The following is a 144179-nucleotide window of genomic DNA, read 5'->3' on the forward strand; positions in this document are numbered from 1 at the left end:
ATTTGTTCGGGCTCTTGTTTCGGTACTTCCCTAGGTGGGAAGGGACCCAAAATAAATGTGGCTCATATCGTCCACATCTCTCCTAAATGTTGACGCCAAGATATATACCTGATTCCTTGTGGCCTGACTTGAGCCATTCATGCCACGCCTAATACATCCAGATCAAGTTGGTCTTATATTAGGTAGACAGAGAGCCAACACAATGAAAAAAAACTACATTTAATGAATGCATCCCAAAACATGATCAACGACCCTGCCCTTCTGTCGGTTGACGCAGAGAAGGCCTTTGACAGAGTTGAATGGGGCTTTCTGATGGCAGTCCTCCGCAAATTGGGGATAGGTCTGAAATTCAGAGGAGGAATTCAGGCGGTGTATACATCCCCCAAAGCATCAGTCTTTGTGAACGGAGAATACTCCCGCTGGTTTGAACTGGGCAGGGGAACACGACTGTCAGGAATCAGGGTTGGCAGAGGAGTGGAGTGCTAAAATACGCCTATTGAGACATTATGTGCTGGAAGGCCAAGGAAACTACAGTTCCCAGCATCCTTTGTGTTATTTTGTAGTTTGGCCCGTGCGTGCCTTGCCAGATGTACTGCATCAAGAATCAAGGCAGCTTAAAGGCAGGCAACGGCGGTGGCCAGGTGTGGCTTATTGTTGATTGGGAGCTGGAGGCAGGCGGCCGCGTTCGGCAACAGGTGGTAGGCGTCCGCGTGCGACGAAAAGAGATGCAGGGGAGAAACGCTTGATCGCACGCGTTCACGGTGCGGTAGGAGCAGGAGGGGAGCTGAGCAGCCGGCAGAGACAACGCTTGCTGTTCTTCATCTGGGAAGTCCCACTGGACTCCCCAGACTCAAGATAAGTACTTGTGGGGGCAATATATTTCTGAACTGCTTGGAATGATTACCGCTGTTTCAATATTTGTCTGGGAAGTCCCGCGGGCTCCCCAGACCTGAGATAATTAACGCCCTCATCTCTTTGAATTCAATCAGTGGGAAAAACCAAAGTGTGTTTGTTACTCGTATGTTACAAGAACTTTGCCAATCTTGTGTTGGGTTAATGCAGGAAGTACTGCATATGGACAACAACATTTCACTAGTGCCAGGAACTAAAGGAAAGGTATTTATGTTGTATATTGCTAACGCTGCCCGAAGGGCCATGTGTATTGTCTAATCATTTTGGGAAGCTTTCCCTTATGTGTGGTCATATTGCTTGCTTATGTGTTGTAAGAGCATGATATGTCAGAGCAGGATTCAGTACACGTACTAAGGTGTACTATTCAGGAATCAGGTACATGTTAATAGTGCAGGTGGTATTTCTGTTCATTCTATGTTAGATAGAGTAGGGTTTTTCCTGGTGTTTCCCCAGTCCCATCCACATTAGGAGTTTCCTTACCCTCTTTCCGGTGTTCCTAACTTCCCCTCCCTATCCACAACCTCTCCCTAACCCCTCTTCCCCCCATTGGTTGCCACGTGGCGACCTGTTTCCTAAATCAGGCGCCTGTGCCAACCACGGTGGGAGGGTCGAATTCATTCGGCTTCCGTGGTTCGGGGGAGAGTGTCGATCTCTCTTCCTTCCAGTTAGTGTGATTGTGACATAATAAGCCACCCCCAAATTGAGATACTCACAACCACCTAAGGCAAATGGACCCGACACCTCCACCTTTAGCGGATGTGCTAAAGGTTTTACAGGATATTCAGTTGGAATTAGCACATGCTAGGCAGGAAGCTACCACCTTGAAAGCGCAGGTACAAGGTTTGGTAGCGCAAGGAACCCCTTTGGAGGGGCCCAGTATCTCCACTACTGAGGGCACCTCCACTAGGGGCAATCCTACGGTCATTGTCCAACCACCGAGTAGTGTACCATTGGCCGCACCAGAACGTTTTTCAGGGGATCCTAGAAAATACATGACCTTTCTTACTCAATGTAGACTCCATTTTTTGTGCAAACCTGCGGTGTTTGAGACCATCCAAGCCAGAACCGCTTTTGTAATATCCTATTTGACGGGGGATGCAGCAGCCTGGGCGATGCCCTTAGTACAGAAAGATGACCCCTTGTTATATAACTGGGATAATTTTCTAGGAGAATTTGGTAGACTGTTTGATAGACGGGAGGTTTCATTGGCCCAAGACAAGGAGTTGTTAGGGTTAAGACAGGGATCACGAGATTTGGTTACATATGTGACACAGTTCAATAGATTAGTGATTGAAACTGAATGGCCAGAAGCAAAACAGACGGTACTGTTTTATCAAGGGCTACGGGAGGAAATGAAAGATGCCATTGCGCAAGTAGAACCGCAACCTAGTACTTGTACGGCGATGATAAACCTAGCCCTTAGGTTAGATTATAGAATGAATGAGAGAAGGGGAGACAAGAAGAAACCTGAAGCAGTCCCGTTTGTGAGATTGGACAGGAGTAGAGGAGGAAGGAGTAGCGATGTGGAACCAATGCAGATTGGTAGTATCAGAGGTCCTTTATCAGAGGCAGAAAAAGAACAGCGGAAACTTAATAAATTGTGTTTGTACTGTGGACAGGCAGGTCATTTTACTAATACTCCTCAAAAGAATCTTGGAGGGGAACGAGGCAAGAAGGAAGCGGGAAAAGAGTTGGGCCGACCTTAGGGGGAACTCAGGTGACAGGCCCGAAGGAAGCAAGGTTCCCCAAATTAGTGGCAAATACAGTTGGAAGCAAGACATCTCATTTGTATATTCTGGTAACGTTATGTTGGGCGATGTCTAAGCAAGTGGTGTTGGCTATGGTGGATTCAGGGGCCACAGGTAATTTTGTGGACATTACATTGGCCCACCAGTTAGGACTACCTGTACAAGATAAACCAAGAGTGGAAGGGGTCCAATCAGTGGACGGTTCTCCGTTCGTATCTGGTCCTATCAAACAACAAACGCATAAGTTACAGATGACATTTGCATCAGGTCACAGAGAAGACATTGCTTTTGATTTAATAGCTGCCCCACAGTTTGGTTTAATTTTAGGAATGCCCTGGTTAGTGCAACATAATCCCAGGATTGACTGGGAAAAGCAGACTGTAGAATTTACGGAGCAGAAGTGTCAAGGACACATGATATCTGAGATGGAACATTTGGGATGGTTGGTTGATCAAGAAGGAAAGGATCAAGTGGTAGGAGCAGTGGAAGCAGGGATTCCCTTTCAATACCGAGAGTTCGCAAAAGTATTTGACAAAGTTGGGGCAGAGTAACTACCACCCCATAGACCATATGATTGTGTCATTGAATTGGAGGAGGGGGCGAAGTTGCCTTGTAGCAGAATCTACGCCCTGACAGAAACGGAAAATGAACATTTAAGAGTGTATCTGGATGAAATGCTGGAGAAGGGGTTCATTAGACATTCCACGTCCCCTGTCTTCTCTCCCTTGTTTTTTGTCCCTAAGAAAGAGGGGACATTACGAACTTGTATTGATTACCGCGCATTGAATAAGGTAACCATTAAGAATAGGTTTTCCTTACCTCTAATTTCAGTATTATTGGATCAGGTGCGGGAGGCAAAAATATACACGAAATTGGACTTAAGAGGGGCATACCACTTGATCAGAGTGCGGGAGGGAGATGAGTGGAAGACGGCATTCCGGACAAAGTTTGTGTCACGATCCGGACTCCATGGAGACTGTGGGAGCATTGGAGGAGGAGATGAGCTACTCGCGATCATCGCGATGTCGGCGTAACGGTCCAGTGTTGCGGCCGACTTCGCGATGTGTGCGATGACGTGTTTAAATATGCGTCGATTCTTTCACTCGGCACGTTGCAACCCTGCTATTCCGGTTGGGTCTAAGCGCTGCTCGAGTGTTTTCGCCTGTGCCTTCCTCCGCTGTGTTTTTCCTTCGCTGCCCCTCCTAAGCGTCACCTCCAGGGCCTGTAACTCCCCTTCTCCTTCTGTGACGCTTCTCTCTGTTTCTCCAGCCGTTTTGTTGCCGCTTGTCCTGTTTCCTGCATTTCTTCCCACTCCCAGTCCATTGTTCTTGAGTTTCCGTCCCTCCCAGTCCTTGTAACGCTCACCTGATTCCCACGGAGGCGCTGATCCCGGCTGGGCTGCTATCGTTTCTTCAATTGAGAAGCGTAGAGCTCGGCCGACTCTCAGGACTGGGCTTCCTCTTATCGAATGTCTGGCTTGCAGGGTAAGTTTTCTGCAGGTGGAAGAAAAAGGGCTAATCACCGTTTGATGGGATTCCTTCTCCCACCAATCACCAGTTTCTCCCACAGCCTAGCTTTCTACTTGTCTCGGTGAGCTCTCATCTTAGGCGTATAAATGCTGAGCTCTCCATCCTGCGTCTGGTGCAGGGGTGCGTGGATTCCAGTTACGTCACTGGATGAGTTCAGTGTTGAGGCTCAAGTCTTTTGCGGCCTTAGTTGTGGCACTGGTGCTGGGATGCACGAGCGGATGCCTGTAAGTATACTGTAGTCTTTAGGCTTTAAAAGATGGACACCTCAATAATGTCCCTTTTCCTTTGTTTCAGGCCTCGGGATGCTGTGGGCGTAGTTTTCCGTTGCCGCTGCATGTGCCGATGCACGTAAGTATAATGTTCGTTGGCCGCTTTTAATGGCACCTCTAATAATGTCCTTTTTCTAGTTTTCAGGTGCCGGGATGCTGCGGGCTTTATATCCGTTGCCACTGCACGTGCCGATGCACGTAAGTATAATGATCGTTGGCCACTTTTAATGGCACCTCTAATAATGTCCTTTTTCTAGTTTTCAGGTGCCGGGATGCTGCGGTTGATGCGGCCGCTTCTGCGCGTGCAAAAACTGGTAAGTTAAGATGAATGCGACTGCCTTCACCCGAACCCCTTTTTAATTATGTCCTTTGCCTTTCAGGTGCAGAGAAGCTGCCGAAGAGAAGGCCGCGGTTAGCTCCGTTGCAATCACGGATGGATCAGGTAAGCGGGCGCGGCTGCGAGCGTGTTGCACTTTTCTAACCTTATGTTTATTCTTTGCAGGTTTTGCCGGTGACTGGATTCTGGGATCTGGTAAGTATTGTTCTGTGTCTTTCTTCATCCACAGGTTGCTGCGCGGAAGCTGAAGATGACTCTGGACCTGGAATGCAGGAGCCGACTCGGTGAGCGTCCTGCTGCTGCTGCAGAATAACGCGAAGCACGTGTTTTCCATCGGGCGTGGTTTAAATAGCAGAGAAGTGCTTCCAGTGTGTGTTCTTCCACCGGTTCCACCCAGGTAAGAAAAGAGTTCCTGAATGGAGGGAAAAGTTCCTCCCAGCCCTGATGGCTGGGGACTTCAACCAGACTGGATTGTTCTGGGTAAATATGCAGCATGGTCTGCCTCAGGTAAGTCCACCGAAGCATTATTACACTATTTATCAATATGAGCCTGGCGCCAAAGGCGCCAGGACATTGTCCAAAGGGCCCCTGTAGGGGTCTGCTGGGTCCGGAGTAGTGGAAGACGGGTCTGCATCCGAGGGCGCTGGGCCAGTCCTGGCCCCTCGGGAGTAGCGCCCATGACATCCTTCCATATTTTCCTTGCTGTACACTCCTGTGCATCACCCTGCTACTCCCAGTGCATTCTGGGACTTGGAGATTCCTCATTCCGAATTACACCATCTTGGATCAGAAGACCAACATCAGGGTTTTTTCAGCCTGTGCTTTTTCCCTGAAGTGGGGTGGTCTCCCTGGGAGCCCCTACTGCCGACTTCTTGTCATTAGGCAGTGTGGCTTCCAGAGGAGCTCACCCTAAACCGAACAAAGAAAAGCCTAACGACTCTTGGCGTGAAAGAAGACAAATCCCCTCGGAAGATTCATCTTGCGACGAATCCACAGGTGAGGAGAAGAAGGAGGAGGTGAAGTCAGTGGGTGAATCTTTGTTTACTGTCAAACCTGAGAGTTTGCAACGCCCAAGAATGGCCAGTCTTGAACAATATCAGGAGTTAGTAAATGCCATGCAAGGGATTAATGTGGAAGTACAGACCCTAAAGACAGACAATGCGACTCTTAGAGCTGACAATACTGCCTTAAGGCAACAGTTGCTCCAGAGGGGAGATACCCGGGGTTATCTCCCCTCGTTACCGCTATCTTGTGGCAAGTTTGATGGGAACCGAAACGGATTAAAGAATATTTGGATGCTTGTTTGGTATATTTTAGATTCCGACCTAAAGCTTAAGGTCGGCTTTCTAATATCCAACATGGTGGGAAATGCCCTAGCATGGGCCACCCCACTTCTGACAAGCGCAGATCCTGTCCTAAATGACTACGGTCAGTTCGTACAACTGTTCCGTGGCCGGTTTGAGAGGCCTGAAGTACAATACTCTTCATATGAGCATCTATTGGATACCAGACAAGGGACATCGGATGTGCAAACTTATATTTCCACTTTTCAAAGATTAGCGCAAGAAACCGGATGGCCGGATTCTGCCAAACAAACACTATTTAGAAGATGGTTACATGATGAAATAAAGGACGATCTGGCTCGGATAGCCAGACCCTCCACCTTCCAAGACCTGATTACACTAGTCCTACAGATTGAATACCGTATCAACGAAAGGCGAATAGAGAAGAAGAGACCCAAGTCCTACCCTCCACTAGCTCCTCACCTGTCTATCCCTTCGGAGAAAAACCTTTGATGTCAAGTTCTGAAGAACCAATGCAGATTGGATCGACTAGAGGGCCTCTGACTGCCGCAGAAAGAAAGCGAAGAAAAGACTTAGGTCTTTGTTTATATTGTGGTTCAGAGAGACACCTGCTTCGAGATTGCCCGGAAGTCCCTCCAAGAAGGACGGGAAACGACAAACCCCGACCCTGAACAGTGACAAGGAAGGGGTTCAAACCGTTAATCCCTGTCTACCTACCCCATCAGCCACCTTGGACACCTCACACCATTTAATGGTATTCAAGGTACAGCTTAAGTGGACAAACCACAGTGGTGTCGAATGTCTTGCAATGTTAGACTGCGGGGCTGCTGGTAACTTCATGGACGACCAATGGGCCCAGGACCAATCCATACCAAGAAGAGCCAAGACGCAGCCTCTTCCGGTTGAGTGTGTGGACTGCACTCCCCTGACTTCAGGACCAATTCTTGAAGAAACCCAGGAGTTATCAGTCCAGATGCAGTTCCATCAAGAACAACTGAGTTTTGATCTAATTAGGGCGGCACATATTCCAGTGATACTGGGCATGCCTTGGCTTAGAAAGCATAATCCTCGCATAGACTGGAAGGCCAATACCGTAGAATTCTGATCTGACTATTGTTCGGGTGCTTGTCATTCTTCCACGGAAAGATCAGTAACTCAAGAAGGACCAACGCCTATATGCAATGTAAACCTTATTCCTCCACAATACAAGACTACTCTGATGTTTTTTTGGATGTGCATCCCAGGCCTTTGCCTCCACACAGACCAGAAGACTGCAAAATAGAACTACAACCAGGGGTGGTGGTTCCATTTGGCCGTATGTTTCCCTTATCTCTCCCTGAAAAAGAAGTCTTGAGGGACTACTTAAAGACCAACCTTCAAAACGGATTGATTCAAGTCTCCTTCAGCAGGTGCATCCCTGTTCTTCATTCCAAAGAAAGGAACTACCGAACTCCGGCCTTGTATAGATTATAGAGGCCTCAACAGTTCTACAATTAGAGACAGATATCCCATGCCGCTCATTAAAGATATAATGGAGGCAGTACAGAAGGCTACCTGGTTCACCAAGTTGGATCTGAGGGGTGCTTATCGCCTACTCAGAATAAAACAAGGTGACGAACGGAAGACCGCATTCAGGACGCCTTTGGGACATTACGAATACCGAGTTATGCCCTTTGGTTTAGTCAATGCTCCTGCTCAATTCCAACGCTTTATGGACAAGATCTTTGCAGACCTTCTATTCACATCAGTCATAGTGTACCTGGATGACATTCTGGTTTATTCAAGCACTCTGGAAGCCCATCGCCAACACGTCAGAGAGGTGTTACAAAGACTCCGTCATCACCACCTTCTGGCCAAACCCGAAAAATGCATATTCGAAGGCAAGACGGTTCCATATTTAGGCTTTCTCTTAAGTGCAAATCTGATTGAGATGGACCCACAGAAGACTGCAGCAGTTACCCAATGGCCTGTACCTAAATCAGTTAAAGATATACAGCATTTTTTAGGCCCAGCAAACTTCTATAGAAAGTTCATCAATGGATTCTCAGAAATGGTCCTACCCCTGACTGCACTGTTAAAGAAGGCTGTGAAGTTTACGTGGTGCCCAGAAGCAGATAAGGCTTTTAGACAACTTAAAGAAGCCTTTACAACGGCACCGGTACTTAGACAACCAGACCAGATGTTACCCTTCATTCTAGAAACCGACGCCTCCTACGGCGCAATAGGTGCCGCTCTTCTGCAGAAAAAGGAAGATCAAATGGAACACCCCATCGCCTACTATTCAAGGACACTAAACCCTAGTGAACGAAACTATTCAGTACTCGAAAAGGAACTCCTTGCAATTAAAAGAGCCTGTGAGGAATGGAGGCATTTACTACAAGGGGCTCAACACCCCTTTCTTGTACGCACAGATCACAGGACCTTAAGCGTGCTACAACAGCTGGAATGCCGAAATTTACGCCATGCCAGATGGGCCTATTTTTTTTCCCAATTTTACTTCACACTTACCTATGTACCTGGGAGGAACAATCAGCTCGCAGATGCTTTATCCAGAAGTAACGGAGAAGAATCGGGAAAATACACAGGTCAAGAACTTCTGTTGTCAGGAAAAAGATTTATTGGCACAGTGAACTTGTTTCTACAACAGGTATACGACTCACAAAGGAAGACATCTTTACCCCCGGGGGAATAACTAAACAGAATAGGGAAATTCTGGTTTAGGGAGAACCAACTGTATTTACCTACGCAAGAGCTCCAGTCTATGGCCCTATCTTGGTGTCATGACACACCAACGGCAGGACACAAGGGTCAAGCGGCCACCTTGCAACTCATTAGAAGACATTTCTGGTGGCCTACAGTCGTCAAGGATACCAAGAGATACGTCTCTTCCTGTCCTATCTGTGCCCAGAGCAAATACAGCACGGCCAAACCATTGGGTCTTTTACAACAGGAAGAACCCCCAGCTGGACCCTGGCAACATGTTTCAATGGACTTCATTGTTGACTTACCCAATTCTGGAGGACATACAGCCATAATGGTTGTGGTGGATTTGTTCAGTAAGCTGGCGCACTTTATCGCCTTGTCAGGCACACCCTCAGCTTCAATGACGGCTGAAAAGTTTCTACGTGAAGTGGTCCGACTACATGGTATACCATGTGCCATTGTGTCGGATAGAGGAACCCAATTCACCTCGAAATTCTGGACCCTTCTTTGTAAACAATTACAAGTACAACAAGCCTTATCATCCGGATACCAGCGAGAAAGCAATGGTCAAACTGAACGCCTCAATGCAACTCTGGAACAGTATCTTAGATGCTTTTGTAACCAGGTGCAAGACAACTGGTATCAACTCCTACCAGTTGCTGAATTTTCCTACAATAACACCTTTCATTCTGCAATAGGCATGAGCCCATTCCACTGCACCTATGAGTACAATCCCAGACATTTACACTTTCCTGAAATACTATCCACAAAGGTCCCTTCACTTGATCAGTTAATGGGCGTGTTGAAAGAAACGCATAAAAAAAGCTCAAGAAATACTGAGACGTAGTAGACAAGGTTACAAACGATGGGTTGACCCAAGAAGAAGACCTAACCCCACATGGCAGATCGGTACCAAGGTCTGGCTTTCAGCCAAATTCCTACCCAGATGGGTTCATCCAGGAAAGTTTTCTCCAAGACACCTTGGTCCTTTCCCCATTACAGAATGCATCAATCCAGTGGCCTTCAAATTATCACTACCACAATCTTTACGGAGGATCCATCCGGTATTCCATTCATCTTTACTCAAGGAATATGTTCCAGATCCCTATAATAGGGGCTATTAGAAGAAGGTCCCTAGAACTTCGTTACCGCAAGAATACCAGGTATCCCGCATTCTGGACTCCAGGTACAAGCAGGGGACTGTCCAATACCTTATCCTATGGAAAGGATATCCATGGTCCGAAAGATCCTGGGAACCGGCTAGGAATCTGAAGGCTCCTCGACTCCTGCGCCTTTTTCATAGATTGCACCCAGGGAAACCAGGGGGTGTGCCGTTGAAAAGGGGTCATACTATCACGATCCGGACTCCATGGAGACTGTGGGAGCATTGGAGGAGGAGATGAGCTACTCGCGATCATCGCGATGTCGGCGTAACGGTCCAGTGTTGCGGCCGACTTCGCGATGTGCACGATGACGTGTTTAAATATGCGTCGATTCTTTCACTCGGCGCGTTGCAACCCTGCTATTCCGGTTGGGTCTAAGCGCTGCTCGAGTGTTTTCGCCTGTGCCTTCCTCCGCTGTGTTTTTCCTTCGCTGCCCCTCCTAAGCGTCACCTTCAGGGCCTGTAACTCCCCTTCTCCTTCTGTGACGCTTCTCTCTGTTTCTCCAGCCGTTTTGTTGCCGCTTGTCCTGTTTCCTGCATTTCTTCCCACTCCCAGTCCATTGTTCTTGAGTTTCCGTCCCTCCCGGTCGTTCCATATTTTCCTTGCTGTACCTTCCTGTGCATCACCCTGCTACTCCCAGTGCATTCTGGGACTTGGAGATTCCTCATTCCGAATTACACCATCTTGGATCAGAAGACCAACATCAGGGTTTTTTCAGCCTGTGCTTTTTCCCTGAAGTGGGGTGGTCTCCCTGGGAGCCCCTACTGCCGACTTCTTGTCATTAGGCAGTGTGGCTTCCAGAGGAGCTCACGCTAAACCCAAAAAAGAAAAGCCTAACGACTCTTGGCGTGAAAGAAGACAAATCCCCTCGGAAGATTCATCCTGCGACGAATCCACAGGTGAGGAGGTGAAGTCAGTGGATGAATCTTTGTTTACTGTCAAACCTGAGAGTTTGGTTTATTTGAATACTTGGTCATGCCGTTTGGATTATGCAATGCTCCTGCGGCATTTCAATTCTTTATGCAAGACGTTTTGAGAGATTTTATTGATGTGTTTGTCATAGTATACATTGTCGACATTTTGATTTATTCAGTTTCACCAGAACAGCATGTTCAGCTTGTGAGGGCAGTGCTTCAGAGGTTGCAGGAGTATCAGCTCTGTGTAAAATTGGAGAAATATGCTTTTAACACTAGGCAGGTGGAGTTTCTAGGGTTTATTCTCACTCCAGAGGGCGTAGTGATGGATGCAAAGAAAGTACAAGCTGTAACAGATTGGCCATCTCCTCAATGTATCAAGGACGTTCAATCATTTCTAGGATTTGCCAATTTCTATCGGCATTTTATTAGTAATTTCTCAGCCATTGTAACGCCAATTACACGATTGCTTAAGAAGGCAACACCATTCGTTTGGGGTCCTGAAGCAGAAAAGGCTTTTCAGACTTTAAAGGTCGCTTTTACCACTGCACCAGTGTTGAGACATCCAGACACAAGTCAAGCCTTCAATGTGGAGACTGACGCTAGTAACTTGGCGGTGGGGGCTATTTTGTCACAGAAGGATATGGAGGGAGTGTGGCATCCAGTGGCATTTTATTCTAGAAAGTTATCAGGTTGTGAACAGAATTATTCTATCACGGATAAGGAGTTGTTAGCTATTCGATCAGCTTTTCTAGAATGGAGACATTACCTATTGGGGGCTAAGCATCAGGTAGTAGTGGTGAATGATCACAAGAACCTGCAATACTTTAAGACTGCTCACAAACTTAGTCCCAGACAACTCCTTTGGTCTCAGTATTTCAATGAATTCAATTTCGTAGTAACCTTCAGGCCAGGAAAGAATAATGGCAAAGCAGATGCACTGACTTGGCAGCACAATTTGGAGAGTGTGGGGAGTGAAGTAAGAGCAATTATTCCCTCAGAGAAAGTCATTGGAGCAATTACCACCAACTTAATTGGGGAGGTCAAGAGGGCATTACCACCTTGGCAACTCCAGAAGTGGTGGGACAGTCATCCAGAAAGAAAGGTGTGGCAGGGGTTGCCGTACCATCAAGACCGATTATTTCTACCTACTAAAGAAGTACAGAAAAAAGCATTATATTGGTGTCATAATTCTCTATTAGCGGGACATGCTGGTCAAAGGAAAATGCAAACTATGTTAGAAAAGTATTTTTCGTGGCCTACATTGAGACAGGATGTGAGCAAATATCTACTAAAATGTGAAAATTGTATGAGAAACAAAGCAGATCATGTAAAGAAAAGAGGGTTACTCCAACCATTACCCACTCCTGAGAAGGTATGGACCCATATATCAATGGATTTCATTACCGACCTTCCACCTGATAAGCATTTTGACACTATTTGGGTAGTGGTGGATTTCTTGTCCAAACAAGCGCATTTCATTCCTTCAGAAGGAATACCTAGAGCAGGGAGGTTAGCGGAATTGTTTCTTCAACATGTGGTTAGACTACATGGTTTGCCAAAAAGTATTGTCTCGGACAGAGGACCTCAATTCACTTCTCGGTTTTGGCGAGCTTTCTGTCGCATGTTGGGAATCAATTGTGCTCTCTCTACGAGTTATCATCCCCAAACTGATGGTCAGACAGAACGGGTCAACCAAAAACTCAAACAATATTTGAGAGGCTATTTAGGTGATGGCCGAGAGTCTTGGGTACAGGCACCCTGGTTGGCTGAATTTACATATAACATTACACTGCACACGTCATTGGGTATGTCTCCTAATGAATGTCTATTTGGGTATGAGCAGAATATGATACCAGAACATTTACCTGAAGTGGAGAATCTACTTGTGTTGCAAGATCGAAAACAGTTGCTTCTCAAGATCCGACAGAAGGCGCACACCAATTTGGAACAGGCTAAGAAAGCCTATAAAAGACATTCTGATAAACACAGACAGGAGAGTCTGCGTTATAAAGCAGGAGACAGGGTTTGGTTATCAACCAGAAACCTCTCCATAGTTGGATCTCGTAAATTTATGCCTAGATTTATTGGACCTTATGAAATCATTGCAGAGGTGTCACCAACAGCTATGAAACTGCGTTTGCCTAAAACTCTACAGATACACCCGGTATTCCATGTTTCTTTGCTTAAACCTGCAGCTCCAGGGACAACTACGAAGAAACTCCCAGCCATAGTAAAAGATGGGAACATGGAATACGAAGTAAAACGCATCGTGGATTCCAGAAGAAGATATCAACAACTATGGTATTTGATCCACTGGGAAGGTTACGGCCCTGAGGATTGTTCTTGGGAACCAGCTAGAGAGGTTCATGCTCCCAGGTTAGTGAAACAATTTCATTTACGCAACCCAGGTAAACCAGGTCCTGGGAGGAGCCCTGGAACAGGAGGTAATGTCAGGAATCAGGGTTGGCACAGGCGTGGAGTGCTAAAATACGCCTATTGAGACATTATGTGCTGGAAGGACAAGGAAACTACAGTTCCCAGCATCCTTTGTGTTATTTTGTAGTTTGGCCCGTGCGCGCCTTGCCAGATGTACTGCATCAAGAATCAAGGCAGCTTAAAGGCAGGCAACGACGGTGGGCAGGTGTGGCTTATTGTTGATTGGGAGCAGGAGGCAGACAGCCGCGTTCGGCAACAGGAGGAAGGCGTCCGCGTGCGACGAAAAGAGATGCAGGGAGAAACGCTTGATCGCACGCGTTCACGGTACGGTAGGAGCAGGAGGGGCGCTGAGCAGCCGGCAGAGACGACGCTTGCTGTTCTTCGTCTGGGAAGTCCCACAGGGCTCCCCAGACTCAAGATAAGTACTCGTGGGGGCAATATATTTCTGAACTGCTTGGAATGATTACCGCTGTTACAATATTTGTCTGGGAAGTCCCGCGGGCTCCCCAGACCTGAGATAAGTAACGCCCTCATCTCTTTGAATTCAATCAGTGGGAAAAACCAAAGTGTGTTTGTTACTCGTATGTTACAAGAACTTTGCCAATCTTGTGTTGGGTTAATGCAGGAAGTACTGCATATGGACAACGACATTTCACAAGTGCCAGGAACTAAAGGAAATGTATTTATGTTGTATGTTGCTAACGCTGCCCGAAGGGCCATGTGTATTGTCTAATCATTTTGGGAAGCTTTCCCTTATGTGTGGTCATATTGCTTGCTTATGTGTTGTAAGGGCATGATATGTCAGAGCAGGATTCAGTACACGTACTAAGGTGTACTATTCAGGAATCAGGTACATGTTGCATGCAGTGCAGGTGGTATTTCTGTTCATTCTATGTTAGATAGAGTAGGGTTTTTCCTGGTGTTTCCCCAGTCCCATCCACATTAGGAGTTTCCTTACCCTCTTTCCGGTGTTCCTAACTTCCCCTCCCTATCCACAACCTCTCCCTAACCCCTCTTCCCCCATTGGTTGCCATGTGGCGACCTGTTTCCTAAATCAGGCGCCTGTGCCAACCACGGTGGGAGGGTCGAGTTCATTCAGCTTCCGTGGTTCGGGGGAGAGTGTCGATCTCTCTTCCTTCCAGTTAGTGTGATTGTAACAATGACAGGGATGCCCCCTCTCTGCAATACTCTTTGTACTCTCACTAGAACCCCTAACCCAGAAATGTAGATATGACCGTTAGGTGGAGGGACTCCAATTAGGAGCGATTGAATACAAAGTTGCCCTGTATGCAGATGACCTACTCCTGCATATGTCGAATCCCCCATCCTCTATACCTAGAGTGATTCAACTACTCAAAGAATATGGGAAGCTTTCGGGCTTCAAAATTAATGAGGCCAAATCGATCTTACTCCCCCTCCAGGAATCCACACAGGAAGATATACATAGATTCTCCCCACTTGGTCTCACAATTGAGAATGTTAAGTTGAAATATTTGGGCATATGCGTCACGAGGGACATAAATAAGCTTTATGAAGACAATTTTTCCCCCTTCCTTCAGATGTTTCATGCTAATCTTGCCAAATGGGGAAAACTGACGATATTGTGGTTGGGTAGGCTTAATGCGATAAAAATGGTGTGCCACCCTCGTATTCTCTACCCTTTTCAGATGCTTCCTATTCGAATGCTGACACTCTTCTTTGATGAAGTTAAGAGAACTATTGTTCAGTTCCTTCGGCATGGAAAGAGGGCAAGAGTTGCCTATGACGTTACCTAAAGATAAGGGGGGATGAAACTACCAGACCTGAGGAAATATTATCAAGCCGCCCAAATGTGCATTTTGATTCCCCTCTTACGGACCATAAACAACCTCAATGGATTGCATTGGAGAATCATTATTTGGCCTCGGCGACCGTCATTGAGTGGCTATGGGTGCCCAGAGATAAATTGTTGCGGAGACTGAGGGACCACCCGATACTGGGCACCATCTGGGAAATATGGAGGGAGAAAAGTGACATGGGAAACCTTACTTTATGGCCATCTCCTCTGAGCCATCTATGTGCCCCCGGCATAAGAGAACGTATTCCCAATTTGGAGAGATTCCAACCCTGGTTCGAAGCGGGTATAGAGAGAGTGTGTCAGTTATGGAAGAATGGCTCCTTCATTGCGATATCAGAGTTGCCGTAAGCCTTGAACTTAGGCCCTCTGCCTGTCTTCCAGTTTTTGCAGATCAACGGTGTGTTGTCTAAGGATGAATGGAAGTATAACACAAGTAGGGAATTTAACCCTTTTGAGAAGTTGTTGGACTCCAGAACGGAAATTAAGGGTTTAATATCTGCTATGTACGGGGCGTTGACCGAAGCTGGGAGGGGTTCCACATTGTCCTTGAGGAGTAGATGGGAGAAGGATCTTGGTGAAGAAGTAGACCCGGATATGTGGGGAAGGATGCATAGGGAAACCCCCCAGGTTTCCATATCCAGTCAATATAAACTACATGTGATCAAACAGTTACACAGGTGGCGATATGATCCCCTCAGGCTCTCCAAAATGTTCCAATTACTAAGCCTGTTGTGTTGGCGTAAATGTGGTGAAACTGCCGACTATTGGCACATGTAGTTGAGCTGCCCCCGGATCAGAACTTATTGGGATGAGGCCTTGGGGTGGATCAGAGAGCTGGATGGAATTCAAAGGACTGCAGACCCTTTTCTTATTCTCTTTGGGTTTGAACGAGGTAAAGACAAACTAAATAGAATCAAGGGTCTGGCAGCTCACCTTTTGTTGGCCACCCGCGCCACCCTAGTAAGGAAGTGGAAATCGGAGAGTATACCTAGCAAGGGTGAATGGAATAATGTAGCATTGAATATTTGCGTTATGGAAAAAGTAACTTCAGCTCTACATGGGAAATATGCGCAATGTGAAGTACTCTGGGGTGATTTTGTAAAGAAAATTATTTCAAATAAGTTAAGTATATGTATTGCGGGACAATATGTTTGAACTGTTTATATTCCACTTTATTTGATCTCTAATGAAACGTTGTACTGGCTTTTTTCTATGCATTTGAAATTCTTAATAAACTTAAATTAATAAAATCAGACTGTGCAGATAGGCATTCATTTGCGGGAAATGTAGGGGAATAGATGGTGGTGAAGCTCAGACTTTTGTGATGTTTCCTGGCATGTCCTCTGCCTGTCCCCCTTGACTGGTAATGGTCTACTGAATTCCGTGGATCAGTAGACATATTGTATATGCATTCAACGCACCGGATCTCATTGTGCACATTTGCATGAACAAAAACATTACAATAAAAAACTGCTTTCCATGATTGTATATGGGCAGGACCAGTAAATTGAGCTGGCAGAAAAATCAAGGCATTAATAAAAATAAACTAGCTCAACCCACTGATTGTGTGTATTCCACAGTATTAAACTTGCTGCTTGCTATTGGATACACTTTAGAAGCGAAAATACTGACTGATATATTTCACACTTTATCACTTAGCTCACTTTTTAGAACAGGAGCTACATTAACTTAGCCCTCAGCTTGTTCACCTCGGTCACTGCTGCCCTTCCCCATTCAGTGGTTCAGGAGTACTAATATGTACTGTGTACTGTGAGGATTCACAAGGTTTTATCACGTCTACCCAGGGGGGAACACTTTCCTACGATGCTAGGGAGGTCAGGCCCCTGCCAAATAGTCCCCCTAGGGGTGGTAATGTGCAAGATAACTTCATAGGGAGGGATTCCCCTACTGGGAATGAGGACATCCACCTGGGGAAAAGCCTCCAGACCACCACCACAGCACATGAACTCCTACCCTCGTTGTTACCCTTTTCATCCACTATTGATTGTGAGACCATGTGCTATCTTGAGACACTAACTGTTCCAAATATTAAGTATACTGGTATGAGGAAGAACACAAGAAGCACATGGATAGGTTTGTGGAAAAGCAATCAGCTACTGTGATGAGGTGGCCCTCAGAGGGCATAAAGAATGAACACGATGGTGTTTATGCTACATGAGGGCGGAGTCAACACAATAAAACAACAAGCAAGAAAGGGCTCAGGGAGCTCCATCACGGAAGATGCAGGTCCGGGAGTGTAGCCTGAGAAGTTCAAACTGGGCGTCATGGAGCAGAAGCCGAGTGAGTCCTTGAGACGGAAGAGGAGAGTCGAGGGACACAAGTAACATGTCCAACTGGTTGGAAGGACCCAATAATCTGAGGTCAGAGAAGGACTGTGGTGGTGGGTGAACTAGATGGTCCTGGGACGATGCTGTGACTTCCAGCAGTAACCTGCTGCTGAGCCATGCAAGAGAGCAGAGAGGAGGATAAACAGCAAAAAGCAACACGCACAGCCCTATGACAAACCAGTTAAGTATTGCTGTACAGCAGCTAACGGGAAAGACAAAAAGTCAGATTGAGGACTGAGTGAGGGAAAAGTGATTTAGGAGAGCATTGGCAGTTATCTGCCTCAGCACAGTGGCAAGTAATCCACCACTACTAAAAGAGAGATTAAGAAAGAGTACATTAGGAGTTATCCCCCTCGGTACAGTGGTCAATCTCATGCCAATGCTGAGGCAGAGAGTAAAAGGAAAGTGCACTCAAAAATGTTATTGTCTCAAAAGATGGGCCATAATCAAAAATGTATATAAATAATATTTTTAAAGAAAGTACCCATGTAAAATACTGAGCAAATGAGGCTCAAATTCAAACATTTCACGCACTAGAAGGCATCCATTTTGTGAAATGAATGAACCTCCTGTGCTTGTGTTAAGCTCTGCCTGCGTAGCAATAATGAAGCAAAAGCCCCATACTGGTAGTGTTTGCTTATTACAGCCGGAGAGCAGAGAATGCAGTCAGGATCCTTCCTGTCGTGTGCTACTGGTAAATGCTTCTTTGTGTTTTTTTCTATGCTTTCCGGGGCTCCCCTGAGATGGGGGAGCCCAGGAAACTTAAAGCGAGAGTCCAGGCAATTATAAATACAAGCGCATTGTATTTATGATTGCTGAGGCTTTCGTTTCAAGTCTTGCGAGCTCCCCTGAGCCGGGGGTGCCCGGGAGACTTCCAAAGAAAGTACCAGCACTTATAAATACAACATTGTTGTATTTATAATTGCATTGGCTTTCGTTTCAAGTCTTGTGAGTGCCCCCGAGCCGGGGGAGCCCGGGAGACTTCAAAAGAAAGTACCGGCAATTATAAATACAGCGTTGTTCTATTTATGATTGCAGTGGCTTTTGTTTCAAGTCTCGAGAGCGCCCCGAGCCGGTGGAGCCTGGGAGACTCAAAGCAAAAGTACTGGCAATTATAAGTACAACTGTGTTGATTTTATGATTGCTGTGGCTTACATTTCAAGTCTCCCGAGCTCCCAGAATCCAGGGGAGCCTGGAAGACTCAAAGCAAAAGTACCAGCAATTATATTGCTGTGGTTTTCTTTTTAAGTCTCCCAAGCTCCCTCGAGCCGGGGGAGCCCGGGAGACTTGAAAAGAAAGCCACAGCAATCATAAATACAACAATTTTGTATTTATAATTGCCGCAACTTTTGTTTACAGAAAGTCCAGGTAATTATGAATACTTCGCCGGCATCCGGCAGAATATTCATAATTGCTGCGTCTTTTGTTTTCAGTTTCCTATGCTGGGGAAACTAGAAAAGGAAGTCGCAGCAATTATGAAAACTCTGCTGGAGTTCATTTTACATTTTCTGTGCTTCCCTTGGTTTGGGAAGCACAGAAAATGTAAAATTAAAGTGAAGGCAATTACTGTGAGTGCACTTCTCTTCATGTGAAACCCTGCTATCTGGCAGCAGTAAGCAAAAGCTCCCAGTAGGGGGCTTTTGCTAGATTATTGCCGCCCGAGCAGAGCTTAACATGAACAGAGGAGGCTGCTTTATATATCAAAATGAATGCCGGCATGTCAAAACTTTGAGCCTCATTTGCTAAGAATTTTACATAGGAACTTTCTTTAAAAATATGTTTTATATCTATTTTTGATTATGGCCCATCTTTTGAGACAATACAATTTGTAGGTAAACTTCACCTTAAAGGAAGAATGAACCAGGAGTTATCTCCCTCGGCACAGTGATCAATCTCATGCCAGTGCTAAAGCTGAGATTAATCAAGAGTGCATTGTGAGTTATCACCCTCGGTGCAGTGGTTAATCTCATATGACTGCTGAAACAGGGAATAAGGAGTTATCTTCCTCATCGCAGTGGACTCGCCAATATCGCTACTCCAGCAGAGTGCATCGGGAGTCATCTCCCTCGGTGTAATGGACTAGCAAATATTACGGCTCCAGCAGAGAGCATCAGGCGTCATCTCTCTCATCGCAGTGGCAAAGTCAATAGCACTGCTCCAGGGGAGTGCATCAGGAGTCATCTCCCTCGTTGCAGTGGCCAAGCCCATACCATTGCTCCATCAGAGGGCATCGAGAGCCATCGCCCTTGTTGCAGTGGGCCAACCCCTACCACTGCTCAAGTTGACTGGTAAAAGGTTTACCAAGATACAGAGGAGGCTCGAAAAGATATTTATCATCCAGAATTAAAGAGAAGACAAATAAGGCTGTGAGCTTTTCTACATCCTAGAAAGAGTTAAAGGGCCTGATACAAGCTTTCTGTAAAAGTGCTGATCGCCGTAGAGAACTTTGATAAAAGAAGCAGGGGAAGGGAGTTATTCCCATGGCTTTTTTATTAAGGGACTCTGAAAGAATTGTCATGAGAAAACTGAAGCAAGACACCAGGAGAAGAGTCACTCAAAGAAGAGTAACAGCGCTCAGGTAACGCCCCATGTAACGCTTACCTCTGGGGCCCTGCAGGAGTGCCTGGTCCGGTCTGTCGATGGTTGCGGTCCGGTCTGTGCACACCTCCTGATGTTGCCCAAACCACTCCCTCCCCTCTGCTCACTGCAGGTTCCAAACACCCAGTGGTCAGAGAGGCAGGAGTGATCTGGAAGACTTGGTTCTGGTTTGCGTTGCGCCTTCAGGTGTCTCGCCAATGTCTTTCCAGTTAGTAGGGCTGTGGCCCAGTTTCCTTCACTGAGGCTCTTACAGTTCAGTTCTATTTTGCCCCAGTTCCTTCACTGAAGCAAGGTGGATGACTAGTTGCTCCACTAGGCCCGTGGAATGCCCAGTCCAGCTGCGACCTCCACTATCCACCCTTCCCCTATGGGTAAATGTTCCAAAATGTTAATGTCTTTCTGCATCTTTTCCCCCCAGGCACGGTGTTCAAGGGTCACCACAGAGATTGCAGTGCCGTATTCCTGAGCCCAGTGGACTTGGTAAGTAATGCACGGGTGGTGGGTGGGAGAAGAACAGTTGTAACGATCTCCGCTTACCCTTAGGTCTTTCTTCTGCCTTTTTCAGATGTTGCAGTGCGCGAAGAACAGAGGCGCAAGAAGAATCCAGCGGATGATAAAGAAAACAGAGCCAGAAGAAGTCTGCGACTGCACACGTTCCGGTGAGTATTTCAATGGATCTTGCCTCACGCCGTGTAAGTCTGTGCTGCTCTGGTCTTGACACGTAGTGCAGAGCTGGTTCAGGATGTCTTGACACATAGTGCAGAGCTGGTTCAGGATGTCTTGACACATAGTGCAGAGCTGGTTTCGGGATGTCTTGACACGTAGTGCAAAGCACGAGGAGTTCCAGGGCAGGCAAGCGTCACGCTGGCAGCCAGAGAAAATGCTAAGCACTGGGTGTGGCCCAGGGCAGGTTTTATATAGCCTTGAGCCCACCCAGAACCACTAGACCATCAGGGAAGCTTGTATTATGGCCCTCTAGTGGCCATGTTGAATCCTGTTAATGGGTCCAGTCCCGGGGGCCATTTTGGAAGGGGCTACACAGGCAACAGTCTGGATTCGTGCCAGGCAGCTAGCTTCTCAGTCCAGGTCCTTCCCTGAGCCTTGGGATTGGTCCGGGTCGTGACACCCCATGAGTAAAGCCCAGAAGAGCCATGTCAGACAAGTCTGTCTCTGGGAGTGACCCAGGCTTGGAGCCAGAGGAAATGGAAGGAGAAGAAGAGGGTGATGATGAGGAAGAAATGGATGAGGACAATGATGGCGATGATGAAGATGATGTGCCGGAAGATAAAGAAAAATCCCAGGAACCTGCTTGTAGGGAGGATGGAGAACCTAAACGCTCTTATTCAACTACCTCAAACCAAAGTGATGACCAGAAGGAATACACCACACAGAACCAACCTAAGGCATTGGCCACTGAGGAAGTACAAAATAATCTGCTGCAAAAACCTGTTCAGCTGAGGAGAAACATTAGGAAAGTTTTACTGGAGGATCAGCTGGAAGCTGGAAAATTAGCAGCCCAACAGGAAGAGCTTGAGTGGAGGAAACAGGTAGAGCGGCAAAGGAAGGACTATGCAGCACATCTCCCACTTTACCCTTTGACTTCTTCCAAGAGGAAATTTTACTAAGTGCTGGCAAGGTGCCCCATTTACCGCCTCAGGTATCAAACCCGGAAGACATCTGTCTAGACAGCAGTAGAATCAGTGGAAGTGGAAGCGACAGCAGCGAGGTGGATGTTGGAAGGCAGTGCTTGGCATTAAAAATTAGGTGATAGAACTGAGTTCGGGAGAGGACGAGGCCCTTCAGGCCGCGGACAGCAGTGACTCCACCAATGATGTGGATGATGATGACACTGCAGAGAGCAGCGGCTCCCACATCAATGACGCTCTCAACATGCCTGATGCAATTGGAAGGGTGTTGGTCAATATCAACCACCCGCCAAATGAGGAGGATATATTCCTAGCATCACACTTGGCTTGAGCAGTGAAGCCACACCGGGCTGGAGGGATTTGCTTCATGTATTAACCTGGTAGAATCCCTGGAGTGGTTTAAGGGAAGCAATGGCTTTGGATGCATACAGCCGCACAGCATGGATCCGCGCAAGACATTGCAGGTTATATCCTTTCTGGATGTACTCTTCTGGTGCACTGAAGCCAAAACGGTGCTGCCCAAAGTCCCGGTAAATACTTTGTCAAATTGGTTGGCAGAATTCAACATCTGGTTACCAGCACCTGAAAGCCTTCATGAAGAAGATCCAGATGAGATAGTGCCATGCACATTCAAGGTTTATATACTAAATGACGAACACAAGACAACAGCGATCTGGGACAAAGGTGGTTACAGACTGATCAGCCAGTGGTGTGCTGCTGATGGGCTATGAGATGTATCGTCTCCTTTCAATTAAGAAATCTTTCACTAGTGGAAGGAAAAAGAAACCCCAGTGTAATCTTCACATCGACTCTGTTGGTTGTCTCCATGACAGTCCAGCTTCAGAGCTGCCAGAAGCATGGCAACTGCTCTCCTGAACATCTGTAAATACCGGCTCACCAACCACGACTCTAACATCCCTTCTGTCCTCATCCTTCTTGATCTCTCTTCTGCCTTTGACTTGGTCATCCATGCCATCCTGCTCAACTGTCTCTGTGAAAACCTGGGAATCACTGATCAGGCCCTGGCCTGGCTGACCCCTTTCCTCTCTGATAGACCTTCCCATGTCCAAGTTGGGTCCTTCCCTTCCTCTATCTGACTCTCTACTTGTGGTGTTTCCCAGGGTCTAACCTCTCTCCCTGGCTGTTCAACCGATACCTGGCACCTCTTGCCCACCGCATTGCTGCTCTCTGCTCCAACTTTCATTGCTATGAGAATGACACTCAGCTCATTTTCAGGCTTCCCTCTGCCACCTCTTCTCCCTCTCTCATCTCTGACTGTCTGTCTGCCATCCAGGAGTGGTGTGCCGCCAATGTTCTCTGCCTTAATGCCAGTAAGACAGAGATTCTCCTCATCGGCACACCTGCATCCTCCTTCCCTGTCACTCTCTGGCCAGCCCATCTTGGCCCTCTTCCTGCTCCCACCTTTGAGGCAAAGAACCTCAGGGTCATCTTTGACTCCACACTCTCCTTCACTCCTCACATCTCTAACATCTCTAAGAGGTCAAGCTACCAATTACAGCTCCTCAGAGGTATTCTTCCTTTCCTCTCCTTCCCCCATAAGTTTACTGTCTCTAGAGCTCTAGTTCTCTCTATGCTAGACTATTGGAACAGCCTATTTCTAAATCTGCCTGCTTCTACTCTCCGCCCTCTGCAACTCATCCAGAACAGGACTGAAAGACTTGTACTTGGCCTAAAGCCCTGGGATCAGATCTCTCCAGCCCTGAAATCTCTTCATTGGCTCCCAATGGCTGCAAGGATTACGTTCAAGACCCTTTGAATTGTCCACAAGGCTTTCTGGGCCCAAAAGACCTTCAACTCTCCCTATGTAAATACCTTCCCACTCAAGCTCTTCACGCCTCCACCTCCAACTCCCCCAGGGTCAGTTGCTTCTCCAAGCAAAGAGTTGGGGGTAGATCTCTTTCCTCGGCTGGGGCCTCCCTTTGGAACAGCCTCCCTGCCACTCTGAAACATGAGAATCATCTCCGGTTCCGGAAGCACCTCAAGACTACCTCTTTGCTTCTGCCTTCTCTCTTCCTCTCCCCTGTTGGTCTGTCTACTTTGGCTCTGTACACCTGGCTTCCCTCTTAATTTGGACCAAGGTCACTGCCCACCCAGCCACACACCCGCACTGCCTACTGTAACCCTACAGTCCCCTTCCTGCACTTATCAGCCACCCCTTGTCTGCGCTTTAAACCTTGCACTTTCCACCTTGTATGGCTGCACTACCTTTTGTTGTTTTTATCCCTTGTTCAGCACTTCCATCTCTCCCCTCTCCCTTGCATTTCCCCCTTCCCTCTCCCATGCACTTGTGCATCCTTAATGTCAATGGGCCTAGCAAAATCACTGTTTTGTCCTCCCTTGTTCCCCTCCCTTGCCTCAACGCGCTCTGAAACACTTGTGTATGAGCGCGATACAAATAAAATATCATATCATATCATATCATAAGGAACTTTACTTTTGTTATGGACTTTGGTTTAATTCTTAGGGTTAGATTGCTAGGTTTCTGACAGAGGGTGGAGAACATATTATTTTTGGATAGACTTACTGACAGGCAAGGTTTTCCTAGGGTGAGGGGGGGGCAAGCCCTTAGAAGTAGGGAGAGATAGGTTTTTCTTTATAATAAAATTTTGTATCCCAAACATGACCCCTCCTTGTCAGTCTCTTTCTTCTACACCCTCACAGTACTGCAATGGTGCCCCTTGTTTATATCACTATGAAAACAAATGTTGGCAATGCCAACAGTTTGGGCTTTTGTCTAGGCATGGAAAAGGGAACTTGTCAGGCACTGCCATAGTGGTATTAACTGACAATCATGCCTGGCATCTAATAGCAGTGCCTGGCAAATGCCTGGTATGTATACACAAGCCAAAACTGTTGGCTTTGCCAATGTCTGTTTTTAACAGAACGTCCGTGAAGGACATAAACAGTGCCTATAAATCATGTGGTAGAAGGCAGACCTAGTTGAGAAATGTTATTACACTAGTAGTGAGTTTACAGCTCCACATAAGTCAACTCTCAGAAGATTGCTTTGAAAATATACTGGCAGGCAATTTGAGTGCAAGGTTTGATGATAAGGCTTGATTAAAGCAAACTCAAGGAGTTCCCACAATGCGGTGTTTTGGGCAAGAAGGGGCAGTAACTGGGTGGGAATGGCAGACAGGGATTAGCATGCCATTGGGCAGTCAATAGGTGGGCAAACAACCAAAAAACACATTCGGGCTTTATGTCCATCCTCATAAGTGCCACCTAACAGCCCAAACTAAAAACATTTAGAATTAAACAAATGTTTGCCATGACATTTTATAAGACAGACAAAAAACATATAAAGTATCAAAACACCACTCTTCCTGAGAAACTCGCCATCTCCAAAGGCCAGCACAATGCCACAATCCAAAACTTCACTGGGCTGGAAAAACAGAACTGCAAGAAGGAAAAAACAGTAAACAGACCTTTTCCTTGACCCGTCTATGCTACTCACCAGGAAGGACTTGGAGGTCCTACTCTTTAGAAACACCCCTCCAATCACCTACTGCTCCAATCAACTCGAATTCACCCCTGCTGACCCTGCTCCAGCTCCTCTGGTACTCCCTTACTTATAATCCCCATGTGGATCTCCTATATACAGCACTCCCAGCTAGGGTTGCACTATATAAATCCCAAACATACATATATCCGGACATGTTTTTTTACTTCACCACATTCACACAGAAAGGGTTTTTTTCTGCTCTCAAGCCCCTGGAGGTGATTCAGGATCACACGGCACCCTGCAAAATACTCTTTCTCATTCACCAAATAAGAATGATTCATAAAGTTGCTGAAACTGAAAATAAAGCCACAGCACTGAATTATGTATGCTCAGATCCTCTGAAAGTCTTAATCTATTTGTAGGCTCCATTGCGTCAGATTTCAATTTCACACAATTTACTTTTTTAATCTTTAATTAACATTGAAATTATGAACAGTACAAAGTACTGCCAGAGGTGATTATACATTACTTCTGAATATGTATGGCATAACTTGAAAATCTTTATTATTTCCATTGTCTAGTCAAAATCTTAGTTCTGCAGTGATCCTGGTAGCATACTTTGTATAGAAATGTTCACAGATTAGCATAATGCCAGAAATGGGAAAAGTTTATGAGAATCCTGTGAAAAGTCCTAACTGTTACTGCTCCTCTTTTTGTGGAGATACAATGAAACAAAGGTACATCAACTCATTGTGTTTTCTTAATTAATATAAAAGTATTATGATCTTGTCTACAGTGGTTCTAACTTCAAAATATTGCCAGATAACTCCTGTGTCTAATGTAATACTAATTGAGTATCAATGTTGTGAATGTAGTCTGAGAAAATCAGAACTGGACATTGTATCGGAGTTCTTGAGTGAAATTATTTTGTGAAGCTGCTCTCATGCAGGGAGTCACTAAGAATGATATTGTAAAGGTCATCACCCTTAAATGATAACAGGGGTCATTAGGGTAAATGTTATATGTTGCTTATTACTATTTTAATTTGATGACACGTTTTGCGAAGTGTAGTAGTTTGTAAAGTAGTTTGCTTTGGCTGTGTCCTGCATGCTGAACAGTGTTCTCAGGGTGATATCTTCTAGTAAGTGTGTTTTCTGTTGATGAGCTCCTCTTTCTACCAAGGTGTGGAGTGCTTATATTTGTTTGTTTAAAGTTTTTCAGTTGTGCTTGAGTGTTGATTGTTGAGTGCCCTGATCTGGATGTAGATATTAGACATCAGAGAGATTTGTGGTGAAGTAGTGTGGGTATGGCCACGTGGTCTAAAGAAAGCTATACTATGCATGGAGAAGTGGTGAAAACATTGTCAAGTGTGCTACCTTTGCTGTGGGTTGGTTCAGTGATGAGCGTTTTGATGTTCATGATGTCAATCAGATCATGTTGATTCTTTCTGATTTTCTTGGTGGCGTGGCTTCCAGGCAGGTTGAGGATTCTGTGGAAAATAGTTGATGCGTTTTTTGAGAGATGCTGTTCTGATAACTTATTTGAATTTGTTGAAAAATTACCTTTTTGGTTTTGGGTGGTCAGAAGATCAGGCAGAAGCCGGGCATCTGAGCCTGGGTCAGACCGAAATGCCAAGATCCCTGAATGCAGGTTTGGTGTGCTCCTGCAGGTTGCTTGTCGATAATAGCAAGCCCTATTCAAATCTTCTATTTGTGGTCCCTGTGTTCAATGCTGTCTGCTGTGAGGAAGTGGACTTCCAGGATATATGTGGTGGTGGATGTAAGCCACCTCCCTGTGATGTTCAGCTAGGCTGTGAGTAACAGTGTACTGAATTCTGGGTCTGAGTTAGTATTCAGCTGAAATGCCGCTATTTGGCTTTGGCTGAATACTTCCTGGAATATTCACTCGAAGACAAAGTCCACTTTATGTTATTGCTTCTCTATTTGAGAAAGGAAAGCCAATTATAGAAAGTGTGGAACTGGCGCACATGTTGCAAAAGCCAAAAAGGCTCTTTGACTATTTCCTGTTGTAGAATAATGCTGAGGTGAGCTGTGCTTGGCCAACAATGGTAAATGTGAGAGAACCATGTTCCCTTACTTCTCATGCCAGCCTGGAATGTCCCAGGATTCGAGGAACCCTGGAGCAGATTGCTGGGGCATCTGAGTAAAATGGGAAGCCAACGGTTGGTCCAACCGAATTCAGAGCTGCTGGGTTTGGCTCACCATTGGCCCAAATGCAGAGCAGGATCCCAATGCCTCATCACCAGACATATATGGCCCCAAAAGCATAAGAGTAACCCCCTCCCAAACCCCCAAACCCACCTGACTTTTGGCTTCAACTATCTTTGCACTTCCCTTAAAGCAGAGGCACCATGCAATCTATTTTACTATGGCATGTCACCAAGTATGTGGGCATCATGTGTCTCTCGTTGACTTTGTCCTATTACATGTGTCCCTCCTCAACCCAAGTGTAGTACTTTCCTTGTTACTGGTGGAGCTGGGGGGTGCTGCACTCCTTTGGCCTTTGAATTAGTGCTGCTGGGGGCAGCGAGAGGGTGCCGTACTGCTGGGGACACATGGCAGAGAGTACTTATTTTTTAAATGTTTGTTTATGGCAAACAATGGTATGCCCTGCACTCTGTGATGAAGCTAGACTATTTGTCCCTTATCCCCAAAGGGGAGCTACCCCTATGAGGCTAGGAAGGTGAGCCTGCTCAGCAAGACCACCATAAGGGTCTGGGTAAGTGGAACCTCACTACGAGTGACTCTCCTCTTGGGGACAATGTCTCCAGTTCCGGTAATTAATTCCCTGTACAGAACACGTTATCTGCCTACATGGGAATTGGAAAGACTTGTTACTTCCATTTTCGACTCTTCCAATAGTGAAATGTTTCCAATCTCTAGCTTGCCTGAACTCCACAGTCAAAGAGCGGTCACATACCCTTTGTTGTTTATGGTGACGTACTAAAATGTATGAGGTACTTGGAAGAAAAGAGAGAGAATCCTATGCAGATGTGAGCCTCTAATGGGAGGACATCCCAAAGGGGCAGAGCTGCGCTAGGCTGCAGAGGCGGCGGTTGCATGGAAAGTGAGTGAATCTCTAATGAGACACTAAAAGGCTGTTCTCCTGACTGGCAAAGAAGCCAAGCTCGAGATCAAGATGGAGACGTTAAACAACCGTCTCACCTGGTAGTGCAACAACACTGAAGCCGTGGGGGGGCTGGGGCCCGTTAACTGACACAAGAATAGACTGCAGCAGAGAGAGTGTATCCTGATCTCCACATGAGAGGTGTATTAGCTACAGAGCCGGGCAGCAGGAGGGTAGCAAACGCTCAATAAAAGGTAACTCAGCTGAGAGGGGCAAACACTATAACAGTAGCTGGAAAAATCATGCAGATTATGGGAGCCAATAAAAGCCAAACGGGCAGATACCCTACCAAAACCAACCTATGAGAAGGCTCGAAGGCTTTGAAGTGCCCTGAAAAACAGAGTGATTTATATTTGAGGCTGAGAGATACTGGAACCCAGAAAACCCAAATGGGCAAACACCCCACCAAGACCCCGCTAAAGGAAGCCTGTCAGAGGGCCAGAGTCCTGGAAACTTGAAACATTGTGAACAGTACTGGGAGGAGAGTGAACCTGGAGGGTTCCAGTACTTAAAAACAAAACAAGACCATTACCGAGCACCAAGTAAGAAATGGTGGAATTGTTTGGCAAAAAAACATGGCTTCCTGGGAAAAGGAAACCATATGGAATATAAATAAATATTTAAAACTTGGAATACAGAACCTGCAGAAAAGCTGAGGACTGTATTGTGAGAAATCAATGTACTTTTAAAAGCAAGCCTTCTTGGAATCCAAGTATCAGGCCAGGCAGAGCCCAAAGACATAGGCTATTGCTCCAGCCTTCTTTTTGTTATTTATCCCTAAATAGCAGCACCAGTTAATTGACAGGATCTGGACAAAGGACTATTTGTTTTGGACTTGAATGAGCACCTTTACTTTTAGTTTGTTACGCAGGGAACCTCCTTCATTTATTTATTTTATGTATTGGCCATTTGTTAGGCGCTTATACAATTAGCAAAACTGTTTCAAAGCGCCCACAGGGTGACAGGGTGGGGATAGGGGAGATGGACAATGAATTACAACAAAAATACATAATTGAATTAATAGAATTAAAACAAATATTGAGACTAACGGGCAAGGGAGACGAACATACTATGCCTTGTGAGTGTTCAGAACGTGAAAGTGCAGGGGAAAGGGGATGAATGGATAGGTGCTGTGGTGCTAAAGAGAAGTGCTTGGGGTGAACTGCTAGAAAGTGCTAGAAAGGAAAAATGTAAATGCAAACCTCCCGTGGGGAGGGAGAGCCAAGTAAGTGCAGTGAATAGGCAGTGGCCTTGATGAGAGATATGGGAGGGTCAGAGCCTCGAGGGTACATACGGGCCCTGCACATCAGTCACGCTGCTATTTGATTAGCAGGGGAGAGAGGAGGAGAAGGAAGGAAAGAGAAAGGTCTTGGGGCATTTCAGGAATGTAAGGAGGTCCGGCTTGATATCGGTATGGCTAGATAGGCGTTTTTCTTATTATTTAAATAAAGAACCTTAAGCATGTCACTAATTAGTCCGACTCCTACTTCTGGTTTGCCACACCTCACTCATGATTGTTTTTCCTTTTTAGTGTTCCAAAATCATAAAACTGCTTGCAGAAGAGGCCAGCATCAAGAAAGCCCTACTCCTAGGCAAACATGCCAATTTGGTAAGTGCAATGGAATTGCTGGACATGGGAGGGAACATTTCACTGTTGATTGGTGTTCTGTCGGAAAATTGAGAGGAATTCAGCTACATTTTGATAGTCAAAGTTGCGTACACCCCTGCCAAAATATGCTCAGATGTCTGGCTTACTTTACATTTATTCTGCCACCAATATGCTATTTCAAGCGTGTCAAGCGCCCCAAACAACAAGAGAGTAATAACAATTAGTTTTCTTCTTTGCAAGGGTGTAAAAAGTCTGTGACAGATAGACGAGACACACAAAAAGTTAAAACTGCATATAAATCATTATCAGTCCCTGACTGCAATACAAGTTTCCCCTCACAATTAACAAATAAAGCACAGCGTGTCGTAGCACATGCTCCCCTCTCACAAATGGAACATATGAGCACTAACATACTGAGCTTTCATCTCATGCAAAAATAAGCACTGTTATTGTACCATTTACCACATGGGCACCAAGGTATGGTTGAATGGATACTTAATCTAGAAATAGTATACTCATCTGTGCCCCATATATGGTTTTGAGGTGGGAATATTTCACACAATGCTTTTATAATCAGAGTGTATATTAAATTGTATGGGTAAACATTATTTGCCTCCACAAGAGTGAACACATTATGCAACAGACAATCAGAACATGACCGAACTCGACAATGAATAGCACACATAAGAAACAAAACAGTTGGGTATCAGAGATATCTGGCTTCAAGCAATGCATTGCATCTGTGGAAAACATTGCATATATTAATATGTATTGTGATGATTCATCAAATGCAATCACCTCTCCCCGTGGGGTGGGCAGCTTTCCATGAGGCTAGGGAGGTGAGCATGCTGACAGATAGTCCACCTGGGGGTGGTACAATGCATGAGTATTTCATGGGGAAGGAGTCCCCCCTTGAGAAAGGAGTGAACACCTGGATAGAATTTGGCACATCATCCCCAACCTAGCATTCCCAAACACTTTGCCATATTTTAACCAACCACCCCTTGATAGCACTTCCATTTGCCAATTTGGCATTATACCATTTACTGACTTGAGTAATGAGTCGAAGAAGAATACCTGGGAGGTAGGTACTGACACAAAGCGGATTCACAGAGGCAGGGCGTGCGCCTACGTGAACTCAGATGAGTGTTCTAGCCTTCCAGGAAGAAATACCCGTGCAGACCGAAGAAGGACTTGACACAATGTCAAGCCATCCCGCAGTAACAGCGTTTGTGTAAGCTGTTCGGGTTGGGAGATTCAAAGCGCTGGAGACTGGAATACTGTCAGAGGAGGAGATACATCTCTAGCGAGCTAGTGAGGCAGTACCACAGTCTCCAGGAGGAGGTGGACTGTGTGGTCTGCATAGGTGTTGATACTACAAAGAGCCAAAGGCTGCGGAGCAGCTGCAGCAATCCTGAGGCTGTCGGAAGCCACCGAAGACCAATACTAGTCCAGTGCAGAGCCCAGGAGAGACTGAGGCCCGACAGGAAGATGGCAAAAGTTGCTCAGTGAAATTCTCACTGAGCCTGGAGACACCTGATGTGTTGTGAACACTACTTAAAAAGATAGTCAATAGTTTATAATTGTATCCTTTGTTGCTAGAATGAAACTGCAAAAGTCTTCTAGTTGTCTAAGATCATACATTTTTATTCATTCAAAGGGTAATTTGCAGACGCCCTAGCCGATGCATTTCGGACTCGGGGTCCTTCTTCAGGGCGGGCTCTAAAAAAATAATAACAGATACAATCTTGTAGAGACATACTCTAGTAACCACATATTTCACAGTTCATTGATTCATGAATAGAGACTTTCAGATATGATAGTAGAACATACCTGTCAAAATCGGAAATAGCGAGAGAACTGCAATGCCCACCTTTCTTTGATATCTTTTCACACTGGACTGTCTCAAACTCATTGGTACAAATTTCCTATTAACGAAAGACTATACCACAGTTCTGCGTATGAGACAACATTCCATGTTACTATGCGTTACCATAGCATAATGCCTGCAGAAACTTGTCATTTCTACTCTGTGTGAGAAAAATGGGTTACCTTCACTCTAATCCAATTATCCTGCCGTGAATAGAAAGCTTCTAGGGACAAGTTAATGGTTAATTAGGCAGTCCACCCATATTTCTGGTCCCTATAATGGGTAAAACATAAAGAAAAGATACCTAAGGCATTTGGGCATATTTGTGTCATGATTGTACAGCAGGATAGAGTGAATCTCTGTCTTACCTGCATGTTCGTGGACATATACTTCCTATGGACAAAGGGCAGTTAGAGTGGATCTGTAAATGGTGGAACCTGGTGGGAGAAAGTACACGCCGGTTGCCGCATTATAACCATTTGTGCATCATATACGTTCAATATGCAAAACGATATTCTAAACGCTTACTCAGTGCATCCAAGGTCCGGTGTTCTAACCATCTGTCTTGCGAGTAATCCCGGTGCGTCTCTGTGTTGGTGGCCACAGGCGTTGCCATGAGAGCAGCGACACTGGGACCAGTAGCGAGGTTATTGTATCCTACGTCAACACATCCCAATGGGATGACATCTGTATGTGTCTGAGAGGGATGATGGGCTTTGTAGTTACTAAGTTGTGCAGCACATATTATTACATTCCGTCTGCTAGTTGACGTCTGCTGGTAAAGTGAGCCGTCAGTTGATGTGCATGTGTATCAATAAATATCCATTTCCGATGCATGCAGGCTAGAAGGACACCATCAGGGTACTGATATCTCAACATTAGAAAATATATGTAGGGGAAATAAGGAGATGTGAGTGGTATAGCTGCTGCTACTGAGTCAAATTACAAGACTTGTTGATGTGTGTCTAATGGTTAACAATAACATATTGTGTGTGGAACACAGACACATGATGATCAGGCTACCACTGCATCAATTGCTACATGTTGTTGGTTATGGGCCGTTTAGAGCACATACTCGTTTGCTTCTATCCTCACAACCTTGTTGATAATGATGAAGGGATATCCCTTATGTCATATAACTGTACTTAGCCAACACAAGTGAGGAGCCGGTAGTTTCAATATTCTGACTGATGTTCTAATATTGCTAATAGTCATATAGAAGTATGAGAATATTTCGATCTAATCAGGCCAGTGGCCATAGTTGCTCATCTTACACCAATCTAAGTGCTTCTGTAGTATATTTCAGTGATTCACCATTAGGTCATAGGGACTTGGACCTTGCGACAGGGATACTACAAAATTAGTTCCATCTTGCCTTGCAGAGAATATTCAGATAATACCATGGATATAATTACTGGCCACCTGGTCACAAAAAACAATGTAGGTCCAGTTCTTCATTGAGGCCAGCTGGAAAGACTGTATCCAGTCTGTCAATCCAATAGGCATCTCTTTGCTCCAATCTCTCGGTTAAGTTTATTCTTAGATCTTTGGTATCGATCACTTCCAGTATCTGGAATATGATTTTCGGAAGTTGGCATTTGTGTTGATGGAAGTGTCTTGCAACAGGTGAGTGTCAGCTATTTGTCCTAATGTTCTACTTATGTTCGTTCCATCTTGTGCACGCTTTGCGACTAGTTTTTCCAACATACGTCAAGCCACAGCAACATTTGATTGCATAGATCACATTCTGACTTTCACAAGTTTAATGGTCTTTAAGTTTCACTTTCTCTCCCATTCTTGAATGGGTGATAGTGTCTCCTTTGATCACATTGTTACAACTGCTACAGGAAAGACATGGGTAGGTGCCGGGATGCCTGGCTTTCTGTTTCCTCCATCTGTTAGGTTGAGTCTTAACAAGTAGGGCTTCAAATTGTAGCTTCTTTTGAAGGCAATAACAGGTCTTGTGTTGAAGAGATTTTGTAACTTACCATCTCAATTGAGCCATGGCCAATGTTTCAGTATTGATCTTTTGATTTTAGTTGATTGGATACTATATTTGCTCACAAATAAAAATGGATCTGTACTAGTGGTGTTAAGATAGTTTTCTGGTCCGTGAGATTTACTTTAGTTTTGGGGCATGCCAGTTCCGCTTCATGGCTTGGAACTTATTAATATTTTTTTCTGATTCAATTTCCCATTCACTTGTGGTATTAACAATGCGTTTCACTCTAAGGAGTTGACTGTATGGAAGGCTATTGAGTGTTTTGAATGAGAATGGAAATTATTTCTATGTAGAAGGTTGTTCCTATTGGTGGGTTTGTGGTAGATGTTCGTTTCGAATCCTGGTGCTTTGGATGAAATCTGAACATCAAAGAAATGTAACACTGGGTTGCCAATTTCTGATGTAAATTGTACCCTTTCATCAATCAGATTTAAATATGCCTGACAGGAAGATCCCAGAAGGTACAGAAAAAAGAGCAGGCTGACCAGTGGGGGCACAAAAGGGTGCTGGTAACAGATTAACGGGACATGGGGAAACAGGGGCAGGCACCATTCTGTTAATTTGAAAGGAAGTATGAGTGAACTTTACATGAGAGGAAATCTTGCTCATGTCATTGATAGTGTCAGTGATAGTACCAAAACCACTGACCCCCATAGAAGGGTCAAGGACATCAATGTGAGAAAGTGTGACTTTTGCATCAGGGGATGTCTTACTCGTGTGGGTGGTAGCCCCAAGGCCACTTATTGTCAGAAAAGGGTTGCAGACCCCAACGATAGAGAGCAAGATAAAGAAATGAGTCATCTTCTTCATGGCAGTACTTGGCCTGGTAGTGAGCGAAGAGGCGAAAGAGAATTCAGGGTCTGGGAACCAATACCAAAAAGAGCTATGAGTCACCTTCATCATGGAAGGGAAGTGAACGTGAACCAAGTGGGCCAAATCAAAGAAGAGGTGAAACCAGAATGGTGTTGTAGGTGTCGAAGCCTGATGGGAAGAAGACCAGAGGAAGGGCGTCATTCCCCCTGGTTGTGATGAACTGATAGCAATATACCAGGCGAAGGGAGTCATTCTCCTAGTAGCCAGGATGGGCAGAAAATTCCAAGAAGTCATGGGTAAGGGAGTGATTCCCCAGTCTATTTGAAAGAACAGATTACCAAGACCAGCAGCAAGATCAAAAAGGGACTTGGGGAATGGAGTCATTCCCCCAAGCTATCTGAAAGGGAGACATTTTCATGACCCCCCAGTGCAGAGTGTTTGGGACTCCACCTGCCACTCCCCCTGATTACATGTGAGAAGTATTGTTTTGAAAATTACTAGCAGGGGTTAGGAGCTATTCCCCCTGACAATGTGTAAGGCACAAATCTGTTTTGAACTAAATAGCACTGCTACAACAAACCAGGAATTTGAACCCAGGAGAAGGGAATCATTCTCCTGGGATTGGCCAGAACTTTACTACTTTAGTTATAGTTTCTAGTGTATGGGACAGAAGCAAGGTTTTCTTGATACCGCACGGTGGACATTTTGATTTGACAGACATATTGACAGTCACCTTAGCCCTTTGAGTTGTGACAGGGAACACCCTCTTTCCTGTAGAGAAAGGGATAGGTAGATGTGTTTTCTCTTTTTTACTGAACACAAGTCTTTGCCCACAAATATGCGACCTTTGTGTCAGCCCCCACCTTCTGCACCCTTACAGTATGAACACACCACATAGATACATCTTGGTGATAAATGCACACAACACTGGAACTCTTATAAAATGTGTTGTGTGCATCACTGAAAAATCACAATTTGTTTGTTACAAAGGATACTTCCCAAATGTAACTGTTTTGCATTTTATTACTAATAAGATCCTAAAATGATAGAAAAATGCATATGCATGCATAATGGGTCTTTAGCATCTGCAGACACGGCACATAACACAACAGAATTTGAACAGCAACAAATCCTTTATCTCACTGTGTGAGCTATGTGCACTGAGCCTTTCAGAAACAGCAGAGACTAAATATCTGTTTTCAGACACAGCTCCATACATTGCAATTTCATCCATTCAGGTAAGAATCAAAGAATGTGTTCTGGTTTCTGTCAAGCCACCTGCCCTCTGCTCTCTACTAGTGTGTAAATGATATGCACGGAAAGATGAAAAGTGTTGTATTTCACTCTGTAAAACGGCCTTGTACGACACTTATCTGGGGGCCTGACTGCAACTTCAGTAATGGGGAGAAGAGCAGGAAGAAATTGACACAGGTAAAATGCATGCATGGAAGAAAAAAAAGTCTCATCTAAGTACCACCTATCTGCACATGACATACACAATTGCATTGGTGAAATGCTCCCATTAGACCTGCATGCTTTTTTGGATGATTGAAGATGTAGGTTTGGGGCACTGGGGGCAATTGGTAAATAAGCTGAAGCTCCTGGACCTGTCTTCCCTGGTTTGTTTACAAAATGGTGCCATTCTTTACTGTAATATTGCACTCAGAGTAGATCTTTGGACCTCTGAAAACACAGTAAAATAGTGTATGCGTTGAAGAGGCCACTGGCTATCCATCAACATGAAAAAACATGGTGTTTTGCAGTATTAGAAAGAAGCCATATTGGTGCTACATTAGGGTTGCCTTTCCAGCAAAGGCCCTAGAGAAGAAGTACAGTTTCTTGTGCAAGACAATACAGCAAACATGTGCAAGGCATTTAGAGAAACATATTTTGAAAGGGTGGGGTGTTTTGTGCATGCCCTGCAATTCTGCATGCATTGAGGAAAAGTTCTGTCTCTGCTGGCATGCTGCTCCATGAAAGAAAATGTATTGGCCATTTTAAACATTTAAATACTGCCACTTCTCATTTGCAAACCATGCAAAAATATCTTGGGCTTCCTGAAAACCCATTAATCCATAATGTTCAACATAGTTGGACTCTTCCTTTATGATGCTTGAGCTATTATTATTATTATTATTATTATTATTATTATTATTATTATTATTATTGTATTCATTGAGCCCAAACATAGATTTGGGAAGCAAATGACTGCTTTACAATCATAGGTGAGAGAACACAGTGATGGAAGCAGAGAAAAAAGGAGTGGGGAGTTAACAGGGGAAGGTTGGGGTGGGCAATTGGCAGCAAGGGATTGAAAACCAACCAAAAAGGAGAGAGTGGGAGCAGATCACTGAGTCTAAGGTAGGGTTGGAGGAGCAGGGTGTGTGGACCTAGGTGTTAAGCAGGGACCATTCCTTGTCGAGGAAGGTCTTGAGCTCTTTCCTGAACTGTAGAAGTGATGGGGCAAGGCTGATGTTGACGGGGAGGAGGTTCCACAGTATTGGAGTGTAGACAGAAAGTATTGTCTTCTGGTTCTACCCTTCCTGCATGTTGTAAATCAAGTTTGCACATTTCCCTGCTTCTGGTGGATCGCAGTCCTGCAGAGATGCTGAGTTTCTCAGTGAGGTATGATATGATATGATATAATATGGTATTTGTAACGTGCCTATACACAAGTGTTTCAAGGCGCAACGAGGCGGGGGGGAACAAGGGGAGACAGACAACGATCCTACTAGGACAGGTGTCATTCAGATCGCGCAAGTGCAAGGGTAGGGGGACTGGGAAAAGTGCAAGGGGAAGGGGAGAGGGGAAGTGCAAGGAAAGTGCAGTACATGGTTAGTAGAAAACAGATAAATAATAGGGCCAGCTGGTGGCAAGTGCAAAGGTAAGTGCCGGGAGAAGGGGCTGTAGGATACAGAGACAGTCCCGTAGTGCAGGTAGGCAGTGCAGGGAAGAGTGGCTAGGCCAAGACGGAGATCGGTGAGTGGCCCAGTTGCAGATTCAGTGCAGGTTCAGTGATTTTAGCAGGGGAGAGAGGGAGAGAAAGCGGAGGAAAAGAGGAAGGTTTTGAGGTGCTTCCGGAACCGGAGATGGTTCTCCTCAAGTTTCAGGGAGCCAGGAAGGTTGTTCCAGAGGGAGCCCCCTGCTGCGGAGAGAGATCTACCCCCAGCTCGTTGCTTGGAGAAGCGGCTGACCCTGAGGTCATTGGAGGTGGATGAACGAAGAGCTCGAGAAGGAAGATATTTAAGAAGAGAGAGTTGAAGGTATTTTGGCCCACGGCCCCAGAAGGCCTTGTGGACAATGCAGAGGGTTTTGAACTTAATCCTCTCAGCCACTGGGAGCCAGTGTAGTGATTTCAGACCTGGAGAGATACGGTCCCTGGGCTTAAGGCCAAGGACAAGTCTCGCAGTCCTGTTCTGGATGAGTTGCAAAGGGCGGAGAGTAGAGGAAGGAAGATTTAGATAGAGGCTGTTACAGTAGTCCAGCTTCGAGAGAACCAGGGCTCTGGAGACAGTGAGCTTCTGGGGGAAGGAGAGGAAAGAAAGGATACCTCTGAGGAGGTGTAGCTGGTAGTGTGACCTCTTAGAGACGTCAGATATGTGAGGAGAGAAAGAGAGTATGGAGTCGAAGATGACCCCAAGGTTTTTTGCCTTGCAGGTAGGAGCAGGAAGAGGGCCAAGGGAGGCCGGCCAGAGAGCTACAGGGAAGGAGGGAGTGTGCCGATAAGTAGAATCTCAGTCTTACTGGCATCAAGGCAGAGGTCGTTGGCGGCACACCATTCCTGGATAGCAGAAAGACAGTCAGAGATGAGGGAAGGGGAAGAGGAGGCCGAGGGTAGCCTGCAAATGAGATGGGTATCATCCGCGTAGCACTGAAAGTTGGGACAGAGAGCGGCGATGCGGTGAGCAAGAAGTGCCAGATACTGGTTGAACAGCCAGGGGGAGAGGTTAGATCCATGGGGGACACCACAGGTAGAGAAAGAGATGTCAGAGAGGAAGGAACCCAGTTGGACCTGGAAAGTTCAATTGGAGAGGAAGGAGGTCAGCCATGCCAGAGCCTGACCAGTAATACACAGGTTATCACGGAGACGGTTGAGCAGGATGGTGTGGTTGACAGTGTCAAAGGCAGAAGAGAGGTCGAGCAAAATGAGAACACAAGGGGTGTTAGAGTCAATGTTTGAGAGCAGGTCCTCACGGATGTTCAGGAGAGCAGTTTCCGTGCTTCTGGCAGCTCTGAAGCCAGACTGATGGTCATGAAGACTACCAACAGATTCAGCATGGAGATTAAGCTGGGAAATGGCCAGTTTCTCCAGGAGCTTGCCCAGGAAGGGAGTGATAGAGATTGGGCGATAGTTAGCTGGGCAGGAGGGGTCTGAGGAGGGTTTCTTAAGAAGGGGGTGCACAAGGGAGTGCTTGAGGGGGGATGGGAAGAATCCAGAGGCGAAGGAGTGATTGCAGAAGTCAGCCAGGGCAGGTTCCAGGGAGTCGATGTGGTCCTTGATAGTTTTGGAGGAACAGGGGTGGACCTGTTTTGATGAGATTTTCATAGATCGGACTTGTCTTGAAACCTTGTTAGCAGAAAAAAGGGGAAAGGCAGAGAAGGAGGGAGGAGGGGTGGCTGCAGAAGGGCCACAGGGAGAGCAGGGAATAGAGGAGGGGAGGTGATAGGAGGAGAGTGAGGACAGGATGTCCTGAGTTTTTTAAATGAAGTGAGAGGCCAGTGCCGTGCAGAGGGCCTGGGAGGGGACAGAAGAGGTGGAGACTGCAGCTGGGTTGGGCAGCTCCTTGCAGATTTTAAATAGGTTGGCCGAATTGTTAGATGCTGCAGAGAAGCGGGATTGGATAAGGGCTCTCTTCTTAGTGAGACCGGAGAGCCGGTATTGCCTTTGGAGCAGGCGGCAGGCCAGTTTGTCAGAGGATGAACATGAAGCACGCCATTTCCTCTCTGCCACCCTGCACTTGCCTTTAAGGGTGATGAGATCAGAGTCATACCAGGAGTTACATTTGGCTATGGGCTTCAGGCGGATTCTCATGACAGGGGCAAGGATATCAAGGGTATCAGATATAGCAGAGTGGAGAGTGGAGAGGGCTGTGTCAGGGTGGGAGTCAGCCGAATGGGGAGGGGGGGCGAGAAGGTGGTAGCGAAAGCCTCAACTGACACGCGCTTCATGGGTCGGATGACCATGACGGTGGGTGGCAGTGATGAGGGTGGCTTTGTCTGTAGGGTAGGGAAGGTGAGGTGGGAGGATAGGAGAAAGTGATCACTCCAGGAGAGAGGAGTGGAGAGAGGGACAGAGAGGGGAAGGTCAGAAGAGATCAGAGCATCAAGAGTGTGCCCTGCAGAATGGGTCGGCCCAGACGGGAGAATAGAGAGTGCGAGAGAGTCGCAGAGGTCACGAAAGAGTCCAGAGGGAGGACAGGAGGCATCAAGGTGGATATTGAAGTCTCCAAGAAAGAGGAGTTGAGTGGTTGAGGACAGGAGTGAGGAGGAGAGGTCAGCCCACTCAGAGAGGAAGGAGGAAATTTGACCAGGTGGCCGATAGATAGTAGCCACGGTAAGAGAAGGGCTAGGAGAGAGAGAGATTCGGCAGACAAGGCATTCAAACGAGGAGTAGGTCTGCGTAGGAGCGACAGTGGCAGGAATCCACTCAGGGAAGATAAGGGCCACACACCCCCAGCACGGTTGGGCCTGGGCAAGGAGAGGATCTTGTAACCATCAGGTAGGAGTGTGTCAAAGCTGGTGACAGAGCTGGCCGTGAACCATGTCTCAGTGAGACCGAGGATGTCAAGGTCCAATTCCTCAAGAAGGCGACAGATATCACAGGAATGTTTGACGGCAGAGCAAGAGTTGAGAGTGGCAATGTGGAGAAGGTTGCCATCCTTGAAGAACTTCCGGGGAGGGGTGCAGATCAGAGGTACGCCCTGTGGAGGTGAGGAAGAAGGAGCCAGAGAGAGGGCAGGGTGAGAGGGTGGAGGCAAGGTAGCCGAGGACAGGGAAGAGGGGACAGCAGGAGAGGAAAGGAAGTTGATGAGGTGCGGGAAGCGTCTATCAAAGAGGTGGAGGTTGGCCTGGGGGCCCTGGACCAAGACGGTCCCATTAGCGTAGACATTAATGATGGCCTTAGAGGAGCGGAAGGGGGCCAAGAGGACATCCCAACGGGTGCCACCATTAATGGGAGAAGAGGAGAAAGGAGAGAGCACAGAGACCATATGAAGGGTCCATTGGTCAGGAGAAGGCACAAAAAACAGGATGTCAGTAAGAGTTTCCTTGGAGGAGGCACTAGGGTAGGTGTCAGCGATAGGGAGGCCTGGGTTGGAGACCAGGCTATCCTTTTTAAACTTTTTCCTACCAGATTTAGTGAGGAGAGCAGGATAGTCAATGGAGAAGCAGTTAGAGAAGATAGGAGAGATAGAGAGCACCATGGAATAAGGAGGGAGTGGGGTGGAAGACAGACAAGAGCAAGCGGACAGGAATGATGCGGCAAGCCCTAGTTTACCAAAATTACAGAGCAACAGTAACACAGTAAAACGAAATAGGTACCCAGTGTAGAGGCCACCTAAGTTTGAGAGTCCTGCGAGGGGAGAAAAAAACCCTAGTTTACCACAAGGTATCTTGGGGACTTCAGGATGATAGTCTTTTAGGTGATGCAACAGGATTTGAAGATGATATGTGCTTGCAGCGGAAGCCAGTGCAGTTCGATGAAGGTCGGGGTGATGTGGTCAAAGTTGTAGAAGACTTTGATGAGTTTTGCTGCAAATGTAGTACACATTTCAGGGGTGCAGAGTAGTCACCAAAAGGCCTACCAAATGAGCATTGCCACCATCCAGTTGGGAGAGGACCAAGGCTAGGACAAAAGATCTGAAGTTATTTATTTGGGGTGAAGGGCTTAATTTTTCACAAGAGAGAAAGTTATTACCTACCCGTTTGTATCTTCCTTGCAATGTGCTGTTTGAACGTGAGGTGTCTTTTGAAGTTGAATCAAAATACTTCACACAGAATGCCAGCTGGGGTTTGAATCCCTCAGGGTTCATAGCAGAGAGCCGGGTGTGGATGTCAAGGTGTTTGGTGTTGTTGGTCAGCAGTAGGATTTCAGTCTTGGAGGGTTTGAGCTTCAGGTAAGCACTGAACATCCATGACTGACTAAATGTGAGGCAGGCCTTCATCCTGTGGATGTCTTCGATGGAGGATGTCTTGTGGATAATCTGCTGATTGGTGAATGTGGATGTTGTGTCTAATAGAGAGGGCTCCCAGCAGTTCCCAGGGACGTCATTTGGGGGTCGTGAGCTTTGAAGTCTCCATTCTACCTCTGTGGTCTCCCTCGCTACCCCTAAAATAAAAAAATAAAAAATTAATTGAGGTTCCTGGGCTGTGGCCAGCAGCATGTGGCTCTTTGTTTTTGGAGTGGCTGGTTTTCTGGTAGCTATAGCCGGTAAAACAGCTCAGTGGGTAGGGCGCTCACTGCTGAAATGTGTGTGTGATCTGCAGTTTGCAAGTTCGACTCCCGGAAAGGTCAACTCAGCCTTTCTTACTGCTGAGGGTGATAAATGAGTACCAACACAGTTTGGGTGATATTGCATGTATCATTGTTCCATATGAAGTGCTTAAGCATAAGTGCTATATTATAACGCAGCATTATGGTTTGGCTTTGGACAGTGATAAGGTAACCATATTTTCAAAGCATACTTAGACACAATGCTATGTTTTACACTTCCTGTTTTGTCAAGGGGTGAAAGGTTGTGTCCGATCGCTTCCCGTGATGTCACTTCGGGGTGAGGTCAGGTCACATCACTTCCTGTGATGTCATCAGAGATCATGGGTCTTGTGATGTCACTTCCACTACTCCTGGCATTTTGGTGAAATGATGTACCTGGTGGTTCCATGTAAAGATTGGAGATCACGGGGTCAGGATGGATTCTTGTGGGACTACACAAGTGATGGGTAGAGTTGATTATCTGGAAGAATCCATTTGTGGAAACTGTTGGTGATTCACAAGGTAGGATTTGAACCAGCAGAGGATGATCTTGCTGATACCCATGCAGCGATATAGAATGTCAGTGAGTGTCTGGTGGTCTACTGTGTCAAATGCTGCTGAGAAGTCAAGGATAACCAGGAGGCAACAATGGAAATCATGAAGGATTTGAAGAGCATCATCGATCACCTTAATGGTAGCCATTTGTCTGCTGCATCTGGGTCTGGCGGGAGACAGTCCAAGCCTTTCCTTCAGAATATCAAGTGAGTGACTAATAGTTAGACTTGAACACTCAAATATGAATGTTTAGAATCACTTGTAAGACGGTCAACTTTATTTAATCACAGCGCACCGTTATCGTGAATCGGGAAAACAGCGATAATGATAACTACAAAAGAAATTATCGCTAGTTGAAGAAAAGAATTCTACTGCATACAGACACATTTTGTGGTAAGGGGTGTTTGTAAAGTAAAAATAGTGCAAAACAATAACCGGTCCACACATTAGTGACACCTGACATTCTACATTTGTTGCAGGAGGCATTACGGATTGAACAATATTTGAATTTCCGTATTAGCTCCTCATGAGCTTGCGATGTACAAGAAGTGTAATCAAGTATAAAAACCTCACCATCAGACAGGAACTCTGGACAGTGAAAATACACCACAAAAGGTATGCAAAAAATAAGCTCTGTGGTCTTGAAAATAAAAAGATTGTTTAAAACACTAGTTTGATCGTATGTCTTAGACTATCCATATCATTTAATCATCTGAACCTGACCGGACCAAGGCCATCAGCTATCCAGAGTTAGCCGATGCCCAGCGGGGACATAAAACAACATCCACCAAGTGGGTGAGTTAAGACTGTTACCCCAGAGACTCATTTGACTTCCTGGTTACGTTTTGGTATACTAAGCAGGACCAAGCGCCTCATAAGCGACTTGTCCCGCGGCATGCCAAAGCGTCGGGGAATGCATTTTAGTTTATGATGAAGTTACCCAAAACTGATACTTGAATCTGAGTGGTATATTTATTTGCATTTATGGAACCATTATTTGAGTTGACGTGTGAGAAACTATCGGTCTACATATGAGTTCATAACTCAGGTTAGTTCAAAATATCCCAATTATTCAAATCTCTAATGTTTTATTTGCGGTGAAGTTGATCATTTGACTTCTAGATTATAGTCACACTTAGTATCCCTATTTAATATTACAGAAATAATATCCTGATCAATACCTGTAGAAGGGCAGAAGTCCGAAATGCGTAGTAGAAGACAGGTAGTTTAATCTGAGACCCCTAGGATCCTTGTTTAGTTATCAGGATATCATTTATTAGTAATAATTGTGAATTTGCCTGTGAAATCACAATGGAAACTATTGTTTTACTTTGTTCTTCATATTGTGTTGAAAATGTTTTGTGATGAAATCAAATAAGTAATTCTATTGTTCAGGTGAAACACTATTTAAAGCTATTGGTTTGTTTAAAATTGTGTGTAATATTCATTTTGACATCTTAAAAGTTGTAAATTGAGATTCAATCATATATATCTAGTAACATATGAATATATTATTTTTTAACAAACACTTTAAATTATTTGAGTTTGGAAACTTTTTTGAATTACGCTACAACATTTTTGAAATTGAAGAAATGCACATGTACTCTGTGACGACAGCAATAGATCCGTGATTCAACTTGAGGTTCTTTTGAATTGATGTTGCAAATTGTGTAACATATACAATCCACTCTACAGTCCTAAAACTGCTAGATGAGGAGAGCTCACATAGTATCATTTGAATGCAACAAACATAAGTGCTTGATGCTGATATCTAGAAAGAACAGCAGCATGCAAAGAACAGTACATTACCAGGAAGAATGTGGGCCTTCTAGGATAGTGTTGTTCAGCGGTAAATCAATTGTTCTTTTAACACTGGACTGGCTACCATTGTGGGTGAGCTTTCTCAGCCTAAAAGCCATGTTCCACTGAACTGGTGGCAAATTAACAGTTTACAACTAGCAGGTATACATAAAGTTTCCTGCGTGTACTTGACACATCGCCTAGCTTGAGAGTGAAAGGGTTTTTAGCACAACTGGAGATATTAATTTGGAGCATTACGCTAACATTTTAGCTGAACATGTAGAGCACCTGGTGTTCCCTAAATGTAGTTTCCGACATTCAGATTTCACATATTATTGGTGTGTAAAGTGACCTACATGTCCTTTTCTCCTAACTTTAATAAACTGAATTCTGCTTTGTGAGGTCAATAAAATACATATGATAGCACGCGCAATAGGTGTCTTGATTTTTTTCAGGTGAGATGATGTTTATCATCTGCTGCAGAATGCTTTGTTAAAAAAAAAATGTTTGGCTTCGGATGAGTACTTAGATCCATGTGTTAAAATCGCAACATAAATGGCCGTTTGCACAACAAAATGCAACAAAATGGCTGTGGTTTTGCCACCACAATCCATGTAAAGGATGCAGGGGACATCCCTGCAACCCCCAGACCCATTATACCATTTAAGGGGAGCAGGGGACACCCACCGGGAACCCCGCACCCCTTAAATGGTATAATGGGGTACACCTTTACCGGGTAAAACCACAGCATTTTTTCCTTGATTGTTTGTAAAGGCAACATTTTTGCAGCGATTTTATTACTGCATACCAAGTACTTGGGTTAACTATTCGGTATTCGCGCAGCTCTAGTAGTGAGTTGTGATGAATATTAAAAAGTCTGATGCACGTGGTATTGCAGAGCAAGCATTAATACGCATGAGGTTGTGTGGTGAAGGCGGAGGGAGGGTGGTGATTAGTGGAATGTAAATGAGGTTCTGAGGCTTGCGGGCGAATAAGAGGGGGATACAAACTGGGTGGTTCCATGAGTGGATGGGGAATGGATATGAGAACGGATGAGTGATGTGTGGTTCACTTGCTACTGGCTTGATTGTGATTCATGCAGAAGTGGCTCAGGCCCTTTCCAGGTCCTAGCAAACTGGAAATGCCTTTTCTGTTTTTTTTTTCTCTTCTGCTGCCCAGAGAGACTTCTGGGATCTAAGTGTTAAGAAGGGGAACAATAGGCAGGAGGACAGAAAGATCCCTCAGAGATTGCAGAGTTTAGCAGGTGTTCAGGGCAGAGGTCATGAGACCTGGATCCATTTGCGCCAGCTGGCCAATTGCAAACGAAATTAACGGAGGCAGTTTAGGAAGGGAAAGGAAGGGGCAGACAGACAAAAAGAGGCCCTAAAACAGCACCAAATTATTATCACGAATTAGCAGGTGGACATGGCAGATTTCAGGTGAACAAGATCAACTTGCACCAGGTGTGCAACCGACAGTTTCCTATGCTCGAATTGGAGAAGAGCATGGTTGAGACCTATACTTAGGCAGACAGAAGCATTCACACAGGCTAAAACTCTTGTGCTCGTGGGCGCTGTACTAGGGCCATCAGTCATGACTTCCTTTTTTCTGTACCTAAGTAGGGTCTTGTGCTGTAGGAAACAGATGTTAGGGAAAGGTGGTGTGGGATCCTAACAGAGATGCCGCAATAAGTGTCCCATTCATTTTATGGAAGCAATTGTATGTTGAGCTCTAAGGCTGTTCTTATAGGTTTTATTGTGTGGTTTTGCATACAGTACGTTTGTATATGTGTTGTTCTTCTTGGCTCAAATAACTTAATAAAGTTATGATTAATGATTCAATCAACTCAATAAAGGGAAATAACTTTTTATACTTCCTGTTTGATCTTCATTCATAATAACATGTACTATAATTACACCCAGGCGCAAACCATAGCATGTAACTAATACATGATTAGCTATCATCATTTGGACTCTCATGTTTCCAACATCAAGAAAGGGGTTCTATGGAACATAGCTTCATATATGCTGGCCCAAGGTGGTATTTAAAATAGTAATGTGTCCTTACCATGATTGAGGCATTCATGCCAGACATTCCAAAAATTATTTTAACAAGTTTCACTTAATATCCAGTCACTTGACTCCATATTTTTGGTTTAACTTGCCCTTATTAAGGACACAATAAAGAGTTCAGAAAGTTTAACAGAAGGCTAAAGACAAAGGTGCATGGTAAGGTATATCAAAAAATAATATATCAGACCAATTGACTGTTTCACATTGCACCCTTCATTTAACCCATGTTCTATTTATAGGTCCAATGCATGATTTTCAAGAACACACATTAACACCCATATGAAACAACAACAGTGACAAAAGATAGTGACAGCTCAAGTGAGTTCTTCAAACTCCCCATTTTTATTTGCGTGGTTTGCAGACCTTTAGGAATGGGAATGGCCCAACCACTACCTGATGTACCTCCCGAATGGTGGCAGCCTAGATGCGATTGTGTGGCCACGCCCCCCCTGAAATGGGTTTCTGTAGAGAAGAGAGGAATTAGTGATTGCAAATATACTGAGATGACTACAAAGTGAAAAACAACATTGGAAAAAGGGAACTGAAAATCATTTACCCACAGTGTTCCGGCCCACCGACACAGACGTGGTCTGAGTGGCTTTGCAGATTCATGTTAATCCACCAGAGAATCCATCTGACGTGGACGCGGTCTGAGCCGCTTTGCAAAGTCACACCAGACCATCTGAACTCTACTTCATGTTAATTGTGAGCCATGGAAGAATATCACTGAAGTGGATAAATGACTTCAGGTGCACCAAAGCAAGTACCTATCAAGTAGCGATTGGCCGCTCTACTCTTGTCTCCTGCTTCATAAGAAACTTTAATTGCAACTTCAAAGACTCTAAGAACTGCATATCCCAGCAGGTGAATATTCTGCACCTCAGCATCTAAGAGCCATTGATATCGGATTGATAATAGCTCATATTTATTTTCATTTTGGTTGTTTAGGTTTTGTTTGTACCATTGGTGTAATGCCCCTCTGAAGGTGGGTATAAAGTCTGGAACGCGCGCGAACAACGCGCGCGCACCGAAGCAAGTACCTATCAAGTACCGCTTGGCCGCTTAGCCGCGGAACTGCGGTCTCATGCTCTCAATCAAGCAAAACAGCATACTCTGTATTTTACTAACTCTTGTGTACATATTTATAGATTGAACATTGAGTAATTGTAAGTTCCAATTATTTACAAGCGGTTAATTGTACCGCAGCAAAAGCACGAAAAGAGATTGTCCCTTAAGTATACTAGCTCTGAGTATTCACATGCAAGTATATACACTTAAATCCAGCATGCCAGACTTACCTGAGCTCCCTCTTACTCCATTACCAATTCCATCGAAATCTAGAGAAAAACTGAAGCGTTTGTCCTCACGTAAATCTATAACGCTCACCCCGGTTGTATGGATGCCGAGCCTTAACAAAGACATATGAACATTTTGTGCTCTGCGGAAGAACACAGACATTGCTTCCAGTGCCGGCACAGAAAAGATTGAAATAAGCAACAAAATTATAAGCGACCCTGAAAAAGAACAGAAAAATGTCAAGCAAGCAATTTCTGTCACCACGATCTTGCAAGTAATTAAAACGCCCATTAAAGATAAAATGATGAGGCCTCAGTTAACAATGGTGGAAGAAACCTCAGAAAGTGATGAGGTACTTTCAGACATTTCAATCCATGCAAGCATTATAAACATATCAACCTCCTCACTTATAATATCCCCAGATTACAACGCGCACTGTTCAATGGACTCCAGCAATTCACTTGCTGCCTCGTATATTCCACTGACCCTGAGGCGGCGTTTATCACCTACAGAGCAACTCAAAGAAAAAACCAATGACGGATTGATTGAAATCACCCTCACTGCAGTAAATACAACCATCACAAGTCTATTCAAATTGTTTGAATCTCTTGAGTTAAAGCTCAAATTGCAATCGTGTCAAATTCAGCAAATTGTCGACTGGATTGAAAAACATCCACATCCGCCAAGTCCTTCTAAGGTACCTCACCAAACTATGAAATTTAAAGATGCATTAACCCAGAGCAGGGAGGTCATTTCACCAAAATGCCAGGGGTAGCGGAAGTGACATCACACGACCCTTGACCCCTGATGACATCACAGGAAGTGATGTCATTTGACCCACCCCAAAGGGATATCGCGGGAAGCTATGGAACACAACCTTTCACCCATTGACAAAACAGGGAGTGGCATCACATAGCATTGTACACTACCAAATTACTGTGAAATCAAGCAGAAGTCCATGACCAAATGATAATGATGTGTCATTGATGTGATTGTCTAGTTATATAGCACTTACGCTTAAGCGCTTTATATAGAAAAAAATATGCACCCAATTTCACCCAACCTGTGTTGGTACTCATTTATCAACCTCATAAGGAAGAAAGGTTTAGTTGAGGCGTTTAAGAACAGACTAAATCAGTGATTTTTAATGAGTCTAGCAATTGTTGTATAGAATTCCAGAAAGACACATTATTTTGTATTCCTATTCTTTCTTATTTAGGGCCAGTGCTGAAAGTGTTAGACTTGTGGCACTCCTGTTCTTATTTTTCATTTTTTTAAGGGGCCTGAAAAAGAAAGCCCCCACTCCAGAAGTAAAGAGCTACATAATGCTGGCCATAGCCCAGGAAGCTGCATTACAAAAATTACAAACAAAAAAAAACATATATTTTTTTTTAACCAGAGGTCGCAAGGGAGACCTCATAGGTCGCATTTGCGACCTCTGGCGACCCCCAAATGACGTCCCTGACCCAGAGTGCACAAGTGATTGCAAAATGCGCTGAAGTTCCAGTGTTACCGACATTCACACAAATAATACGCCCAGTGGAATGCGGTGAAGTTGTGTCTGGTGAACCAAATTCCTCCTGGATTAGTATAGTGAATCAATCTACTGACCACCCACAGACCCCTAGTCAAGAACTATATGACATTTTTTATTAAACGTTCTCGTGCCAAAGGACATCTAAGACATCCAGTATCAAAATCCTACCAAATAATTTCTAAGCCAAATAGAGCATCTAAGGTCAAAAAACGGATACAAGTGGTAGATCTCACGAAACCTGTCCAATGCTGTAAACAATCTGCATTAACCTTAAAAGAGGTCCCAATGGTAGACAGGAACACAAAAAGAACACAAGATGAATCAGCAATGAATCAACAACAAACAACAAAGGCACAACCGCCTAATCAATCACCATTGAACAAATTAGTGGCAATTGCAGAGAAAGCTGTTTGCAAATCGACTGGAAGAACTGGAGGCTAATGCTCCACCGGAGGACATTATCAGCACACAGGTGACACCTTGGATCACTCAAGCATGAAAGGAGACGGAGATAAGCAAAGTATAAATGATCGCTCTGGAATTATAAAAGCAGCGGTAGAGGCGTACCTCTCTCAACGATTCAATGACACTACCCTAGTGATAATTAAGAAGAACGCTATCACAGAACCATCACAACAAAACTCTAGAGCTGATCCCCACTTAAACACAAATCAACCGAAGACTCAAGCAACTATATGTATACTCCTACCTTCTAAAATACAACAGAAACTCAACACAATGGAGAAACGCACTCATGATCAAACAAGCGGAGGTGGTGTAAAGGCCCATCCCTGTTTTAGCACGTGAAATACAAATAACTAGACACACCCCAATGGGGAATCAGACTAAGAGAACAAGTTGCGAGAGTTAGACTGTTTATCAAAAATTGACATCCAGAGAACTCTGCTGCCTGAGAGCGCTCTGGCAAACAATACACTTACAATTGATTATAAGGGCAGAACACATCATAAATGATATGAGACAGGAATGTCACAAAGTTCAACGTGGTTGGACACAGCTCGTATTGTGTAGGCGCATGTAGGTGCTGCTCCTCTGTGGTTGGCTGCTGAGTTGGCGATAAGGTGAGCGTCACGAGGTCCATCTGTCTGTGTCCAAGTGGGGGTGAGGGTCAGGTCGCCGATGCGAGGCAGGGTGGACGCTAACTAAGCTATCATAATACACTTCAGTAAAACATGCACTACATAATAGTCATTACAACTCCTTTGAGCAAATCATCATGAACCTATAAATTGTATTTGTGTAAACGCACCATTACTTATTGTGACTTATATGGGGTACCAGGTTAAGGGTCTTGACCAGAGTGATAACATCAATTGCGGGTGGGTCTGGACTTATCAAAGAAGCTCAAGGGAGAAGGTTGACGTTTGTTAGTACAGGAAGCAATATACTGTGACAGAGGTCTGATTTTAGCTAAGGGCATGCTGGTGTGGGCTTAATGGCAGGGTCACATATCTGGTACATCAAGAGAATACCTTGCAGGGACACAGGTTTACACTGGCAGTAATTTTCCAAAAGCGAGGGTGAGGGGGCATGGGCAGGTTTGTGGAGTTGGATGAGCTACCAGGCCTGGCTCAGGCTGGTCCACACACGGGACAATGATCTCAGAGGAAGAGCGAGGTGTTACATTTGTTTTTGTTGCAATTGGCTCCGGCTCGAGCATGAGAATGGAGCTGCAAAAACTTTCAGACACAGTGAGAAAGGGTGGGGGGCCCTGTGTGCGGTGTGCGTGGCGCTGCTAAGGGGAGAGAAGCTTTTTCGTATTATCGCAGTGAGGCCTACTTAAAAAGATGGAGTCGAGGGTACACAAAATGTATGCCACGTGTCCCGCGCAACAGCCCCATCTACGCCAATGCCAGCATAAGCCTGATATTAACATAAGGGCGATGGAGGCATCCCGCACCATTGGTCCAACTTGTACTGAATGAATGGCGGGGGGCCTAAACGACCCCTTACTCCCACACATTCCCCCCTTTCGTTACATCTAAAGTAACAAACTATTTATTGTTCTTATTCTCATTTCGATAATATTCTGTTTCTGCAACCACTTCATCCCAAGCAGGTGTTCCCTTTATTGGCATCCATGCCCTGTACATACTTTATAAACTATGGCCTTTTCTTGCATATTCATCTGGGGTGTATGTCAATGTCATATATATTCCTCCATCACCGCCCACACTTCCATGTACCACTGCAGCTCCCTTGGTTCTTTTATGGTGGTATGATATAGATTATCTACCCTATACCCATGCTGGCGATATACAGCTGTCATGTGATACTTTTGTGGGTTAGCTTCTCCAGTTTGCTTTTGTACATCTATCATGGTAGCCACCGTTGTCTGTCGGCCCATTGTTACCATCATCATTGTTGAGTTAGGCACACAATTTGCACAGCATCGGATACCTAGTTGGCACACACAGAAAAATTGAAAAATAAAAACGATGACAGGAACAAATATTTTCATCATGGTATTGAACCAGGACGCTATCCAGTTGAACATACTGTCAAACCAGCTGATTCGCTCTATTCCTCCTTCTTTTGACATCCTCTTCCTCAGGCTGTGTACTGCTGAGATCACCTGGGAGAGGGTCCCATTATCTGCATCTTCAGAGGGTACGTATGTACAGCATGCGCTGACGATTTTTCAGCAAACACCACCCTCCATTGCTGTGAGAAGGTCTAGGACGTACCGGTTCTGCATTGTCATTAGGCGCAAGGCGCAAAGTTCTACCCTGATCACTTTGAATCCCTCTTCAGTGTCGTTGGCCAGTTGGAAAAGCTGCCAGCGGACGATCTGTAGCCATTTGGCGTTTGTTCGCGCCTGGAGTCCTGGCATTAAGAGGGAAGCAAAGAATGTCTCAGCAGAATTGAAAAGTTTATATTTTGCTGGTATCTCAGCGAGCAGAGCGGATGATTTGTTGGAAATGTAGTTTGATGACCACTTTTTGCAGGAGAGTCTGTCCTTCAGGTCACTTTCTGACAACAGATCGTATGAAGGAGGTTCTGTTATTGCTAGTTGGGGCGCTGCCGATGTGCCAGTCGATTGCCCTGATGCCGATATGCCAGCCAAACCTTTTCCTCCTTGGATATGGCTTTCTGGAATTACCATCAGAGATTAATGCAGAGTGGCCAGGGCGCAAGTACCCCTCCATGATGTCCTTAGATGCAGGTAGGCTTGTTTGCCACAGACCCAATACATGTCCATTAAAGCAGCTGTGCGTTTTTTCATATCTGGAATAAAGATTGTTTTGTTGCATTGTTTGTTGGCACCCATTTGTACCTTCCCTTCTCTGTGAAAACAAATCTCATGTGGTATTTCCTTTTGGGTCTTGGCAGGTTTTTCTAGTGCGGTAACCCAGGTCAGTTTTGCAATGTGCTGGGACCAGACATGAGCACACATTTCTTTGACCCATTGAAAGTTTTCTTCAGTTAGTCCCCTAAGTGCTTCAGCTTTGCACTCGATTGTTCTGTCATGCCACTTGTTTTCTATGAATCTTGTTCCTTTTATGACGAAGAATGGTTCTTCAATGCAAATTACTCCTTGGCGCCTGCTTGTGCATGTTTTCTCGTTCTGCAGCAATTTTATTGTAATTGTGTGTGCCTGGAAGGTGCTCTGAATTCTACATAATACAAGATGAATTAAACACTGGGCGTCTGACAAGGCTACTTCTTGTGGCACAAGTATTTTGGGTGTGCCTCATGCATGCGGTATGAGAGAGCAGACATAGCAGCTCCCATTCGTTGCTTGTTTTGCTGTAGCACTCATGTCTGAGTACCATTTATTTGATTGGTCGGGGTTGGCGGGGATCTTCAATTTAATCTAAACCCAGGCCATGGTAAATATCATATCTTTTCCCTCCCGTCCCCCTTTTCCATCTCCTCCTCCCCCCTTTCAGGTTATTCATTGTTTTTACTTTTCGATAATTTATGAGAAAGACTCCTGCCCATGCTGTGTCATTGAATTCATTCACAGTGTACCCAACCTGTAGTTCTGGGTACTCGTGGGTAGTAGCAACATGAAAGTGCATTATAGTTCCTTGCGAGGTAGGTTCTATGGTTGTCCGTACATCAACATTTATCACCATCATACTGGTTTGTTTCATTGTCATTACTCAAGCTTATAACAGCAAGTGGAAGGAGGGGGGCTGTTGCTGTGTGATTAATGTGCAGCATAGTGAGGTTTGCATTGGAGTAATCAATAACAGAATAATTATGTTTCCACATTGTTTTCACACCTGCCCATATAAGTACTGACCCTTCTTGTATTAGTTGTGCCCCGCTCCCCCCTTTTTCGTGTCCTCTATAATGAAAAATACAGTATAGTACAAAGCCATAAAAAATACCATAACCGAAAACAATATGTCATGCGTGCCGGGTCCTGGAAACAGTGGCACCGATTTAGGTGGGGCGGCCATTGAATGTTCCACCACATTTTTCTCCTAGATGAGGTGGCGGTCTAGTCTTTCTCTATTCCCTGTTCGGCGTGCGGCTTGCTGGGAGGTACTTATTCCCCATCCTCCCAGCAACCTGTGCGTTGCAATGTCAGAGTTTCACTTTATCGCACTCCTGTGTTTTGTTTCAGTGCTCATCTCCAATTTTTTCCCCCCAGTGCTCTTCTAACGCTCTGCACCGCTCTGCAGACGCAGACTTGCTCTCTCTATCACCTTTGCTCTCCTGTGCTTTTGCTTGGCTTACTTTCGCTTCTGCCTTCCTGTTTTTATTTCCGTCCTACTTACTTTCTCTTTCTTGTTTTCATCATTCGCATTTTCCCCGCTCCTTTCTTCCTTCCTTTCTCGAGCCCCTTCCTTTTTTCTACAGTTATTGATTTAGTTCTGCCTACCGCTTCTACTTATATTGAAGTGCTTTGTGGATATTGAGCATTTTCCTTACCTGCCGGATTGCACATTTTCCTGTCCGAGCGGTGACCCGGATTGTACCCTGCTTTCTACAACCTGCTCTGGAAACATTCCTGGAACCACTCCATTTATTCAAGCTCCTCCATCCACGATCCCAAGACCTCGGACTCAACGGATAGAGGTTTTTTTTTAGCCTAAGGATTTTTCCCCTAATTTTTTCACCTGTTTCGGTAGAGGGGTCACAGGGAGCTACAGTTTACAGGTGGCTAATGTGGCTTCCTATCGAGATAGGCTTCAGACTTCATTTTCACGCCAATATCGAGAGCCAGTTGGGTACAACACGGACTCCAGTTTCACAGGTGAGGAGTCGGAGAAGGGTAGTGGGTCAGAAGAAACAGAAGTTTATTGTGACACTTGTGACACAATATCACAGAATACTTCACACCACATTCTATGTTATAATATTTATTAGCTCTATTAACTACCCTATAACTAACTAACATTGTGCTGTTATCTGTGAGTGCATTCCTTTCGGCCATTGTGTTACCTGGGGGGCGATATCAAATGGTTAAGTGATAGGCATTCATTTCATTGTCCATTTCATTAACTTTGTTATTTCATTACTAATTCTACTTGTTGATAAATAATACTTTCCATGGTGTGCACAACTTAATGCTATTTTTCTACATTTCTCGTACATTCAATTATTATATTTGTTAATATTAACATCATTTTCTTTCAATAATGAGCATCATTTCTATATACATACTGTACATTGTCATTTCATAAAGTATGACAAAATAGAAACGAGAGAGAGAGAGAGAGAACGAGAGAGAGAGAGAAAGAGAGAGATTTATAACCACTTGGTTGTTACTTTATGTTTTTCAATTCTTTCCTTTTTTTATTTTGTACTCTTTCATAGTTACTTTCCTACCCACTAGCAACTTCATTGCTGCTTGCTTGCTCACATTGAGGGATTGCACTATCACGTGCCCTTCTGACATATGCACCCAATATTTCAATCCCTTAACCTTCACAGCGGTAGGTGTGCAGTAAATGACCTCATACGGGCCATGAAATCTTGGAGAGTTCCACTTCCGAGCAAAACTTCGCACATGCACATTTTCTCCTGGCATTAATTGACCCTTTGCATTGTTGTGAGCTGGCATTGCCGTGTCTGTTGCGGCATTTTCAGTAAAGGGTGGTGCAACTTGTCGTGCAATGGTATGCACTGCGTGTTTCAACTGAGTAAGGTATTCCTTGAATTCTTCCCCCAGCACTGCGGCAGCTCTATGCGCATCTGAAGCTTTTCTTACTGGGGAGAGAGAAGTGTGAATACGTCTGTCCGTCACTATTTTGTGCAGGCTCAAATGGTGGTCTTTACTTGGCTGCGTTCTGAGTTGGAACAGTGCAAGGGGAAAGCAATACACCCAGTTCTTTATGAGCGTGTTGCACAACTTTGATAATTTACTTTTGAGTAGGCTGTTGATTTTTTCCACCATCCCGTTAGCCATTGGGTGATAAATCAAACACAGTTTGTGCTTGACCCTTAGTAATGTTGTTACTTCCTTGAAGAGGTCATTCACAAAGTGTGTACCATTATCTGATCTTATAACATCAGATATTCCCCACCGTGAGAACACCTCTTGCACCAAGAACTTCGCGGCACACTTTGCATCTGGGTGGGGGCATGGTCCAGCTTCTACCTACCTTGAAAAAGGGCAAACTATCACAAGTAGGTATCTACACCTTTCTCCCATATCCGCATAATCAATATGGAGCTCTCTAAACGGGCCTACGGGATGCAGTCATTTTCCTCGTAGTATTCTCAATGTCATTCCTGAACTGCATGTCTGACAGGTGGCACATTCTATTGTGAATTTTGACAAATGTTCCTGTACGTTCGGTATGAACCAATGTTCCTGTATGTCTGCTGCTATATGTTGCTTAGTTACATGTGTCAGAAAGTGTAGCTGTTGGAACGCTGCTTCCAGCAACTCCACTGGCATCACCACTTTCCCTGTTAGTTCCTGTCTCCATATTAAATCTGTTGATGACTGCTTGCACCCTCTCTTGGCCCACAATTCTTGCTCTTCTATCGGTGCACGCCTTTGAAGTTCTATTATTTGGGACAATGGTGTATGATTGTATCCCTCTTCTAATGTGTCTGTACTCGGCGTTTTGATAATACATTCAATCATTGGTGGGACATTGACATACGTGGCGTCTTTTGCTGCTGCGTCTGCTGCCACGTTTCCCAATGAGATTGCGTCTGTGTTGTTGGTATGGGCTTGGCATTTCACCACTGCTACGACTGATGGCTCTGCTAATGCATCTATTAGTTCATTTAGGAAAACAGCATGTTGTACTGGCGACCCATCTGCCCTCCGGAATCCTCTCCTTCGCCATTGTGGCAGCCCTGATTGTGTACGGTTGTTGTTGCGTATGCCAAATCTGAATGTATCATTACTGCACATCCTTTAGCAGTGTGCAATGCCTAAATTAGTGCAGTCAATTCCGCTGCCTGTGCAGAGTAATGCTTTTGTACAATTATTTCAAATCCTTCTTCCTCCATTCTTACAACCGCCACTCCCACGTGGTTTTCCCCTGTTTCACTGTCTATTGATGCTGAGCCATCTATGAAGTATATTTCTCCTTCCTGCAATGCATTTTCACTCGCTTTAGGAATATCATCCTCTTCTCCCTCATACGTGGCACAATTGTGTTCCTGCATACTTCTACAGTGCATGGTTCAGAGACGAATGTGGCGGGGTTTACTGTCTTACACCTAACCACATGGACATTTGGGCTGGATATTATTATTTCATAGGCTGTTGCCCTTTGTGTCGTTAATGTTGATTTTGATCTCTCTAGGATAGCAAAGAGCGAGGGTTCTGCACGTAATGTCACTGAGCATCCCATCACGATGGTGGCGCTTTTTTCAATTGCGAAGGCCGCTGCATCGAGAGCTTGTTCGCATGCAAAGTGTCCTTGCATCACTGAATCCAGTGTTTCCGCTGTAAAAGGCCAGTGGCTTGTGGCCTAGCGATGTTTTCTATGTCAGCACCGCAGTCATTAAAGTACCGTTGCAATGTGAAAATAAGTAGAATTCCCTGTCATAATCAGGATTCGCGAGAACTTGTGCGTGTGCAATGAGATCTTGCAATTTGAAATACTGTGTCATCATTTTATTGGGACATTATTCTTTTGTGCTTCCTTCAGTGCTTGTAGCAGTGGGCGTGTGTATACCGCGTAATTAAGTATCCACGCGTGGCAGTAATTACAGATGCCAAGAAACTTTCGCAAGTCCTTTATTGTTTTTGGTATTATCATATGGCATATGGCTGCTGCCCTGTCGGACAATATTCTCTTGCCATCTTTTGTAATTAACTGTCCTAAGTCAAGCACTTCTGCTAGGCAATATTGCAGTTTTCCTTTGTCTACTTTGTACCCTTTCGTGGCCAACAAGTTCAACAATGGTATAGAATCGGCCCTGCACTGCTCTTCACTCTTGCTGCAGACAAGTAAATCGTCTAGGTATTGTATTATTGTGCTTCCTATATCATTATTTCCGAGATCTTCTTGCAAAATCCTATTAAAAATGCTGGGGCTTTCACAATATCCCTGCGGTAATCTGCAATGTTCATATATGTTCCCCCCTAGCATGAACGTTGTGAGGTACTGAGAGCTGGGGTCAATTGGAATAGAGAAGGAAGCATTCTTCAGATCCACTACTGTAAAACATGTGGCATCTTTAGTTATGCTACACAATATTGCTGCTGGATTAGGTATTAATGCAAATTCTTTCTGGATGGTGTCATTAAGTGGGCATAAGTCCTGGATCATCCTCCAAGCCCCACCCTTTGCTGTTTTAATTGGAAAAATCGCTGTGTTACATTGCGAATTAGATGGCACTATTATCCCTTGTTGTAATAGGGCGTTTATTGTTTCTTGTATTCCTTCCTCTGCTTCCCTGGAAAGTGGGTAGTGTTTTACCCTGGGCAATATGGTTCCTGGTTTTAATTTTATTTTGATTGGAGTAACTTTGTGTAATAGCCCTACATCATGGGGGCCTGTGGTCCATATTTCCGGCAACACATTTACCATGTCATTTTCAAATATGGTGGGTGGCACATTATCACTAGCCATAAGAGGGTTGTGTATTTCCCTATGCTGGATCATGATATCACAGGGTATACTTATCTCCATTATTATTTCCCCATTCACTGTGTCAAGTGAACAATTCTTCATCAGTTAGGTCACGCAACATTATGTTTGGGTCTGTGCATAGCACTGTTCTCCACTCGCACCCGTGTGTGTCCAGGCCTATTACTGCAATACTTTTGTTCGAGACCTGCACCCCCTCTAAGTCGATATACAAAATTGTTCCTGGTACAATGTCTGTATTTACAATTGGGTGGAAGACAAAATCTGAGGGTACCTTCCACTCTTTCCTTGGTATCTCTGGCACCACCTTGATACCATAAATGAACATATCCATGCCAATGGGCACCCCTCTTACCGCAACGTTGTTTGTCATTGTACTGATCATCAGCATCGCCTGTATAGGGCATACTCCTGGGGTGGAACAAACTATCCTCCATTCAGTAAAGGAGATTGTCATGTTTAATTTACTCAAAGGTCTCTTCCTAGTAAATTCATTGGCACGTCTTCGTGGTACAGTAGAGGTACCCACACTGTTTTTCCCCCCACCGTTATGTCAAGATCTTTTGTGTAAGGAACTTTTAAAATAGCCCCAGAGAACCCTTGCGTTTCCAAATTTCTTCCCAGGAGCGGGAACCGGCCCTCCATTAGACATCATTTTTCCGCTCCTGAGTCTACTATAAAGATAAACTGTTTGTTGCCTATCTCTGCTCCAACTAGTGGTTCCTCTTCTGCACATAGGGTAGTAGATAGGACTGGACAAGCAAGTGCTTTCTGTGGGCTGTCCTAATCTGCATACGTCTCCATTCCTGGAACTTAGAAGACGTTATCTCCTACCACTGCTGCACGTGAAAAGGTGCAGGTGCGCCATTTGTGGATGTTGCAAAAATGTCCTACAGTATTTTGTCTTACCATCTGCTGCGTACCCATCTGCTGTGGCTGTTGTCGGGGCTGCTGCCATTGTTGTATTTGGGGCTCATTATAATATTGCTCGTTTTGTCTCCCTCCCATAGGTAACCCATAGGGACTTCCTGGGTGTGGGTGACCGTACTGTTGCTCATTTCTCATAGGAGGCTGTCCTTGCTAATAATCCATGGGTCGCATTCTACATTCCCTCGAATAATGCCCCCATCTCCCACAGTTCCAACATGATCCTTGTGGTCCTCCCCTCATCCCAGGACCTCCAAATCCTCTATTTCCCATTCCTCCGAATCCTCCCCTTGGTCCTCTGTACCCACCTCGTCCTCTTGCTGGCCTTTCTTCCTATTGGTGCCCTCCGTGCTGTTCCTCTCCATCCCACTGCTCCTGTCCATTTTCAGCCCATGTTGCGGCCATTCTAGCTGGTGCGTTTCCCCCTCCATGTTCTCCTTCTTCGGACCTGTCAGTTGATGGTGTTGCGTTAAGCGCTGCGACCTTCACTTATTTATTTTATACTAACTTGGCTTCGTCTGCCAACCTTCTCTGTGCTATCTCTTTTTCTCTTTCTTTGATCCTCCTACAGTGGTGCACAATTATGCTCTGAATCTCGGGCTTCTATCCCAGCTATTTTATGTAAGGCCTTCTGCACCTCCTTTGGAAGCCCGTTTTGATTATGAAGTAGAGCAATGTGGTAGATTGATCCCACGCCGTACCCGTTTCACTTCTCCACAGGTCTTGCACCCGGAGGATGAATTGAGTAGGCTCCTCCTCCTCTCCAATAGTGTACTGCATCACTAAATGTAAATCTGGAATATCTGGAAACGTTCTCTGCAATACATCCCATACTTGTGCTCTAATGTTGTTAAACGGCGATCCGTCATGGCGGTCACAGCTTATTGTCACTCCCGGGAACCCCGCCTTCACCCACACTGCATCTGCTTGATCACCAACAGCGGACATCAGCAAACATTTCACATCTCCTGTGGCCAATGGTACTCCCGCTGTGTTCTTTTCGAATGCATGTATCCATTTCCCCACCCCATCCGAAAGTGGAGAAAGAAGTTTCAACAAGTTATTCTTGTCCATCTGTGCCCATGGTATGTAGTGGGGCCTCCCTGCTCCTTTGTGTGTTAGGGGCATTTGTAGCTTTGTTTTTCCCCCTTTCTTACTTACCATTCCCTTCCTCGTTTTACTTACCAGCATGTTTCCCACTCTTTGTCTTAACCTCCCCTGCCATCTTGGTGCAGCTCTTTCATCCTCTTCGTCGAATGGGAATGGCAATGGAGATCCCGTAGCTGCCACTCCCTCTTCATACCCATTTAAATCACTCCATACTTCCTCTACTTCCTCCTCTTGTTCCCTTCCTTCTTGGGCGTCACCTCTCTGGCTATCCGGTGTTGCTGACTGTATTATTTTCACAGGTTTGCCATTTAAATGGAATAGAAACTCACCTGATTGCCACTCTTGTTCTTGTCCTTTTGGTATTGGCACTGACGGTGGTGGCGGGAATGGTGTAGATCCCCCTGCGCCACTTGGCAGTGGTGTGAGGTCACCCAACGTTAATGGTGGTACTTCCCCTCCCCCTGGCGACATCTGGCCCCATCACACAAGGCCCGTAACCGTGTTATTTCCAATTGGCATGCCCAAGCTGCCTGTCTAAATCTCCTGTTAACCGCACCAAATTTACAGGTGAGGCACTGGTTGGGCCGTACAGCCCTCCTCTTTCATACGGAGGCGGCGCAGTGGTGGACGCCATTGCGGGGGTCGTTGGTGCTGTGCATGTTGGTACATATAGGGGCTCACAATAACCCACTGCAGGCCTGGTCATCAACGGGTATATCTTGGTAGGGTCACTCTCTGTTGCGGTCGTTGTGCATTCTTCTCCAGTGGCTCCATCTCCTCCCCCCAGCACCTTCTCTTTTTCAACTATTGCGTCCTTACTTACCTCACCTGTAGGTGCTACGTCTTCGAACATTTGCCACAAATCTAGCCCTTCCCTTCTGTTCTATAATTGTTTTCCCCTGTACTTTGTGAGCAAGTGTGTTGATACTAGATCCAATACTCTCTTGTCGAAGGACCCTCCCTCTGGCCATATAGGCGTTACGCTGTCTCCTTTTATTTCCACCGCCCACTGATCGTGATACTTTTGTATTTTCTCACTATACAAAGGGAGATGCTGACAAATGTGTGCTAATGGTGTTGTCCCTCCCATGATAGTGTGTTTGTACTCTTATTTTTGGTCACTGCACTTTCTGGGGATAAATACACAATCAATCAGCCAACAATCTCTATTCTGCAACGCTTCTTATTCAACCTTGTTTTAACCATTCGCGTCAACAATATTTCAACAACCTTTTTGCTTACACCACCTCGCTGGAAGTGTTTTAACAGGTATTCATTATTTTCCACCATTCAACATGTTTATCGTATCATTCACACATTTCATTACCAATTTTTCCTGGCCAACCTTAATTCTTTTTGATTCACAAACACATAGGCACTTACTTAACAGAACAACATGTAACACTGCTGCACATGGACATAAAACACATAAACATATAGCATGGACTACCTTCGCTTTGCTCCCCTTCTTAATTGTTTCACTATATACCCCCTTAACCTTGCTTACTCATGCACTCCCCGCCTCTAAGACCCCTCAATCTACCTCACCAAGAGTTCCACTCACACGGAAATAGAATGATCTAAATTACTACTCCGAGGCTACTAAATATATGAGACTCCTACTATTTTCTCTTTATCTTCACTTATTTACATGCACTGGACGAGACAATACTATGCGGTGCTGCCTTCTACCTCCTTCGGGCTAGGATCCCTTGTACCTCTTTTACCTCTTTTTTTCTCCACAAAAACCTAATGGCCATATAAAAGATAGATAAGAAAAAGCCTCAATAACATTCACACAGACCCTGGCTTTGCCCTAACTTTTATCTTGCCCACTCCGTTATCTGTTCCCCTTTCCCCAACCCCTCTTTTTCTCCCTCTGAAACTTTCGCAACTGGTACTCACGTGTTCAGTCAGGTGGTCCGAGAGCCACCGTTCACGGTCTATCCACAATCTGGTCCGCACCCCATCCAAGCTGTGGCCCACCTCAGCGAGCAGTTTTTAGTTGGGTATTCGGTAAATGGGAACCCTTGGACCCTCTCATTGTGCGCACGGGCTGGTCGACTGCAGAGGCGATGGTTTTGCTGGGGGGCGTCCCGGATCTCACCTTAGCACGTGAAATACAAATAACTAGACACACCCCAACGGGGAATGAGACTAAGAGAACAGGTTGTGAGAGTTAGTCTGTTTATCAAAAATTGGCATCCAGAGAACTCTGCTGCCTGAGAGCGCTCTGGCAAACAATACACTTACAATTGATTATAAGGGCAGAAAAGTCATAAATGATGTCAAACAGGAATTTCACAAAGTTAAACCTGGTTGGACCCAGCTCGTGTTGTGTTGTGCTGCTCCTCCGTGGTTGGCTGTTGAGTTGATGGGAGGGTGAGCGTCACGAGGTCCATCTGTCTGTGTCCAAGAGGGGGTGAGGGTCAGGTCACTGCGAGGCAGGGTGGCCGCTAACTAAGCTATCATAATACACTTCAGTAAAACATGCACTACATAATAGTTATTACAACTCCTTTGAGCAAATCATCATAAACCAATGAATTGTATTTGTATAATCACACCATTACTTATTGGGGCTTATATGGGGTACCAGGTTAAGGGTCTTGACCAGAGTGATAACATCAATTGCGGGTGGGTCTGGACTTATCAAAGAAGCTGAAGAGGGAAGGTTGATGTTTGTTAGTACAGGAGGCAATATACTGTGACAGAGGTTTGATTTTAGCTAAGGGCATGCTGGGGTGGGCTTCATGGCAGGGTCACATATCTGGTACATCAAGAGAATACTTTGCAGGGACACATGGTTACACTGGCAGTCATTTTCCAACAGCGAGGGTGAGGGGGCATGGGCAGGTTTGTGGAGATGGATGAGCTGCAAGGTCTGGCTCAGGCCGGTTCACACACGGGACAATGATCTCAGAGGAAGAGCGAGGTTTTACATTTGTTTTTATTGCAATTGCGCTGCTAAGGGGGGAGAAGCTTTTTCGTATTATCGCAGTGAGGCCTAGTTAAAAAGATGGAATCGAGGGTGCACAAAATGGATGCCATGTGTCCCGCGCAACAGCCCCATCTATGCCAATGCCAGGAGATATTAACATAAGGGCAATGGATGCGTTCCCCACCATTGGGAGGCACATGGTCTAAACTGTACTGAATGAATAGCGGGGGCTAAACGACCCCTTACTCCCACACAAAGGTAATGAAAAAGCACAAAGGAATGAGCAAAAAAAAACAATTTCTCAAATGTTCACACATTGATATTAAAGTGTCAAAATGCTCCATATGAAAAGTATGATCTCTGCTGAACTCGAATTCTGAACATATTTAATGAGATACATGAGCTGGAGGACGTCACATCGGCTGACATCGAGCAGGTCGAAATTTTTTGGGACCTCAATTTATCCATGATGCGTTTGTGGATCAAGTCAGGATTAGTCCTGAATACCCTTTGGAGGGGCAAAATGGAACTTTTCGGGATGGGATTCCTGCTGGCCCAAGATCCAGAACGGGCAGGTTGAGACGTTAATATCTAGAAATCTTCAATGGAACAACCGCAAACAGTAAAGATAAAACAGGTAAAGTGTCAGTGTGCATTTTGCGATCTAGAACCAAAAGCATAACCATTACCTGATGCAAATAAGAAAATTGTGTCCCTAGTTAGCTGGAACTCCAGAGGGAATAATCATCTGCAATGGTGCCAAACCACAGGCATAAACGATTTCGATAAAGTCGCCCTCCAGGAGACGTGGATGTCCACACCCCCAGTGTGCGACGACCATGAATTGATTCTTTTACCAGCGATACCTGCTCTGAAAGGACGCTCAATGGCAGGTCTATTAGTTGCTGTCAAAATTAATGCAGGCCTGAAATTGCAGGCATGGGCTTCTGCAAATAACTTCATTCAACTAGTAAAAATCTTGAATGGTAAACAGGATTTGGCCCTTTTCAACTTATATCGAAATCCAGCTGCTATCTCAGATAACACCTTTTATAAAGATGTATCTAACTTGCTTGAAATCATAACCAAGACAAATAACATCATAGCGACGATAGTAGTTGGTGCCCTCAATCTTAATTGTATAGAAACAGCTACAAGAAATAAAATACAAGAAAGTACGAGATGGAAAGATTTTCTGCAAGATAGATGCCTGAGAATGGCGAATGGCTCTTTGGCGGGAGATACAGTCCCAGCCTACATGGCAAACAGGAACCTCGAAAAGCACTATCGATTATGTATTCCTTTCAGAAGATCTGTTTATGAGGGCGATATCATTTGAAATAATACCACAGACTGCAAGTGACCATCACATGCTGGCGCTAACTTGACACTGGGGTGATGGCCTCATCATACAGCAACAAGAATGAATGATACAGAAACTAACAACTAATAATGCCAAATCCCGTTTCAAATGGTCTCATGACAAACTAACTATGTTAAATGACGTCTTAAACTTTCAGCAATCAGAGCCATACTTTGAGTCATGTCTAGGGGCATTAACACCATTCAAAAATCAAAATAGTCTTCATGACTTTGGATCAAAGAAACATAGTCATACCTTTGACCTGCTCCTGCAACAATCAAAGACAACTTATAGAAAAGAACTAAGATCCATCCACAAATTCCTGCATGATGAAAGACTCCAAGCCAGAAGGCCATAAAATGTAGATATTGAAACTAGGTACGAACGTACAAGGCAAACTTGTTTCAAAAAGATAGCAAATCCTTCTTGTTCCTAATTACTATTAAAAATACATCACAAATATGGACGCTGCTAAATGAAGGAATGGGACAAAACCAACTGCACACACAGCTGAATGGCGTATCTGAAGCCCAATGGGTTGCACATTTCCCCAAACTATATCTAGACAAGAAATTCGACAATTACCAATATACAATGCAATCTGATTCACTGTGGATCCTGGAATGCTCAGAGGATATAATGGAAGTGCTAATACCTAAGTCCTCCTCCTAGCGTGCTGCAGATCCAGATGGATTGACAAATTATATGTTGAAATAACATCCTAGACAGTGGGCCATTGTCCTCAACAATATTTTCAAACACATACTACAAACACGAAAGATTCCAATTTCATGGTATACATCTCTCATTGTCCCCATTTTCAAGAAAGGCGATCGGGGAGTGCCGTCAAATTACCGTCCGTTAGCACTCCTTGACACTCCTGGTAAAATCTTCACATGCCTAGTTCTGAGAGATTTCAATCTGTGGACAGATGAAGCTAAACAACGAGACCCGAACCAAACAGGATTTGTTGTAGGTATGCGGACTGCAATAAATCTACTTACCTTGATGTATTAAAAAAACAGGCGCATAATACCAACGTTCCCATCTACTTTGCTTTTATCGATCTTCAATCCACTTTCAATTCTGTATTGAAAGTAAAACTAATGGAAAACCTAAGGCAATGTACAGCAAGTTTAACCAATATCATTTATAAGTTGCACTTTTCCACGTCAGTGCAGGTTGGATTTACAATGATGAGCCTTTTGTCATCAGTGGTTCGAACTGCAAGAGGGCTGAAGCAAGGTTGCATCCTTGCTTCAGCCCTGTTTAACTTTTTCATTCACAATGTAAGAGCAATCTTTATTGGTGTTGACTGATCTCAGCCCTTAATAAATATTTTGACAATAATGAAATCCCAAATTGTTTTGTAAGCCCCTAAATGCTCTGCCAGAAATAGGATGGAATGGAAAATTAAAAATGTGAACTTGGAAATTGTACCTAATTACACATATCTATGGGCCTCATTACACGATAGGCGGTAACCATGGCGCTGTTAGCGCCATGGTTGCCACCGGTATTTTACCGTGTCCGCCTTGGTGGATGGCGGAATTACCGCCCTACTCCAAGGTGAGCGGGGGCGGTAATTCCCCATTCACCAAGGCCCTTCCCCATTCCCATTTTTGCCCCCATAGGGCATAATGGGAATGGGGAAGGCGCTAATTATGGTACCGCAAATTGCGGTACCGTAATTAGCACCAAGGTCCCTTTGCGGCACCCTACTTTAACGGCTGGTAAAACCAGCCGTTAAAGTCGGGTCCCGCAAACGGAACTCGTAGTAAGGCGGTAAGGGTTAACGGTCACCGGTAGAATTACCGGTGACCGTTAACCCTTACCGCCTTCCGTGTAATTAGGCCCTATGTCTTGTTTTTGATGGTATGCCAACTGACGACTTACAAATGACTATTATAGAAAATAAGGTGATCCCAGCCATATCTCAGACTAAGCTGATTTTGTTTAAATTTGGTAAATTCACAATTGTCCCAGCGATTTGGTTCTGGTGACAGAAGATTATTCCAACATTGCTGTATGGCCTCGAAACAAGAAATACCATCAAAGGCAACTATTTTAACAAACTTGAAGCCAAATATTGGTGACAAATTTTAAGTGTCCCCAATGTACTTCGGGACCTTGGCTGAGATATGAGCTGGGACTCATGTCTTCACAAGCTAAATACAACTGGCAACTATGTGCGCTGTTTCGTAAATACCTTGCATATTCTAAAACTGATACAGTGTTAACAACAGTGGCAAAATATATGTTCTCATCCAAACATAAATTCGTACAAAAATGGACTAGATACGCTATGGAAATCATGATAATAGCTGACGTGTCATTAGAGACTCTGATTACGAATCCTGACAGAGTCAAAAAGAAGATCTTTTTACAAGATTGGATAGACACACGAACAACTTGTCTAACCTACAAGCACTTTAATCTGCAATACTTTGGTAAAAAGAAACTTGGTGCCATAGAGCCATATTTGTGCAAAGCTCCGAACCCGCAAATAATGTTTTACCATCTTGAGATTACACTTGAACTAGTGGTCAACCCACGATGTCATGGCTCAACGAAAACAGATCAGTCATGAGGATAACTACTGTCGGTTCTGTGCTGATGTGTTAATCAAAGAGACTCTTGAACATCTTGTCGCTGAATGTAGAGCATTGATTGACTTGCGATGTAATCACTTTGTAAAGAACATGGCTCAGATTGTAAATATGTCTCATGAATATAGATGGGTCACAAAATATGAGTATTTGTATAGCCACGATCAATGTTCTTAACGCATTACACTTGAATGATGATAACTATATTGTAGATAAGTAAGAATCAGTAGTTAATCACATAAACATGATCAGGATAATGCAACAGTTAATGTATTATTTCTCTTGTTAGGTATTTTTCTAATTGCAATCTGTTGTTTGAAATTTTTGTATATTTGCTACTTGAACATTGTCAAATGAGAAAATCATGATATTAGTTTAAGGTAACAACTATGATTTTACTGTAATTTATCTATTTTTGTGTAAAATTGAAAAGTTGAGAAATCAGCTAAATCAATAAAAATAAAATTAAAAAAAAGACTCAGAGGAACACCAAGATGAGCATGGAGAACAAGAAGTGAAACTGTGTAAAGATGTGTTCCGCAGAACTGTGAGTACAAAGATGGTGGCGATGACAACACCAACAGTTAAACCTTTTCTAATGCCAATTAGGACACTGCATGGTCGTTACCAAAATAACCATTCAGCCTCCTGTGTTCAAGATTCAAAAAGAAGTAAACAAATGGCAATGGGGTGAGGGACAAGACCCACCCCAGTGGCATGAGGTTAGAAGGGCTGGCCTGCTCCAGTCTTGGAAGAGACCTCAGGGGAAATCCAGTGGGAGATCCTGGGAGACATCCAGCGGAAGGAAGAGACTTTCTACAAGGAACTCTTAATACCAAGTGGAAGCATAGGGGAATGGATTATCTGAATTCAGCATCATGATTGATCATAAGATCTGTCACAGTATTGTGACAGATCTTACTGTGTTGCAGATGAGGCACCCATAGTGGGAAAAGGGAGCCAAATACAGCACAGCAGTAAACTACCTCTGAATTCAAGGTAACATGCAAAGCCTCCATCAGCAACCCAATGGTGCATGGCCAGTTTGTGACAGGAGGGCCCAAGAAATACAACCAACAGATGACAAGGAGACCAGGGTGAGAGGAGGAGAAAGAGATATTCCGATCTACATATTAGCAACCAAATAACCCTGGGAGAACCTTTTAAACTACAAAAAATGAAAATGAGAACCAACCCCACCCCGTCCTGATACAAGAAACCTGTCAGAAACCTAGCTACCTTGCAAGGGAGAAAGGAATCAAGAAGGGAAGTTGTGTGACAAAGAAAGGAGATGACACAACATTCTGGTGGCCAAGCTAGGCAGTGGAGTAAGAAGATACAGGTGTGAGCAGAGAGGGGGCAGGAGATCCCAGACTATGGGTAGCCCATGTAGGAATTGTGAATAGCCGTGCAAAGCGAATGAGAGCTCCTAGACAATTACCATGGAAGTGGATGAAGCAGAGAGCGGGGAGGACCACCTAGACTGCAAGTAATCAATGTGAGAACTTTGGATCTAAGCCAGCAAAGTACCAAGATAGTGTCTGAAGGAATGGTCACTTTGTTTACAGAGGGGGTGAGGTGAAACCCAGACTGCAAGTAAACCGCATAAGAGTAATCTCAAAAAGGAAAGACCCTCAACTGGTGCATCACACTCAAAGATCTGTTGCCACAGGAGAGGATGATACAGAGGCAATTGACAGAGATACAAAGAGTATATGCAAGAGCAAAGCCATCACGTGAAAACACAGGGGCGGAACCCATACTCTGATTAACTCATTCAAGAACAGTATATATTATTGCTGGACAGAATTATGAAGAATAAGGACTTTATGGACATTTTGACAAGGTAATACATTAAAGCTTTTGTGTTGTACACTAGAGGCAGCAGTTTAGGTGTTGCTATTTTTGTTCTGGGACATCCTTTGGATTTTCCTTTAAGGCTTAGGGTGTCACACACTTCTTAAGAATAGGAATCAAATATTACAGGGGAAAAGGGGGAAGGACCTCCAACTATCAATGGTGAGTAATACTTCTGAGTTATCCAAACCCCACCCCCCTTCTGATGGACAGTTTTGAGTTCTACTTATCCCCTATGGTATTTCAGCATTTCCCCCACCTTTCTCATATAGATCAATAAAGAGGTTTGCACTTAACGTGTACAATCTCACGTCTCACTATCCTGCTCACCACGCATCACAAGCAGGAAAAACAAAGACCACCCACAGCAATCCACCCAAAGGTTATGTTGGAATGAGGAAAGTATCTGGCAAGTTGCAGCAAACAAATGTGTTCCAAAACATAAATGCACCTGTCATGGAGGTTATTGACAACTTTGAAAACAGATTTTAAAATCCAGGAATTAAAAGACACTGATGCACTGAATATAATAACTGATATCTAGAAATAGATTAATGTTTTAAAATATGATTTCTTGAGAATGGGTTTAATGTGTTTAGTTAAGGATGGTGCACGCCCTCATTGAACATGATGCGATTGATTCAGATGTGAAATAATTGACGAAACTAACACAGGTGTTTACATTTTGTATTTTTTTATAGTACGGCCTTCAATAAATGTATATATTTGTGCTCTATAATCAAACACACAGGAAGATGTGGCTGTAAAAATGTGAAACCTAGGGCTGTTATGTGTGAAAAATCTTCTAATAGAGATATAATAGAGAGCTGTACTAGCACAGTTGTCCCCTGGACCAGCTATAGCACCCATGGAAGTCTATGGTTACTGTCCCATGTGATGTGTTTTAGCCTACATGCATTTGGGAAACTGACCAGCTTACTATTCAATAAAACCCATGATTACAATTCATCTTTATGATATCACGAATACAAATAATGTATTACTTACTCAAACATCCCTGTTCTATTTGTCAAAAGTTATTGCAAGTGGGGGATCGTGTTTTGCTTTCAGCAGTGGCGGAAGGCCCTGGGCCCAGATCGCATACCAGTCGACCTATACAAGGACGAATGAGTGGTACAGGGACCTATTCTTTGGCGGTTGTTTGCTGAACTAGTCTGTCAAGAAGACTGTCCTACCTTCCTGGAGGAATGCCATGTTTACTGACATTAAAACAGCTTTTAATGGGGTCCCCCAAAGCTCCTTTTGGCAGGTGTTGTCAAGAAGGGGAGTCCTAAGTGACATACTGTCTATTATCCAGCAGCTGTATAGATCGAGCATAGCATCCGTGCACTAGGATTTGGAGGGTAGCACCGCTGAACCCTTTCCTCTTCTCTATATATATTCAGGCTATTGAAGCACTCTGTGTGAATTGCCTGGAACAGAAGAAACTGGTGAGGAGTTGGTGCCAGGATTATTTTTCACAGATAATGTTGTGCTTCTTTCCACCTCGCTGATGGGACTAATAAGGCTGACATTGAAAATCTTTTTGGAAAAACTCAAAAATGTGCACTTCAAAGTCAACATTGGGAAGACCAAGACGTTGGGGATTAGACCTCGATTCTCCAAACCTTTGAAATTGATGGTTAACATAAACAACTGTGCTCTGGAACAGGTCCTATCTAGGTGTAAAGTTCTTTGAGAAGAGTCTTTGGTCTGCCCAAGTCGAAAGGGTTCCTTTGCCCTAATTAAAACCAGTGGGGCAACCTTGATGTTCTTCAACTCCCATGGGAGAGGGGCGTTATCACCAGCACTGACCTTATATAGGACCCAAACATGTGCAGCCTCCCTTTAGGGTGCTGAAATCTGGTGTAATGTGCACTTGGGGAAACTTAGTTCCACTGAAAGCTACTTTTTAAAGAAATCCCTTGCCCTCCCCAACAGTTGCTCAAATGCATTGCTCCATTTGGAGCTGGGCTTTTGTCCATTTGAACTTAAAGCAGGTTTGAGACCAGTCTTGTACTGGCTGAAGATTTGGTACACATCTTCACTTATCAGGTATCTTATACAGATATTGGGCTTGGAGGGAGGGAAGGCTCTGCCCTGAGTTTGCCATGTAAAATGCACCCTGATAGTTTTGGGGCTTGAACTATTGTGGAGTAATCCACACACTGTTAACAAAAGACATATGGTGCATGTAAAAAAAACATTGTTACTGATGATATTTTGAGGAAATTGTTAGACGCCTGTAATTCACTACGAACTGTCTCTGCTTACTTAGGGTGCAACACCGAACTGGGCCTAGAAGCATATCTTGACGTGGTTGGTCCACCCGTAGCAGGAGCACTATTTCTCAAATTGAGATTTAACATTTTTAGTGCAGCCACTTTTAACAACTGTTGGGGATCGGAGCATGACTCCTCATGGCGAGTTGGCAGATATGCCTCTGAAACACAAGCCCACTTTTTTCTCCTGTGCAGTGGGTACAAGGCACTAAGAGCGAAATATATGAAACCCTTGTTTATACATAAAAATATCAGCAAAATAAATGAAACATTGCAAATGATAAGGCGGTCATCTGATATGACCCTTGTATTTCCAGTAATTATTCACTGTGCATGTCTGCGTAGACTTAAGTTCCTCTCCGCTTAAACGTTCTCAGCTGCATGTACAATTCTTTTAAAATTAACCTATCTTAGCATGACTGAGTCGGAGTAACAGTGTATTTTAATGTCATTATATTGGTTTCTTTTTTATCAGACACATTTTAATGAAATATGTCTATGCTTGTATTGTTTCGCTTTCATGGCACTCTGCCGAATAAAGCTTGTGTTGATTGGCTGGCTTAGCTTTCTTCTTTTATTAATTTACATCTGAATATATTTATATATTTACTTTGGGTAACATGCCGCCACAGAAACAGTTAAGGGCACCACTGTAACTTTTAACATGTTTCCATATCGACGCCATTTTGTGTGCGTTCGTGTTGTTGAAGAGAATTCAGCCACGCCTGAGTAAGAACTGTATTTTCAAAGGAACAACAGCTTCTGGATACTTATCTTCCATAGTCACGATAATATTGAACCAATACGGACATTACCCCCCGCGAATCTTACTTTTTTGATGGCAGAGCACAAAAGGCAGGACAGTGGTGATATTACATAGTAAATTATTTTTGCCTAAGGGTGCTATACAATAAGTCGATTGGAGGCGTCTGCCTCGGTGCCACTGGGGCCGAGGGTGAACTCTAGTGGACCCCATAAATAGAATAATAGCACCAAAGCATACAATCTGGGCTAATTCCATTGGGGGGTTGGATAGGAGCACAGTTCCTCAGCTGAAACATCAAACATTCGTTCATGTACCCTGAGGGTCCTTTACATCAGGATTTTAAGGCCCTAAATTGTTTGCAGGGAGAGGGGTCAGTGAGGCGGTTCTTTTTGGTGCTACTCTTCCCCCGAGTTACTTTGTCATCTTCTAATACGAGGAACTCTCTCGTTCATTTTTTCCTCTTCATGTTTTAGCCTATTTCAAACAATTCGCAGTGAGCCAGCTGCGCGTTGAGGCAAGTTTTGTAAAAAACAGAACACAAAAGTTCACGCAACATACAGGGAAATCCTCGATGTCTGTTGCTATCAGCGAAATATGAGCATTGTCACAAATGCTTATCCATAGTGACAGCTCCACTGTGAACATTCCAGTGGGATTAAAAGACTGAGAGATGTTTTCGGAAGAGATAGGTTTGTGAAGGTTGCACGCAGTGTCGGCCAAGCATGCAAGGTACACTGGCCTAGAGTGATTTGAATCTTTCATGGGAAATACTATTTAAAGGGAGTGTGGAAATACATATGCTCCTCAATTGTATTTATTGTGAAAACACGTTGCTACTTTGTGTGGAGTTTCTTTTCATATTTGGCTATGTCCTACACGGCTCTGTGATTCCATCCATGTAATGCTATGCCTTGTTAATGATTTGCAGTATTTGGTTCAGGATTATGTGTACCCCAAAACAACCCGCCCAAATGGTCTCTGGTTTCCCCCCTCACTAACACTCTAAAATTCCATGTTAGAACACATAATACATATAACAACTAAGCCATTCACACATAGCAATTGAACACCCCTACACACTGACATCAACCATCAGAACACTGCACCTCTACAACCAACTTGCATACCACAGCCCTGGCCAATGCATCCTATCACAACAGGCACAAGAGTCTTCCCGTCAGACACAAATGCCTCAATGCACTCTAAACATAACACCTAGAAACTGATCTGCTTTAAGAGCTCAGAGTACCTCTGAAGCGTATTCAACATCACATCGGCAGAGCTATATTGCATGTTCCCTCTCTCCCCATTATCCTAATCTACCACCCTCTCTTTCAGATCCAGCAGAGTGCCTGGAGACCATTAAAATGGCAGCTGAGGGAACTGTAAATCCCAACATACCATGCAGTACTGTAAATGGTCATGCTTTAAACAGCAGAGCTATCTGCCTGAATCAGAAATACTACAAATTAGAAAGTCAGGATTTGGACAGCAGGGCTATCCCCCATTATCGTACCCACTGCACCATACATGATCTGGCTTTAGAGGGCAGAGCTGCCCCCTTGATTGCATATACTGCACCAGACATGTTCAGACTTTAGTCAATGGAGCTATACCCCTGAGTAGCAATTCTGCACTGGACAGGTTCCGCCATTAGACAGCAAGAGTTTGAGGCTTGTGGGAGACACTAGTGGACACATCTGGGGGAAATGACCAGGAAAATATAGCCCATTATTAGCTCATGAACACTTGTGAAATTCTATGTGTTTCTGTGAAGGGCAAATGTCTCAAAACACCAGGGGAAAATTGTGTCAAGCGGAACTCCACAATAAATGAATTAAACAAAACTTCAAATGAACAGCTGGAGAGGTACAATCAGAGTGAAACTAGAAACACATATTCAATATAACAAATGTTATTGACATCAAATAGATAAAAAACATGAAACCTATAAAATCACCAAATAAACACACCTAAAACGTTGATGATTGAAATGAAGCACTGATGGATAAAGTGCTAAGTGCTAATGCATACTGCGTGTAGACCCAATATCTGGTCAACACTAAGTAATAGGAGCCAAGAGGACCGAACCTGCACCAAGTGAAGGGGATCACGTGGGGAAAGGCCGGCACTCCTGATTCTACCGAAAACCGAACTTCACAAACAAGCATGAATAATACACAGTTACATGTTCATGATTTCAATTGTAGCCAAAAAAGCATAAACATTCTTTCAAAAAATAGGGTGCAAATGGTCTAGCAGTCAACTGAGCAAAGCAACTGAAAAAGTTAGAATTAGGTTTCAGATGGCTCTCAGCCTGCCATACAACTTGCTAAGGAAGGTGACATTGGCGCCAGAGTTCCTTGAAGCACACATAATGTATCTATTTGAAAATGAGACAGACAGAGAGAGAGTGAGAGAGAGAGATGGAGCTTAATAGTTCAATTTGTCTGACCAATTTGCCTATCAAGGTCAGTGACTGCTCACCGCACTAACATGCATCAAATTGCAAGTTCCAAAACACAATGTGCAAACCAAACTAAGCCAAATACAGACAACACTTCAACACCCCTTCACGCAGACATAAAAAATCAGACCTCTATCTCTACAAACCATATAACCATATACCTGTGCAATCAACATACATACCATAGCTCTATCCAATGCATCCTAGCACCACAGACACAAGAGAATCCCCTTCAGATGCAAGTGCCTCTGTGCGCTCAATTCAGAACACTTAGTAACTGACCTGTATGCCGATCTGAGTGTACTTCCGGTGTACACGCCTCAGCCCAAAAGAAAAGCTATCTGTGTTTGTCCCTCTCGCCCCACTATCTGTCGGAGCCCCTAGAGCCCATGCAAATGGCAGCAGAGTGCATTATAAATTCCAATAACATAGCCTAACATAGATTTTCCCACAACTTTCTATTTATGTTCAGAAAATAATACATTACAAAAAATATTAAACCAGCCTTTTGTCAAAATAAATGCCTCATTGATAGAACACCTTGTATAAGAATGAGAACCCATTTATTGGCTGTAACAAATAACTTTAATTTGATGAGATACCCTTTTCAGCATGTTGGAGATGGAGTTTCACATCACATACATGTTTATAAACAAACTGGTGGCTGCACTGCACTATGCACCAGTCCAGGGGGTCGTTTCAGAAACATTACTGATGACATCACATATTTGGGCCACTTATTTGTGTTCACTGACATATGTAGGCCAGTTGTTTGTTTTCACTTACAATGAGCATTTTAAAATTCAAAAGGTGCCATATATCTAGACGTTAACTGTGTCCTATGTTGTTGAGGTACTTTCCTTAGGGTTTGGCCTCTGCTCATGGGGCACATACAAGGGGAAATAAGCACGCCTCAAACACACAATTATTCTGAATACATGATGATGAACTCTAATGTTCTTCTCATTTTCTAGTGATGTTGATTCTTTCACCTTAACCCCTTAAGTGCCAGGCTATTATGCAAGTCTATGCAAAAAAGATGAGAATATCCGTCGTTGGCACTTAATTAATAGAGTTTCTCTGTATGTGCCTAGGATTTCCATGCATTGTAGCTCTTCGTATATATTGTTTGTACTAACACAAGTGTGTAGTAAGTCTTGAATTGTTAGCTATTTATTCTATAATTAACATTAGTCAAAATTATGATAGGGTTGCAGTTATTATTTTACTGGCCACTATTACCAGATACAAAATGCTGTACTTCTATAGTGCATGCTGCAGCCATTGCCTATGTGAATGTATTATTAGGTTCCTGTATTAACAGCAACACTCCAATATAATGTTTTGTTTAGATGAGTACATTTTTTAATACATTAAGTAGTTCATGAGAGGTCTCCTGATCACCCCTGACATCTTGCTAGCAACATTGCTAAAACAAATGCTTGTAGGGACTTTGCATCAAAATACATTTTAAAATGTGATGGCATCAGTGATGTCATCTTTGATTTTCTGAGTGTTAGTCTTAGCAGTGCACGGTGGTGACATGAGTTATGGTTGCTTAGCTTACCATAACGGGTGAATTTTAACGTTTTTTTGTTTTTACTTGTAACCATAAAGTCCCTTTAACAAAGTGTTTTCACTGAATTTCATAGGTTTTTATTAGTGCAACTTAACCATAACGTCCCTTTAAGAAAGTTTTTCACTGAATACTACACATATATATACATATATACATAGAAACATACATATTAGGTGCAAGGCATAGTTAAGGTTAAGTCAAAGTCTCTGTGATGTTTGAGAAAATTACTATTCCTATTATCTTTCAAAAGCTTCAGTGAAACAAATATGAACATATTTCAGAGTAATACTTCGAGGCAGCCACCTATGCTTGTAACATTTCAGATTTCTACATTATGGCCTTCATATTTTAAAACATGTTTACTGTGATTGGTTTTTTAATAGCTTTTAACATGGAGTTTTCCCCAAAGGAAAAAAAAAAAACATGATTTTGTGCCAATTATCCCAAAATTGTCTGCTTTGATTTTCATAATATTTTGCATGCACCTAGATTTTAGCTTGAATTGGTGCACTGCAAAATGTGTTTGTAAATCAACTCAGCCAATTTTAAGATATTAAGGATTGAAAATGTATCTGTATATGATGCATATGTAGAATGAACACACATATTTTATATGAACTGTACACATATGCGTATGAGTTTTACAGTTCATACGTTACGCAGATAACTGTTCATACATTAGATAATTAAAATCTAAAAACTCACATCAAAGGCAAGTCACAGTTGACTTTGATGTCAGTTTTAAGGTGATGGAATAACCTTACATGAAAAGTGTACGAGTTTTACATACCATACATTACACAATACACATCTAAAAGCTCACAGGAAAGCTGGCTTTGATGTTAGTTTTAAAGTGATGGTAGTGGGGGACTGTGATGAGGAAGAGTGGCATGATGGTAGTGGGGTACTGTGATGAGGAAGAGTGGTGTGGTCATAGTGGGTGACTGTGATGAGGAAGAGTGAGGTGGGGACTGTGAAGAGGAAGAGTGACATGGTGGTAGTGGGGTACTGCCATGAGGAAGAGTGATGTGATGGTAGTGGGGTACTATAACGAAGAAGAATGAGTTGGTGGTAGTTGGGTACTGAGACAAGGAACAGTGAGCTGTGGTAGTGGGGTACTGTGACAAGGAAGTGTGACGTGGTTGTAGTGGGCTACTGTAGTGAAGAAGAGTGAGTTGGTGGTAGTTGGGTACTGTGATGAGGAAGCGTAAAATGGTTGTTGTGAGCGACTTTAACAAGGAAGAGTGAGAGGATGGTAGTGGGGGAATGTGACCAAGAAGAGTGATGTGGTGGTAGTGAGTTACTGTGATGAGAAAGATTGATGTGGTGGTGCAGGCAGACCGTGAGCAGAAAGAGTGAGTTGGTGATAGTGGGGTACTGTGGTGAGGAAGAGTGAGTTGGTTGTAGTGGGGAACTGTGATGAGGAAGAGTGACAGTGTGATAGTGAATGTGATGTGAAACAGTTAGGTGGTGTTAGAGGGGTACTTTGATGAGGAATAGAGTGGTGGGGTAATAAGTGTGCTCCTGACATAGACTTACTAATACCTGTCATTTTTTGGTAGTAAATCAAGACACATACACATTTTCCTGGTAGTGCAACACCATCACACCCTGAATACCTTAATTCATCAGGCAATTATTAATTACACAAATTCAATTTAATTTCACAGAGAGAATTAATTCACATGGCCCAACCAATGCGACCTGTACTGTGGTGAGGACGAGTGAAGTGGTGAGAGTGGGGGGCTGTGATGAGGAATAGTTAGTTAGTGGTAGTGCAGTAATATGAAAACGAGTGACATGGTGGTAGTAGGGGACTGTGATGAGGAAGAGTGACTTGGTGCTAGTGAGCAAATGTGCTGAGGAAGAGTGACATGTTTGTAGTGGGGGACTGTGACACGAAAGAGTGAGCTGTGGTACTAGGGGAGTTTGACTTGGATGAGACATGTGAGAGTAAAGGAAAGTTTACAATTGTGTATTGGAACGAGGACGAGGGATGTAGGAGTTCAGGTAGGATTACTAAATAGGTACTTGGGGGAGGAAGAGAGGGTGTTGGGGTAAATAGGTAAGATTACTATTCAATACTGGGATGAGGAAAAGGGATGTAGGAGCTCAGGTAGGAATACTTACTAGGTACTGTGTCTAAAATGGGTGGTACGATCATGTAGATATCTTCCATGCTGACGTGAGGCATGAACTGAGATCTTCACCCTTGACTCACGTGAAAAGCTTGTCCAATCAAAACAAAGGGTAAAGTAAACAGGCATAGGCTTCCCTCTTATGATGTCTGCACACTTTATTTTCAAGTATTTAAGCAAACATAAGCTTAATTAACACATTTAACACCACAGAAACACTGATAGCCCCCTAATGTCCACCTCACACACATTTCAATTTAATTTCGGAAGCAAACCCTGAGTTTATTTAATATAAAAAGATACACATTGCTACCTAAATTAACTTAAAATACCCCTCTCCCACTAACTAGCAATTACGGCAATTGCCACACCTCCATAAATTATATATTTAAAGTATTTACTCTTTTTTCATTTGCTGTTCATGCTGATTCTTGAACTCGGAAAAAAATGCTCTAAAAACACACATAAAAAAACGACACCATCCCCAAGCCCCAAACCTTCACAAATTATTCTTTTTCACCCGACCCACATTAGCCTCAAATCTGCCCTATTTACACCCCTTATGACATTCTAGGGCCCTTTCGAAAATCTATTCATGAACTTGATTCTCTAAACGTGAAATGACGGCTTTTCAGAAATGAAAGAAGTTTGGTACCAGCAATGCATCATGGGAGATATAACTAACATTTTGGGTACAGGGGCAAAAACTACTGGATGGATTTACACCAAACAAAAAAGGATTTCCTCTGACCACTTTGTTCCTGAATTGATTCTTATTTGGCGCAAATCCTACCAGCAGTTTAGGCTGTACGCTTGCACAAACATTTGACATTTTCCCTATGGAAATGGGAAAAATGAATGGAAAAATGGAAAAGTGAAAAACACATCCTTTTTTTACCCTTATATGTTTTGACACTATAACATGGATTTTCATGACATTTACCAGTTCTGGGGGACCCGGCCCCAAATTAGGTATGTCAAATGCAGTGCTGTTCTACAAATGGTTAAAACATTCACATTTTTTGTGAGCAAATTGACACCCTATTATTGCTTCAATTGAGCATGTTTCTATAATGGGCAAATAAATGATTTGGTAAGGGAATATGGACAACTACGGCCAGATTACAGAAAGTTAGAACTGTTTCAAGTGCTAAGCTACACAGTACTAGCTCTAGGAAAAACAACACTGGGTCATGTTAGGAAACCTTTGCAGCATGCTAAGTGCAGTTTTGCATGGTATAGGCACAAGGCAAAAATTGTTCTAGTGCAAAAAGAAATGCTGATGCATTTTTGCACCAGGGCAAAGTTTGCTCTGGTGCTAATTAGGTGAGGGAGGAAAGCTCTGGGGCAATGCATTTGTCTTGCAAGCAAGACATTGCAGCACAACACAGGTTTGAATCCCAATCCCGCACTTAGAAATCAATCTCTGCTATTGAGCATGTTATAAAAGAACAATTATAATTATACCATTCAAAAATAAAATTGCACCTGTGCACAGTTTTCTGTGAAGAGACACCAGGGACCAGATTACAAAAACTGTTGCATAATATTAGCACTAGGGAAAAGTTTGCCCTAGTGCTAATTTGAAATGGTATTCACACTAGTGCAAACTTTGCCCTGGTTCAGAAATGCATTTGTGCAATTTTTCCCCTGTCAAGGGTTTTTCGGTTTTACTTGTAACCATAACATCCCTTTAACAACATTTTTTCACTGGATTTCATAGGATTCTATTAGTGCAACTTAACCATAGTGTCCCTCTAACAAAGCCTTTTCACTGAATTTTAAAGGTTTTTACTGGACCACCCATCAATTTGCTACAAGTTCCATATACCAATTTTTAATGATTACAGCTAAAAATCACACTCACCCGCAGTGTAGCTACTCCAGAGTCCCAGGACATCGCACTATGTTTGGACATGTCCGTTCTCACATGACACACTTTTAATTATACAGCAGAAAGCGCACCCATTTGCGGACGTCCATGCCCATGTGCCTGGTGTCTCCTGCTTGGAAGTATGTCCGTCGACATAATGTGGCACTGTTGACATCCCCAGACGCCATTAATGTGACTGGACCCGTGCAGCGTGACGGTGTGACTGAGGAAATTGCATTTATGGCAAATCTAAGGTGTTTCAAGCAAAAAGTGTACCCTTCCAGAGCTCATACACCAATTTTTAGTTGATCTGTCAACTTATTACAACTTTCCAGGCCTATTTTTGACTCTGTAGTCTACGGACAGTCATGTTGTCAGCTGACGTTTCCTCTGAAGGGACACACCCATTACTTTCAGTCATTCTCAATCTGGCTATCCGGGAGAGAGCAGCTTACAACACCTGCCTTGCAGAACAGCTACATTTGCAGCAATAGCATCTGTTATGGGCATTCCTCCTCCCCAGCCACCACCACAACAATCACCTGGAGGGCCTGGACAGGGGAACAGGTGCAGAGATGCAGAAGTGGGTGAAGAGGAAGAGCAAGATGAGGTAGAGGGAGTGCCTACCACCAGAGCCCTGAGTGAGTCACGGTGTGGTTGTTTTTCACCACTGTTGGGGTGTACTGAAGGCTAAAGCAGCCAAGGTAAGATGCACTGAGTGCAGGTTGTACTCAGTCATGGAACCCTGGGCTGTACTCCTACAGGACCACCTCCATGTGCAGGCAGACGAGATCCAGCCACCCGGCTACTCTGAGAAAGGATGTTCCTTTCTCAAGGAGAAGCAAGTTGATGACCTCCTATGGGGCAAGTATGTTGTCAGATGCCTCACAGGCCATACAGGATGCTCTTGAACCTACCCTTTTGAGCATCACAGTTTTCTGTTTGTACTGCGACACACCAATCTGCAGAGGGAGCAATTTCGAAGTTCTTTTGAGGCTGTGGTCAAGAGGCATGGGAAACACTGCAACCTACATGAAATTTAAGGCCCAGCCAACCTCTTCCCCTGTCCACTTGCCCCTCTGTCTCTGTGATTGGTGCCCCTTCCCTCCCCACCTTAACATGCCTTTCCTGTAAAAAACTATAAAAGTACAAAATCAAAAATCTGAAAGAATTCCAGGTGTGGGGTAGGGGAATTACAATAAATCAACTTGATTTATGTTAAAAAATTGTGACTTTTAAAAGAACCTTTTAAAAAAAAAAAAAGTAATGTTTTTATATACTGTTCTAAGAAATGTTCTGTTGTACGCGATCATTTTTCTTAACTTTTACAAAAACTGCTTCTAATTTTTTTCTGGTTTTGCTTTTTTATTTCTACAACTGCTAAAATAATATTCCACAACATTCACGAGTTCACAAAAATTGTTTAAGTGCATTTTGGATTTTCAAAAGAAAAATCTGATTCCCGACATCAGTCAAATGCACTCGATCTCCTCAAAAAATATTCACAATATTTGATATTATACTTGATATTTTCATTATGAATAGATATTATTACAAAATCCAGCGCATAAATGCACATACAACTTTGTTCGCATTGCGTCTTGCCTTCTGGATTTGTGGATGAAATAAATTAGAATGCATCCATATTTCTCTTTTTGCTATCTTAGAAAAAACTATCTTGGAATGTGGGAACAGTTCCATTAAGTTTTCAAATGCATTCTTCATGGCATACTGTAATGAAACTCCAGTGACATAGTCCATACTGTTGCCACCACAGTGAAAAACAATGATGTCCGTATGCTTGAAAGTAACCATATTCTCACAAAACAGGAGCAATTCTGCCCACTTCATTCCTCAAACTCCATAACATGAAAATACAAATTCTTCTAATCCAAGATTCTCATACAATCCACACAGCTCAGAATAGACGTTTAGCCAATGGACCCAAGAACCATTAACGATCCAAATGCTCTATAATCTCAAAGCCATAACCATAGTCATCCTCACTACACACAACAAAGTCTTCCTGTACACCAAACCCATAAAACCTGATTTGCTGATCCCCCAATGTCTGTGGACATCCACAACTGTCCATGGTCTCTACAGTCCCCTTTTCATGCCTGGCATGCTTAAAGGACCCAGATCGTATGTGCCGTGTCCACAAACTACCACAGTCACCATAGCACAGGGCAGCCCTTCTACCCTTTTTACTTTTATGTCAGTAACAGTCCTTTATTGGCTGCTTTCAAGCAGTCACGCATCCATCCACCAATCACATCCAAAAACTCTACATGTATTCCTGTACAAGACTTGATAAGCACCTACGCATTGGAATGGATCATGTTGACAAGTATGCATGTATGTCCAACATATTAAACCTCCACACACAAAGTGCCACTAAACATTTTCTACAAATATTTTCCATCTGCTTTTTATTACTTTTAGAAACAGTTACACACAGTGCTGCTATAAATGCACATATGAATTTTTTAACTTTCATGAACATGCTCCTAAAAAAACATATTTAAATGCTTAACATTTGTAATTGTATTTGTATTTTGTATTTTGTTTATTTGTAGAGCGCATCAAGCCCCAGGGCAACTGAGCACTATTCTTACAATATTATACAATTGTACACACTTGTATACAATTTTACAATTTTACACACTTTTATACAGTTTTACACAAGAAGCAAGGAGGAATACAGGCAAGCAAAGTGGTGAAGGTAGGACATCACAGATATAGCATAGAGAATAAGGCATAATTCTATAAAGGTGGAGGACTAGAGTCAACATATATACAGTCCTATACAAATGGTTGTGGTGTAGTGGAGCGTATGTTAGGGTGTGGGAGGGTTGTGGTCCGGATCCCAAAGCCAAACTTTGACCTTATTACGGAATACCACAAATGATGGTTCTGATCTTATAGTAATGGGGAGTGTGTTCCATTTTTTGGCTGCCAAAACTGGGAAGTAACCCCACCCGCTCGTTGTTGGTTAAACCAAGGTATTACAATACAATGAGACTGAGCCGTTCTAGGACGTCGAGATGAGGATCGACGTGCAAAGGTGTCACAGAGGAATATTGGTGCCTCGTTATAGAGGCACTTGTGAGTTAGTCATAGTGCTTTGAGATCTATTCTTTGCTTGATACTGAGCCATTTTAGATTCTGTCCAGCAGTGGTAATATGATGTTTTCTAGGGATGTTGCAAGCTGCGGTAACTGCATTATTTTGCATAATTTTCATTTTGTTGTTATTGTGTTGAGAGATTCCTAAGTAGAGAGGATTACAATAGTCTAATGTAGATAATATTAGAGCTCTTGCTACTGATATACAGTTGCTTGGTGAAAGGTAGGGACGACATGCTGTGATAAGCTTACATGTGTAAGATGTAGCTGACTCTAAGGCATTAGTTTGTCTGGTGAGTGATAGAGTGGAGTCAATATAGATACCTAAAGTTTTCACAACATTAACTACTTTGATATTGCCGTCAATATTGAAAGCTTTGAATGCACATCCAAGCTTGTTTAATTTAGTTGGGGAGCCAAGTAGGAGTAGTTCGGTTTTGTCGTTGTTTAGACATAAACCATGCTTGACATCCAAATTTGATTAGTACTGTAGATATCATTTAGTATTTTACTGTCTACAGCATAGTCACCAGTGATGGGGATTAGTATCTGGGTGTCGTCCGCATAGTTTATATACGTGAAACCCAGATAATCTAGAATATCAAATAACGGTTTGATGTAAATGTTATAAAGCGTTGGGGATACACAAGATCCTTGAGGAACTCTGCAAGAGACTGGTGTGGGACAGGCTGATGCACATGGTGCAAAGACCCTCATTGATCTGTTGCTGAGGAAGGATTTAATCCACGCATTGGGCTGGTCTGAGGTGTATGCGGCAGATGATAAGTGTTTGCATAGGATTTCATGGTTCACTAAGTCATATGCCGGGGATCAGTCGAGTAGTAGGAGCAAGGCAGTTTTCCCTTTGTCTTTTAGTGACTGAATGTGTGTATGTCAAATCCTGAGGGCCACGTGGATTAGTATACCTCCGTCCCCAAGCACCAGTCAGAGAGGGGCAAAGTACTCGCTGACCGGTTATTGGAGCCACAGGTGGGGAAAACAGGAAACTCCAGGTCCCGGGTGGCTGCAAAGAAAATACCAGGTTAGCTAAGGGCTACACTGTATTCACAACAAACATAAACAAATAATAAGAAAGACCTACCCTGGAGGTAAATGATGAGTGACTTGAATCTAAGTGAGTTTTCCCCAAGGGTCAGATGAGTAGTGCAGAGGGGATAACGGGACCACGGGATCTAAAGGGAGAGGAGAGGGCTTGATTGTAGGGGCACAATTCTTGACAGAGTTCCAAGAGGTAACTGAAGGTTTATCAAGCGCCAAATCCAAATGTCAATCCACAAACAATCCAGGAAAACAGTTAAAAGTTCAGATAATCCAGTAATACAGGTCAGAAGAAATCCAAGCGCCAAAATTTGAGGGTAATCCAGAAGAAAATTGAAGTCCAAAATCCAAGAAATTCGATAAGCATGAAGTTCAAAACACAGGAAATCGCTAAACGCTGAGAGATCAGCTGAGAAGCAATGTGTGCAAAGGCCCAGCCCCTTTTATTGCAGTCTTCCTGATTTGTTGGCCAATCAGGGACGGTTTCCTGGTCACATGATCTTTCACTTGGTCACATGATCCATTTTCCTGGTCACGTGATCTTTCACTTGGTCACATGATCCATTTTCCTGGTCACGTGATCTTTCACTTGGTCACATGATCCAGTGGTTCATTTGATGCCTGTTTCCTGGAAGCCATGTCACATGACCCCTTCTTCGTGACGAATCGTGTCGAGCGGGGGACCGCAGTATGGAGTGGTGATCTCCTCCGCGCTTGCAATCTCCAAGGCAATCCCCACTGCAGGCATGGAAATCGACGCCAGGGATGCCTCAGAGTGTAGCGTCCCACTAACGATCGAGCAGAGGTGATCGCGGGAGGGGTCCATGTTTCTCTCCGCCGCCTGCATATCACCCGGTCGTGATTGGGTGAGTCTGAAAGCATGACAGAACCCCCCCTCAAAGGCACACGTCCTCGTGGGCTATGGGGGTTGTTCTTATGAAACCGGGCAACTAGAAGTGGGGCATGTACTTGATCAGCAGGTTCCCACAATCTTTCTTCCGGGCCGTAACCCAACCAGTCCACTAGATAATAAAGACGGCCCTTCGTTAGACGGGATACAAGAATATCATTGACCTCGTACTCTTCAGAAGTACCTTTCATTACAGGGGAAGGAGGTAGAATGATACGAGTGGAGAGAGGACATGGTTTGAGAAGGGAAGTGTGGAACACAGGATGTATTCGCCAAGTGGTTGGCAGGGAAACCTTGTAGGCTACTGGATTGATGACTTTGGTAATACGATACGGCCCCATGAAGCGAGGAAGCAGTTTACGACATCCGGGTACAGGTAGGTGTCTGGTGGAAAGCCACACCCGATCCCCAACTGCATAAGTGGGGGCTGTAGTCCGTTTCTTATCAGCAGCCCGACACATAGAAGCCTGTGCTTCCTGAAGATGTAATATGACCTGGCCATGGATGTCTTTAAGATGCTGTACACATGAGGAAACAGAAGGAGAGAGTAGGGGAGGTACATCTGGAATAGGGAGTGTGCGAGGATGCTGCCCATACAAGGAATAAAAAGGTGAATAGCCTGTGGATGAGTGGGGTGCATTATTGTAAGCAAATTCAGCTACATGCAGTAGTTTGTGCCAGGATTGTTGATGTTGTAAGGAGAGACAACGGAGATATTGCTCCATGGCTTGGTTGACACGTTCGGTCTGCCCGTCAGTTTCGGGATGGTAGGAGGACGAGAAGCGTGTGTCAATACCCAGTTGTCTCGTAAGGGACTGCCAATATCGGGAAGTAAACTGGGAGCCCCTATCAGAAATGACAATAGCAGGTAACCCAAAAAAACAAAAGACATGGCGGAAGAAGAGGTCAGCCAGGGCAGGTGCTGTAGGTATACCGGTGCAGGGAATGAATCGGGCCATCTTCGTGAAGCAATCAATCACTACCCAAATAGTATCAAACCCACTAACTTTAGGTAAGTCAGTGACGAAATCCATCGTAATTGTATGCCAGGGTTTAACTGGGAGAGGCAATGGTTGTAATAGGCCTAGATGACGACCTTTTCTGTTTTTGCATTGGGCACAAATCGAACAGGAAGACACATAAGCCATTGTATCTCTGTTCATGGAAGGCCACCAACACCAACGTTGGAGCAAGGCCAGTGTGCGCTTCTGGCCGGGATGCCCATTTATGGGAGCATCATGAGACCATTCTAATGCGATAGAGCGAGTATCTGGTGTTGGTAAGTATAATCTGCCCTGTATATATGGTAGGCCTTCATACAATTCTATCTCCCACTCCCGTAGTTGTTCTGGATGTAACTTGACCCATTGTCGAACTAAGGTTAGTAAGTCTTTGGTTAGCGTACAGAGACAGATGATGTGTTTGCTGTCCAGAAGTGTCTCCGGAAAGACAGGCAAAGAGACGCCCCCAGGAATGCGGGAGAGAGCGTCCGCTTTGCCGTGGGCTATGCCCGGTCCGTGCTTAATGACAAAGTCATATGCTGCAAAGAATAAATGCCAGTGGACTTGGCGGCTATTGGTGCACTTGAATGTGGCCAAATCCTGAAGATTGCGATGGTCAGTATAAACCGTGACCTGATGTTTTGCCCCAAGTAAATGGTGACGCCAGACTTGGAAGGCATCTTTAATGGAGAGAAGTTCTTTCTCTGTGACTGTGTAATGGATTTCAGCCTGTGTGAATTTTCGAGAATGAAAGGCAACCAGATGTAGGAGACCTGTGGAGGGGCATGATTAAGACAAGACAACTCCCAGAGCATAGGAAGAGGCATCGACTTCAAGAATAAAGGGCAGATCTGGATTGGGATGCTGTAAAATAGGGGCTGTGGTAAAAGCCGTTTTGAGAGCTGAAAAAGCATCTTGTTGAGAAGAGGACCAAACAAACAGGGTACGGGGGCTAGTGAGTTGAGTTAATGGGGAAGCCAAGGCTGAAAACCCTGCAATGAATCTCCTGTAGAAGTTGTTGAAGCCAAGGAATGACTGCACTTCTTTGACATTTCGTGGAATGGGCCAATCTGCGACTGCACGGATCTTGGTTGAATTCATAGCCAAACTGCCAGACGTGATGTGAAAACCTAGGAAGTCTACTTCCTTGGCGTGAAATAGGCATTTTTCTGGTTTAGCGTAAAGGGAGTGCGTGCGCAGCCGATTCAGGACTTCTCGTACATGAGTGACGTGATCTTGGTGTGATTGAGAAAATACCAAAATATCATCCAGATATACCACCACGTAGTTATCTATGATGTCGTGGAATATTTCATTCATAAACCTCTGGTAGGTTGCGGGTGAGTTACATAGCCCAAAGGGCATGACGGTATATTCGAAGAGGCCGTATTTGGTACAAAAAGCTGTTTTCCATTCATCCCCTTTTCGGATGCGTATGAGATTATACGCTCCTCGCAGATCGAGCTTGGTAAAAATAGTGGCATGTGTGAGACGATCTAGCAGTGGAGTGATAAGTGGTATGGGGTATCTATTCTTGATCGTGATGTTGTTCAAACGGCGATAATCAATGCAGGGGCGAAGATCGCCTTCCCTCTTGGGTACAAAGAAAATAGGACTAGCTGCAGGAGACTGTGAGGGTCTGATGTGGCCTAAATGTAAAGAATGTTGTATGTACTCTTTAAGAATCAGGTCTTCAGATGCTGAAAGGGAGTATATGCGTCCGTGGGGCACAGGGACCCCTGGTTCCAGATCTATCGCACAATCAAAGGGAAGATGCAGGGGTAAGTGTTCAGATGATTTTTTATCAAACACTTCCAAGAAGTCATGATATTGTGAGGGTATCTGGGCCGAAACCGAACCTACCACATGCCTAGGAGGGTCAACCTCCATCTGTGATTCTTGTAAAGATAAATGAGCTAATGCCCCGAGCGCTTGTGCTGGCGTCGTTACCTGCTCTGGGGATAACAAACAATGTTTCTGACAATACAAGGATTCGAAAGAAATGGAGCTCAAGGACCAGTTAATGAGCGGATTATGTGTGCGTAACCAGGGGATACAAGGATAATACCGTATTGAGGGGTAGTTATCAAGTCAAAACTAAGGGTTTCCTGGTGTGTGTCCTACAATATGAGAGTTATGGGTGCCGTCTGTTGCCTGATAGGGCCCGAAATCAACGGAGAACCATCAACCGTTTGTACAGGTTCTGGATGTTTTTTTATTTTGTAAAGGGAGATTTAGGGACGCGGCCAAAGCACTGTCAACGTAGTTACCTGTTGCCCCTGAATCGATGACCAAGTGTACCTGGTGTTTAACACTGTCAGAGGAAAACAAAAGTGCCGGAAGAAACAAAGGCCGGGTTGAATCCGACAATGAAGGGGGTATGTATGATTGTACTGGTAGGCTCGTCCGCGCCCCCCTTATCTAAGGACGAGCCTTCAGAAAACCTGTTGTCTTTTGTTTGGGTCTTCGGGGACATTCCTTGACAAAATGTCCTGACACTCCGCAGTAAAAACAAGCATTAGCCTGTCTGCGTCGTTCTCTCTCTAAGGGTGATATGGGACTGCATATTCCCCCTATTTGCATGGGTTCGCTTGTTTGTTCTGTAGAGTTCGAGCTTAGGGAAAATACGGGATTCGTTCTCTTTGTTTCAGTCTTTCTTTTATTGAACTGGGCATCAACTTGTAAGACCAAGCCAACCAATTCAGGGTATTGAGTAGGTAAGGTAGGTATGACGGACAGGGCGTCCTTCAAACGTTCGCTGAGACCTTTGTAGAACACAACTGCCTTTTTTTCTTCTGGCCAGGCAGTTTCGACAGACAGTTGATTAAAGCGTGTTATGTATTCTATTAATGTGGTTTTTCCTTGGGTCAAATCTAGGAATTCGAGGTCCCGTGTTTGCGCTTTATGTCGTGTGTCAAAAACCTTAGTCATTTCTGCCACTAGTCTTTCAAAATCATACAAAACGGGACTATTATTCTCCAACAGGGGATTCGCCCACGTAGCGGCAATGCCGCTTAAATGAGACAAAGTGAAGGCTGCCTTAGTAGTCGAATCAGGGAAGGCCTGTGGTCGACATAAAAAATGTAGCTTACACTGATTTAGGAAAGTGTGAAATTTATGTGGGTCACCCTGGAATTTCTCGGGGGCTGCCAAAGGAAATGGGGTGGGGACGTAGACTGGGGCTCGTGCCACTGCCCCTACAGGTGGTGCAGCCTGTTCGGGTGCATCTCCAAACTCCTCATCTGGTGGTAAGGCGTGTCTTTCACTTTGTATGGCATCTAACCGCTGATGAATAGCCGTGTTAGCGGCTGTCATGTCAGCCCTTAAGACAGTGATTGCTTGTACAAGCGCAGCCACTGGATCCCCGGCGGAGGTATCCATAATCCAGTGGTATACGGCTTCTCAGTCTGTCAAGTCCTGAGGGCCACGTGGATTAGTATACCTCCGTCCCCAAGCACCAGTCAGAGAGGGGCAAAGTACTCGCTGACCGGTTATTGGAGCCACAGGTGGGGAAAACAGGAAACTCCAGGTCCTGGGTGGCTGCAAAGAAAATACCAGGTTAGCTAAGGGCTACACGGTATTCACAACAAGCATAAACAAATAATAAGAAAGACCTACCCTGGAGGTAAATGATGAGTGACTTGAATCTAAGTGAGTTTTCCCCAAGGGTCAGATGAGTAGTGCAGAGGGGATAACGGGACCACGGGATCTAAAGGGAGAGGAGAGGGCTTGATTGTAGGGGCACAGTTCTTGACAAAGTTCCAAGAGGTAACTGAAGGTTTATCAAGCGCCAAATCCAAAGGTCAATCCACAAACAATCCAGGAAAACAGTTCAAAGTTCAGATAATCCAGTAATACAGGTCAGAAGAAATCCAAGCGCCAAAATTTGAGGGTAATCCAGAAGAAAAACGAAGTCCAAAATCCAAGAAATTCGATAAACATGAAGTTCAAAACACAGGAAATCGCTAAACGCCGAGAGATCAGCTGAGAAGCAATGTGTGCAAAGGCCAAGCCCCTTTTATTGCAGTCTTCCTGATTCGTTGGCCAATCGGGGACGGTTTCCTGGTCACATGATCCAGTGGTTCATTTGATGCCTGTTTCCTGGAAGCCATGTCACATGACCCCTTCTTCGTGACGAATCGCGTCGAGCGGGGGACCGCAGTATGGAGTGGTGATCTCCTCCGCGCTTGCAATCTCCAAGGCAATCCCCACTGCAGGCGTGGAAATCGATGCCAGGGATGCCTCAGAGTGTAGCGTCCCACTAACGATCGAGCAGAGGTGATCGCGGGAGGGGTCCATGTTTCTCTCCGCCGCCTGCATATCACCCGGTCGTGATTGGGTGAGTCTGAAAGCATGACAGTGTATTCATGTCAATAAGTGCTGTTTCAGTCCCATGTCTTGGTCTGAAACCTGATTCTCTTAATCCCAGTAGGTTATTAGTCTGCAAGTATTGCTGGATTTGAAGGTAAACTGCACGATCCAGTATTTTCAGTAAAAAGGGGACAGTCATACTAGGTCTATAGTTAGACGGATTATTTGGGTCCAGCATAGGTTTTTTTAATAACGGGAGTACCCAGGCGTCTTTTAAATTAGTAGGTACTGTACTCTTGTCAAATGAAGCATTAATGAATGAAGTAATAAAGGGAGCGAGTGCTGTGGCAGCTTGCTTAATAAGTGTGGCTGGGCAGACATCACCCTTACCATCAGAAGGTTTGAGTTTGCGTATGATCAGCTCTACTTCTTTGATTGTTAAAGGTTTGAAGTTAAATTGTATTAGATTGGGGATATAATGGGTGGCATGTCCTGTGTTAAGGCATTATCTATGAGAGTTTTCTTGATAGATATTTTGTTGAGTAACAGAGCGATTTTATCTTGTAGTGCATTCTGTATATTAGTACACCATGTGGTATCTTTTATACATGAGTCCGGAATAGGGGATGGCGATTCCAATTCTTTAAGGATGTTGAACAGCTCCTTAGTACTGGAATTAGCCTTAATTATACGGTCATTAAAGTTATCTTTTTTGCCTGGACAATAGCAACTTTGTAGTTGAATGAGGCTGTTGTTTAGAAGAGGATTTCTTCCATGTGGTTTCCGCTGATATTTCACTTTCCTCAAATTTTTCAGATGTGGGTTGTACCATTTATTAATATGGGCATGAGGCTTAGATTTCTGTAGTTTGAGCGGTGCTATTGTATTAATAGCTTTAAGAATAGTATAATTCTAGAGATTAACTAAATCCAATGGGTCTGAGTAGGTAGAGGTCGGATGAGTTATGGGACGTAGAAGTGGAAGTAAGTTTTCTAAGGTAAGTTTTCATAAGCTACTTGTCATTAAGGCTGGGGCTTTCATGGATGTGGTGCATGGATCCGCCTTATCTATGCTGAATGTTATTAGGTGGTGGTCTGTCCAAGCGCAAGGAGTGTTGGCCAATATCGTAATGCTACAGTTGAGGTCTGCTAACCAGTCAAGCGTGCAGCCTTTGTTGTGTGTTGGGCTAGTAATACGATGTGGGAACCCTAACTCGGTGATAGTGTCCTTGAGGGCAGTAGCTTTAGAATTTGAGGGGTCATCAAGGCCTAAATTAAAAACTCCTAAAATTATAACTTGAGAGTTACATTTTCTATTCGAGGTTAATAGCTGTGAGATGTCGTCGTCGAAGGTGGTAGTATTGCCCGGGGGTCTGTAAATTAGATGCAAATTAATGGTAGAGGTAGCAGATTTTCATATTTTTCTTTTTTTTTTGATGATTTAGTTTGGTGTCAAACTTTTCCATCGTTGTGAGTAAGATGTGTTTATAGATAATAAGCTAAAGAAGAAAAAGAGGAGAAAAAAGAAGAAAATAAAAACTATTTGCTGTGCTTCATGTTATTCTTCGGTTTGAGTTCAAGAATGCTGGATAGGAAGAGGGAGATTGTATATATATATTTGTAGTTCTTTCCGCTGAGGATGGCATCCCATCTTTCTTCTGTGTTCATTTGTTGTGATGCAAGATCAAAGTAGGAGCCAAATTGCATGCTTTGAGTTGCGAGTGACTGACATTCCATAATCAAATGAAATATGGTTTCAGGTGTAGTTTGGTTTTTACAGAAGCGACAGTAGTTTTGTGATTTGTCAATCTGTCTTGTTATGGCAAGACGAGAATTTGTTGGTAGAATGTTCAAACAAATTCTTAAGAATGTTGATCTGATGGTTTGGTCTGGGAATGATAGCAAATACGGCTATTGTATTTTTCTGTTGTCTATGTTAAATTGGAGGGTGTGTTTGTAGCTATTGTTCAGTTGAATGGTTTTGATCCAATCATTCTGCATGAGTTCTGTTTTGGCATGTCGTTTCAGATATCTCTTGCTGTTCCATTTCTTTCTTGATAGAGTTTTTCCATTTCTCTAACATCGTGTTGTTAAAAGCGTTTGGCTGAGTTTTCAGGATTTGGACTGCAGCAGTTTTCTCGTCGGAAAGTAGTTTGCGGTAGAGGTCTAATCTTTTCCAAGATACAATGGATCCAATTGATTGCGTTGCACGAGTGTGGGAGGTGGAGAATCTTGCGCCAGAAGATTGATCCAAAGTAAACTGGATGGAATTTGATCCAAATTCCATCCAGTTTACTTTGTCAGTATTGATCAGTGCTTCTGTTCTGTATGTTATGATCGGGATGTATTTTGATCTGTAATAAGCAATGATTCGTCTCAATGAAAATTTTCTATATTTCCTATGCAGTATGCATCCTTGCTGTGCCAGAGTTTGAGCCTTTTGTTCTATCATGTCCAGCCATTGATCTTCCTTCTTGGATTGGTTGATTAATATGCCAAGGTATTTGAATGTTGCAACATTTTCTAATTGGATTCCATTGATGTTGAATTGTGGTTGCTGTGTTGTTTTTGCTTGTGGTTTAGTAAGAATCATGGTCTTTGTTTTTGAGATGTTGATTGTTAGTTCATTGTTGTTCATGTAATTACTCAGTAGTGTCAAGGCAGCTTGTAATCCAGAGCGGGTTTGTCAAGCAAGATGATGTCATCTGCGTATGCCATGATAGGAATAGGAGTTTAGTTTATTTCTGGCGGATTAATTTGGGTGCTGATCAGGTGGTGTTAAATGTCTGATGTAAACAAGTTGTAAAGAGTTGCTGCAAGTGGACATCCTTGCTTTAGTCTGTTTGATGTGGTTATTGGTTTGGTATTCATGCCTTGTTTGGTTAGGCGCACTTTTATTGAGGTTTCTGAGTAAAGCAAGATGATTGGTTCCAATATGTTCGGGGGGGCAGTTCCATTTTCTGACTTTCGCCCACAACTTCTGTTGTGGTATGGCGTCAAAGGCCATCTTCAGGTCGATGAATGCAGCATATATTATGGTTTTATTGTTGATGGCTTCATGTTTAATGAGATGGAGTAGGATTAGGTTGATGTTGGTACCAACATTGGGCGTAAAGCCTGTTTGCCGTATTGAAATCCTGCCATTGTTTGTTGCCCAAGAAATTAATTGTCTTTGGAGTGTTGTTGCAAATAGTTTCCCCAGTGGATCCAGTAGGGCAATTGGGCGGAAGTTCTGTGGTTGGTCACAGGGTCCTTGTTTGGAGATCGGGACAATTGTTGCTGATCTCCAAGAATTTGGAATTTGGTGAAGGGAGTTTATGATGTCTATTAGCTGGCACATGAAAGTTGCCCATGCTGGAGGATATTGTTTCAGTACAGCATTAGAGAGTCCATTGGGACTAGGCGCTCTTGATGTGTTTAGATTTTTAATCATACTTAGGAAGTCGACGTAGGTGGTGCTTACTGTCCATGTAGCTTTTTTATTGGTTAGAACTTCATTGAGATGAGACGGTCGGTCCGCGTAGATGGTCAAAAATTGTGTAATCCACGTTTTTTTGCGGGACATTGGCCGTTAGCTTGTGCTGTTTTTGGGCATTATCATTCAGGAGATTCCAAAGTTCTCTTGTGTTGTTTGATTTATATGTCTTCATTACGGTTTCTGCATCTGTTTGCAATAGAATTTTTTGTTGCGATTTTTTCCAGTTGTTGTATGATTGAGTTTCAAAATCTGTGAGATATTTTCTGCTGTTTTTGTTTTCTTCAACTGTCTTAGCGATTTCGCCAGGGCCTTTTTCTTTTCTGCTATTTCTTGATTGTATGTATGAAGGTGAGTTTTTTCTGGTCGATTTTTAAGTGTTTGCTGGAAGGGTAGAAGAATCCACTTGTAGTTCCGTTTTTCAAAATCTGTCTTGTTTGCGGTGAGAAGTTTAGTCGGTAGTGAAGCGATCGCTGCTTGAGGAATGCAGAGTCTTGAGGATGTTCCATCAAGTTCTACCTGAGCTACTTTTGGGGTAGAATCTTGTTTTGTAATGAGGTGTGAGTGAACTGTTAACTTGTTGTGATCACTATTGTTGGAGACTGTCGTATGAGCTAGCTTCACTGACTCATGTAAAGTTTCTGAGAGGAAAATATAGTCAATGATTGCAGATGAGGATCCTCTGGACCATGTTGGTACGTAGGAGGTTCAGTTATTCCTTGCGTGATTTATGAGGATGAGATCTCGGGTGCGTATTTCGTTCATCCACCTTGCTGCTTTTGGTGACAGGGAGTACCGTTCTGGGTAAATAGGTTGATGTTCAAGTCCCCGCAAAGTATTAGCTCTAGATGGTAGTGAGTTCCAACTAGTTTGTCAATTGTAATGAATACACCATCAATGAAAGCTTCACTTGTTATTGCAGCAGGGTTCCAGTACAGGTTCAAAATAGCAATTCTTGTTTCATCATTTTTTTGGATTTGATTGTTCTGCATCGTCGGTTTATTGTTAATTGGATCCAGGGATTGATGTTTTCGTTAATCAATAGTTTCCATTGAGGGTTTATTTTGATTAGCATAAGTAGTCCTGATGCTGGTCTTCCTTGTTTTTTAGCTATTGCAGGGTTGAGAAAGGTGAGAAATCCGTCACACGTTGGGGTTTCGCTAATCCAGGTCTCTTGAAGGCAAATGATTAGGAAGGTTTCTAAATCATTTGAGGGCTGTGTGAAAAGGTGCAAATTTCCTCTTGTATTCCATGAGCAGAGTGACCACATGATATCTGGTTTGATTAATTGTTATGAGTGAGAGTAGAATGAAATGCTTGAAGATACAGTTTCTGTGAATGAAGCTTCTAGGTCGTAGATTCTTTTGAATGGTCGATCTGTTCTGGTCTGTTCTTCTGCTTGTCCTTCGTCATTCCGAGAAGTAAGATTTCCTAGCTGGTCCTCAATGCGCTTGTTCGTTTGCTTTTTAGGTTGATGTCCCCTTGTTGAAGTAGATGCCCTGCTGTTCTGTTCTTGATTGTCGTGCAGAGTATGGAACCTCCGTCCCCAAGCACCACAGAGGAAGAGTAAAAGCACTCCCTCTGCGGTTATTGGGGCCACAGGTGGGTTTCCCTCGCAGGTCTGATACCACGAAACTGCTGACCCCAGACAGCTGTAGAAAAAGGTCTGATTAGTTACCAAGCGAGCACAATAATACAAACTGATGAAAACAGAAGGCAGAGTCTTACCTATGTGGAGAGTTGGTATGCCGTATACCTATGCTGGGGTACTTCGTGGAGAGGGGGGGTGATCAAGTGAGCTGGCCTCCCAGTAGTACCAAGACCAATGTCGTGCGAGGGTCCACCCAACCAACCTGCAGAGATATATGCGCAAGCTGGAATGGCGAGAAGCCAGATCCGAGACACAAAATCCGTAAGGGGCAATCCAAAGGCGATTCTGAATAACGTTCCAAAGCAAACAAGTAGTCAGGAGGGGCAGAAGAGCAGAGCAAGGTCCAGAGTCGAAATCCGTGTCAAAAGCCGTGAATCCAAGAAGCAGAATAGCTGAACAGAGTCCTCCGGTGCGAACAGCTGTGAAGCGCTGTTTCGCGGGAGTCCAGCGTTTAAATCCTGTGTGTCCCTGTGTCAGCTGATCCGCGAGCGGGACCGGTGAGCGTGTCACGTGACCCGGGACCAGGAAGTGCACGCTGGAACTGTGTTGACGAATGCCGAGGCGTTTGTCTGTAGTTGCTGTCCCGTAAGCGCCATGGAAGCCGCCAGTGGAGGTATGGAAAGCTCCTATTGTACCTGGTTGTTTGGTGCTTCCGACCCCAGAGATGAGCCTGCTCACGTGACACCCCCCGGACATGAGAGTGTGTGTGAGAGCTGTGTGAGGATGAGGGGTGTATGACTGGCCTACTTGAACGGAGCCGTGAGTGCGTGACACCAGCAATTGAAGCCCAGTTTAAGAAGCTGGTTGCGTTTTGATAATATCAGTTCTTGGTCATTTGAATCAGAGAGTTCAGTGACGATTTTATCAAGATGCTTGTCGTCTTTAAAGGTTATTAAATCAATCCTTTTTGTTGTAATTTGTTGTAGTTGTGGAATCGCTCCAAAAAGTTTAGGATATTTGTTCTGTTCAGTATCAGTGGTTCAGATCTTTTGGTTTTGCTTTCGATATGAATTTCATAGATTTGGTTTTGCTGTAACGAGTTAACAAATGAGGGGAATATACAATCACTATTGCTTGATGATCGCAAACTGAATGAGTCATCAGATATTTGATCGTATGATTCCGATAGTGTAGAGAAGGTTTCTTGTAGCGAGCCCTCAGAAATTTCTTCATAGATGTCTGCTGGCGGTGGTACTTGGTTGGTTTTATATTCATCTATTATAATGAAGCTTGAAGGTGTTTCAGGGTGTCTAGGTGGCGGTGTGTCATCAGTTTTATGGTCACAGTGGGTTGAGAGGTTGAGTAGATCATCGTCTTCAATTGAGGGTTCGGTCGCTGCTCCATGGTACTGTGATGCCACAATGTGTTGCTGCTGGTTTGGTGTTTTGTTGTCCTTTGTGGATGTACAGGGTGTCTTCTCTGGCGGTACTGGTTGGTTTTGATCCGAGATCTTCCCTGTTGGTAAAGGCTGCATATATTCAGTCTTTTTTACTGTTCTGAGGAACGCTCTTAACCCTGTTTGTCATTTTTCTTTTGGTTTTGGCTGTACTGGTTTTGTGGGGTTGGGTAGTTTGTCCTTCGAGAAAATCTGATACTGTTCTGTGTTATTCTTTGCCGAGAAGTCTTCGGCCTCTAGATATGCGGTTGTCGTGGGGTCAGCTTTTCTCTGTGTGTTGCTTTTGTGATCGATTCAGACTCCATCTAATGGTTGTTGGTGCATGTCGTTGGCTGAGGCAGCTAATATGGCTTGGTCAATTATTGACGTTGCTTTCTGTGCTGCTTGATGTTGGTGTTCCGCTTTGAGTAGAGCTAGTATTTCTGTATTTAAATTGGATTTTTCTTGGCGGTCGTTTCTTGCTATTTCTAAGAGTCTTTGTTGCCATCGGTTGGATTGCTCTGCTTCGAGGTTCAATCGGGATTCGATTTTGGTTATGAAATTCTCTGTGTAAATCTGTTTGGAATGTATGAGTGCAAGAAGAGTTGCTTGATCCTTGATATTGTCGTTCATGGCTTCGTGGAGTTTCATAAAGGGGATCATGGTTTGCGAGAGCACTGCAATGAGCATTTTTTGTAGGTCAAGCATAGTAGTCGGTATCGTGGTGTTGGTGTAATCCTCGTGTTCAGGTTTGTTGAATGTCCTATTGGTGACATTAATTCCTGTTGCACATGGTTGCGGCATTGCAGCATCAATGTTGGTTATAGGATCAGGCATTGCGGCATCAATGTTTGTTATAGGATCAGGCGTGTAGAAGGATTCATCTGTGTCATAGGTGAATCGTGTTGGAATGTTTTGATTTCTTTTTGGGCTTGCTTCAATTTCTCTTTTGATGGATCTTTGACCGATTTCTTGTGTCAGGTATGGAGCCGAGGTAAGTTGCGATTGATGATTTGATGTTATATTTCCAAATATTTCCTTTCATTTGTCAAGACTTAGCCTAATTGATTTGATTTCTGTTATGTCCATTGAAAGTCTTCTTGCCTTCGTTATAGTTTGGTTTTCCACATTTTCTGGTGCTTGAGTAAGTTTGTTTGAATTATGGGTATGTAGCCACGCAAGCTTAGCTAATCTTGCTTTTTCTTTCTTAGTTTGTTGGTTTAGAGCAGTTGGTGGTTTTTGTAGGCTAATGCTAGGTCGTGATTCATCTGATTTAGGTTTCCGGAGTTTATGAATGTCGGAATCTTTCTTGATTGCGCTTGAATCTTCTGGGATGGCAGTCTGGTTGTAGGATGGTTGGCAATTACGCTCGGTCGGTGGGTCTTTGACAGTATCGTTTAAGTTGTCTTGTTTATATGAGTCAGAAGGTGGCAGAGATGATTCATGATGATGGCCAGCAGGGGTTTGTGGGGTAGATTGGTTGATTGATCTGATGATGTAGGACCTGTATTGGATGCCAGTGTGTGTCCTTGATCTGTTGGTGTAGGATCTGTGTTGGTGGTCAGTGTGTCTCCTTTCAGTGATAATGGGCTTTCTTGCGGTGTTCCGTTTTCTACACTTTCAGTAGTGTGTTGTTTCTGAAGTGGGTATGAGTCTTGAGATGTCGGTGATAGTAACAGTTCCTGTACGATATGGTTTCTTGGATTCTCTTTTGTTGGTTGTACAACCTTGATTGACTGGGTAGGGGTGGTTTCTGTTTGAGGAGATGGTATTTCAGAGATGTTGTGCGTGGTAATGATGCTGTGAATTTGGGCTTGTATATTGATCTGATTGGGTGACAGTGATTGTTCGCTTGGTTGTCTATTTAGTTCTAAAGTTGGATGATGTGTTTTTATTTTAGAGAGGTCGTCGGTGATGCGGACCTCCTCAATGTCCAGTTCCATTTTGTGTTGATGGTTGTTCAGGACAGATTTTGTTGTTTGAGCTCTGAAGAGTGATTGTTCCAAGGTTAGTTGTGATGAGTCTGCAGCAGACATTGCAGTGTTGAGTTTGGTTCTTAATCTTGTTTTCGGGCGTACACCGGTTTGCTGTTTGGGTCGAGTTGCTGAGATTTCTCCTTTGGTTGCTCTGGGGTCTGTGTTGCTTTCCGTCGTGCAGGCCTTATCAAGATCCAAGGGACTTGCTCTTTCGGTTTCCTGGGTGAGCGTTGCTAATGCTGTGGTGTGGGATCTTTCGATTTCCTTGATAAAGTCTGAGCTGAGGATTAGTTAGGATCCAGCGGAGGAGCCCTTTCAGTCTCCTAACGGTGTAAGTAGTTCGATGATGAGACTGTGACCTGCAGGGTCCAAGGGACGTACCCTTCTGGTCCCCTGGTTAGGTCTTGGTATTTCAACGGTGAAGTTGTAATCTGCAGGATCCAAGGGACGGGCCCTTCCGGTCTCCTGATTCGAGCTTGGTATTTCGGTGTTGAAACTGTAATCTGCAGGGTCCGAGGGACGAGCCCTTCTGGTCTCCTGGTTCAATCTGGGTATTTCGGTGGTGAAACTGTAATTTGCAGGCTCCAAGGGACAATCCCTTCAGGTCTCCTTGATATATCTTGGAAGATTTGGGCAGGTCGAGGCGGGATGCCCTTCTTGAATTCCTTGATGGATTCTGAGCTCTATAAGTTGCTGAGGTTTGTTTAGGATCCAAGGTCAGGGCCTTTTCGGTCTCCTAATAGTACACTCAGTATAATGATGAGTCTATTGTCTGTAAATTTCAGGTCCTTCCAGACACCTGGATAGAAGGTATTTACAAGGGTCTGTTGAGATCCAAGGGACAAGCCCTTCCGGTCTCTCAACAGATATGGTCTGTAAGCAGGCGATGGGAGGTACAGATTTGTAGTTACGTAGTCTCAGGGTCTCTTGAGATCCAAGGGACGAGACCTTCCGGTCTCTCAGCAGATATGGTCTGTAAGCAGGCGATGGGAGGTACGGAAATGTAGTTACCTAGTCTCAGACTACAGGACTGGGTTTTGGTGCGGTAGCTGGAATCAGATGGAGCGCACAAACAAGTCCGAGTTTCAGAACACAGGGTTAAGAGGTCTTATCGTGGGCCACAATGGGCTCTATTCGTGTAATGAGCCAAACGATGCAGGTAGCAGAAATGCAGTCATATAGGTCATGGCGGGGCGGTCTCAGCGTCAAGCCCGTTCAAAGGAGGGAGAGGCGCCGAGCCAATGCAGGTAGCAAAGTTGAAGTCATCCGCCGTATGGCGGGGCAGACCCAGCGTGAAAAACATACAGAGGAGGGAGAAGCGCCGGGCCAGTGGAGTCCTCGCTGTTGTTTCAGGATGGATGGCAGGGCGGGCTCAGCGTGGAACACGTGCAGAGGAGGGAGATTCGCTGGGCCGCTGCCGTCTTTGGATTTGTTGCGATGAGCTGTCAGCTGTAGATTGATGCAGAGGAAGCGAAGCAGGTCGGTCTCGGCGTGAGACACGTTCAGGGGAGAGAGAGATGCGGATCGTTGGCGTTCTCGCTGTTATTGTGGTAAGCTGTCAGCTGTAGCTTGAAGGGGTGCGGCACCGGATGTTAAGATTCCGGGTACAGAGTTTGTTAATGAAGCCACGATGGGAAGGGAGTCGGGCAGATGCCGTGTTCCGCCGCTGTACTCTGCCTTCAGCGCAGTCTTTGGGCAAGGGAAGGAAAGGTGCTGGGAGCTCTGAAAAAATGGAGCACAGGTGGGTGGGCGCAGGCGGGAACGAGCAGTTTGTTAATGAAGCCCCGATGGGAAGGGAGTTGAGCAGATGCCGTGTCCTGCCGCTGTACTCTGCCTTCAGCGCAGTCTTTGGGCAGGGGAAGGAAAGGTGCTGGGAGCTCTGAAAGAAATGGAGCACGGGAGGGTGCGCGGGTGGAGGTGGGTGCAGGCGGGAACGAGCAGTGGGGGGAAGAGTAGAGTGGGCGCACACCACAGGCAGAGGGGGACGTTCCGCTGTGTGAACTGTTGAGGGGGGCGGTGTAGCGCGAGAGGCTTGTGGGGGTAGGAATCGAGCAGATGTTGAATCTCGGCGCTACACTCAGCCTTCAACCCTTTCCATGGGCAGGGGAGGGTGAAGCGTTGGTGCAGAAGTGACAGGGGTGAACAGGAGTGAAGGGAGCGCAGGCAGGGGGGAGCGGGTGTGTACAGGTGATGAGGGGGGACAGCACTCACCGCAGGGGGGTGTGAGGAGGTATAATCAGAGGGTTGAGCCGGCGACAAGGTTATCCCACATGCGGATCCTTTGGACAGTTTAGGGAGCGGTGAAGAGTGACGCTGCTTGCTGGGTGTTTTAAAGCAGTGGAAGTAGAAAGAGGACAATTCCTCACTGGATACTGGAGCAAAAACACTGTAGAGTCTCTCCCAAACATGACCAAAAGACTCTGCAGCAGACTCCGCGATTTTCATAATTTAACTAGGAGTAATTCAGTGGATGGAAGTTGCTGTTTATTGACCGTCTATGTAGTCGAGAGCCACCCAATAATTCTGTCTCCCGGCACATCCCCTTTAGTATTCATACAGGTGCTACCCCTCTGTACCTGACCTTTCCTGTTCCTGTTCCTTCTGTGGCATGTGTGAGAACATTTTCCATTTTCCATTGCCTATAAATGTCACTCTTTCCAACCTCTCTCATTACATCCCTTTTCCTGCAGCCATTCTCGACATGCGCAGAAATATGTGTATACTGCCAAAATATCTATATACAACACTTCACCTAAAAAATAAAGTACTGTTCTTTCCCAACTCATACTATAAGGTACCAAACACTGCTGCAACAACAATCCACCATTGCATTACCACTAGGACACAGTTTCCCTATTCCTTAAAAACACTGCAACACATTACAAATACATTGCACCACAAAAAAAGCAGTTCATTTAATAAAATCACCAGCACAAACATAAATTAGATATGTATCTTTTATCACACTTATTTTTGCACCGTTGCTATTCATACTGCAATCGTTCTAACAACATACTTAACATACTTTACTACACCGCTCATAACACAACTTTATTAACTTTTTTTTCAAACAACTCCTCCTGCCTTCATAAATAACAACCTCTCTTACTAAATTACTTCAACATTACCACATATACCCACTAACCTTGTTTCACAATTACAAGAAAAAAGAAGATTGCAGAAGACAGCTACCGTATAACCCTGTAATTGTAACAATGTACTTTCACTATATATGAGCCTAGAGTATTCTTTTTGAGTTAACATTTATTTCACTCTTGCTCATTATGTTGCAACATTTACACTCTTTATTCCCATTTTAGCATTGCTCTTTATTGAATACACCACCCATTCTTTACTGGCTAACAACACATACATCTCTAATCAACCTCTATATCATAATTTTACTTCCTTAAGATTCCATACCTCTATCCATATGAGGTCCTAATTTCAACCCAACAAGTTTTACACTCATTGCATTCTAAATCACTGTCATACATTACCACACATCGCAACACGTCCTCACCCATTTCCTGTTACACCCACACAACCCTCATACCAATGCACTAAATCACACTATTATAACAACCACTCTTTTGCTCAAAACATCATAATATCCCTACTTATTCAATCACACCACGACTCCTTTACCCACTAACCCAAGCCCATCACACCTGTACAGATTCTTACTCTTACAACCTTCCCAACCACACCTATCATTCCACTACACAATCACACAGCACTATATTTATCTATACCTACACACCCATGCACAATACATGTATATACGTTCCACAACACTCAAACCCAAACAAAGTTTTTCCAACAGAGAGAACAGAATACTTACTAAAAACCAACTCTGTAGAAAGCAAAGAGAAAATTGTTCATATAAGAATAAAAGCAAGCCATATAGTCATCCATTTCTAAAACAATGTATAGAAAACATTAAAACAAAACAGTAAGTAACCTCACTCAACAAAACTAAACCAGCCACCACTAAAAAAAGTAAGGCCCCTCTTGCAAAAACTAAAAGTATAAAAAGATGTGCAAACAAAAGCAGACCTACTAATGAACCTAACACTACATCTAACAATGTTAACATAGCAAAAGTAAAGCATTCCAAAAAATTAATATTACTAAACATATTCCACCGTAGAGTTCTTCACAATCTTATAAAGACAGCTAAGAAGTTACAATCTACCCTTACAAACTACCACAGAAGACTAATCCTCGAAGCTCTAATTAACAGTTAATTTCTACTAAAGAGAAAGTTCTTTATATTGATTTTAAACAGAATGAAACTACTCACACAATTAATCCATATATTGTACAAAGTACCTCTAAACATATGCAATGTCAATATGGATACCTTTTCAAACGTCTGTGAAAGTGAGTTGATTCACACAAGCAGCACAGAACCATATTTCAATGAAGAGGCTTATAAATTAGAACAAAAAAATACAATTGCCATAGACAGTAATGGCAGAGCGTGTTAAATGGTAGAAGGCACCATTACTGCAAAAGAACCCTTATAGAAAAAACGTCCCCAACAAACTTTTAACCACATGTTCCTTTCACTCAAACAAATTGTCCAGTGTACAAATGGACATGCAGCTCAATATGTAAAATATTCCAACAATCCTTCAAATCTTTACGACAATTCCTCAATCACTCTGTGAAACTAAAAGACAAAAGTAGAATGAAAACCTTACAAACCATGGACTCCTGCCCAGTGCGCAGCCACACTGGATTTTGAGGACATTCATTAGCCTGCATTTCAGGAACTGCTTGCAAAAGCAACTTCCACCACATCAATATGTTAGCAATACACCATTCCGCTATACAAAATCTTTTCCGTCGACTATACTATGCAAAAAGTCCTGGTCTAGAACCCCAAAATTTAAATAACATTCTTATACATAATTGTAATTGTTCTTTTGTAACAGGCTTAATACCAGTGAGTGGATTCTACGCGCAGGATAAGTATTCGAACCTGTGTTGCTCTGCGCTGTCTTGCTTCCAAGACAAACAATTTGCCCATGAGCTATGCTTCCTTGCCAACCAACATGGTACGGCCAAAGAAGTCCTTCAAGAAATAGAGCACATCCAAAGTAAATATTTTGGAACTGAAGTTGACTTAGAAAATTCAGTAACTTCAGAACATATTTGCGAAAACCTCTCAAACATCAACTTCCTAACAAACACATACAAAAAGAAATAGCTATGTTTCAAAACAAATCTGCTGAAATACCAGACTAAGAATGTTGTCACAGAACTTTTATAAAAAGGGCACAACAATAGCAGACATGGCCTACAAAATAGAATACAATGAAGTATCCCAATGGTTCCAATTAGCTTTATATCTAACAACAGAAAACAAAAACAAAATAACTGACCCCTCAAAGGTTTGCACAGACTGCAATACAAAGCTTGACAATGACCAAATGCCATCACCTGCTATCACTAATAACTTAGAAATATTCCCACTTGCAAAAGTTCTCCAACAATTTACCTTGTATGAGAGTATTATAATCCAAACAGTACACCAATTTCAAGCATTTGTGGCAAAGTAGTATATTGGCATTAGATTTTAAAGAACATGTATAAACTCTGGGATTGTACTAGTTAATGGTGGACCAACAAAAGATACAAATGTTTGGCAACAATTAGTTGACTTAAACCAAGTTAGATAAGCTCTACAATAGCTTAAAGAAAACAATGAATACTACAAAGGTATTAACATAGAGGACAACCTAAGAGAAACCACCCAAATTAAAGACTGAACACCAACTTGCCAATTTGAAAGTGTAGATACTGTTACTGCAGCCAACATGTTATACCAGTATACAATCAACCCTCTACACTCCAAAGACACCCTAGAAGATGCATTAGAAACATATCAAATGTGTCAAAGGGTCCCCAATGAGCACATGAGCAATGAGCACCTGGGAGAAAAGCGTAGAATCACGTTCTTTTCCTCTACTCTTTCCTACAGGAAAAGAGGAAGATACGATGAAAGATGCACACAAATTACTGCATCAGAATATTGCTCTTTACGAATATATTCCGAAGACCCCAGATTCAGACAAAATGTAGAATACATTTTCCACCTCCAGCTCGAAAGTGAACTAGTAACACTTTGTTATGATGGAGTTGCACACACATTAAAACAGGGTTTAATTGTTTTAATATGTACGCTACCCAATTGCTTCAAAAGATAAAAGAAAAAGGTGAAGTTTTGTAGTAAAGTATCAGAAATCTCTTGACAAACATGAGTCGTACAAAAGAATACTGTTTTCGATGTCAAGCTGATGTACTTTGTATGCTAAGTAAGCTAAACCCACCCACATGGTTTGTTATTTTAAGTTGTGCGGAATACACATGGGATGACTTGCACAACTTCTTACGCATTGCAAACCAGGGAACAAATATAAAAACACCAGGAGAACTCTGTTCTCTTGACTCTGTCAATGGATCAAGGTACTGTCACCAACGCTTCATTGTCATGCTGCACTTCATCTGGATTAAAACTACCCCTTCACTCAGAGAAGCAGAACACTTATTTTGGAGCAAAGAATATCAATCCAGAGGAGCACCACAAATCCACATGCTTTTATGGATAAAAGATGCTCCCATATTTGGCTGTGACAGTGATGCCATTGTTTTACAGTGTATTGAAAAATACATTACATGTGAGATCCCTTCAGAAACCACACATAGTGACCCACATACACAAATCGTACGCTTCCAAAAACAAAAGTGTGTCAAATACTGCTGACATAGATATAAAAACAAAGGTAAAAATTATACCAAATGTCGATTTGGCTTCCCTAGACTAGTTTGCACAAAATTACAAGTAAATTTGCTCGATGTCTTCTGTTAGACAAAGTGTAAAAGGCACATCCCCTTAAAACACATACAGCATTAAAAGGGATGAAGCATTAAAGTACATCAACATTACAATGCAATCATTGCACTCTTGTGGAATGCAAATATATATATATATACAAATTGCAGGCAATTTTACCTGTATGTACAAGATATGTCACAGCCTATCTCACCAAAGCTGGAACAACAGAGCTTAAAGACCTCTGGGATGACATGTCATTTGACAAAAAAACACTCTCACAAAAATTGTACAGCTTTGCTATAATAGATAATGAGGGTGCTACAAAGCTACAGACAGTTTCACAGGTACAGCCTTATATGGCAAATCTGAACCCATTGTCTGGCTAAACCTTTATCCAGCTTCATCCCAAAAAAAGAGGACAACAATCCTACAAAGAGATAGAAAAAATAGCCACAAATTATCCCAACTCCCAGGACATTTTAAAAAATAATTGAATTGACACATACTACCCAAACAGAAGTACTGCTTTGGAAAATGTGCCTGTACAACATAGCTCAAAGCTACTCCTACAAAAACATTGTCACACCAGATAAGACAACTGAAAAATATTCAGTCTCAACATGTGAAGGAAGCCTAGTAAACCTTACCAAACCCAGCCTAATTAATCATATAAAGTTATCACTTAAATCTCTGCAACATTGAGAACTTTATTACATGGCCCTATTGCAATGTTTCTAACCTTGAAGAAAAGAACACAAATGATTGTGTGACCATGACTCATTTGAGGAAACATTCAAAGCAAATGAAAGCAGTGTAACAAATAACAATTTCAAACAATACAAACAAATGTTGAATAATGAACACCAACAAGAGGGCTACATTGAAGCTCTACTAGATAAAGACACTCCTGAGGACAGACAAACTTCCCTTACAGGAAGCCAAGAACCACTTGGACAACCACTCATTCTAACTGAAGCAGAAATGGCCATGAATGAGGTAGAAAATAAAATGTATCAACATAAACAATCTGAAGAAGAGTTATCAGCGCTCAAATCACAGACAAACCCACCATTTATATAGAAGTCACTGAAGCTGAAGAAATTGAACATCGTGTTAAACATGAAACTAAAACATGTTGCTATAAAACGTTCTGAATTAAAATAATCAGCACATTTCTACAAGCCTTAACAAACAACACATGTTTGTCATCTGTTGTAGCAGCCCCCACAGGTTTATGTGCCTACAACTTAGGAGTTGTAACTTTACATTGACTACTGCTCCTCAAAGTAGAACATTAAAACAAATGAGAATACTGCAAATTATCAGCAGAAGCTGCTACTGGAGTACACATAATACTGAAACAAATAACAGTGCTCCTGATAGATGATGTACGCATGGTTTCCAACCTCATGTTGGCTTTAATTCATCTCAGAATGCAAGAAGTCCTAAGAACGGACTATGAAAAACTGTTTAGGCGGAAAACACATTATTGTTTTCAGAGACCTCTTACAGTTAACACCCGTAAAAGGTCAACCCATTTTCAAACCATTAGAACACAGACAATGCCATAACACACTCTGGAGCATTGGACATTTAAATCTCTGGCAACATTTTAGCAACAGAGAACTAACTCAAAATATGTGTCAGTCTGCAGATCTCACCTATGTTAACATTTTAAAAAGCATCAGAACTGGTCTGCTTACTAAAAATGCAATATCCATCTTAAATACTAGACTAATCCATGAGCTATATAGGCAAAACACATCTGCTCCTGATGCCATGGAACAATGAACACAACAAAATATATAAATGCATGTCCTTAATGCCAACCCTTGCAAGCTGTAGACAGTTCAACAATGCATCCCATGCTGCATATCAACTCCACAGACGAACTTGAAGTGCACTCCCTATGTGTCAACAAGCAACAGCACAACTAAATAGCTTAGAAAAATGTATCTTCACAGTTGGATTAGAAAAAGTATTAACTCTGTGTCTAAACTGCAGAGTATTCTAAAACGTAACCTTGATGTATAACAAGGTTTAATCAATGGAGCAATTGGTATAGTTGTTGGCTTCCAAACATATCCACATAACAACAACACTCAGTTTGCCAAATCGTACTTGCTGATCAATGCAAGATCAGCAGGAGCTCATTGTTACAATCTTTATACTACGCTGATAGATACAGCTCCTGGCTTTCTGTGTATCCAACTGTGACCCTGATTTATGTCAGTTGCTGCCAGAAACGTTTGGGCATTGCGCTTAGACAGCTCCCCACCACCCTCAGGTAGGGATGTTGCCCTTGCAATAATCTATCTTGCTTCATTCTCATACTAGCATATTCCATTAGAGCATTCACCGCCCTGTCCTGGTTAGAGTGCAGGTTAATGTTAATATGACCGTTCATCTCTTAGTGGCATACAGACCCCCGTAGGTCCAACAGATGTTGCTGTAAATTTTGCACAGCTCATTGCCAATTTAGTCCTGATACATCCTAATCTAGTTGTTCTGGGAGATTTTAACCTCCACCCAAATGACCCGACTGATCTGTGTGCCAATAACTAGGTAACCAGCCTTTTAGATCTATTTTTAGGCCTTCATGATCATCTTTCACTCATAAAAGTGGCAATCTGCTTGATCTGATTTTCTCTGAAGATCTTTCGCAAGTTTCACCCCTTTTCCAATTATCTGGTCCTACCACTTTTTGGTACCTTTTATTATTAAAGTACCACTTTGATTCTGATTACTGACTGATTACTTGAGGCCAACAATACGTTTAGGGAGGAGGGAATTGACCCTTGTCCCTCTCTCCTAAAATCACTTGTAAAGGTGGCAGATGCCATGGCCCCTATCAAACCTCATTTCAGGAGAACAAAGCCTATGGAGGCCTGCTTCAGTCCAGATCTCTGAGTGCAAAAGCAGTTGTGCCGATGTCTGGAAAGGATGTGGTGGTTATGCTATGAAAGGGAGCCTCTAATGTATACAAACAAGCTATGCTATGTTACCCTAAGATGATTCTGGCAGAAAAATCTAAATATTATGCAAATCAGATAACAGAAGCATGTTGCTCCTCTAGGGAACTGTTTATAGTGGCAAAAGAATTGTCAGTCTGTCCATCTAAAAGGCAAGAGAAGCTGCCAGGTGAACAACTGCAATGTAATGTATTTCATTTTTTTGTGACAAAATTTGAGATATCCGCAAAGCCATTACAAGCAGTCAAACTGCAATAGAGGTGGAGCTTCTCCAGTAGCTGTCCGCAGGGAACCTATAATTCCAATTGTGGCAAATTTTTTTTGTCTACAGCCTATAGATGATGAAGTTATACTAAAGGCTCTGCATGGCTTGGAATCGACCTCTCCCTTTGATGCTGTACCACTTTGTATCTTGAAAGCCCTTCCACTGAGGGCCATCGGCATGTTTACAGCGGCCCTACAGCACTCTTTTACTGTAGGTGAAGTTCCTGCAGCTCTGAAGCATGCAGTTGTTTCCCAACTCTTAAAAAAACACATTTGTATCCAGGGGTTGTGGCCAATTATAGGCCCATTTCTCTTCTTCTGGCCATTATGGAACTGATGGAAGCTGGGATTACTCCAAAGTTTTTGAAATTCTTGGAGGAAATCAGTGTCTGCATCCATTTCAATCTGGTATTTGTCCTACCATGGGAACAGAACCATTCATGATCTTGCTGCTGAATGATTTGGCTTTGCTCCAGGACTGCAGAGGGGCCAGAGTGCTAATTCTCCAGGACCTCTCTGCACCATTTAATGCTATGGATCATGCCATCCTACTGACCCGTATGGAGCTAGCCGGTGTTGCCGGGCCCCTTCTGACGTGGTTCGAGTCATTTCTTGAAGGGCGTTCCCAGACTATTTCTTTTCAAGCCTGAACCTCTTCTACTTCTGGTTGACTTGTGGGGTTCGAACAGGGTCAGCCTTGTCCCCCTTCTTTTTAATGTATATGTTTGTCTATTGGCTGTTCTAATTGATGAGTCAGGAGTCTGTTTTTATACCTATGCCAATGATACACAATTAGTGTTTTGGCTGGACTCCCCCCCAAACAGAACCCACCGGAAAACTCTGTAACTGCATGGATAAAATAGGTAATGGGATGTCGGCAAATTGGTTAAAGCTGAATGGAGGTAAGACTGAGGTCCTGGTGTTCGGGCCCCAAACAGCGGACAACCTGTGGAATTCTCAATATTGTCCTGACTCACTGGGTCCGTTGTCTGTTCATCTGTCAAAAAGCCTTGGGGTGAGGCTTCTGCCCAATGGAGAGAGGTGCAGATCTCTGCAATTTGTAGAGTAGGGTTTGAAATACTGAAAGCTTTGAGGAAAATTCTATCTCTGTTACTCTCAGTCAGCCGAACAACTTTGGTAACATCTACTATAATGGGGTCAATGGACTACTGCAAGCAGATATATCTGGAGCAACCCAAATATCAGATTAAGCCTATGCAGGTGTTCCAGAACTGAGCAGCAAGACTGTCCCTTATCGTGCCACATCTGACCCCATCTACAGCCCTTCTGCATCACCTTCACTAGCTCCCAGTGGCAGCATAGATCGAGTTTAAGATACTCTGTGACATCCACCGGGCTGTGCACTATGTTGGCCCAGAGTATCTGAAGAATAAGATAGTATGTTACTGTCCAGCCAGACAGCTGTGGTTCACCTCACAGTTACTCCTTAAAATACTGAGGTATCAGCAGCAACAACTGGCAGGCTATTCATTCTCAGTTCTGGCCCCTAGGTTGTGGAACTCACTTCGACTATCACTAAGAGTCATGGATGAGTACCTCTACTTTCGTAGGGCACTTAAAACTCATTTGTTCTAATTCAGTAATTTCGAGTAGGAGATGTTCTCTCGTTACTGCCGACACCAGTGCCTAGACGCCCTTGGGCCTTAGTTGTGCTTTATACATTTTCAAATAAATAAATAAATGAACATCCACTTTGACAAACTTGCAGAAGTAAAAGAAATAGGCTGCACAACAGCATGTTTCCTTCTTTTCAAAGACATGTACGAACACAAAGATCAATTTGCTCTTTCTATTGCATATGCTGTCACTATTCACAAATCGCAAGGTCTAACCCTAGATCAAGCATCAATTGACATTGGCAGGACTGTCTTTGAAGAAGGTATGAGTTACATAGCACTTTCACGTCAGCGTACACTCAATGGTCTATTTCTAGTTAACTTTGATGCAAACAAAGTCAACAACGGCATTCCTTACATCCTAGAATACAACAGGCTGCATGCACTTTACAACCCCATCTAGATATGTACCCTGTACCTCAAACTAATACAAACAAAACCTACATCAGATCTCCCAGCAATACTGCTAAAGAAACAAAGAACAACTGTTGCATCATCAAATAATACAACTGCAAAACTGCCTAGTACAAAAACAACTGCACCTCCATCAGAAAACAAAAAGGCAGATGTCTCTTATCAAAAAACACCTCTAGCCCCATCAAAGGACACAGAGGCACAACTCTCCAGTCCATTTAAATTTAGAAACATAACTGGAGTAAATTGCTATGCAAAGGTCGCAATAAATCTTCTTTTCCAATTGCCACCAATTGTTCACAGCGTTTACTCAAACAGCTCAGACCATTGTTGTTTGCAAATGCTTGTCCTTCATAGAAATGCCACTAATAATCCTGACAGCACTTATGGTGTCTCAGGTATAAGGCAAGAATTGGAATACTGTGCAGGAATGGTAAAATGTACCATAACCACACAGGAAGAGCCACAAGAATTCCTAATGTACTTACTACAAATACTAGAAACCTAATTCATCCCTATAAATGAAATCCTCCGGATTTCATACCTGTGGAAACATACATGGACTCTCTGCCCCCATGTTTCACAAGTGCACATCCCTAATGAACAATTTGTGTATGTATTCATACCAAATACTGAATCCATTCCATTTCATCAGCTTCTCCAGAATGCAAATCATAGCATTTTATGCCCTTTTTGTAATTCAGACAATCGTACAAATATACTCACATGGCCAATATGTGATACTAATGCTTCTAAGGTACAATGCAGATGGTATCCAAAACAACAGTAAGCTTACTTGCTTCACACATGGCCAAGTATCTCTTGGCAAGAAAACCTTCACAAAAATGTGTGTAATCTACCACAATGGTGCCACAACCCTTCAGATCACTATACAGCATATTTCAGACTGGCAGACCCTGTAATGTACAGTGAACACACTTTATTTGAAGCACTGTTAAGGTGAAATATTCAGATTTAACGAAATCCTTGAAATTCAGTGAAAGAAACTTCAATTGAAATGGCTTTAAGGTTCGATTTAATGCAGCAAACCCCTCAAATTCGGTAGGTGTTGGAAGGATATAGACTAGCAAGAACGTGTTGTCTGTCATCATGTATCATATTTGCAGGAAACATGGACTAAGGAAGAGGTCCATTAATTGTTCCCCAGATTTATACTTAGGTTTCTAGTGTACTAGTTAAGTACATACACATAAAGGACAATGAAACTAAGCAACATAATACCAGAAAACCCAAACGAAACATACCGCTAAGCCTCCCATAACCAACCACTCATTCTCAAAATGAAAATACACCTGTTAGGAATAGGCACTCCCTCGAACCCACTACAGTTACACAATTGGCACAATCCCTTTGAAGTCATTTACTTTGAAGGACCTTAACCGCACGGGAGTTAAAACACAAAGAACTATTGTGTAACAAACTCCTAAGCAATTGCATGAATTTTGGAAACTGATTAAGTCCCAAAGTTCTTGCAGCCATTGCCCGAACACCAAGGGATCAGTTCTTTTCAATTCTCCAATAATGCACAACTTGGAGGCAATAGTTAACAAAGCAATCATCCTCAAATCATTATGATTTAAAGAAGAGAGATCCATTGCTCTCTTGTCTAAAATAGACAGAGCTGGATCATTCACAATTGGAAATCCCTACATGTTTTCAATAGCTGATAAGAGCTCCTCACAACCAAATGTATTTCACTCTCCCACAAACCTTCCAAAATACATTTTTTGCCATGTAACCATTTATTGAACTATTTCTTTGTTCTAGACAAGTTATGCGCACTTTTGCAGTTGCATTCTCTCAGATACATGCTGGTGTAAAATGCATGCATGTATCTATAAAGCTGCCCCCAGTCTAAGTCAGAGAATGTTCTGTTCAGTCATTTATCCCATCTCCATGAATCTCTAACAGTACTAACACTCCCAATATAATTGTATACAACAAGGATACGAAACCCATCTGTCCACATGAAACAATCACTTTTTCAAAGTCATAAAGAGAGAAATGGGCAGCTGTTTTGATAACCACATTGAGTGCCCAGTTTTTACATTGAAGATAGGGCATCCTCTCCGACTCCCCGCACTCTAAAATTATCGTCAAAGTGTAGACATGCCTTACTCTTACCATTTACAAATACATCAGAATGACACCTACATCCTGTCCTAGGCACCATTTCCTGGAAGCTCCATCTTGGAAAGAAGATGTAAATGCAAGATTTCTGGATAAGGCTGTTAACAGAAGTGGAAATGTCGTGAGACCCAGTTTAGTAGCCAGTTCATTCCATATTTCTAACATAGATCATTTATCTTTCAGTGATCGTCCAACTACAGAGTAATCCATATAAGCCCACACTTTGGGAGTTGACCTGTATGCCCATTCAGAGATTATCCACAACTGCGCTTCATTGAAGTAATGTTGTAATTCAGAAGAACCTAATTGTCCCTGTTTTGGGGCACTGGTAAATGTGCATGTTGGTGTGTGTGTGAATCAGTGTCTGTGGTGGGGGATGAGGGTGAATGCTTTGGGGTAAGGCAGGTGTCTGGGAAGAAAGGGAAGTGTGGGGGTGAAACATCTCAATTTCTAAATGAAAAAAACTGGACAGGAAAGGGTGCGGGTGGGCATGGTAATGGATTCCAGACAAAGGTTGGGAAGGGGGGTATTAAACAGTCCTAGTAGTGCGATACTTTTAAAGAACGCACAAAAACAGCCACAATGTATCTGTCTTTTTGATGTGCAGTCTTTATAAAGCAGAAATATCACATAGAACCCCTAGAATGACATTAATATCAACCGACATCTGCTGTCTTTAACATTGGGCACCCATTATTCACTTTATATATAATTGTGAATCCCAAAGCCTGGTGTATGTTCATAAACTATAAGTACACTTTATAGCTAGATTTATATAGTGCCTATGAGGAGGTACAGTTGTAAAAGCTAAAACTCATTTTCTTATCAACTTGTTTCCCGGAGGAACAGGATATACCACAAAGGGGTAGTGTAACGCTCACCTGATTCCCACGGAGGCGCTGGTCTTGGCAGGAAGGTGTCTGTGACCCGAAAAGTGATGTGCAGGACTCGATTTGCTTCTGGGGCCGAACCTCTTCGCACTGTGTGTCGAACTCGAAGAGTGAGATTTCTGCAGGTGAAAGAATATGGGGGTTAATGATCTGGGTTGTTGAATGTCCCTCTCTCTCTCTCTCTCTTCCTAGCTTCTCCGTAGAGCCCCCAGGTCAACGTGCTCACCTTAGATAGGTGAATGCTGGACTCTCCATCTGCGTCTGGTGCAGGGTGCCGTTGCCAGTTCCTTCACTGGTGAAACATAGGCCTCTTGACATCAGAGGATCGCTACCGTCGTTAACTGCACGAGCGGTGAGTTTCCGGACACCTTTTTAGTCCTTATAGTCTTTAGGTGCGTGGGCACGGTAATATAGAACAGGACTCTGTATAATGCTTTTTCCTATTTGTCTTGCAGGGCTCTTGAGATAGGAGATGGTGTGAAGAGAGCCGAAGTTGGAGCCAGAGCCTTGGAATGAAGCGCTTGGAAATGCGTAAGTAAATGCAAGCGCTCTAACTGTCTCTTTTCCCTTGCAGCTGTGAGTTCGTGCTGAAGAGATGCTGGAAAACGCCAGAGTATTTGCAGGCGTTCTATTGTGGCGAGCGCGATGGACGTGAGTAAATACCTGTCTAATGTCTCTTCGTTTGTCTTTCAGATGCTGGGTTGCAGCGTTGAAGAAATCCGGAATTTCGCGGAGTGCCGGTAAGTAATAACAATGCTTTTGTCTTCACAGGCGGAGGTGCAGCGTGAAGAAATGTTCGCTGCCGATGGATCAGGTGAGGAAAGCGCTGCGTGTAAAGGTTGCCGTGCTAACCTGTTGTTTCTTGTCTTTGCAGGTGCTACTGAATACTGGATACAGGAGTGGTAAGTATTGTTCTTGCAGGTTCAGGATCGGAAGGAAGAAAGGCTGGAACAGACTCGGTGAGCGTTCTGCTGCAGATGCAGAATAACGCGAAGCACGTTTGTTCATTCGGGTGTGGTTTAAATAGCCTTGGAGTGATGAGGCGTCTTCCTCCACGGCCCCGCCTAGGTAAGAAAAGAGTTCCAGTTCCAGAAGAGTTCCCGTGTTGTATCCAGGGAGTGGAGCTTGCCCCACCCAGGTAAGAAAGTAGTTCCTGTTCACAGAGGATTCCTATGTGGCTGGTAAGTAAGCAGCATGGTCTGCTGCAGGTAAGTCCACCCAAGCATCTTCATACATATTATGAGCCCGGCGCTTCCAGTGCCGGGACCGATGGCTTTGATGAGCCTGGTGCCACCGGCGCCAGGACAAGGTCCAAAAGGTCCCAGTGGGGACCGGCTGGTGCCTAAAATGACGGTTAGGGGCCTGCTTCCAAGGACGTTGGGCTGTTCCTGACTCCTTGGAAGCAGTGATCATGACAGGTAGGCTGGGAAGAACTGCTTCATGGAGAGTTCTACCAACTCAATGGGGAAATCACACCATGCAGATAATTGCTGGAGTTTCTTTAGATCTTAGCTAGACAAGATAGAGGGGGCATGGTGAAGGTAAGGGGAGGATATAAGTATAGGAGAAGGGTCCTGACATTTTTAAAATGCATATGGCACACTTTCATCCAGAGATCCTCATAACTTCCTGAAGATAAGGCACTCAGAGCTAACAACAGAAGGGGTAACCCTTCTTACAGCAGCTATCCGTGTTACCCAAGGCTTGGAATGGACCAACCCAATGTGGCAAATTGACTAAATAAAGAGGTGAACCCCCAAATTACTAAGTTGTCTTTGGACATCTTGAAGACATATCCTAAAGAAGCTCCTCTAAATAAGATGTCACTGGAAACTGTGTGCCCAAGTTTTCCAGTCGATGTGGTGAAGATAATAATCTCCAATGAGGGCACACACCTTCTCCCTAACTATTTCCGAGTAGCATTTGAAATGATCTGCTGCTTGAAAAGTCTAAGAACACCTAAGTCTCTTCCTACTGAAGTGGTAAACCGGCAAGTGTTCCTGGGAACTCTCCTGCCTGAAAATGGCAAGGCAAAGACTTACTCTTTCCTCAAACACCATAGGCAGGCATCACAATACTCTAGGATCGAATGAAGCTGTCATTGGCTCTCCATGCATTCTTGTACCTCTGTGAACTGTTTAAAGCACGTCCAAGGACCTTGAGCCATGGAGCTGCTTTAGACATTCTACATTTTCGAAGCACTCCACTCATCTTCTAGCTGCTTACTTGACATTATTAAGCACTATAAATAATAAACAAACAAACAAACATTGTCTACCTATATCCCATCTTCTTTGAGCCTCGAACTTATTACCACTCCAGAACCGCATTTCAAAATTAGACCAAGAAGAGACAGCTCACCACTGAAGTTGAATCACCACATGTCTGCATTAGAACCACAGTTGAGCCTTCAGATAGTCTGAATCTGCATATCATTGCTTGTTCCAAGGTTAAATGATCCAAAGACATAACCACTTGCTGAGTTGGCCAGCTTGAACGACTCTTGAACGACTCAAATCACAGGAATGCACCCAGAATCATGGCTTGATGCCGCTGAGCCCCGAAAGAGGATTACATGTGTAAAACAGTGGTTTGTCCCTCTGGCCTTGTTATGTGGGTGAAGCAATATTATGATGCCACCTAATAGCCTTAAAGACATATCTTTGTATTGGAACTTGCTAAAAAAAAGTCTATTTGCCTGTATGCCCCTGTTATACATAACACGACTGCCCTTTTCACCCAAATGCCTGCCTTATTCATGTATTCTTTTTCAGGGGTGGGTTACTAGTGTTTTAAGTTTCTTTTTCCTTTCAGTTTAATTAAAGTCTTATATTTTATATAGAAACCTATTAGGACATTTCTTTTATGTTGGAACCACAGTACAATTCTAACTTGTTTTGGATTCACCCTTGCGGGCTTACGCCATTCTTGAAGAGTGTAGACTGCTCCCAGCCGGTTCTACTTTAAAGAGATGAAGGAGGTGTACCATTCATGTTGTGACTGTTTCCCCTGTAAGAATGAGATCACTGCATTTTAGCAGTAAAGCGGGGCAGAGCATGAGTTTAAAAACCACTACTCACCCCTGTACTTTCGCTGAGTAATTGTCATTTCATCATACCCTCACCCCCCACACTATATGTTACTACCTTCTTTCCGATGAAGGATGAGAAATGGAGGCACTCCATCACATAAGGGAATGGCATAGAAAGGAAACTGCTCTATCAGCCTAAGTATTACATGGATTACTAGTAAGACTAAGACCACAGATATGCATATGTTTTATTCTGCCACCATGATTTAGCAAATGTTCTCATTTCACAGCTATGCAAAGTTGCACATTTTACAGTTTTGTCCACTCACATCAACGGCAACATGTTTTGCTCACACCGTTCTTTCAGTGAATGAAAATTAGCACCAATTTTTTGGCCAAATAAACGTCATAGCACGCATGCATAGGTGTGAAGTAGCTCACAATAATATAGTTGTGCTGAAGAACGGATATCCCGGTGTGTGAAGTTTATGTCTTGATAAAGTAAAATGAGTGGAAATTAAAACACACATAAACACAATTGAGAACTGACTTAATTACACTGTGAAATGTATTTATGTTAAGTGTGCATGACATAGGCAGAAGAAGAAGTTCATGTAAGCACAAAATACACAACTTCTGCTCTCACTCTCTTGGTGGCCGTCCCTTGGAGTTTTGTGTTTCTCTTTCTCACAGTACATACCCAAAATGCTGAAGTTGGGTGTGAGGCCTTTAGCTCTACAAGTGAGAAAGGCTATGTGAGAGAAGGTGATAAAAAAGGAACTGAAAACCAGTGTGAAACACAAAACAAAACAATAATTGCTTGGACACAATGTTGGGCACTGAACCAGAACTGCTTGTGGTTCTGGGAATGCAGGCATGGGAGGATGCGAACCCCAGTCTTGTAACAGCAGAAGAGGGTATCAGTAAGTGTGATCATGTGAACTCTAAAAAATATGTCTCCTTTACATTTTAAAAGATTTAAACTCTGATCTGTAAATGCTAATCTGTGAATTTACACTGTAAACTCTAAACTGTGAACTATTAGAAAAACAGTGTACTACGCTAACAATAATATACTGTGCTACACTATACATACAATATTTAAACTTCATACTATACTATATTGTATCCGTTTCCTTATCTCGGGTAGAAATCAGCAGGCACACATCAAGTGACACGATCTTCAAGTGGCAAGGGACATTAAGGCAAAAGAAGTTTACACAGATGCAGGAATGGTTGACCCTGCTTCACCTTTGTGTTGATACTGTACTTGTTGGCAGCTCAAAGTTGTTCAAAGAGGGGTTATCACATATATATCACATGTATAGGGTTGAATTCCATTGACTGGAAGCCTCCCATATGATGCTGTGTTGGGGACAGTCATTTGTGGTTTGGTATCATCTCAGTGTTTTACGGGTTTTGACAGTATGGCTGAAATGTATTAAAAAATTATGTGATTTATGACCATCATGGTGGCAACGTCTGTATCTTATTTTCAAGAAGTGATGTTTATGAGGTTCAAGCAGTGTGCAAAACAGGGCAGGTGGTAGTCATTGATGTCCACTACTGCAGTGGTACTACCTTGGTTATGCACGATGGACCCACCAGTCAATCTTTTTTGGTCTAAGCCTTCCAGAAACCTTGCCTTTGACAACTGACACGTTGTTTGCTGCTAAGGAAGCCTTCTTCGTGGCAAGCATTCAAAGAGTTGACTCCTGTATGGCAGTTAAGGTAATGGTGGCTGAACTGGCTGTGTGCTGGTCCCTAAAAGAAGTCCAATGTGCAGTGAGGCACATACAGTCTGATGCATGTGTACTAGTCCACATGCCTGTTGCAACAAGAATGGTGTGCATGGTGAGCCCCACCAGTGGTTTTCAAAATACTACTAAAAGTTTTCTGTGAAGATCAGGTACTACACATGAGGAGACATATGTGCAGCTGAGTAAGTGATACCTTGAGCAAAAAGCAGAGACAAATTCCCAGAATCCTTCTGTTTCTATCAAAGAATAGGGAAGAGTCAAACTGCCAGCCTAGAAGACCTATATGTTATTTTGTAGACTTGATGAAGAGTATCTTGATGCTGGCTTGTTTATGAGACTGTGATTGTAAAGGCGTGGTCTCTGTTTCTCAATCTCTACTGACCATAAATAGTAGGGATGGGAGTCATATGCCACTTGTAGGGGTAATGGTATTTGATGCTTTGCTCACTGAATCCAGTTGCGTTCTGACAGCTTATTTACCATAAGCATCATCCTTGAAGTTAAGCCCCTTTCCTTCAGAAGCAGTTCCAGTTACTGTCCCATTGTTAATCTTTTTCTGATGAGCACCAAATCACCCTCAATTATTGTTTCCCAAGTAATGTAGTACCATACTGTGTACCCAGCTTCCCACAATACAAAGGTTTTTTGCAGAGAGTGCAGATTCCATTGTGGCCTTTGTTATTATCAGTGGTAAACAACTCCCAGGTCACTGATGTGGCCTTTTTGACAATGGTGAAGTCAGTGACACAGCTTCCTATTTTGGTGGTGAATCTGGTAGATTCCATAGTGGACGGAGAAGGACCTTGTTCCCCTAAGGTTGTTGGATTATAATGATGGTTCCAAAGATGCTGTTTGCTTTGTATTGTGTTTTTGTTGCCCCTTGGTTGCATTCCATTGTTTTTTCCAAGCATGCATGGGTTCATATTGGATCACTATCATCATCAACACATGAAATGGGCAATAGTGAGGAATGGCTGCACTTGGTCTTTTCCTCACTCTCACTACCATTTCCAAATCATTCTGAAGAAATTATCTTGTCTGCAACAACCAGAGATAGAGCTTCTTTTTTTCCTTATGCATGCCCCTCCCCGTGTAACTGTACCGCTCCACGAAATAGTGTCTCCAATACTACAGCATTAACCCATTAATCAAATTGGATGGTGACTTTGGCCTAGGAGCACTTGTTTGTCAACTGTCAGGCCTGGAAAATGTGGTTGCACCAGGCACACCAAATGGTAGTTGCTGCTCTAGACTTCTTTTGAACAATTGACATTGTTTCATCCGAAATTGAGTCCCACTGTTGATTTTCTTGGAGGTGGGACCTTTCTTGCAGATTGCTTTTTCGGAGTCAATGTTTAATAGGGCTGCTCTGGGAATGTAATCTTAATTGATGGGTAACCTGCATGGAAGAGAAAGTACTGTTTAAGCATGCATGCATGATTCAGTATGCACATGTAGTAACCTGGGTGTGTAAGGAAAACAAACAGATATTGACAAATATATGTTCATATTGTAAATATGTATATAAATGTACTACATTTTTCAGTGAATTTGACTGAGCTGCTGGGTTTTGCTAAGATTACATGCACAATGTACGGGAGAAATTACTAATTGTGACCATTTGCTGAAAATGTGCAGTATTTCTGCACTATTTTAAATTTTATTAAAATGGCATGGTCCTAGGAGTGTTTTCTTCTTTCTCACTTTAACCCCTTAAGTGCCAAGGACAAGCTATCTCGTCCTTGGCACTGGGGAGGTATAATCCCAAGGACGAGATACCTCGTCCTTGGCACTTAAAGGGTTAAACGTTCCAGAATAATATATATTTTCCTCTGCCACACCCCCTCCCCAATTCCCGCACCCCCATGTGGTTCATTATGTTATATTATGTTCAGGTCAGTACACAAAATGGAATTAAAAATGTAATACACAAAAATAAAATATTAATCCAATATAAAATTAAAATTCATGTAAAAATGTTCTAGAATATGAGAACATCACAAAAAGTAATCAAATGTAATAATGATCAGAAACAATCAACATGAATTAAATTATTGTAATTATTTGAGAAAAATCTAATAGTAATAATACACTCACAATCTAAAGTAATAATACACTCACAATCTAAAATAATAATCAAGAGTAATAAACCAACAAAAAATGAATATTGATGAAAAGTAATTATCAAGATTAATCCACGTGTAATTAATATAAAAACAAACTGGAATGTAAACTAAAATACATATGTATTTGAAATAATGATCAAGATTAATTACAAAAATATAAGGAATGTAGTAATAAATAGAACATTAAGTATTAACACAACACATATGTAATAAGAAGCAGAAGTACTCTGAGAAAAAGTGAAAAATAGTAGAACAATAATAAATGTAAACATCGTTGACATTTGTACATTAAGGCATACAAACTCAATAAAAATAAAATGTTAATCTAATATAAAACTAAAATTTATCTAAAAAGGTTCTAAAATATGAGAACAACACAAAAAGGAATCACACATAATAATGGTCAGAAACAATCAACCTGAATTAAATTATTGTAATCATTTGCAAAAAATCAAATAGTAATAATACACTCACAATCTAAAATAATAATCAAGAGTAATAAACCAACAACAAATTAATATTGATGAAAAGTAATTATCAAGATTAATACATGTGTAATTAATATAAAAAGCAACAGGAATGCAAACTAAAATACATATGTATTTGAAATAATGATCAAGATTAATAAAAAAAATATAAAGAATGTAGTAAAAATAGAACATTAAGCATTAACACAAGATGTATGTAATAATAAGCAGAATTACTCTGAGAAAAACTGAAAAATAATAGAACAATAATAAATGTAAACATCATTGACATTTTTACATTAAGGCATACAAACTTTTGAAAAATAAAATTACAACATTTAAAAGTATTCATCTTTAGAGGCGCTATGTGTGCTTTGTACATTGTTAGAAACATACCCAATGAAAAAGAAAAGGAAATTGTTTACATGTTTTATTTCCTTTACATATTAAAACATATTCCACATTTATATTCAAAATGTTTTATTTTATGTTTAATTGTTATACACCGAATTATTTTAATTGTATATTTTTTATTTGCGAAAATTGGAAGTACACAAAATATCAAACAAACGTTAGAAATTCATGAAAGGACAATCAACAATTAGCAATATTTATTTCACGAATATATACACAACCAAGGAAATAAATAGTTCTACACATCAGCAGTGCAGTCATTAGATTCCAAAAACTCCACAACCCCCCTCCAACCATAACGGCAAAAAAGTATCTTTGTCTGGCCATGTTAAAAAAAAAAACATATCTCTTCATGAAAGCAGATCTGGATTATTTCTGGAAAATGGTCATCTCTGGTGGAATCCTGTCTTTCCGCTGATGTTCAATAAACAACTGAGAAATAATCGTGGCTTTCAAAAATAAATAGGGAAACAAAGATGTCTCTGTTCAAAACTACCCAAAAATGAAATCATAAATATCCATAAATATTTGGTATAAAGCAATCTTCATTTCGTCAGTAAAAATACCCACAATATTTTCAATTATTGTAACATAACAACTTGTGACATAGATCTGCAGATAGCATTGCACACCATGATGCTGGATGCTAATGACTTTGCAGGTTTAAAGTATAACAATTATGATGGTGCCGCCTATGTTTCGTAGTTGCCATTTCAGTCTTATATACACTACACTACACTAAGACTCTCCATCATACACACATCCATATGAAGACCAGGCAAAGGTTTTCCCCATTTTAGAAGGTCTTGGTCTTTTTTCAGCACCGGCCCAAGATTGACCAAGCACACTGACCATCACTCACCTGTTGACAAAATAGCAAATAAATTAAATGGGAGCAATCATCCTATGCTAAATTGTTAAGTAGATAGTATTCCACTAGCAGGCATTTAAATAACAGTGTGAGGAAGCAGATTCTATTTGAACTTACAAAATAACATAATTTGTTCCTCTCTTTAAGCTGTCCCAAATAATGCACAGCCACAGTTTCCCATGTTTCCCATATTTCGACAGCCATGTATAAAAACCTGTGAAACATAGACATTTGCTCAAAATCACCCATGTGATCATATATGCCTGCAGTGTCCTCAGTCTGACATTGTAAAAATACATTGGGTCACCAAACTAGGAATTTCTTGTCAAATGTACTTCAGAGATATACAGTGGAATTCAGCTCTGCCTTATCCAATCCAGTGGTGTTGCACAGACATATAGATTTAAATCTGGGTGATGCAAGCAAATCTTGTTCTAATATTTAAATAATTGCTTAATAGCATAAATTGTTGTTTTCTCATTGTAGATGATACCTAAACCACAGTGTTTATTTGCTTAATTTGAATGCTTGCAAAATAGAACAGTAGTGCTGAAAGATATACTAAAAGTATAGGTGGAGTAGAACACAGTTCAAACAAGTCCTTGATGTCTTGAAGAAATTGATCTTACCAACTCTCTATTTAACTTGCCATACTTTAATGTTACGATATGTGGCATGGCCGATCCTACTCACTCACAGTGAAATCTAGAGCATTCAAAACTAAGTAAACTCCAATCTTCATGAAGGCAATAACCAGACACTACACAGAAGGATGAGCACAGAAAAAAATATTCTAGTATAGATGATGTAGGCTCTGTAGAGTATCCCACTATGGGATCAGCATAGAATGCCAGGCCCACAATAATACCGGCCTTCATTCTGAAAGGAACTATCCCAGTATTTTCTGCTTAGAATCTCTATGGAGGGTTCACTATAGATGGTGAAAGCAATGGGAGGCATAGGGTATCCTTGTCAAGTATCACACATAATAGAACATTCTTGTGAAGGCTTTCCATCAATAACCACGGAGGCCTGAAGACTATTAAATGATCTAAAAATCAATTCAATAAGATTGGCCGGAAAAACTATCCACAACATTTTAACCCATAAGAAGTCCCACTCAATTCTATTAAAATCCGTTTCTGCATGCATGAAGATATTTGAGAATGGGAGGCCCCATTTGCTGAATCATTGAGGATAGTATTGGCTAAGTTGGTATGTTCTACCAAAGGCTGGCCAGGAATAAACAACCTTTAACATAAACCTTGCCAACCGATTAGCAACAACTTTGGTGAACATTTTGTCATTGTAATTTAAAAGAGGGCTCAGCTGCTGGGATTGAACAGAATGGGAAGACTTAACGCTCTTGGGAAGACCACACTGTTGTCCCACCTCCAAGATGATGGGACCTACCTGAACAACACAAAAAACAAGGAATGAAAATGTCAAAATGAGATGCTTGTTTCCAGCGACTTTGCAAGTCAGTAGTTCCCAGCATGCAATTCTAATCTCATTTTCAATGGGAATCCATCAACCATGGATAAACTGAGACAGCCAAAGTAACTTCAACCTATGGATAAGCTGCTCGACGTATTCTATTAGACTGGACACTTTATCAGATGAGAGTGGTCAGTACTAAATCAAACCCTAAAGGCATATTGTTGCAGAATCTTGATCTTTTTGGATGGGCTAGGATTTCATATCTGGGGGGTTTTGCTATAAAACTAGTGCCTGATTTATTAAATATATGATATAATTTAAGGCCCGCAATGGTAAGTCTAAGACTCCAACAGCTTTTAATGATTTGTTCAGGTGTCAAGGTCTTGTGAATATGTGGTGGTTTTACATTCTATCACTGTGCAATAATTGTTAAGGGGACAGGGTGTAACTATGTAGCCATATTATTTCCTGATCCTGCTCGACTGAAGTAATTGCTTGGGATTAAATCTTAAAAGATTCATGTTCAATGTTGGACTTTCAAGAGTTCACTTTTTTAGCAGGCAGCATTTTTTAAGTTACCAGAGTTCATCTCCTTGAAAGAGGGTATGATTAGATATGCCATACAACAGGCGTCTCATAAAAGTTATTGTTAGGGTTATTATTCCATCATATTCTATTCATATAATAAACCAGTGGCCTTAGTTTATGAGCTTAACCTTGAAAAAGGTTTGGACTTCTTGCAATGGGAACATCAATTTACTACCACAATCTTGAGAGACGGTTTTGTTCTAATAAAGATAAACAGCATGGGGAGGGTGATGAGACGAGTAGAGATTTGGCTAGTATGGGTCGAGATGTCAAAAGTGAAGTTGTGCATTGTCCACAAGGCTTTCTGGGGCCTGAGTCCACAATACCTTCAACTCTCCCTCCGTAAATACCTTCCTACGAAAGCTCTTTGCTCCTTCACCTCCAACTCCCTCAGGGTCAGTCGCTTCTCCAAGCAACGAGTTAGGGTTAGATCCCTTTCCTTGGCTGGGGCCTCCCTCTGGAACAGCCTCCCTGCATCTCTGAAACTTGAGGAGAACCATCTGCGGTTGAAGCAACTCAAGACCTTCCTCTTTGCTTCTGCCTTCATTCTTCCTCTCCCCTGCTAATCTGTCTGCTTTGGCACCAGGCACCTGGTTACCCTCTGACTTCATGCCCAGATCTCTGCTCCCCCTGCCACACACCAGCACTGCCTCCTGGCAACCCTTGCACTTGGGTATTTATCTGCTACACTATAGTCCCCTTCCAGCACTTATCTGACACCCGTTGTCTACACCTTATTCTCGCACTTACCACCTGCTGCCCGCACTACCTGCTGTTGCTCTATCACGTGTTCAGCACTTTCCACTCTTCCCCTGCCCCTCGCACTTTCCAACTTCCCTCTCCCCTGCATTTGCACATTCTCAATGTCACTGGGCCTAGTAAGATCGTTGTTTTGTCCTCCCTTGTTCCCCACTCCCCTGTCTCGTTACGCTCTGAAACACTTGCGTATGGGCGCGATACAAATAAAATATTATATATAGTATCATATCAAGATGAGATTATCGAAATTATAAGGAAAATGGACCACATTTGATAAGGATAAGATATGGGAGTATATTTTTTTTCTTTCTGTTTTAGGCTGAGCTGTATAGGTCAAAAGGAAAAGGTGGACATGTGAGACACTAATACTTATTAAATAACTGAGTGGTCTAATTTGGAGCCCAAATAGAGAGCAAGGGCCTGTCTGTGGCTGACTGCCTTCAGACTGAACAAACACAATAGCTGAACAAACAAAATGGCTTCTTGCAGTTGCTTCAGTCAATCCTCCTCACCCAGAGCCCTAAGGCCAGAATGCCATTAGTCCTCTCTTTTTTCCACCTCTATTGTGCTGAGCGCATATCACACTCTGCACCCACAAACAAATCTCATATTACAAAGGCAAGATAAAAATGTAATCAGATTTTTGGTTGCCCAGGCCTTCTCCACCCCTGCCACCCATTAACCCCCTAAAAAGTTGCAAAAATAGACTAAAAATCAATGATTAACTAATTAGCTTGATTTACATTTAATTAGTAATAACCTGTGTTTAGAATAAATACATGCGAGGATCACACAGCAGACCAAAAGATGAGTACAGATTCTCCCAGTCACTAGGATACAGTCATTCACCTGTCCAGGGAAGTAACAAGAGACAAGCAGAGGAAGTGGATTCATGTTTTCAGGATAACAACTATGTCAATAACGTCCTATTCAGACCATATTATATGAACAGATTAACTGGATTTTGCTTTTGTTAACTAGACCGGGAGGCACCTGATCTTGTTTGTGCTCTTTAGAAAGTCCTAATGCATATTTGATATGGGTGAGTTAGTCATGATATATATGCACATATTTTAGTGTATGCATGCAAAATGCAAAGAAGGCAGTGAAAAGTGGTGTTTTTTTCGCAGCCTTGCCCTTTTAATTATTATTATCATTAATATCATGGATTTTGAAAGTCTTAGGTCTGCCAGCTTTGATAAAATATGGCAGTAGAATAGTGTAATGAAATGCATTCAAAACTACAGTTTTTATTGTCAATAATTCAGATTCTGGCCATCTGTGCAGCAAACCTGAGACCAATATGACGTGTTTAAGATTATGCTAATGAGCTGCACAGACACGTGACAACGCTTCGACTCACCCCTCGTAGCCAGTTGTTTGCATACTCCTCCCGGCGCGGTTTCGCTTGACGAGAGTCACTATACAATCATTACAAATTGATTGCAAAAGAGCTAACAATCATGATTAAATCATTAAATTCTCGTCTACGCTTCAGAGAGCAGAGAGAAAATTAACTTCCCACCAACCTAATTTTTTCCTGAACATGAAATAATGATTTTCTGCCAGTCTAATTACAAAGCCAACATCTGATCAAGCCGCCATCCAGAGGGGATTATCACATGCACAAGTATTAGACCTCATTACCAGCCTGAGTGCAAAATTATTACATCTTGTAATTGGATGGTGAGATTTATATACAGATCGGGCCGGGTTCTGTAAGATTGTAATTACAAGCTTCGTTGGTTAGCTACTTATCACTCAGCACAGAAGAGAGCAAAATAAGCAACAGAAAAAGCATTTCATTAACCCGTAACCCCGTCAAGGGAGAACCACTGTAACACCCATGTCTGCATTAGGGAGAACAGCTAAATTCACAGATGAAACAATTTATTACACTCTTTGCAAATGGGATTTCATTTTGTTTAACCCCCTAATGAACTATTTTAGCAAACTGCATCAGCAAACCATCCATTTTATAGACAAGTGGGCTCAATCTAGTAATTATTAGGGGGTAACTGACTGAAATAAATACCGAGCTGCCAAGGGCACGGTGATTAGATGCACAATTGCATGTAGATCCGCTGGTTCACAATAGATAGCTGGCGCCGGGTTATGCCTCGACTCGGAGCTTTGATTGAAAACTCCTTTGCATAAAATGTTCTCTTGATTTGTTTTTTCACAGCCTTTTAGTTTTGAAGTGCTAGCCCGGCTGCACGCGGCTTCCTTGCCAAGGCATGTTTCCATGAACGATTTAATTGAAATATGGCACACGAGAACACATCTACGATTATGAGAAAGGAAGTAAAGCATTGCACTGGGTGAGCACGCTCAAAAGCTGAAGTTATGGCAGTTGTTTAATGGTCTTTTGTAAGAGTCATGCTTTTCTTTCTGGGATTTAAAATATACCCGTGAAATAGGTGATTGCTTAGAAGGAATACTATTCTATATATTTGTATATTGTGCCACTCAAACCATACACCGGGACGTCATTTCACCAAAATGCAAGGCATAGCAGAAGTGACATCACACAACCCTTGACCTCTGATGACATCACAGGAAGCGATGTCATTTGACCCCAGCCCAAAGTAATATCACGTGAATTGATGGAACACGACCTTTCACCCCTTGACAAAACAGGAAGTGGCATCACATAGCATGGTTCCTAAGAACACTATGAAACATATGGTTTAAATATCACTGTAATGTGATATTCATACAAGAATGGATCAACATATGTATCGTTAATATCAGGATGTATGAGCCCATACTATCAAATTACTGTGAATGCAAGCAGATGTCCATAACCAGATGGTAATGATGTGTTATTATATAGCACTTATGCTTAAGCACTTTATATAGAACAAATACACATACAGTACCACCCAACCTGTGTTGGTATTAATTTTATCAACCTCAGATGGATGAAAGGCTGAGTTGGCTTTGCTGGGATCCGAACCTGCAACCTGCAGATCACACACATCGCAGCAGCAAGCGCTCAACCCCCTGTGCTACTTACCCGCTATAGTAAAATGTGTAAGTCAAAAGCATATTACACACTTAGTGGATACCATTAAACTGGCAACTGAGACTTAACAGCAGGCCAGTTCATCTGTAGGTCTGGTGCAAAGTTGGTGAAATGTCAAGCCTGCATGGATCTACCTTTCAGGCTTCTGAGGTTGGCAAAATACATACCATTCGGAGGGTTCATAACTGTTTATTATTATTTAGAGTAGCATAGGAAATGAAGAGCACTCACACGGCAACCCGTACTCAGAGCACCCGTTACCTCCTACATGCAAACAAACATCCTGATCAGTATGCCATGGAGATAGGAAGGATAGACACATTACAAAAAAGCATTAATTGTGACACAATGAAATCAAGGGCCACTTTATGTTCTATGGTCCAACATTTCCACACTGAACACAATATTTTAGGCACAAGGAGTTTGTCAAGTAACCGAGGACACCAAGATGGAATGTCTTGTGTTGATCATAACAGAGAGAACAGCAGATACAAATATGATATAACTGCAACTTCCAAAAAGCAAAACACATAGTACAAAATTGATGCTTATTCTACTCTAAATGCATTTTGGAGGTTTGTGTCTGCATTGTGAATTTGAGGTGTTTAAGAAGAGACTAAATCAGTGACTCACCTTCTGAGATGTGCCTGAAATAAACCGTTAAGTAGTCTAGCAATTATTGTATAGAATTCCATAAAGACAAACCATGTGTTATTCCTATTCTTTCTTATTTAGGGTCACTTCTCAAAGTGGTACACTTGTGGAACCCCCTGTTTTTTTTTAAGAAGCCTGAACAAGAAAGCCAGCCACCCTAGAAACAAAGAGGACATGGCACTGACCACAGCCCAAAAGCTTCAATTTGTAAAAAATGTTTTAAAAAAAGGTTTCTTAAAATGTATTTACATTTGTTTTTAGGGGTAGCAAGGGAGACCAGAGGGGTAGCAAGTGCGACCCCATATGACGTCCCTGACCATGCAGTCCTTGTTAATGACATTTGAAATATTGCTAACACACACACAATGTACCCTTTGCTCTTATACAATACTCATTGGGCGTAATTCATAGAACGTTTTCAATGGGGTTTTGCCATTATAAAACGCTTCTGCGAATTAGGCCTTTTTCCTTCACAATTGAGTGTTGGATGGTTTTCATCACTGACAGGCCCAAAGAGTAACTAATAGTACCTCTCAAATAGCTTTGTGTTGTGTCACTAGGTGCTAACTATTCAACCCCCTCTAATTATTTTCTCAAAACTGCATGTATGATGGTGTCTTTTTTGGCAAAAGCGTGTGGTAAATAATGCAGCAAAATGTCATTCGGAAAAAAATTGTACTTTGGCAAAAGGGGCAATACCAAGGAATCGTGTGTATCCATGGTGAATCAATTAGCCACATAACTTAGCATAGTTGAGTGACTGAGGGGGTATGCCACAGCCTGAACAATGATGTCCCAGCATGGATCAAACCACACCAGTTCAGAACTCCTTGACACCTAACACCAATATTTAGTTCCCTCTGTGCAAAAAGTCTCACTTTTCAATTACATATCTGCAGAATTGAAAAAATATGTTTGTTTTTGGACATCAGCAAGAAAAAAAGGGAATACCGGGATGCACCAGTGCATGTGAACGTGCTGGCCAGACCACACCCCAGAAACAATAAGCCCTATGAAACAAAACGGGGTCAGGAAGGCTTGTTTTATACAGTGTGAGGTAAAAAGACAGTCCCAGAGTGACAGAGATAGAGGCGAGGCTGTGCTAGACCCCATTGTGAGAGTGATGCTGGCTCAGTGTGGAGTTCCATTGAAATATAAAAGCCAGTACAAAACAGTGATTTCAACAATAGGTCTTGTGAATGAGTGAGAATGGGCCTTCCTCCATCACAAGCACTCAATCAAATGATAGTGAGACTTAGAACTGGAATATTGTTAACTGCTTCCAATGGATTCTAAGGACATGTGGGATTGCAGATGCTGACTTTGTGTAAAGTGCAGATGCAAGGAAATAAATACTTTTGAATTACTGTGCATTTGGAAGCTAAAAAGGAGGAATGATGCCTTACATTTGAAAAATAAAGTCAAATGACAGACTGCATTTACAGGAATAAAGAGACTTCATTTCAAAACATAAAATGACAATATTTACAGGGAAATTCCGATTTAGTTTTTGCAGCAGTGAACACTGGTGCTTATGTAACGGTGGCCTAACTGTGTGCACCAGATTAATGGTGAATCTACCTCTATTCTAATGTAGAATAGAAAGATTATATTTATGAACAACAGGTCTAGATATAATGCTAATGTGTTACATGTTAGCACATCTTGTCTATTTAAAGATGTATTTTCTGAAGGCTGGGCGCAGCTGGTGTTTTTTCCACTAAACTGAAAGGGCTGTGCCTTTGGAAATTTTAACTTAAGACTTTTGCTTATGGACCCCAGGAGAAGAAGGTCTGGTTGTCAATTTAAATGCTAAGAAATACAAAAAAGTAGATTGAAATGATGGGATTTACATAAAACACAACCAACAGCAATGACCTTTAAGATCAGGTTCCCCATTAATGGTGCATTAGCTCTGAACAAAGACCCTTTGAAGCTCAGGAGAAACGTGTAGAATAAAGATTGGCCGAAACAGGTGGCTGGTCACATGCTTAAGGAGAAATAGAAATCTAAGAATTGGAGAGGGTCATTGTAAGAGTCAAACTGGCAGCACCTATCATGCAGTGTCAGTGATTAAACATTGAATACATTTTCTCAAATAAAAAGTGCATGTGTCCCATCGAGATCATCCCGGGTTCATTTGAAGAGGATAAAAAGCCATGTGGGACCATGTAATAATGGCATGTATGTGATGTACATAACCTAAGTTATGTTTCATTAATCTGAGGAATTGGAAATAATGATAGATTAATAGATGGTGAAATGAATGTTGGAAGTATCTAATGTCAGAGTTGTAACTATTTTGGCGCACCAGCAAACCACGAAAAATGGTGGATCTGCCACAGAAAGGGTGTGCCGAATTCAGATTCGTATTTTCCAACTCCCCATAAAATGTAGAATCCAAAAATATAGAGATTTATGCAGTTATCTGAAAAATGTGTGTATTTGCCATGTTATTAGCTTTTCAGAACCCAAATAGGTAAATCCCACATGTCATCATGAGATGACAAATCTTTTTCCTTCCTCAGCCTACTTCATACATATCTCCCAACTTCTGATCCTATCAGCAGCCAGTGGGCGTCTTGGTGGCAGGTGAAGGGAGAGTGCTAGCCAATCCTTAATGTGGGAATTATGATAATGTAGGAGTGCCATCAGCCCTATAAGAGGTCAATTTTGCATCAGAACAGGGATTTTTCACTTATTTCTGGAGATACCCTGCTGCCAGAAACTTGCGAGGAACAACTATCAGAAAGGCCTCAATCCTTGCATTGCAGACAGTGACAGGGACATCTGGAAGCTACCTGGGAACCAATCAGACGAGCCAGAGAGAGTCTGGGTGCAAGAGAACATCCTTGACTGAAAAGCCTTCACTAGATCTGTGCTGTCCTCAGATGAGCCTTGCCGTTTTGTTTCTGACCAGAGACTCCCATGTAAATAGAGGGAGGAAACTGCCAGCCTTCATCTCCATCTCACATAGCGGGTATGTGGGTGGTACTGGGAAGGCGCTTGACACATTGTATTGCATCCAATTCAAATGAATTCCATTATAGAAAATCACCCTATCCATTTAAATTGAATTGTCTGCCTTAATCCTTTCCATTATTTTGTGGGGAGGTGGGAAGCTGTGTAGATTCTTAGCACATTGAATTGAAGTTAAATCAATTAACTCCCATATGAGAAATCACGGTATGAGTGTTGTTAGAATTTGAAACCAACAAAGTTCATGCACAGATTGTTAGAGCCAGTATTGACAATAAAGATTTGACTGACTGTCCTTCTGAAACCCCTGACTCCTGTCCCGAAGGGGGGTATTCATAATCCCAAAATCAGCAACCCTAAAACGCTGCTATTCAAGTGAATGTAGAGGGCGCAAAACTAAATTTCCCATTGATTCCTTTGCCCCCAAACCAGAATACCAAAGCACTGCCTGTCCTTTGAATGTGTGTTGCAAAACAATTTTTCCATTGTATTGTGAATGTTTTCTATTGGTTAATTTGCAATTAAATCTGATGTAATTTGTGACTGAATATTTCAAAATGTTACCTCTGATATGGTGTGGTGTAACAACATTGGTGGTTGATGTTGGTTGTTAGTCTGTTTGTCAAACCTTAAATAAATATATATTCTTACTATACGCCAGCCTCATTCCTAGTCTGTTGGTGACATATGGTATTTGTTGGGGTGGATGTGAGATGGGTTGGAGGCCTCACTAAAGTACAATCTCTATAAGTGCTATGGGTGCATGCCACATTGTTTGGGGGGGAAGAAACTCCTGGAGTTGAGTGTGACCACCTAATAAACTGTGACAAAGCTGGGGGCCCGTGGCAGGTGTTGGTTTAGAGTCTTCACTTGTGACAGTGAAGTAGCAGCAGACTTTTCATTTGGGTGTAATTTCATTGCAGTGGATGGAAAGTTGTGTTGCATTGTGAAGGTGCCATTCAGACCTGTATCCTGGATTCCAGGGAGGTGTATAGATAAAACAGTGTTGATTTTGAGTTGTCTTTCTGAGTGGGAACTCAGCAGGAACACAGTTGATATTTTTTCGCTTGCATAGAGAGTATATCAGATGCAGAACACATTTCAGAATGAGCACCATAGACATCAATATGGCCAGGAAGAACCTCCTATCCTAATTGTTTAATGAAGGTGAATGGGTAGAAAAAGAACATTAAATGTGGCAGGCTAGAATGATACAGGAGGTGACCTCTGCAAATGTTGATATGTGGCAGGGTAATGGGCTGTTACATCAGGCCCTGACAAACTTTTTATATGACACAGACCAGCAAAGATGAGCAAATTAAAATGACTCAGCTCACATCAAATATTTACTTCCATATGCTGATCATGGAAAAAAGACACCAGCATAGCGTGGCCTCAGTGCAAAACCAGGCTGAGCTTTGAATCAAGCCCAGAGAGAGTTGAAACAATTCAAAGAAAAAGCACAACACAGCCAAAATTCAGAGTCAAAATGAGAAAGTATTATTAGAAAGTATTATTCAACAGCTAAAAGATGAGTCAGCGACACAACAGCAAGCGAATGCACAGGAGGGGCTCAATTTTCTGCACTGCAATGTGAGTATAAAGAATGTGTTGAAAATCTGAGCGCAAGTCAACACAAAGCAGGTTGTTCACCATAGAGCCTACTTAGAGGACATTTTCACATTTCAAGCACAGGTTAAACAAATGAAAGCTGAAAACAGCCAGTTAGTCATTAAGGAGGTAAATTCTCAGGGTGAATTTGATCATATGCACCAAGATCTTAACGTCTTGCAACAGTAGAGAGAGCATTTGAAGGGAGACAATTACACATGAAGTCAAGAGAATAGTGCCCTGTTTCACAAAGTGTGTCAGTTAAGATTTGAAGTTTGAGTAACTTTTTTCTATTTTATGGTGGTTATAAGGAGGTCCGATAGAGTTTCTTGTACTCATTTTCTTTTTGATGGTTTCCTTTTACAGTGTACATATCCAAGCGTGGAGTATACAATGCACGTGGTCTTTTATAAAGAAGTATGCAAGAGATGTCGGCTTTCCCTTTGTTTGCATTGAGGTTTAGTTAAAATAGTCCTCTGAGTTTACAAACACATGAGAGTGCTACATAAATCATACATTTTGAAGACTTTGTTGCCAATGTCTACAAGTGCATGGCTGAGCGTTAGACTTGTGAATACATACATGTCTATAAAAAAGGAAATGTGCTGTGGTGCAGAGGAACTGTTTTAATTTCTTCAAGTTTGTCAAACTTGATCAGCACAAATGTAATATTACTTTCATTTGGATATGTTTGTAAAGCAACCACTTTTCCCATTGCTCCATTAGCTAAGCATTGATCTATATCTAGGTTGTGTCTTATTACTCGGCAGTTGAGGCAGAGAGTTTATACTTTTTCAAATCCAGAATTTAAGTGATACAGATTCCTGTAGGATATTTAGGCATACCAGGGCTTGTTGACACATAGAGGGAGTCATGCCATTCACTGCTAATACGTTTATGCAGCTGATGTGGAGTATGAGCAGCCTTTCATTGGCACACATTGCATATTGAGCTGCACAACCATTTGCAAACTGGATGAACTGTCTCGGACATGAGGAAGATTTGGTTTAATATTTGTTTGGGAAGATGTTACAATTAAAGCTTATTTTACATTGTAGGTTTTGCTACTACTTCATAGCCTCTGCAAAATGTATCTATGACAATTGGATGTGTTTGTCCTTGAATCCATGCTTCACCATTAAAGTATGGCACTGTACTAACACAAGTTGCAGAAGTTATCTAAATTGACATTGCACATGTTTCTTATTTTGTTTGTAGTTTTTTCATTAAGGTTGTTAGTGGTTTCATTTTGCTAATATATATAATTTGATTTTTAGTTTGAATGTGCTTCTAAGACCTGTTTTCTTTGGTAATCAGATTTTTATTGCGATTGGTGATGAGTCTACAAGGTAATCATTTTTGCTAAATTGATTTTCTTGGACTAAATTGCCATTAAAAGATACAGATTCCATGTCTATTGTGTTTGTTGGGGCTCATCTTCTGTTAAAATTGTATTTGGATGTAATTGTGTAGCTTTTTTGATGGAGGTGGAGGAATAACAGTTATGTTGGTGGTTGGGGTCGTTGTACTTTGCAAGAGAATAGTAATGTCTTTTCTTGGTTGTTAATACTCTATGAATTGTTTTATTGGAGGATGGGTGTATAGCTCTGGTGTGTTTTTACTTGCCCAATGTTTCCTTTGTTTCTTTAGAGTCGGGTTTTAGTTGGTATTTTGTGTATATGCTGGAGAAAAGAAAGTATCTTTAAAATGTTTTCTAATAAAGTGTCTTTGCATTTTAGTGGTGTTATTGTTTATTCGTATCTTGGAAGAGATTTATTTTGAGATAACTTGTAATAATGGAGTTTGGATGGAGGACTACAGCTTTTGGTATGGGTTATGATATGATATGATATGATATATGGCATTTGTAACGCGCCTATACACAAGTGTTTCAAGGCGCGACGAGGCAGGGAGGGGGGAACAAGGGGAAGACAGACAACGATCTTACTAGGCCAGGTGTCATTCAGACCGGCAAGTGCAGGGGTAGGGGGAAGGGAAAAAGTGCAAGGGGAAGGGGGCGGGGGGGGGAGTGCAGTACAAATAAGTAGAATAGAAATAAAATAATAAATAAATAGGGCCAGCTGGTGGCAAGTGCAAGGTAAGTGCAGACAAGTGCTGGTGGGGGGGCTGTAGGGATACAGAGACAGTCCTGCAGTGCAGGGGTTGCCAGGGAGGCAGTGCAAGTGAAGAGTGACTGGGCCCAGGACCGAGATCGGTGAGAATGGCCCAGTTGCAGAATCAGTGCAGTTTAGGTGAAGAATTTAGCAGGGGAGAGGGAGAGAGAAAGCAGAAGTGAAGAGGAAGGTTTTGAGGTGCTTCCGGAACCGGAGATGGTTCTCCTCAAGTTTCAGGGAGGCAGGAAGGCTGTTCCAGAGCGAGGCCCCTGCCGCGGAGAGAGATCTACCCCCAGCTCGTTGCTTCGAGAAGCGGCTGACCCTGAGGGAGTTGGAGACGGATGAGCGTAGGGCTCGGGAAGGAAGATATTTAGGAAGAGAGAGTTGAAGGTATTTTGGCCCCAGGCCCCAGAAGGCCTTGTGGACAATGCAGAGGGTTTTGAACTTAATCCTCGCAGCCACTGGGAGCCAGTGTAGAGATTACAGTCCTGGAGAGATACAGTCCCTGGGCTTGAGGCCAAGGACAAGTCTCGCAGTTCTGTTCTGGATGAGTTGCAGAGGGCGGAGACTGGAGGCAGGCAGATTAAGATAGAGGCTGTTACAGTAGTTCAGCTTCGAGAGAACCAGGGCACGGGAGACAGTGAGCTTCTGGGGGAAGGAGAGGAAGGGAAGAATACCTCTGAGGAGGTGCAGCTGGTAATGTGACTTCTTAGAGATGTCAGATATATGAGGAGAGAAGGAGAGTGTGGAGTCGAAGATGACCCCAAGGTTTTTTGCCTTGCAGGTAGGAGCAGGAAGAGGGCCAAGAGAGGCCGGCCAGAGAGCTGCAGGGAAGGAGGGAGGGGTTACTTTATGAGCTCATTTTACAGTAATACATGATGGGCATTAGTTATCTCAGGGTGCTTGGTTTAAGGCATATCCAAATTAATGGAAGTTGCACTGGGAAAAGGAAGAGAGAGTTTGAGTCTTGGAGTACTGTGATGAAGAAGAGGGAGGTAATGACAATGTAACAGATTACTAATAGAATAGTGGGATGAGAAAGAGGTTAATGTAACATATTTTGAGTTTGGTAGTGGTAAGAGGGAGTTTATGGTAATTGTAATCACTCCTAATGAGGTAATGTGATGATGAAGACGGAGATGGAGGTTATGTAATCAATTACTACTGTGATAAGGAAAGCAGAGTGTTCAGTTTAGTACTGCAATGAGGAAGAGGTAGCTGGTGATAATGTAATACACCTCCCATCAAACCTCCACTGCAGCTCCTACTCCAAACATTCATTCTATGATTGGAAATCAAAGCTTAAATAGCGCTGCGCATCCACCTACCACAAAATAGTCTTCCTGCAAAAGTCTGCACTTGTGAATGTGCATTTTTGGGGCTATGATTGGCTCACTTTAATTTCTCCACTTGATTTTGATTTGGGTGTTTGGAGCTGGGCCAAACCTTTAAAATGCTGATCCGCCATTATGCATTTCACTTTCCTCCACTACGCAGCTACTGACTCTTCATGGTGTTCTTTTACTGGAAAAAGGCTAGAGGCTTATACTTGTGCTTCGTAGGTGAGTTACACAAAGGTGACATATATTTATTTTTTCTGTGGTCCTGTTTTCCCGCGTTCCCTTTTGGGTTCATGTCGCCAGGAACCAAACGTGGGGTTAATTTGTTAAGTGGGCTATCTGCAAGATTTCTGTAGGAACAACTGGGGTGCCACTAATTTCTGTGGCAGCCTGCAGTGTGAATGCCAAAGAAGAGTGTTATTGTATCTGATACAATGGAGTGGGTGCCAGTTATAGGAGATTAAGAGAGCCATATCAAGTTTGAAGGAATACAACTGGCAGTATTCCATTGAAATCACCAGTCTTTGGTGGATATTCAGTTAAGTTCAACTTGTTTACCTGCAACTAAAGGAAAAGTGTAACCATTTAAAAATAGCACAAAAATGAAAAATCCATGTTTTTGCGGCTCAGAAGAGAAGCACATGCACTTCTCTGATGTGCAGAAGCAAACAAATGTATTTGTTGCATAGAAAAAACATCCATCTTGGATGCCCCCATGTCACCCCTTTAGAGATGGAATGCAAAAAATGCAGTATTGAGCCATTTTAGCATTAGAACATGTGTAGTAGTGGTATGAACTATTTCTGTCATTATTCACTTTCACCTTCACATCGAACTTGGAATGAGTAGAAAACAATGTTACACTTTAAAGTTACCTCTAGAGGAGATGTTATTGGTAAAATGCCTCTGTAGGTGTTTGAGAAATGCCACCTTTGCTAGAATACCCTAAATTCAGAATAGAGTGCACTTGCAGAAATACTGCTGGCGCAGGCTGTCTTTACAGCAGGTGGTATGTCTTCTAAAAGGTCCATCCAGCTACCAATCAGGTCAAAATCCTTTGCTACATGATTCCATGCACTCTGAGAGATCACCTATGTTAAGGGCATAGTTCCTAAAACGTATTCTGCTGCTTGATTGTATAAAGGGTGTGGGATTGAGAACTGGGAAGGGGATTTATCCGCAAGTCCAATCTTATTCAAGTTCCATTTGTGGAAGATGCCCTACTTATAGTGGACAGCTGCCCTGCAAGGCCTTTTGTGAAGGTTCTCTACCTTATGTCTATGGGCACGTGACCAAGGCATCATCCCTATATCAGTCCCAGGGCAACCATCCACTTGCTCAGAAAGCCAGCCAGCCTCTTTGATCACCTCAATCTTTATCCCCAGAGCTAGTCGGGTGGCTTTGTCACAGCTTTTGAAATGTCCAAGTGTCACAAAGCCATAAACCTGCACTATGAAACCGAGAATTCAGCTGCACTCCAGAAACTAGTTCCAGATATTGCAATGCTCGAATGGTGCCTTGTTGCGCTCCCCTTTGTGACATTTTGGAAGATCTGCTGTTGCAAAGGATTGGTTTTGCTCGTGCATCACGGTATCATGCTCCTGCACTGTTCATGATTCCTGGTACTTCACTTTGTGCCCTCATTATTATTTATTTCCCTCAAACCATGCATGACCACATTTAGGATTAGGTAGAGCCTTAAGTGCTTACAGCTGGGCCAATTGTCCGTTGTTTTCAAATGTTAGCCTGCCTTTATAATCCCTCTGATTCTTTTTTAGGTCAGTGTTCCAACAAATGGCATTCTAGCGAGACGCGTGCCCCTCTGACACAGATCCTAGACCATTGTCTTCCTTCTTCCATGTTGTTTCTGATAAGAGAGTCGTATATGTCATAATAATGTCTCTCAGAAGTTGCAGACGTTGTGGGACTAGATTATATAAATGATGGAGCTTTACTGTACATCTGTAAAAAGATCACTTTGAGTCTGTTTGAAAGACCAGCTTATCGCCAGTGCTATAATTCACAAACATTTCTCTGAGCAGTCACAGAAGTTGGGGGATCAGGTTTTATAAATCACATAGCTTTATTACACATATGTCACAAGGCTGAAGGTACTGGAAGGATCCGGTTTTAAGATAAAGGCAAGGGAGCACACGCAGTGCTCATCCTGCTGCATGCCAGCTCATGTCCCAACTGAGACTCTCAGAACACTCACACTTCATCACCCACCAAACACTTGCTGAGTTTTCATTCATTATTTCTTTATTTCGAAAACTAAACAAATTCCATAAAAGATACATGACTAACAACATTCCAACACAGCTCCAAATATTCGGTTTACTTTTCAGCTATACACATATACGAATATTCTAAAACATTAGATCCATTTAAAAGACTAATAATACAAATTTAAATGCACACAGCTGCTATGAGCTTACCTCTTTTAATTAGGAAGACAAAGGGGGGGTCTGGGAGTCTCTCTACCAGCACGAACACAGCCCATTGACCGGTTCTTGGGTGTATGGCCCCTGGGAGAGCCTCGGCCAAGTCTTTAGCTCACTGTCCCTTTCACAGAGGAGATTAGGGATTTCTCAATGTAGCAATAAACCATCAAGGCAGAGTATTGATTTGATGATTGATTTTTCCCAACCTAAATTGATTTTATGTGGGAAGTAAAACTGAACTGTTGGTTTCATGGACTGTGCCACTTTTCTATCCAGTTCCCTGATCTCAGAGAACCACTTCCCAAGCCCAGCATCACAATTTCCAACATTGTCCAGCGGGTGCGTATATAAATGATGCCGCCCCAGTTATGTCAGTTCCCTTTTTATCTACTTAAGGCAAGGACAGCTCAGACGGGTACCTGAGGATCATATGTATTAAACCAAGCCATGTGTTAGCTCCACATGCACCACAATCTATTCCAATATGGATTTACTGCTATCATGTCCTCAATGTGAGAGAAGTCAAGTTCCGGATGTAATGGGTAGGGTGAGAAACATTGTGGCAGTCCCATAATCATGCTGAGGGAATCATTGTCCATTATCTGCAATGACTGGTACCTACAATATCCTCAGAGTGCGGAGCTATACGCTGCATTTGCTACCGATTAGGCCTTTTAAATGTGAACCTCATAGTCCACGGGTATTCCCCTATAGTGTTTCCTCATCCAACAATAGGCCCGTTCACCTGGGCATTTTTTGTTGATTAATTTCTAATGTGTGTTGCCCAATTTAGAGTTTGACTTACAGTTATACCTAAATAGCTGAAGGAACTAACCCATTTTAATTGTCTTGCTGATGCCATTACTGGGTGTAATAAGCTCCCACATCTGCCCACAGATATTTCCGTTGATTTTGATGTGTTTATTTTGGGATTTCTCTTGTTCATGTGTTTCTTGTGGCCTTCAACCAGGAACTGTAGGGTCTTGTGTGTCCTGGCCACCAGCAACACACTGTGTGCATATGCCCTGGCACATATATGCTGGTCCCTCATTATTGTTGTGTCAGTTCTCAGTCCACTTAGCCTCGTGAACAGGTCATTAACATACATTGTAAAAAGTAGGGGGGCCAAGACAGATCCCTGTCTTAGCCCTTTTGTGGCTGGCTGTGAGTTTCCCACGCAAACAATACCATATTCTAGTTATGAGACCAGTATGTCACAACTTCGTCCAGTTAATAGTCAAATTCAGAAGAACAGTCCATGAACTCCAATTAGTTCCTTGCATTGTAACCATTAACATACTTCCAAGGATGAGCTTGCGAATCAAAACCTGGTCTACGCTACTCCTTCCTTCAGAAAACCCATACTGGAAGCTGTATAATAATTTATTTCCTTCTTGCCCACTCTGGTTTGCTATGGTGATGCATGCAACAAAGCTAGAGGAGTGCCGAGGTTGGACAGTAACAATGTGTAACTGTTCTGTCCCCCGTGTTAAAGAAATGAACACTGGTCGCACAAATGAAGCGTAGCATTAAAAGCTGTTCTGAAGACCGATGACCAGATTGTAAACTCATATTTAAAGAGTTTGCGCGGTAGAACATCTGGCACTGCGGTTTTTGCTTTTGCCAGAGAGGCCAATATTACCTCTACCTCAACTTGTGCAAGTAAAATACATTCTTCTGAGTGACGCAGATCTACTGCAGAATCTTCATCAAACGTACGTTTTCCGGTAACTCTGGAAGTATTTAGTAGTGCACAATGTCCCACCCACATTTCTTCCCCTCTAGCTTCTTGTTTGGAAGAATTGCATTCATTTATTCTTCGCCCTTTGATACTGCCAGCAGAAGTCTTTGGAATTATTCGACAGGGCTGCTTGTTGCAAAGTTTTGCAGTGTTCTATGTATATTTGTCTTTTCCCCTGTGTGATGGCATTTTTATAATTATGCCTAGCCCTTACTATATGTAACTTATTCCTTTCATTTTTAATAGATTCGAATGGGTTTTTATTGCCTGCCTGCAACCAGCTTCCTTTTTTCCTCTACAACCAGTAAACCCACTATATGTTGTAAAAGCATGTGTAGCTGTGCCTAAAACATCATGTAATACACTCTTAGTTCTGTATGAATTTTTTGTAATTAGTACCAATTCTATTTCTTTCAAGGGATACACAATTATTGTCAGGTTCTCAGGCTACATCTTCAGGGTCTTCTCTAAAGTGGGTGACTTTCCTCCTGAAATTATCGGAAGCAATGGGTTCAGGCGAAAAAGGCAGAATGCAGACCACCTGGGAATCAAGGATGTGGAAGCAAAGAAACACAATAGGTTAAACAGAGTCTAGGTACTTCCTTTGTCCCATAACTTCCCCTCCACCCCAAATACATTGTTCTGCCTGAGATCTGTGTTAAGAAGTCCGAAAACCCCCCTTTGTAAAACAGTCCATTAAACGGACAACCACCATTGTCATGGAGACTGCGGGCCGTGGGGTTAATAGTAAGTCTTCAGGGATCAAAACTGGGTGGCACGAGGGCGCAACACTAATGGAGTATGAAAATCGAGAGTGGAATCCTTGAGGGTAATGGTGCCTTGAGTACAGGAAATACAGAGCACGGTCCAAGCAGAACAAGTTCCAGTAGCAGGACAGGTCAGTTTGGAAAGAACCAGTGTTCACAGTACAAAATCTGTGAGACAAAAGGGAATTCTAAAAATAGGCCAAATCCAAAGAATCCAAAAGGGCAAGCAAAAGGCAAAAACGTAGCAGCAAGAAAAGTCCAGGAATCATGCAGAGTCGGAAGCCGAGAAGACCGAAACCACAAGTGTCAAGCAGGAAGGGAACGGCAAGAGTAGTAGTCAAGAAGAGTAGCCGAAGGGGCACATACAAGACGGAAATTCCAGGACAAACAAGACACAGGAACATGCTTAGTTTGAGAAGCACCGGGTAACTGTTCTGTGCTGTTCCGTTTTCATCTTCTCTGCGGGCCACTGAGTGCAGTGCTCTGGATGACATGATGAGGTCAAATGCATTTTTCTGGCGTGTGATGTGATGCTTGTCGTGGCTATGTGAGTGCACGCCAGATTTAGACTATGTTTGAGTTTCCATGGCAACCATCAACCCAGGTATCTGCATCAGGGGATGAATGGGGGCTGTGACAATTATTTCTGAAGACTTTCTATCTTGATCGACCGATCCCCACTTCAACACTTTCATAATGGGTGACTGATCTCTTGATGATCCAATTTGCCCACTTCCTGGTTGGTCCTTGACCAGGCATATTGTTAAAATCAGTGGCTCGTGATCTCTCTCTATCCTGAATTTAATTTCAAAGTCTCTTACCTTGGGTCAGTTTTCTACTTCTACCAAACAAATAATCAATCATTGTTCTTAGCCCCATATTGCACAAAATGTACCTCCCAGGTATACCTAAAGGGAATCTACCTTTTACCTCGAGGATACTTAATTCTATCAGACTCAAACGGAAAATTCTACCCATATTATCAGATTTCTCATCGGTCTGGGCTGGTAAAAAAATACCCGAGGCTAGATTCTCTAGTTTATTTGCCTGGTGTTCCAGTAAACAATTCACAAGTGTTAGGTATAAATCCCCTCCCACAAATGTACCCTTTTATTAATACTGGGTTCAGTGTACTTGCTCAACTTCAAAGATTCTATTAACCCGAGTGGGGTTCCAAAACTCGTAACATGACGTGAATTATGACAATGTATTATTCACCAGCATTCCCTTTTCTCTGCAAATATGTCTACCGATGCTAATGTTGGTGTACAAATTGGGGTGTCTGCGACTTTACATTTTATACTTTTCTGTGTGTATGTAGCTAGCGCACCACTATGTCTGCCCCTCTTATTTGTTGTGGCGGGATCGAAAAATACATTATAATTAGGCAAAGAATGGGGTATCTGTTTCCATGTCTCCTGAAACATAACAATATCTTACTGACTAACACAGTTCTGGAAGCCCAGGTTCTTTAGTCTGCTTCTCAGGCCAGCAACATTCCATGACAGAAGGTATATGATATTCCTGAAGTTGACTTCTCCTGTTAGTCCTGTTTAGGGGTTACGTATTTCATGCACCGGCACTCCTGCTTCTTGACGCTTATCAGTGGAATATATAAGTTAGCATTGCTAAGGACTGCCTCCAGTG

General features: G+C 43.0%; 1 pseudogene; it reads left to right on the plus strand.

The window, feature by feature from the left end:
• Nucleotides 1–20628: 20628 nt before the first annotated feature.
• LOC138556268 (helicase ARIP4-like) lies at nt 20629–22623 on the plus strand (annotated as a pseudogene).
• The last annotated feature ends 121556 nt before the right edge of the window (nt 22624–144179 follow it).

The sequence above is a fragment of the Ambystoma mexicanum genome, chromosome 1q, assembly GCF_040938575.1.
Source record: "Ambystoma mexicanum isolate Mex_15411 chromosome 1q, UKY_AmexF1_1, whole genome shotgun sequence".
NCBI classification, from domain to species: domain Eukaryota; kingdom Metazoa; phylum Chordata; class Amphibia; order Caudata; family Ambystomatidae; genus Ambystoma; species Ambystoma mexicanum.